Source organism: Oncorhynchus mykiss, chromosome 9, assembly GCF_057628025.1.
Source record: "Oncorhynchus mykiss isolate SJ-2025 chromosome 9, ASM5762802v1, whole genome shotgun sequence".
Taxonomy (NCBI): Eukaryota; Metazoa; Chordata; class Actinopteri; order Salmoniformes; family Salmonidae; genus Oncorhynchus; species Oncorhynchus mykiss.
In genome coordinates, this window is record NC_143030.1 from 74,440,094 (window position 1) to 74,584,272 (window position 144,179).

Sequence of the window (144,179 nt, forward strand, 5' to 3'; positions counted from 1 at the left end):
ACAGTGTATGGTAACACTTTTTATTTTGATAGTATGTAGACTATCATTAACATTGCAACTAATTATCTACTAACCTTAACACTTATTCTAAACTTTAATCTTAACCGTAACTGTAGCAAGCAGTTGCTTTATCAACACTCATACTATTAATAAACTCAGTAGAGCATCTACAGATGGAAAATCCGGAGTATCCAAAATAAATGTGACCCAGTGTATCGATTTAAAATAATTTAACGAATTGAATATACACTTAACCCATTCCAGCAGTGCATTGTAAACTACCCTATAATTTCCTGGAGGGCAGGTAGTTTACCCCCGGTGATGGGTTTGGCAGACTGCACCACCTTTTGGAGAGCCCTGCGGTTGCGGGTGGTGTATTTGCCGTACCAGGTGGTGGTACAGCCCGACGGGATGCTCTCAATGGCGCATCTATAAAAGTTTGTGAGGGTCTTAGGGGCCAAGACAAATTTCTTCAGCCTCCTGAGGTTGAAGAGGCGCTATTGTGCCTTTTTCACCACACTGTTTATGAGGGTGGATCATTTCAGATTGTCAGTGATGTGTACCCCGAGGAACTTCTCCACTGCAATCCCGTCGAAGTGGATGGGGGAGTGCTCCCTTTACTGTCTCCTAAAGTCCACGATCAGCCTTTCGTTTTGTTGACATTGAGGGAGAGGTTATTTTCCTGGCACAGCTGTATAATTCTCTTGGAATTCAAGAGTCAATGCAATTCACACTGCATTATAATGGTCTACTTGTCTACTAATACAGTCAAACTAAAACCTTGTGAGTTTTTGCCTATCATGTTGTACCAAAAGTAATTACAACCAACTCTGATTGTGTGGCAATAAAGTCTTGCTGTGAACAGTAACAGACCAATCTAAAGACACTACACACAGATGAAATGGGAGACCACGACCAGAACATGATTCCTTTTGATCTTTCCTGTGAGCAGTGGCCGTCTTCCTTAATTAATAAAGTAGAATCTGGGTCAGCCAATGCGTGAGACTTCTCTCTACACAAAAACAAAACTGAAACTATAGAAGTGCAAACGAGCCGTCGTGGGGCAGTGTGCCCACAAAAGCCTGGGACTTGGTTAGAGGCAGTACAGGGGTCGTTTTCAATAAGTACCAAACAGAATAAAAATAGACTGAAACGGCAAGTGAATACGTAACTTGTCCTATAAGAAACTAATGTTTTTAGTTTTCCATTGAAAAAGGGATGTCTGCTACGGTCCGCAACAATAAATACGACTAGTACTTACATAGGTAGATCTGTTGTAACCTAACTCTCTTCCTGGAGATCTACCATCCTGTGGGTATTCAGTCCGAACATACCTGAGTCAGCTAGTTGAGATTCATGTTCCAGGCCCTGACCAAATTGCATCTCCTTAGTGTGCAAGATCTTGAGAATCAGCTGTACATCTGATGGAAGAATGCACTGCACATGTGATGGAAGAGTGCACTGTGCATGCAGAGGGTTGCAATTCCATTGAATTGGGGATAGTTTAACCAAAATATGACCTCGAATTGCCTTATGAGTATCCCACAAAAAAGGTTCACCGTTATAAGTTAACTTTTTTGATGAATTTAAGCAAAATTCCCCAAATTCCAGGGCTTAACTTCCCATGGAAGATTCCGGAAATATACTGGGAAAGTTTCCGACCCTTTGCAACCCTAGTGGCCAATAATTTCAAGTCTGTATGTAGGCAACAGCCTCTCTGTGTTGGTGATGGCTGTTTAACAGTCTGATGGCAATGAGATAGAAGCTATTTTTCAGTCTCGGCCTCAGCTTTGATGCACTTGTACTGACCTCCCCTTCTGGATGGTAGCAGGGTGAATAGGCAGTGGCTCAGGTGGTTGTTGTCCTTGATGATCTTTTTGGCCTTCAAGTGCCTTTGGGTGCTGTAGGTGTCCTGGAGGGCAAGAAGTTTGCCCCCGATGATGCGTTGTGCAGACCTCACGACCCTCTGGAGTGCCCTGCGGTTGTGGGCGGTGCAGTTGCCATACTGAGGGTCTGTTGTCCGGACCTCTGGCAGTCTCTATGGGGGTGCCACAGGGTTCAATTCTTGGACCGACTCTCTTCTCTGTATACATCAATGAGGTCGCTCTTGCTGCTGGTGAGTCTCTGATCCACCTCTACGCAGACGACACCATTCTGTATACTTCCGGCCCTTCTTTGGACACTGTGTTAACAACCCTCCAGGCAAGCTTCAATGCCATACAACTCTCCTTCCGTGGCCTCCAACTGCTCTTAAATACAAGTAAAACTAAATGCATGCTCTTCAACCGATCACTACCTGCACCTACCCGCCTGTCCAACATCACTACTCTGGACGGCTCTGACTTAGAATACGTGGACAACTACAAATACTTAGGTGTCTGGTTAGACTGTAAACTCTCCTTCCAGACCCATATCAAACATCTCCAATCCAAAGTTAAATCTAGAATTGGCTTCCTATTTCGCAACAAAGCATCCTTCACTCATGCTGCCAAACATACCCTTGTAAAACTGACCATCCTACCAATCCTCGACTTTGGCGATGTAATTTACAAAATAGCCTCCAATACCCTACTCAACAAACTGGATGCAGTCTATCACAGTGCAATCCGTTTTGTCACCAAAGCCCCATACACTACCCACCATTGCGACCTGTACGCTCTCGTTGGCTGGCCCTCGCTTCATACTCGTCGCCAAACCCACTGGCTCCATGTCATCTACAAGACCCTGCTAGGTAAAGTCCCCCCTTATCTCAGCTCGCTGGTCACCATAGCATCTCCCACCTGTAGCACACGCTCCAGCAGGTATATCTCTCTAGTCACCCCCAAAACCAATTCTTTCTTTGGCCGCCTCTCTTTCCAGTTCTCTGCTGCCAATGACTGGAACGAACTACAAAAATCTCTGAAACTGGAAACACTTATCTCCCTCACTAGCTTTAAGCACCAACTGTCAGAGCAGCTCACAGATTACTGCACCTGTACATAGCCCACATATAATTTAGCCCTATCAACTACCTCTTTCCCAACTGTATTTAATTTATTTATTTATTTTGCTCCTTTGCACCCCATTATTTTTATTTCTACTTTGCACATTCTTCCATTGCAAAACTACCATTCCAGTGTTTTACTTGCTATATTGTATTTACCTTGCCACCAAGGCCTTTTTTGCCTGTACCTCCCTTCTCACCTCATTTGCTCACATTGTATATAGACTTGTTTATACTTTATTATTGACTGTATGTTTGTTTTACTCCATGTGTAACTCTGTGTTGTTGTATCTGTCGAACTGCTTTGCTTTATCTTGGCCAGGTCGCAATTGTAAATGAGAACTTGTTCTCAACTTGCCTACCTGGTTAAATAAAGGTAAAATAAAATAAAAAATAAATAAATAAAAATACCAGGCGGATACAGCCCGACAGGATGCTCTCAATTGTGCATCTTTAAAAGTTTGAGGGTTTTAGGTGACAAGTCAAATGTCTTCAGCCTCCTGAGGTTGAAAGCTTGGATAGGTGTTTAACATATCAGCTAACCACCCAATATGATATAGGAATGTAATGACCGACAGTCAATAATGTGACGCACAACCATTGGTTGATGCAATGCAACGTCTTCAACATAATCAGGCAGGAACACCACCAGTATGTGGCTAGATGATTTGTTCAACACTTTCCTCCAGCCCATCTGTAAATAGCCCATCCAACTACCTCATCCCAGTATTGTTATGTTTTATTGCTCCTTTGCACCCCGTATCTCTCTTTGCACATTCATCTTCTGCACATCTATCACTCCAGTGTTTAATTGCTAAATTGTAACTATTTCACCACTACGGCCTAGTTATTGCCTTACCTCCCTAATCTTACCTCATTTGCACACACTGTATATAGACTTTTCTATTGTGTTATTGACTGTACGTTTGTTTATTCCATGTGTAACTCTGTGTTGTTGTCGCCCTGCTTTGTCATTTATCTTGGCCAGGTCCCAGTTGTAAATGAGAACTTGTTCTCAACTGGCCTACGTGGTTAAATAAAGGTGAAATAAAACCTTGATGTATTTATCACTGTAAAAAAACAGTCTCCAAATGCATTTGTAGGTAGCTAGCTAACAGCCATGGAGGAGGGTGAAAGGATAGCAGCCCTAACTGTCAAAGTGAGAGAGTAGGCTATGGATAGGTCAGGTACTTTTGTATAGTTCCTGTCCCTAGTAGTGAGGACGGAGGTAATAGTAACATAATATTCTGTGCGGTGTAATTTGAATATAATGAAGTCTGTTTCTCGTGAGGTGTTCTGTCCTCAGATAAAGAGAGCTATGAAAGCCAGTCTACATATAAAGAGGTCCCAAATGAAGAGCAGTGGTTCTCAGTCCTAGTCCTGGGGAATTAAAGGGTGCACGTGTTTGTTTTGGCCTTAACACTGCACAGCTGATTCAAATGATCAACTCATCATCAAGCTTCAAGTGGTATTTATGTATTCATTTGTGATGCTATCCTTGATATGATACCGTTATTGTCACATGCTACACATGCACACGTGTGCCCATTCATCTACCAATAAAATGTTATCATGATTTGTTATCAGGGATATTATACTTTAGTAATCCACATGACCTGGTGATGTAAAAGTCTAATAATTACATTGTCTTCCAAATTCCTACAGATACCTTCTAACTGGAGATTTCTTCAACATGATTGCCTACAGATAACATGTAGGGCACTGCAAGGTTGGGTGACCAGGGCCATCTGGGACTGCCTCCTGGAGGAACTCAGGTGTGTGAGTGCTACCTGTGTCCTGCATAACTTCATGAGGATGGACACGAGGACCAGGAGGGGATCTGCAGCTTGCCGCCGTGTGCCAGAGGAGAAGTCTGCTGCTCTGTAGGATGTTTCAAGGATGGGGTCAACAACGCAGCAAGAGAGGCAATCCGTGTGCGGGAGATCTTCACCTCCTACTTCTTCGAGGAGGGTGCTGTTCCCTGGCAACACCATAGACTACACTATGCACAAACAAAGGCTCTTTTAAGAGCCATTCACATTGTAATAAGAGTATTCTTCCTTTTACTTAGCTATGTCAACTACAGGTACTCAATTCCCAGTTTGTCTAGATAGCTAGCTACACATCCATAGGCATACAGGTATTGTTATCCTCCACTGCACAATAAACAAGAACATACGTTATTTCATCTATCTGCATTGCATGGCAAATATCAGCAAGGCAAGCTTACAAAATTGTACATTCAATTTGCAGTAAATACTTTAGCCAGCTATATTATTTACATCCACTGTTTCACAGGACGACAGCCTGGTTTGCTGGTTGTTTCAGGGGTCCCTAAAACAGTAAACATGAGTTACAATGTAATACTCATGTCACAACACCCATCAAGCTGGCCAGCTAGCTTGCTAAATCCTGATTTTTGTCAATTTACTTTATGATTAAAAAAATATGCATACCCATGTCTCTACATAAACTAACATCTTCCTGTCAACTGTACATTTTTTGCATGATTATGTATGACATTATAATCACTTTTGCTTCCATCCTAGTATTTTTGTCAGACATCTTTGCTGAAAAAAGTCTCAAGCTTTGGGTGGCATAGCATCAAATTCGTTATGGGAACCACTCGATATGATTTGCGTAAAGTTTGGAAAAGTTGATATTTATCACCGCCTCCCACGCCACCTTCGCACCCCCCAAAGGTCCCCCGCTTGCCATTCATTTCGATGGTGAGATGGTGGCGGTTTCCTGTGCCATTGTATCATGCCAGACAGTCAAGCTGTGCCACGAGTTGCCGGAGCTCGTTCAGAGGTTACCTTTAAAACTACGTTTGAAATGTTTTTATTAATTTAGAAGCTGCAAATGCAATGCTCACTTGTTATTTATTAATTATATTTTTTCTTCCTAGGGCGGGCAAGGGAGTTCTGGTTGTCGGACATGCTGGAAATATGATCTCGCGTTATTGTGTCATTCTCAATAAAGTACTAAGATATGAAACGTTGATTTGAACCTTCTGACCAACTAGTGGGTCAGGCGGCACCCCACTCTCTGATTCATATCGCTTGATTTCTGATGATAGTTGACGATTATATCGACTGATTGCAATGGTATGAGATGATCTGACAACGCCCTGAATTGCACCCTCGTAAACGTTTTGTCTCTTGGGTGTGACTCGTGACTGGTCTGATGAATGTGGGCCGAAGGAGTTTTAAATAGTAGCCATGCGTTTTGCCTGAGCAGTGAACACCTTGTTTTATAGATTTGACAAGATACAAGTCTAAACGTGACAGGCAAATATTCTGTCGTTATATAAATGTATATTTTAAAAAGGCCAAACATAAGCAAACAATCTATGCGTTCATAAAAAAATGTTTGCTATTAGGCATACACGAAAGGCACATAATAATACACGTAGCAATCTAATGTTCGCTTGTAGCTAGTCAGTACGTGATAGTTTCAGACTTTTGTTACTTATTTATAAAGTGTCTAACGGCTCGCTATTGCAAGAGAGCGACAACTAGTCCGATTACGTGAACAATGTCAATATCACGTGTATGGCTTTTGTACTGTGCTGTACTGGTTCAACTCGGTAAGTGAAAGTAATAGCATCTAGACTGGATACGCCTTGCTAGGCTGTATCTGAAAACTCCATATCACATCACATGATTTCGATATACAACTATGAGTAACCAATATTTGCACCTTGGAGTTGGCTTGTCTCGTCCAGCTACCGGATGACCGGTTGAGGTTACTACAGGTTAGCTGTCATGCAGAGCTACACCCTATGATGCATCGTAAAAAATAAGGTCCCGAAGATGTCACACAGTTTCTCCAAACGCCACGCAGTGCACCCGTTACAAAGTGAAACCACTGAAAAGAGCTCGCTGTAGATATGACATGTATTCAACGTAATATTTTTCTAAACCACTGTTTTCCCATCAAGGTAAATGTTATCTATTTGATTTGTTCTACTATATGTTTGCCATGTGTTATGCATTCTAAGTGTTTTCCCCTACTATTTTGTATACAATGTTTGATTATCCAAATTCTGCTGTTGCCATTCTGTCTGTTGGGGGCATTGGCTCAGGGAAGGAGGAGAATGGCGGGGTCGGAGATTGACATCATTTGACAGGGTGACAATGAGGTAGAGAGCAGGGTGAAAGATTCAGATTAAGAGGCCTGAGGCTACAGAGACCAAATGACAGAGCAGGCCACCACTTACACACCTACAATTTAGGAAAGATCTACTGTAGGCCTGTATTCACAAAGTGTCTCAGAGTAGCATTGCTGGTGTAACAGTATAACTTTAGACCGGCCCCTCGCGAACCAGGGACCCTCTGCACACATCAACAACAGTCACCCACGAATCATCGTTACCCATCGCTCCGCAAAACCGCGGCCCTTGCAGAGCAAAGAGAACAACTACTTCAAGGTCTCAGAGCGAGTGACGTCACCGATTGAAACGCTATTTAGCGCGAACACCGCTAACCATTTCACATCCGTTACACTGGATTTAGGATTACTGATCAGGTACCCCTTGTCCATGTAATCAGCAGATGCAGCTGCTATTTCAGCACTGAGGACCAGTCCCCTGATTGAGATATTATTATAGGAAAAGGGCCATTTGGTAAATTATTGCGGAGATTATTTATCTTTATATTAAATTGCTGTGTCCATTAAATGTTATTATTGGGAACAGCGTGGAATTATATAAGGAACTATACAGTGCCTTCAAAGTATTCAGACCCCGTGACATTTTCCACATTTTGTTACATTACTGCCATATTCTAAAATTGATTAAATAAAACAATTTCCTCAGCAATCTACACACAATAGCCATCATGACAAAAATGAAAACAGGTTTTTAGACATTTTTGCAAATGTATTAAAAACATAAATACCTTATTTACATAAGTATTCAGACCCTTTGTTATGAGACTTGAAATTGAGCTCCGGTGCATCCTGTTTCCATTGATCATCCTTGAGATGTTTCTACAACTTGATTGGAGTCCACCTGTGGTAAATTCAATTGATTGGACATGATTTGGAAAGGCACACACCTGTCTATATAAGGTTTCACAGTTGACAGGGCATGTCATAGAAAAACCAAGCCATGAGTTCGAAGGAATTGTCAGTAGAGCTCCGAGACAGGATTTTGTCGATGCACAGACCTAAGGAAGGGTACCAAAACATTTGTGCAACATTGAAGTTCCCTAAGAAGACAGTGTCCTCCATTCTTAAATGGAAGCAGTTTGGAACCACCAAAACTCTTCCTAGAGCTGGCCGCCCGGCCAAACTGAGCAATCGGGGAGAAGGGCCTTGGTCATCTGTATGCAGTGATATGTGCATGCAAAGAGCAAACAATAAGCTGCACAAGAACTCACTACTGTAATGGCCCAGTGACTCATGTTTGCATCTCAATGTGAAAAAAAACTGTCTGCATGTTCTGCACAAAGAGGGCAACAGATGCTACTGAGCCAGATGTCTATATGTCAGGGGAGAAGCTCCAGGTGGCATCTGATTTTAAGTACCTTTGCATCATACTTGATTCCAACCTCTTTTAAAATGCAAGTGAAAAAGGTCATTCAAATAACCAAATTCAGCCTAGCTCATTTCCGATTTATACGAAATTGTTTGACTACAGAGGTAGCAAAGCTGTACTTCAAATCTATGATACTCCCCCACTTAACATACTGCTTGACTAGTTGGGCCCAAGCTTGCTGTACAACATTTAAACCCATTGTCTGTCTACAAACAGGCTCTCAAAGTGCTTGATAGGAAGCCCAATAGCCATCATCACTATTATATCCTCAGAAAGCATGCGCTCCTGAGTTGGAAAAATCTTGTGCAATACACAGAAGCATGTCTTGTATTCAAGATCCTAAATGGCCTGACTTCCCTTCCACTCAGTACTTTTGTTAAACAGAAAACCCAAACATGGCAGCAGATCCACAAGGTCTGCCATGAGAGGTGACTGTTCCCTTAAGGAAAATCACCTTTAGTCAATCTGCTTTCTCTGTGAGAGCTTCCCATGTCTGGAATACAATGCCATCAGACACACATACAGTTGAAGTCGGAAGTTTACATACACTTAGTTTTGAGTCATTAAAGCTAGTTTTTCAACCAATCCACAAATTTATTTTAAACTATAGTTTTGGCAAGTCGGTTAAGACATCTACTTTGTCCATGACACAAGTCATTTTTCCAACAATTGTTTACAGACAGATTATTTAACTTATTCACTGTATCACAATTCCAGTGGGTCAGAAGTTTTATATACACAGTTGACTGTGCCTTTAAACAGCTTGGTAAATTCCAGAAAATGATGTTATGGCTTTAGAAGCTTCTGATAGGCTAATTGACATCATTTGAGTCAATTGGAGGTGTACCTGTGGATGTATTTCAAGGCCTACCTTCAAACTCAGTGCCTCTTTGCTTGACATCATGGGAAAATCAAAAGAAATCAGCCAAGACCTCAGAAAAAAATGTATACCTCCACAAGTCTGGTTCATCCTTGGGAGAAATTTCCAAGGTACCACGTTCATCTGTACAAACAATACTATGCAAGTATAAACATTATGGGATCACCCAGCCGTCATACCGCTCAGGAAGGAGACGCGTTCTGTCTCCTAGAGATGAACGTACGTTGGTGCTGAGTTTAAATGTATTTGGCTAAGGTGTATGTAAACCTCCGACTTCAACTGTAACTGCACCCCCTATCACACTTCCACAAAAACATGAAGATATAGCTAAAGGTTAATCAGATTTGTGAACATAATCCCTAGCTGTGTATTGCTGCAAACACTGTTGCTTTTATGGATTTTTGTCTTGTTGCTTTTTGTGCTATGTTTCTCTGTCTGCATGCTACGTCTTGCTTGTCCTATGTTGCTCTGCATGTGCTCACTGCTCAATCATTGTCTGTATTGTAATTTAATAACCTGCCCATGACCCTCCCCTATTCAATTAAAAACATATATATACTAAATATATGGTAGTAATGGTAGATCATTGCTTTTCTTTAATTTCTCTATTTTCTAACCTAGACATGATCATACCTGCATCTGGAAACAAGTGTGGCCCTGCAGAGTACAAATCTAACACTGGTCAGTGCTGTCCAATGTGTGGAAAAGGTAAGGGCATCAAGGACTTGTTTACACTACTGTACATAATATACATTTATTTTAGTTCTATTGTAATGCAAAATTAAACTTCACACAATTATATTACATTGTTAAGGAATTAAACATAGTTTGATATCAAACTATAAACAAGACACTACATTGTAAATGCATGTACAATGTAATGGCATGTTTTGTTTTATTTTATTAGGTTTAGTTGTCCGCAAGGACTGTACATTGGAGTCCAGCACGTCCTGCATACCCTGTACAGGACAGACCTACATGAATGCAGCTAACGGATTGGACAAGTGCTTTCCCTGCAGTCCTTGTGATCCAGGTATTATGAGGGACCCTAATATTTTGGGGGGCCATAATATTTCAGGTATTTTGGGGGCCCTAAGTGACATTTGGTTGCCATTAAATTCTATTAATTTTGCCATGGGACAAAAATTGCCTACAATTCTACACATTTTGCCACATTATGCCATGGCCTGTGTCATATCATTATGATATGAAGAAAATTTATTTTGGAAGAACAGAATATTAGTGGGCCTATTGTACAGTGAAATCGGAAAGTATTCAGACCCCTTGACTTTTTCCACATTTTGTTACGTTACAGCCTTATTCTAAAATGGATTCAATCGTCCCCCCCCCCCCCCCCCCCCCTCCCCCCATCAATCTACACACAATACCTCATTATGACAAAGCAAAAACAGGTTTTTAGAATTACAGCCTTGAATCTTCGATTACAGCCTTGAATCTTCTTGGGTATGACGCTACAAGCTTAGCACACCTGTATTTGGGTAGTTCCTCCCATTCTTCTTTGTAGATCCCCTCAAGCTCTGTCAGGTTGGATGGGGAGTGTCGCTGCACTGTTATTTTCAGCCATTCCTGTGTTGTTTTGGCTGTGTGCTTAGGGTCGTTGTCCTAATGGAAGGTGAACCTTCGCCCCAGTCTGAGGTCATGAGAACACTGGAGCAGGTTTTCATCAAGGATCTCTCTGTACTTTGCTCCGTTCATCTTTCCCTCGATCCTGACTAGTCTCCCAGTCCCTGCTGCTGAAAAGCATCCCCACAGCATGATGCTGCGACCACCATGCTTCAACGTAGGGATTGTGCCAGGTTTCTTCCAGACGTGATGCTTGGCATTCAGACCAAAGAGTGCAATCTAGGTTTCATCAGACCAGAGAATCTTGTTTCTCATGGTCTGAGAGTCCTTTATGTGCCTTTTGGCAATCTCCAAGCAGGCTGTCATGTACCGTTTACTGAGGAATGGCTTCCGTCTGGCCACTCTACCATAAAGTCCTGATTGGTGGAGTGCTGCAGAGATGGTTGTCCTTCTGGATGGTTCTCCCATCTCCACAGAGGAACTCTGGATCTCTGTCAGTGACCATTGGATTCTTGGTCACCTCTCTGACAAAGGCCCTTCTCCCCTGATTGCTCAGTTTGGCCGGGCGGCCAGCTCTAGGAAGAGTCTTGGTGGTTCCAAAGTTCTTCCATTTAAGACTGATGGAGGCCACTGTGTTCTTGGGACCTTCAATGGTGCAGAAATGTTTTGGTACCCTTCCCCAGATCTGTGCCTCAACACAATCCTGTCTCGGAGCTCTACGAACAATTCCTTTGACCTCATGGCTTGTTTTTTGCTCTGACATGCACTGCCAACTGTGGGACCTTATATAGACAGGTGTGTGCGCCTTTCCTAATCCTGTACAATCAATTGAATTTACCACAGGTGGACTCCAATCAAGTTGTAGAAACATCTCAAGGGTGTCTAAAAACCTGTTATTGCTTTGTTATTATGGGGTATTGCGTGTAGATTGATAAGGATGTTATTTATTTAATCCATTTTAGAATAAGGCTGTAATGTAACATAATGAGGGAAAATGGAAGGGGTCTGAATACTTTCCGAAGGCACTGGATGTTATCTGGCTGGCTATGCTCCATACCATAGGCTTTAGGCTTGTTCATTTAGCTGACAAGATATGCTTATACGTCCCGTGCCATTGTTTTAGATTAGATTATTTTATACCAAGAAGAATATAATTGAATTTAGCTGAATAAAATCGAATGAATCATTTTCCCATTCCGGAGTGAGTGCGCAGATGAAGTGGCTATGTTGAGCGTAAAAGTGATCATTTGAAATGATCCCATTATCAAATGGGAAGGAACAGGGGCAGTAGAAAAAATCTATGCACGCCAATAGTGAATGGAGGCCGTGCGCTTTCCCGCTGGTCTGTTTTTCAATGATGCCTGCTAGGCTACTTTGGTTTTATAGCAGAGCTGTGTTTAATATGAGCAGCTGAGAAATACTTATAAGAACATTTACTTCACACCACACATCAACCACTGTGTGAGGAGCATGCAGCCTCTCGCTGTGCAACAGGTGATATTCTGCCCAAATATACTGCCCAACAGGTGATATACTGCCCAAATATACTGCCCAACAGGTGATATTCCGCCCAAACTCTGTATTCCATGGGCTGTCCCACCCTGTTCCTGCTGCTACCCAGTGTTTAATTTGGGAAACCAAGTGACATCTTTTCAGGAACATCGATAGTAACATGTTTTTGCAACAAAACATATTTCACTAAAACTGTTGACAGCCCCTCTTCACGCTAGTGAAAACAAATGAAGGATAGGAGATGGAAACGCTCAAGATATTCAGGAGCTAAGGCTAATGTGTCAGCCTATTAATTATACTGAACAAAAATATAAAATGCAACCTGTAACAATTTAAATGATTATAGGGGGACAATATATATATTTTAAACCTTTATTTAACTAGGCAAGTCGGTTAAGAACAAATTCTTATTTTACAATGACGGCCTACCCAGACCAAACCCTCCCCTAACCCAAGCTGAGCCAATTATGCACCACCCTATGGGACTCCCAATCACCGCCGGTTGTGATACAGCCCAGGATCGAACCAGGGTCATTAGGACCTGATGGTCGTTAACAAATTGGATACTAACAAAGCATGTCCAGAGTGCATAAAAGGAGATTTCCATGACTCAATGATCATGTGGAATTTGACTGCAGTCGTGACCCATGACCGCCGATGTGGCGGTAATACGGTCCCCGCAACAGCCCTAACTTCAGTCTGTTACACTACACAGTACTGCAGTCTGTTACACTACACAGTATTGCAGTCTGTTACACTACACAGTATTGCAGTCTGTTACACTACACAGTACTTCAGTCTGTTACACTACACAGTACTGCAGTCTGTTACACTACACAGTACTGCAGTCTGTTACACTACACAGTACTGCAGTCTGTTACACTACACAGTACTTCAGTCTGTTACACTACACAGTACTGCAGTCTGTTACACTACACAGTACTGCAGTCTGTTACACTACACAGTACTGCAGTCTGTTACACTACACAGTACTTCAGTCTGTTACACTACACAGTACTGCAGTCTGTTACACTACACAGTACTGCAGTCTGTTACACTACACAGTACTGCAGATGGTAATACTACACAGTACTGCAGTCTGTTATATTTTGTCATTTTCTTTGGTGGGTTGGGGGCCCCCTAGCGGCTTAGGGCTCTTAGTGACCGCTTATGTCACTTATGCCTCGAGCCGGCCCTGTGTCCAAGCCTCTTTGTGACTGATTCTTTAGACTAAAAAAAATGTAATGTCACCAGTGAACTTGCATGTAATTTTCTCTTCAATGTTTAACAACCAGAATGTATCACAGAAATGTTGCAAAACATGGTATGCAAGTTCAAAACCATGACCAAACCACATCTCAGGATATTAGACACAAGGAGGCATTAAAGAGCTGAAATAGGAATAATGTGTGACATGCAACCATTTTTGTGAGGGTAATTAATGAACTAAATCCAATTTGAATTAATTTGGTATAAGAAGATGTTTAATTGGACGAGCATGACTCCACTGGGGGAAATGAGCATATTTAATGAGCATATTTAATGAGCATATTTGCTTTATTGCAGATTTTATGATACTCACTTTTATACCTTTATTTAACCTGGCAAGTCAGTTAAGAACAAATTCTTATTTTCAATGCCTGTTCAGGGGGCAGAACAGCAGATTTGTACCTTGTCAGCTCAGGGATTTGAACTTGCAACCTTCCGGTTACTAGCCCAACACTCTAACTTTTTTTAATTTTTTTTTATTTCACCTTTATTTAACCAGGTAGGCTAGTTGAGAACAAGTTCTCATTTGCAACTGCGACCTGGCCAAGATAAGGCATAGCAGTGTGAACAGACAACACAGAGTTACACATGGAGTAAACAATTAACAAGTCAATAACACAGTAGAAAAAAGGGGAGTCTATATATACATTGTGTGCAAAAGGCATGAGAAGGTAGGCAAATAATTACAATTATGCAGATTAACACTGGAGTGATAAATGATCAGATGGTTATGTAAAGGTAGAGATAGAGATATTGGTGTGCAAAAGAGCAGAAAAATAAATAAATAAAAACAGTATGGGGATGAGGTAGGTGAAAATGGGTGGGCTATTTACCAATAGACTATGTACAGCTGCAGCGATCGGTTAGCTGCTCAGATAGCAGATGTTTGAAGTTGGTGAGGGAGATAAAAGTCTCCAACTTCAGCGATTTTTGCAATTCGTTCCAATCACAGGCAGCAGAGAACTGGAACGAAAGGCGGCCAAATGAGGTGTTGGCTTTAGGGATGATCAGTGAGATACACCTGCTGGAGCGCGTGCTACGGATGGGTGTTGCCATCGTAACCAGTGAACTGAGATAAGGCGGAGCTTTACCTAGCATGGACTTGTAGATGACCTGGAGCCAGTGGGTCTGGCGACGAATATGTAGCGAGGGCCAGCCGACTAGAGCATACAAGTCGCAGTGGTGGGTGGTATAAGGTGCTTTAGTGACAAAACGGATGGCACTGTGATAAACTGCATCCAGTTTGCTGAGTAGAGTGTTGGAAGCAATTTTGTAGATGACATCGCCGAAGTCGAGGATCGGTAGGATAGTCAGTTTTACTAGGGTAAGTTTGGCGGTGTGAGTGAAGGAGGCTTTGTTGCGGAATAGAAAGCCGACTCTTGATTTGACTTTCGATTGGAGATGTTTGATATGGGTCTGGAAGGAGAGTTTAGAGTCTAGCCAGACACCTAGGTACTTATAGATGTCCACATATTCAAGGTCGGAACCATCCAGGGTGGTGATGCTGGTCAGGCGTGCGGGTGCAGGCAGCGAACGGTTGAAAAGCATGCATTTGGTTTTACTAGCGTTTAAGAGCAGTTGGAGGCCACGGAAGGAGTGCTGTATGGCATTGAAGCTCGTTTGGAGGTTAGATAGCACTAGCAACTAACCACTAGGCTACCCTGCCGCCCCACATGAAAATCTGTCTCCAATTCAATGGAAACCTAGCTACTGAGGTTTGTACACAATATCTGCATGTTTTCTTTGTTTAATCATTAGGATCTTCTTCGGGCTGGTTTCCCCCAAGACTCCTTTCAGTTCATGCACCACATAAGGCAAATCCTTGCGATTAAAAAGAGTCCCCTGTAATCTTCCTTACTTTTATGTTTTCCAGGACAAGGTCTGTACATTTTGATGGCGTGTACTACTACAAGTAACTCTATTTGTCATGTTCTAAATGGATATTATTGTACCAGCTCCTCAGCTGGCAACGAGTGCACCTTTGCGCTAAGACATACACTTTGCTCTCCTGGACAGAGAGTTAAAGTACCGGGTATGTGTGTGTATATATAGTATGAAGTAAAGTTAATAAAATACCATTATTTTTCATTTTCAGAACTGTTATTGTCAATAGGAATTACTCACAGCATATTACATGTTATTCCTGTGCAGGAACAAAGACAACAGATACCGTGTGTGAGGAGTGTCAGCATGGTTCTTACTCACAACATGGTGTGAACTGCACTGCTTGGACTGAGTATGTTTTGGCTGGTTTCATTCCTATTTGTTAGAGACATTAACAATGGCTGGTTTGATCTGGATGACTACGCAAAAATATGGGATTTTAAGCCTTCTTCACACTGCAGGCCTTAATGCTTAAATCAGTTTTGTTTTGGAATACTGACTGTCCAAACTAAGTTACAAGTGACCAAATCGGATGTGTGTGTGTGTTCAGACAGCAGTCATTTGCTGACATGGCTAGCTAGTCGCCATCGTAATGACGGGTGTGTGCACACTGCGCAGTGGTGTCGTCTGATTGTTGGTGGTGCTCCTGCTTCCCATCACTCAGAAGTTATGTAACAACCTAAGGTGATGATAACAATGTGTCGTCATGGAAGTTTCCCAGTTGCTTTGAATGTTGAAAATCATAGTGTATAAACACTTTTAAAGCCTGAAAGGACAAAGATGATCCAACTTTCAAAACAAATCCTTTTTGGTTATCCACAGCAGTTAACTAGCTAGCTAGGTAGCTGTTTAACCTCCTAGCACATTTGTTTGTAAACAATTAACAAACTATTTAGCTACCACATTCATGTCAAACTGTCAACAAAATATGCCAAATACGTCTAAATACCACTTGAGGGCATTATAACTCAGATATTACTATTCAGACATGTCGCATGGCCTGGGAATCAGATTTGAATCTGACTCCAAACCACCTAAAATCAAGCCAATTGTGGCTTAAAATATCCAATTCCAAACTGATTCGGATATGCAAAAAAATTGGATTTGAGTCACTTCAAACTGCCAATGTGAACAAGGCTTTATAATCAATAACAATAATTGATTTACTTCAAGAATACATTAGATTGACTTGTCAATACTGGTTCATGTGGCTCAGTTGGTAAAGCATGGTGCTTGCAACGCCAGGGTTGTGGGTTCGGGGACCAGTATGGGGGAAACAATTATGAAAATGTATGCACTCACTACTAAGTCTCTCTGGATAAGAGCGTCTGTATAATGACGTAAATGTACTGTACTAGGGGAAACACTGCATTCAACAATTATTATGAGGATGATCAATAATATCATTGTTACCTAATCAGAGTTTTAAATGCCCAAATTAAGGAATAGTGACAACATTTTTATTTGAGAAACATTTGTAATATATTGAAATGAAATGCCTCTAGCCTTTACACTCACTGATATTGTCATTTGGCCTTCATAGATTTGTCTGTAAAAAAGATATATATATATATATATATATATATATACATTTGAAACAATGTTTGATGATCGCTAATATGATAATGGTTCAACTGCCTTGAAAAACTTTTATTTGTTCACCTTTTAGTTGTAAAGCCATTGGACAATACAAGACTGAAGATGGAAGTCAAACAAGAGATGTTGTTTGTGGAAAATCTGAGGAATCACTAAGGAATAGAGCCATTGTCTTAGTTCCATCTTCAGTTCTCCTTTTTGTAGTCTTTATTTTTGTCTTGTTTGTAACTAAAGGTTAGTCTTTTTTCGTTCTTTATTGTTCGGTTCCTTCTGCATGTCTGTGTTCTACATAATTAAGTTAATGAGTGGGTTTTGCTTCGCTCCTAACAATCGGGTAACTTTTGATTTGTTTTCAGGTAAAGAAACTAAAGGTTAGTTTAACATGTTTTACCCTTCTCCCCACATACTGTACATTACTGGCCCTCTCACTTTTCTAACAATGTATTACTTATAGATCTAGGCTATTCACTTTGCATCGCTTTGTTAACCCAATTCATTTTGCTATGTTTTCAGAAAATCAACTATCTCCTAAGGTACATTTCTATATTTTTGAGTTCCTTTCAAATGTAGGCTATTCTTAATCTAAGATTTGACTTATGTACAGCATTTGAACCACGTACAGCATTGTAGCAAATGTAGGTTTCTTAGATGGAATATCATTTAATTGTAGTAGTTTTCCATATTATGCACATTGCCGTAACTATACTGAATAATGACAAAGATTTTTTTGCAAAACTTAAATACCTTATTTACATAAGTATTCAGACCCTTTACTATGAGACTCGAAATTGAGCTCAGGTGGATCCTGTTTTTAATGATCATCCTTAAGATGTTTCTACAACTTGGAGTCCACCTGTGGTAAATTCAATTGATTGGACATGATTTAGAAAGGCACACACCTCTCTTTTTATAAGGTCACACAGTTGACAGTGTATATCAGAGCAAAAACCAAGACATGAGGTCAAAGCAATTGTCCGTAGAGCTCCGAGACAGGATTGTGTCGAGGCACAGATCTGGGGAACCGTACCAACACATTTCTGTAGCATTGAAGGTCCACAAGAACATTGTGGACTCCATCATTCTTAAATAGAAGAAGTTTGGAACCACCAAGACTCTTCCAATAGCTGGCCGCCCAGCCAAACGGAGCAATCAGGGGAGAAGGGCCTTGGTCAGGGAGGTGACCAAGAAACCAATGGTCACTCAATGGTCAATCTGACAGAGCTATCTAAAAATGTATCTTTCCAGAAATAAGTCTCTCACTGTTGCCGCCTGTTATAGACCCCCCCCCTCAGCTGTGCCCTGGACACCATATGTGAATTGATTGCCCCTCATCTATCTTCAGAGCTCGTACTGTTAGGTGACCTAAACTGGGATATGCTTAACACCCCGGCAGTCCTACAATCTAAGCTAGATGCCCTCAATCTCACACAAATGATCAAGGAAGCCATCAGGTACAACCCTAAATCCGTAATCATGGGCACCCTCATAGACATTATCCTGACCAACTTGCCCTCCAAATACACCTCTGCTGTTTTCAATCAGGATCTCGGCGATCCCTGCCTCATTGCCTGCATCCGCTATGGGTCCGCGGTCAAAAGACCACCCCTCACCACAGTCAAACGCTCCCTAAAACACTTCAGCGAGCAGGCCTTTCTAATCGACCTGGCCCGGGTATCCTGGAAGGATATTGACCTCATCCCGTCAGTCGAGGATGCCTGGTCATTCTTTAAAAGTAATTTCCTCACCATCTTAACTAAGCATGCACCATCTTAACTAAGAACAGATATAGCCCTTGGTTCACTCCAAGCCAGCACAAAAACATCCTGTGGCGGACTGCAATAGCATCGAATAGTCTCCGTGATATGCAAATGTTCAGGGATGTCAGGAACCAATACACGCAGTCAGTCAGGAAAGCGAAGGCTAGCTATTTCAAACAGAAATTTGCATCCTGTAGCTCTAACTCCAAAAAGTTTTGGGACACTGTAAAGTCCATGGATAACAAGAGCACCTCCTCCCAGCTGCCCACTGCACTGAGGCTAGGTAACACGGTCACAACCGATAAGTCAACGATAATTGAGAATTTCAATAAGCATTTCTCAATGGCTGGCCATGCTTTCCTCATGGCTACCCCAACCAACAGCTCCACACCCCCCGCAGCTACTTGCCCAAGCCTCCCCAGCTTCTCCTTCACCCAAATCCAGATAGCATACAGTCTAGTCAGACACCTAGGTATTTGTAGTTGTCCACATATTCTAAGTCAGAACCGTCCAGAGTAGTGATGCTGGGTGTGGGCAGCGAACGGTTGAAAAGCATGCATTTGGTTTTTACTAGCGTTTAAGAGCAGTTGGAGGCCACGGAAGGAGTGTTGTATGGTATTAAAGCTTGTTTGGAGGTTAGTTAACACAGTGTCCAAAGAAGGGACAGATGTATCCAGAATGGTGTCGTCAGCTGGGCTAGATAATCAGGACCCTCTCTTTCTAAAACTATCCGCCGCCATTGTTGCAACCCCTATTACCAGTCTGTTCAGCCTCTTTCATATCGTCCGAGATCCCTAAAGATAGAAAAGCTACCGCAGTCATCCCCTCTTCAAAGGGGGAGACACTCTAGACCCAAACTGTTACAGACCTATATCCATCCTGCCCTGCCTTTCTAAAGTCTTTGAAATCCAAGTTAATAAACAGATCACCGACCATTTTGAATCCCACCGTACCTTCTCCGCTGTGCAATCCGGCTTCCGAGCTGGTCACGGGTGCACCTCAGCCACGCTCAAGGTCCTAAACGATATCATAACCGCTATCGATAAAAGACAGTACTGTGCAGCCGTCTTTATCAACCTGGCCAAGGCTTTCGATTGTCAATCACCGTACTCTTATCGGCAGACTCAACAGCCTTGGTTTCTCAAATGACTGCCTCGCGTGGTTCACCGAACAACTTCTCAGACAGAGTTCAGTGTGTCAAATCGTAGGGCCTGTTGTCCAGACCTCTGGCAGTCTATGGGGGTACCACAGGGTTCAATTCTTGGGCAGACTCTTTTTCTCTGATTCCCTGATCCATCTCTACACAGACGACACCATTCTGGATACATCTGTCCCTTCTTTGGACACTGTGTTAACTAACCTCCAAACAAGCTTTAATACCATAACACTCCTTCCGTGGCCTCCAACTGCTCTTAAACGCTAGTAAAAACCAAATGCATGCTTTTCAACCGTTCGCTGCCCACACCCGCCCGCCCGACTAGCATCACTACTCTGGACGGTTCTGACTTAGAATATGTGGACAACAACAAATACCTAGGTGTCTGACTAGACTGTAAACTCTCCTTCCAGACTCATATTAAACATCTCCAATCCAAAATGAAATCTAGAATCAGTTTCCTATTTCGCAACAAAGCCTCCTTCACTTACGCCGCCAAACCTATCCTAGTAAAACTGACTATCCTACTGATCCTCGACTTCGGCGATGTCATCTACAAAATAGCTTCCAACACTCTACTCAGCAAACTGGATGCAGTCTATAACAGTGCCATCCATTTGTTACCAAAGCCCCTTATACCACCCACCACTGCGACCTGTATGCTCTAGTCGGCTGGCCCTCGCTTCATATTCTTCGCCAGACCCACTGGCTCCAGGTCATCTATAAGTGTATGCTAGATAAAGGTCCACCTTATCTCAGCTCATTGGTCACGATAACACCCACCTGTAGCATGCGCTCCAGCAGGTATATCTCACTGGTCATCCCCAAAGCCAACACCTCTTTGGCCGCCTTTCCTTACAGTTCTCTGCTGCCAGTGACTGGAACTAATTGCAAAAATCGCTGAAGCTGGAGTCTTATCTCCCTCACTAACTTTAAACATCAGCTATCTGAGCAGCTAACCGATCGCTGCAGCTGTACATAGCCCATCTGTAAATAGCCCGCCCAATCTACTTACCTCATCCCCATATTGTTTTTTTTGTGTGTTTTTTTAATTATTATGTTTCCACTCTTATCCCCAATTTCGTGGTATCCAATTGGTAGTAGTTACTGTCTTGTCTCATCGCTGCAACTCCCGTACGAACTCGGGAGAGGCGAAGGTCGAGAGCCATGCGTCCTCCGAAACACAACCCAACCAAGCCGCACTGCTTCTTGACACAACGCACATCCAACCCGGAAGCCAGCTGCACCAAGGAAACACCATACACCTAGCGACCCGGTCAGCGTGCACTGCGCCCGGCCCGCCACAGGAGTTGCTAGTGCGCGATGAGACAAGGAAATCCTTGCAGGCCAAACCCTCCCTAACCCGGACCTAGCTGGGCCAATGGTGCGCGGCCCCATTGGCCTCCCGGTCACGGCCGGCTGCAGCAGAACCTGGACTCGAACCGAGAATTAGACCACTGCGCCACCCGGGAGCCCCCCCATATTGTTTTTATGTACTTTTCTGCTATTTTGCACACCAGTATTTCTACTTGTACAAGATCATCTATCACACCAGTGTTCATTTGCTAAATTGTAAGTACTTCGCTACTATGGCCTATTTATTGCCTTACCTCCTCACTTACCTCCTCACATGGAGTCATTAACTCGTTTTTCAACCACCCCACACATTTCTTGTTAACAAACTATAGTTTTGGCAAGTCGGTTAGGACATCTACTTTGTGCATGACAAGTAATTTTTCCAACAATTGTTTACAGACAGATTATTTCACTTATAATTCCCTGTATCACAATTCCAGTGGGTCAGAAGTTTACATACACTAAGTTGACTGTGCCTTTAAACAACATGGAAAATTCCAGAAAATTATGTCATTGCTTTAGAAGTTTCTGATAGGCTAATTGACATCATTTGAGTCAATTGGAGGTGTATCTGTGGATGTATTTCAAGGCCTACCTTCAAACCTAGTGCCTCTTTACTTGACATCATGGGAAAATGAAACAAAATCAGCCAAGACTTCAGAAAAAAATTGTAGACCTCCACAAGTCTGGTTCATCCTTGGGAGCAATTTCCAAATGCCTGAAGGTACCACGTTCATCTGTACAAACAATAGTACGCAAGTATTAACACCTTGGGACCAAGCAGCCGTCATACCGCTCAGGAAGGAGACGCGTTCTGTCTCCTAGAGATGAACGTACTTTGGTGTGAAAAGTGCAAATCAATCCCAGAACAACAGCAAAGGATCTTGTGAAGATGCTGGAGGAAACGGGTACAAAAGTATCTATATCCACAGTAAAACGAGTCCTAGATCGACATAACCTTAAAGGCACCTCAGAAAGGAAGAAGCCACTGCTCCAAAACCGCAATAAAAAAGGCAGACTACGGTTTGCAACTGCACATGGGGACAAAGATCGTACTTTTTGGAGAAATGGCCTCTAGTCTGATGAAACAAAAATCGAACTGTTTGGCCATAATGAACATTGTTATGTTTGGAGGAAAAAGGGGGATGCTTGCAAGCCGAAGAAGACCATTCCAACCGTGAAGCAGGGGGGGGTGCATTGCTGCAGGAGGGACTGGTGCATTTCACAAAATAGATGGCATCACGAGGAAAGAAAATTATGTGGATATATTGAAGCAACATCTCAAGACCTCAGTCAGGAAGTTAAAGCTTGGTCACAAATGGGGTTTTCCAAATGGACAATGACCCCAAGCATACTTCCAAAGTTGTGGCAAAATGGCTTAAGGACAACAAAGTCAAGGTATTGGAGTGGCCATCACGAAGCACTGACCTCAATCCTATACAAAATTTGTGGGCAGAACTGAAAATGTGTGTGCGAGCAAGGAGGCCGACAAACCGGACTCCATTTACACCAGCTCTGTCAGGAGGAATGGGTCAAAATTCACCCAACTTATTGTGGGAAACTTGTGGAAGGCTACCCGAAATGTTTCACCCAAGTTAAACAATTTAAAGGCAATGCTACCAAATACTAATTGAGTGTATGTAAACTTCTGACCCACTGGGAATGTGATGAAAGAAATAAAAGCTGAAATAAATAATTCTCTCTACTATTGTTCTGACATTTCACATTCTTAAAATAAAGTGGTGATCCTAACTGACCTAAGACTGGGAAATTTTTACTAGGATTAAATGTCAGGAATTGTGAAAAACAGAGTGTTAAGGTTTTCTTGCAGTGAAAGAGAGGCGGACCAAAATGCTGCGTGGTTATTTTGATTCATGGTTCTTTAGTAAAGAAACTACACATGAACAAACTAACAAAACAAGAAACGTGACGTGAAAACCTAAACAGCCTTATTTATTTTTATAAAAAATTATTTATTATCATCAATACCATTCATTCTTTACAACTCATAATTTCCATACAAACTCAAATAGTGGTATTTTAATTTAAACAAAACAAAAACCCCAAACAAAACCTCGGGAGCATCTTCCCTCCCCGTCATCCTACAAACTACCTTTCCCTATCTCCCCGTCCCTAATCTATCCCCTTACAAATCTAAATGACACCCAGCCCCAAACCCCCCTTCCACCTCTCCCGGGCAGCATGCTGCCCCCACTTCCTCTCCTCCCTCTTCATCCTCCCCCTCAAATCTCCTTCCACCCTCCTCACTATCCCTTCCACCCCCCAATCTCTCCCTGTCTTCACCATGTTCTGCCTGGCTTCCCACAGCCCCCGTTTAAAGAGACTCATGAGAAGCCAGATCAGAAACCTGTCCCTATCCGTCCCTCTCGCTCTCCCTACACCTCTCTCTAACCTGGCCCACGTCAATACAAAATCCCCCCTTACCAAACCTAACAACACCCGTGCCCTAGCCCATACTACTCCGGCAAAGGCACAGTCCCAAAAGACATGGCGCACAGTCTCCTCCCTGCCACAAGAAGATCTTGGACAGGTGGGGGATTGCACCAAACTATACCGGTACATGATGGAACGTACCGGCAAGCACTTATGGAGGCTCAACCAATTCAGGTCCTTGAGCCTGTTGTCCAGACCCCGCGCCTGCACTCCCTCCCAGACCACTTCCGAGATGCCCACTACAGGCGCCGGACTCCCTGCCTTTCTGACCTCCTCGTACAGGTGCCTGTGATCTAAACCTACTCGGGCAACTTCAACCTTAGGGTGCGCACGCAGCCACTTGGCCGCATGACCAAAGTGCCACGGCAGCTGTTCCGCCCGAGGACCCGTGTTAGACCACACCATTACGCTTCTCGCCTGATACGAGAAGAACACCCGCAGGAGGTAACCGGATGGGTGTATCACTGGGTGAGCAAGCTCCGTTAACAAGAAAGAAACAAAAATTGCGTCCAGCTTGAGGGGGAAATGTGGTACCCCCCTACCTCCCTCCCCGATGGGACAAAGCATGCGTGCCCTGGCGACCCACTCGCACCTGCCACTCCACATGAACTGAAACACAAGCCTCACTAGAGGCCTCCTCAGACTAGCCGGCAATGGGTAGATGTACGCCAAATACAAAAGAGACGGCAACACATCCACCTTTAGAACCAGGACTTTGCCCATAAAAGACATACCTAGCCTTCCACATTGCTAGCTTCCTCTGTACCACTGCGATACGCATGTTCCAGTTTAGCGTCGCTGAGCCGGAGGTCTCAAAATGGACCCCGAGAATCCTCAGGGCCCCCTCACAGAGAGATAACCCCCCGGGCACATCCGTTCTACCGCGCCATCTTCCGAAAAACGTGACGGAAGACTTTGCATGGTTCAGAACTGCTCCCGACGCTCGGGTGAAATCCCCAAAGATGGCAAGGGACCTTGTCAGGCACGAGTCCTTGCACAGCAGCAAGGAAGTGTCGTCGGCGTACTGCGTCATCTTAACACGCAGCCCACCACTTCCAGGGATCAACAAGCCTTCCACCCCTGTGTCTGCCCTAATGGCAGCCCCCAGAGGCTCCATGTACAGAAGGAAGAGGAGAGCCGGGAGTGGGCACCCCTGCCTGACCCCAGACGAGAGGTCAAAAACGTCACCCAAGTGACTATTTACACTAACTCGGCACCCCGCTCCGACATATAATGTACGAATCCATCCTATGAACTTCTCCCCAAATCCTAATCGACCTAACACTCTGAATTAAAATGATCTATTCACGCGATCAAAGGCTTTCGCCTGATCTAGCGCTGCTACCATTAAAGGCAGTCCTCTATCTTCAACCCAAGCGATGGAGTCCCTGATTAACTGTAGGTTCCATCTAATAGAGCGGCCCTCTACCCCGCACGTCTGATCCTCATGGACGACGTAGGGAAGGGCTGTGCGCAACCGGTCTGCTAAAACCTTTGCAAGTAGCTTGTAATCTACACACAGCATGGTCAACGGCCGCCAGTTGCCAAGGTCTGTTACTTCCCCCTTCTTATATAAAAGTGACAGCACACCAACAGCCATTGATCCCCCCGGGACCCCCGTCTCAAGGATGGCCTTCAAGACTTCGAGGACCACTGGTCCAAGTATACCCCAAAACTTGAGATAAAACTCAGCCGGCAGCCCATCTATCCCAGGCACCTTCCCTTTTCCCATCCTCCTAAGAGCGCTCTCAACCTCTTCTAGTGAGATCTGGGCCTCCATCACTTCTCTAATGTCCTCCGGCAACCGCCTGGACAAGTGTTCTAAAAACACATTTCCCTGCTCTACATCTATTTCCCTTTCCTTAAATAAACCTTGGAAATGATCAGTTGTCACCCTGATCATATCCTCTGGTTCTCTAACTATACTACCATTTTCTTCCCTAACGCCATGCATTACCTTCCTACTCTGTCTGGCCCTAACCGACTTAAAGAACATAGCAGAACAAGTCTCATTGTGTTCTAGAAAGCCACTATGCGCACGCTCCAGGAAAGCTCGAGCCTTCCGCTCCTGCAACTCCCTGAGCTGCGCCTTTAGGGTTGCGGATCTCTCCCAGTCAAACGACCCGCCGAGGTTGCCTGCCTCGTACTCGAGTCCAATTAACCTTTGGATACGATCCACCTCCCTCCTCTCCTCCCTTTTTTTCCTCTTGCAATACCCTATTATAAAAGCCCTAATCCTCACCTTAACTAATTCCCACCACTTTAACACCCCCTCGCACATGGACCGGAGACCCTCAAGCCTCCAAAAGAAACCATAAAACCCGTCAACAAAAGCCTGCTCCTCCAGCACATCCCGATCTAGTTTCCAGTACCCCCTACCAAAGAGGCAGACTGGCGACCCCACCTGCAGGAGCACCCCGTCGTGATCCGAAAAGAAAACAGGCAACAGCCGCCCAGACAACTTACCCAAAGACCTGGGTACAAAAATATAGTCGAGCCTCCGCTCAACCCCCCTGGAGTTGCGCCATGTAGGACCGTCCATTTTCGGAGTAGTGTGCAGACCACCATCTACCAGACCATGGCAAGCCATTAGCCTGGCAATGGCGCCTGCACTGCTATCCCCCCCCTCTTCCTAAATCTGTATTAAAATCCCCCCCTATCACTAATTTCCTATTTGTGACACACAGGGGCGTCAGACAGTCCACCATCTCCCTCCTGTCTGCCACCACCTGTGGTCCATACACCACCACTAATCTAAAATTACAATCCCTTATCGTGACATCCACCCCTATAACCCTCCCCTGCATTACCACAAAAGAATCCTCCACTTTAACCTCCCTGTGCCCACACAAAATCCCTACCCCCGATGAGTGTTTGGCTCCGGGGTGCCCTGCACCCTGGGTCTACCCCCACAATCCTCCCCCTCCCCAGTGCTGCAGCTGGATTGGAAAAAATTCGGGGAGGCTGAGTCCCCAAACAAAAAACTCCCCACCTCCTCCTGTACCCAGTCCTGAGTCTTGTTAGGTGTGTCCCCACCCAACAGATATTGAGAGCCTGTGGAAACCAGCAGCAACCCAGAGGTTTCTCCCACCCCCATCACTCTCTTGGCCATCCCCTCCCTCTCACTGTCGGCCAATCGCTCCCTCCTCTTCATTCTCTTCTTTGGTGATGACGGCAGTGGAGAGATACCACCCCCCCCCCCCCGCCAGCTCCTCCACCATGCCCCTCATCTCTTCCACCAGGGCACATTCCCCCCAGTCCACTTGCTCTTCCACCGTCTCCTTCTCCACCACTCCTCCATCGCTTTCTTCTCTCTCATGCTCCTCCACTCGGTTGCCTTCTTCCGCCGCTTTTCCTGGTTCTCCTACTCCCGTGCCTTCCGTTTCCTTCTCTCTTCCTTCCGCCGCTTCTTGCTCCTCCTCCTTCCTTGTGGCCTTCCCCTCTGGACCTGTACTCTGATCATGAGGCGTGCTTCCTTCCCCTCCTCTTCTTCCCCCATCCCCCGCCCCTGCTCCCCCCCAGCCGCAGACGCATATGACCGCTGACGGGCCGGGCACCCCCGCCACAGGTGTGCTGACGAGCCACACCCATGGCACGTCTTAGGCTTGTCACAATCCCTCGCCTCGTGATCCTCAGATGCACAAAATCTGCATTTTCTTGTACTGCATGAGGCGAATATGTGACCGTAGGCCATACAGCGTCTGCAAAATGGGGGCTGACGTGCATAAAACAACGTCCCCCTGTCAGCCCCTAGGGAGAACATAGCAGGAGGATGGAGGTAGCCACCATGTCCCTTTGGGTCCTCTCTGAGGAGGGCCTGGAAACCTCTCCTCCCATTCCAAAACCCAAGGGAGTCTTTGAGGTGCCTTGCTGAGGAGACGTTATCCATATATCTCCCCAGAAAAGCCCTCACCTCTTCGTCCTTAACGTAAGGGTTGTAAATGTTGACAGTTACAACCCTAAAGTTATTCTTCGCCAGGCTTGTTATTTCGTAGTGGCACATCGGCCTCTCACCTCCCACTGCTCTTGCCCTTCTCAGGATATCATCGTGTTTTACCTCTGTATATAGTGCCACGTCGTATGCTCCCTCCAACGAGTTGCCTTGGAAACAAAACACGTCCTTCACCGTCAGCTTTAGAATCCCCATCAATATTATCCTTCCAAAAGTTTCCCGTCCTAAAGGCTCCATCTCCTTTTCCTTCCAAGCAAACCTAATCGTGTTAGCCAGCCCAATCCCAGGGACCGACCGTGTTGATGTATTTAGCACCATCTCCGCAAGGAGAATGGCGCTCGTTCTCTTCTCTTCCAAAACAAGTGAAAAGAAAAAAAACAAATGACTGCGCCTATCTGGTGCAAAACACAGAGACAGGAACAATCACCCACGAAACACTCAAAGAATATGGCTGCCTAAATATGGTTCCCAATCAGAGACAACGATAAACACCTGCCTCTGATTGAGAACCACTCCAGGCAACCATAGACTTTCCTAGATAACCCCACTATACCACAATCCCAATACCTACAAAAACCCCAAGACAAAACACACCACATAATAAACCCATGTCACACCCTGGCCTGACCAAAATAATAAAGAAAACACAAAATACTTCGACCAGGGCGTGACACAGAGTTTAAATGTATTTGGCTAAGGTGTATGTAAACTTCCGACTTCAACTGTGTGTGTGTGTGTATGTACACACACACACACGTCTGATTTTACACAACTTAAACCAGGTAGAAAATGTGTAGAAATCAAGGAGTTTTTAAAATATAAATGTAATCTCTGAAATGTGTATTGAAACACAGTGCTATTAGCAGCGCTATGTTGGTTGATTTTGTGTCTCAAACCAGTGAGTTTAATAGGAGTTCTTCATCAAGAATATGGCCAAAATGAAATGATTGAAAGAGGTGGGAATATTGTTCCCCCGTAATGTAATTTCTACATTTACTATCAATATAGCATCACAAATAGTTTTCCGATACAAATATTGGGTTGTGTCTAACCCAACCTGGTTCAATATGGGTCCCGAGGCAAAACTAGTTGAAAATCACTGCCATAGTGCAACTTGTACCAAATGTATTTTATAGCAATGGTTAATGAATTATATTTATATTGTAGCTTCCTGTAGAGGAAACGGGTTTTCACGAACGTTCACCGTAAGTAAACATTTGCCTTTCTTCTTCCAAATGATTATGTTAATGCTCACGTAGTATGCATAAAAAGTAACAAATCATTAATATTTTGAAATTAACAGAGTGGCGGTCGAAGAGCTTCACAGTGAAACTATACCTCAACTGTGACAACTGGCCAAGGGCGACAGAGCAAGGACTGACAAGGAATATTTTCCACATTTTGTTACATTACAGCCTCATTTCTAAAATGTATTCAGTTGTTAGAAATGTTTGCAAATGTATAAAATAAAAACCTGGAAATTTTCACAGGTATTCAGACCCTTTACTCAGTACTTTGTTGAAGCACATTTGGCAGCTATTGCAGCCTTGAGTCTTCTTGGGTATGACACTACAAGCTGTAGTGTCATACTTAAAAATCATACAATGTGATTTTCTGGATTTTTGTTTTAGATTCCGTCTCTCACAGTTGAAGTGTACCTATGATTAAAAATTACAGACCTCTACATGCTTTGTAAGTAGGAAAACCTGCAAAATCGGCAGTAATATCAAATACTTGTTCTCCCCACTGTATATTTAATACATTTGCAAACATTTCATTTGCCATTATGGGGTATTGTGTGAAGATGAGGATAAAACTATTCTATACATTTTCAAATAAGGCTGTAATGTAACAAAATGTGGGAAAATATTTTCAGAAGGCAATGCATGTTTCCATTAACTTGTCCAGTGATAATATTTTTGGGTTGACATTTAGAAAGTAGATGTGAGACAATTGCTTTGCTACAGTGTGTTTCCATTGAACTGTCATGTCGATAAAAACAGCTGGATGTAATGACATCACATCTTTCGCTAAAACTAATAAAAAACAGTGGTTCCATTATCCATTTAAGCAAATTGCGCATTAATGCGACAGCCTGTATGCCATCCCACTTAGGTAGCCTGTGTTGTGTTCAGTAATATGGTATGATAGCTCAGTTAAGTATTGAATACTGTTGCTTTAATAATGTATCAGGCACTGAGGTGTGAGGATTGGATGAGTGAGTTTTCTACGAGTTGTTTATCTGAAGTAAAGACGTTCAGTTTAATTGCGCAACAAGCCGCCGTGCATTTGTAACAGCCTGCAAAAGCCAACATGAATATAATGCCATAATTGAATTAATATTTTCCATATTCTAATAATGGGCCAACATAACGCCATGGTGAAATCTGAAATAATTGGATGTGGGAACTTGCATTCCGCCAACCAGTAAAGCAAGGACAAAACATTTTATAGTTGAAAAAGTGGATTTTTATATTTTTTATATTTTTATTTAACCAGGTAGGCAAGTTGAGAACAAGTTCTCATTTACAATTGCATCCTGACCAAGATAAAGCAAAGCAGTTCGACACATACAACGACACAGAGTTACACATGGAGTAAAACAAACATACAGTCAATAATACAGTATAAACAAGTCTATATACGATGTGAGCAAATGAGGTGAGATAAGGGAGGTAAAGGCAAAAAAAGGCCATGGTGGCAAAGTAAATACAATATAGCAAGTAAAACACTAGAAATAAAAAATAATGGGGTGCAAAGGAGCAAAATTAATTAATTAATTAAATACAGTAGGGAAAGAGGTAGTTGTTTGGGCAAAATTATAGGTGGGCTATGTACAGGTGCAGTAATCTGTGAGCTGCTCTGACAGTTGGTGCTTAAAGCTAGTGAGGGAGATAAGTGTTTCCAGTTTCAGAGATTTTTGTAGTTCGTTCCAGTCATTTGCAGCAGAGAACTGGAAGGAGAGGCGGCCAAAGAAAGAATGTGTTTTGTGGGTGACTAGAGAGATATACCTGCTGGAGCGTGTGCTACAGGTGGGAGATGCTATGGTGACCAGCGAGCTGAGATAAGGGGGGACTTTACCTAGCAGGGTCTTGTAGATGACATGGAGCCAGTGGGTTTGGCGACGAGTATGAAGCAAGGGCCAGCCAACGAGAGCGTACAGGTCGCAATGGTGGGTAGTATATGGGGCTTTGGTGACAAAACGGATTGCACTGTGATAGACTGCATCCAATTTGTTGAGTAGGGTATTGGAGGCTATTTTGTAAATGACATCGCCAAAGTCGAGGATTGGTAGGATGATTTAGCAAGTGTAAGGCGTGGATATAAAGATGAGCCGAATAACTTATCTCTTAGATAATTCATATTTAATATCCAGGTGCTAGCTTCACATAGAACAAGTGTTCAACTGACGAGGTATCCCCTTTCCATTCCCAATAACCTTTTCCCAGGTCAAGTATTGCGTAGAGGGATAATGCCCTCTCCTGGTAAGGAGACATTAACAGTACATTCAACATACCATCCCTGCTAAAAAAAATAAACATTTTATAGTTACTTATAAATGTATAAGTAAATAATTATGAAGCATGTTACCTTCATACAGTTCGTTGTTCGGGGATAAAACATGTCAGTAATCCATTGTTATTTGTAAAAAGGCCGTCCTGCTCCTCTCGTCTCCACCGAACTTCCCCTCAGAGTTCCTCCAGTTTCCCTTATATCCTGTTAGTTTGGCTGCTCAGCCCACCTAAAAAAGATCCTCACCCGTCATTGCCCTGCCATTTCCAACCAATCAGAGCGCTTGGAAATGTGCATCTGGACACTGCACCCGCCCACTCAGGTCAGAGTGTTATTGTCGTCCGAAGGGAAAAGACGCATGTTTCTGAGGACTTTTTATTGTCGACAGTAACACGAATGTCTGAATGTTGTCTGTGCATCGAAATGTAAGTTGCAGGGTGGTTTATTGGGCTCCCGAGTAGCGCAGCGGTCTAAGGCACTGCTTGAGGCGTCACAACAGACACCCTGGTTCGAATCCAGGCTGTATCACAACCGGTCGTGATTTTGAGTCCCATAGAGCGGCGCACAATTGGCCCAGCACCGGCTGGTGTAGGCCGTCATTATAAATAAGAATTCGTTCTTAACTGACTTGCCTAGTTAAATAAAGGGTTAAATAAACTGGTAATTACCACGAATGACTTAGTTACTTTGATAACTTCCAGACATATGGCTGTTTCTCTTCTTTAATGTTAGAGTTGCCAATATTACTTTGCTTAATGTTTATCGTATGTAGTATTATTCCTACTGCCTGAGTGTTATTGCATTGTTTGCCCAAGTACTTTAATTTTTTTGTTGTTGTATTGGTAAACAGTCTTTTACATGCACAAGCTACTACAGCGTTTTCCAAAGTAGCCTTTATGAAGGAGTTTTGTTCGCCTTGCCATGGGTGACCCAGACAGTTCTGGGAGCTTGCTCATGCACAGAGTAATTTACCACCCTTCAGCCTGGAGGATTCTCACACAAAGCTGGATAAAGAGCGCGTGCCATAAATCTTGACCGTTTGTCAATCCAAGTAATTGGTTTCTCTTTCTCTCTCATTCACAAGGTGAATGTTTTTTTTTTTTCAATTTAAAGTTTATTAAGTTTTCTTGTTTTTCAATCAACCAACAAAACACATTCCACATTCACAGATGTGACAGGCTTTAAAAAAATAAAAAATACAAAAATAATAATACTTTTGAAAAAATAAAAATAAAATTAAAATGAATGATAAAGTCAAATAAAAGCATTTATTTTTCTTAATCTATATATTTTCCTTGTTGTTTAAGTTTGTTTATATTGATGCTGTGTTTATAGCCCTTTATAGACATGTTGTAAGTGTAATGCCATTTATTCATGTATATATGTATATTGAATAGTTATAACCATTAACTAATACTGTTTACATGTCTTTGTCTTATACAACAATACGATTCCAAGTAATTCAGATGACCAAAATCATATAAACATCTTCAAAGGAAACAGCTGTGTCTGTGTTTGTTGTGGTGACTGTCAAGAGTACAGTGGTGTTTTAACTGTACAGCCCTATAGAGGGCAGAACCAAACCAATCAGTTATAAGTATATAGCGGGTGAGGGCATTCACAGCCAACTGCTCAGACGGGTGTGGGCATTCACAGCCAACTGCTCAGACGGGTGTGGGCATTCACAGCCAACTGCTCAGACGGGTGAGGGCATTCACAGCCAACTGCTCAGACGGGTGAGGGCATTCACAGCCAACTGCTCAGACGGGTGAGGGCATTCACAGCCAACTGCTCAGACGGGTGAGGGCATTCACAGCCAACTGCTCAGACGGGTGAGGGCATTCACAGCCAACTGCTCAGACGGGTGTGGGCATTCACAGCCAACTGCTCAGACGGGTGAGGGCATTCACAGCCAACTGCTCAGACGGGTGTGGGCATTCACAGCCAACTGCTCAGACGGGTGAGGGCATTCACAGCCAACTGCTCAGACGGGTGTGGGCATTCACAGCCAACTGCTCAGACGGGTGAGGGCATTCACAGCCAACTGCTCAGACGGGTGAGGGCATTCACAGCCAACTGCTCAGACGGGTGTGGGCATTCACAGCCAACTGCTCAGACGGGTGTGGGCATTCACAGCCAACTGCTCAGACGGGTGAGGGCATTCACAGCCAACTGCTCAGACGGGTGAGGGCATTCACAGCCAACTGCTCAGACGGGTGTGGGCATTCACAGCCAACTGCTCAGACGGGTGTGGGCATTCACAGCCAACTGCTCAGACGGGTGAGGGCATTCACAGCCAACTGCTCAGACGGGTGAGGGCATACCAGCCAACTGCTCAGACGGGTGAGGGCATTCACAGCCAACTGCTCAGACGGGTGAGGGCATTCACAGCCAACTGCTCAGACGGGTGAGGGCATTCACAGCCAACTGCTCAGACGGGTGAGGGCATTCACAGCCAACTGCTCAGACGGGTGAGGGCATACCAGCCAACTGTTTTTACGTGGTCCTTCCAGCTGGATTTAGTGTTCAACAATTTTACAAGGTCCGTCATTTCTCCGGATTTAGCGACCAATAGTTTTTACAGTTACTAGACAGTGAATAGAATATGCAAACACAGAACACTTTCAGATAAACAGATGAGATTCTTTTTCTCACATGCATACTATATATAAAAAAGTATGTGGACCCCCTTCAAATTAGTGGATGTTTTGGTCAAATGATCCCGGCCTATGCATCAAGATACCATCTCCACCGTAACCTCAAAAAAGGACAAATCAGAACAACAGTTCAGTTCATAAGGCAAATTATTACTACTATCAATATTTTTAATGCACCATTTTTTTTATCACATTCTGCTGAAACAATGTTTCAAATTAGTTTAAAATGCCTTATCACACTGTCAACCTCATCCCAGTCATAGGATCAGTCACGGAGTCAGGAAGTTATGCTGATCATCCAGCAGACCCAATCTGAGGAGATTTATCAAACCAAAACAGAACAAACAACGCAACAATACACTCCTTCATACATCACTCAATACATCCCTACATATCACTCAAGGTGTGTAAACTTCCATCCAAAAAAACTCAAAACAGGTAATTCCCCCCCATCTTGACACATAATTCACCATAGTGACTGTGTAAAAACAACAACACTACAAATTACTACCCTTAATAACGCCATAAAACTTGTACCCATAACTTCATAGTAAACAGACTAGAGACAGGTCTATCCTGCTCGTGGTGCTATTAATTATAAAACTTCTCCGTAATTATCAGCATTACAAATGACCTTCAAATCAGTATTAAATATGACCTTTAAATCATCATCCAATGTCTCTCGGCATTCCAGTGAGGGTGATCAAACCATACTAGAAAGTCAGGACAGAGGTCATTCAAACCCTTCAAATAATTGGTCTGATAGAGAAAATAACACTTATCTAAATAACAGTCAAACATGTCATACATTTCGTATCCCAGATTTACAGTACGCTTCTTCAGTACATTTTTATCAAAATAATTCTCATCAATTCACATTTCATCAATATCCACTATACTACATCTTAATCAGCAACCCAAAGTTGTAACTACAAACAAAACATGATAATAATAATAAGTCCATTGTACTCCCTCAAATCATTAATAATTAGTTTTAATGTACCCCAACGTCTATGTGCGCTTAATTTAGCATGGGCTACCCTTAGACACAATTCACTCCCATAACCATGTACAATCATCCTGGTATCGTTACTAGACCAGTGTCGGCTACCTGCCGCTCCTATGGGACTCTCAATCACGGCCGGATGTGATACAGCCTGGATTTGAACAAGGGACTACGGTGACACCTCTTGTTGCACTGAGATGCTTTAGACCGCTGCGCAACTCGGGAGCCCTAATGCAGTGTTTCATTATGTGGAATCGACCCGTTTTAAAATAAACAATCCCAGAGCGCCTTTCCGGTAATCCTATCAGTTTAACCTGTTGCATTAATTTAGCAAAATATAAAACTGTTGTTTAACAAATGAAGAACCATCAAAAAGTTGGTGCCGTCTTATCAGCTTGATAGTCAATACTTATTTCATGATTTTATTACTGGACACGGTTACACGTAATGGAAACAGATTTTGCAATGCATTAACTTCCTGCTCAAATTCAACTGGTGTTACCTAACTATAAAACCAAGCAACAATAATCAGATTCTGTCAAAGAATGTTTCTCATACCTCTACTTCAAATATCCCACTGTCTACTTTCAACCACAGCGAATCATTTTACAATCTCAAGGCTCAATCTCTCTACTCATCATTTAACCTTGTATTGAAACCTCCGTTTTTCAAATGACTAAATATCGCATCATTAGAGTGCTATAGAAAAAACACTAATAACATATTACCATTCACATACTGTCAACACTCATTAAGTTTACATCAATCCTCCATATCAATATTACTCTATATATGTTTAATACCAACCTCTGCTTTACACTCATTAAACATCTGTTATTTTAATGCCCAAATGTAGAAAATACATCAGCCAATTCTTAATCCATTCAAATCCAAAATCCTTACTTTCCAATTGACTTACTTTCCTTTGTCACCTTCACTAGTCTACATCTCTTCATTTAAACGCAGAAAGCCCTCTAGAATCTCTACGGTACCTCTATCTGTCTTTCCATCTAATGTTTATGTTACCAGGTCATTTTTTAAAATGTCATTATAGTCAAAACTAACAACTTCTACTTTTCACAGGGTGCCCACTTTAATTACTCTGTTATCTCTTCCTTCCTTTCGTCAATTCAATACATCTATTTTAGAATAAAATAAAATAAAGTCTCACGAGTTTAAAACTACTATGGCTTTCCTGAGTCGCATTGTTCTCGAAACCCCCAAATATTTCATATTTTTTCGCCGGTTGTACTTTACCATTTAATGCCTTGTGACCCTGATCTACGACATAGTTTACTAATGTGGCGATGTTTGGCATACGAACTTCTTCGTCTTTTTACACCAATAACAAATACACTATCTTACATATTGTATCAAGACAGAACCCCCAACTCCACACGCATTAGCGATTGTTTAAATGAGGCGTGAAACAAAGTTAAGACTATTTGTAAACAATTCGTGCTACTGCCCCTATGTGCTGCCAGTTTTAAAATGGTACGTAGTATCCATTATCCTTGATTCTCACAAGGATTACTCAACCCCAACCTCTGCTAAGGAGCAGGGTTGATCCAATCTCTGACCTCATAAAATATACTTGAATATTTTTCTTGCCTCACACCCAAGCTAGTGGGCTAGCTTGCTACCTAATGTTACTTCCAGACACAAACAAGAGTATACATCTTCACTCTCCCTTCTACTCACCTAGCAGAGCTGGTCAGGCTTTTCCATGTTTATTCAAAACATTGGTGACTAACTGTGCTGTTGACAATAATTCAAATGACGTTATATCCCTAATGTTTACTGACACTGGCCATATTCAACCGGCATTGAGCATTCGTGAATTCATCAGTTATTCTGCGCTCTGGTACATACAAACCAGTGATCTGACATCCGAACAAAATAGCCTGAGCAAATTTACCAAATACCCTGTTTAACAATGTCCATTGAGAACAAATTTAGCTAAACTAAGAATGACGTGAATAGTCAAGTCAACAAACGCTGGGTAGTTGAATAGCATATAGTTAATATACTAGCTGGATAAAATGATATACTATGCAGTTCATAAAGATAGCGCAAGCAACACATTTGTAATACTTAGTTAAAACAAATCATGTATATCTTAAGACCAATAAGCATACTACATACTCAAATTACTTCACAAATAGTACGGTTAGTGCGACTACGCTGATAGAACGCTAACATTAATACACTGGTGCGTTGCGCTAATGATTCTTGCTTTATATCATTGTGTCAAGTCACAATTGCAACCCAGAATTTTCCTGTCAGCAGGGAAATGCTACCGAATTTTATCCATGATTAGATTTTTTTTCTTCTCCTCCATATTCGAGCCGAATTGGTATAATGTGCGTGCTCTTCTATTTGTATCTTTATGGCTTAGCTTTAGTGTACATCTCCTATGATGTTGATTCCTGCTCCTCTCTCCTCGCGGTTTTATGAAAAACACAAAATTACGCTTTGTACTACGTTATATAAGTTACGTCGAAATTCCACCTTTATTTTGCTCTAACTTCATGGAAAAAATATTTATTCAATAAATATAGCAACTTATCTCTTACTGCGAAAAAAAAACACATTTTCAGGCCTGAGGGGCAGTTTTCTCTAAATGTATTACCCTGACGGAAAACAAATCACATAAGCATTCAGACAGTCATATAATGCTTTTAACCTTATCTCTATCAAATGATCCATATGTACGTCTACATATGAGTTGTTTAAGTTGCACCTTATTATTTTCCCAGTATTTACTTTATCAAAATTCTAGTAATCGATTATATATCGATTATTATCGATTATTATCATTATTTTTTTTCATGTCTTCACAGAATCAATAATCAACATATCACTCACATGAATTAAATCACTCCGTTTCCAACGATTCTTCATCCATACACTCCCAGCAGAACCCAAACACCTTAGTTTCTCGGACGCTGCCCTATGGGAATAATTCTCAACGATTCTCTAGTCTTCCAGAAATGATAGAATAACATCTAGCACTTAATAATACCACCCTGTGATATTCTATGATGGGCATTGTTGAACGGAACACCAAGATAATGCACCATATCTCATTATCCAAATGTAAGATTAACACTTATTTCTGCCCTCACGCACACACACTCTCATTCACACAGTACTGTTCCCCAAACATACTTCCCTCACACTCTCTCGTATCACATTCACAGAAAACACAAACAAAAACACAGAGGCAGACAAGGAAAACCGGTTAGCGCTGTTTTTAGATTTCAAAACCCTGTCCATATGAACAGGGAAACCCACACCATTATCAAAATATTGCCTAATTAGTGGTCCCACAACGGGGTGTTGTATCCACGCTGGGATATCGCCTACTGTGAGTACTATGGTATAGATTATTTTATGTCTATACAAATGTGCAAAACTACCAGGGGGGGCATTCAGGGAGGGCATTCACAGCCAACTGCTCAGACGGGTGAGGGCATTCACAGCCAACTGCTCAGACGGGTGAGGGCATTCACAGCCAACTGCTCAGACGGGTGAGGGCATTCACAGCCAACTGCTCAGACGGGTGAGGGCATTCACAGCCAACTGCTCAGACGGGTGTGGGCATTCACAGCCAACTGCTCAGACGGGTGAGGGCATTCACAGCCAACTGCTCAGACGGGTGTGGGCATTCACAGCCAACTGCTCAGACGGGTGAGGGCATTCACAGCCAACTGCTCAGACGGGTGTGGGCATTCACAGCCAACTGCTCAGACGGGTGAGGGCATTCACAGCCAACTGCTCAGACGGGTGAGGGCATTCACAGCCAACTGCTCAGACGGGTGTGGGCATTCACAGCCAACTGCTCAGACGGGTGTGGGCATTCACAGCCAACTGCTCAGACGGGTGAGGGCATTCACAGCCAACTGCTCAGACGGGTGAGGGCATTCACAGCCAACTGCTCAGACGGGTGTGGGCATTCACAGCCAACTGCTCAGACGGGTGTGGGCATTCACAGCCAACTGCTCAGACGGGTGAGGGCATTCACAGCCAACTGCTCAGACGGGTGAGGGCATACCAGCCAACTGCTCAGACGGGTGAGGGCATTCACAGCCAACTGCTCAGACGGGTGAGGGCATTCACAGCCAACTGCTCAGACGGGTGAGGGCATTCACAGCCAACTGCTCAGACGGGTGAGGGCATTCACAGCCAACTGCTCAGACGGGTGAGGGCATACCAGCCAACTGTTTTTACGTGGTCCTTCCAGCTGGATTTAGTGTTCAACAATTTTACAAGGTCCGTCATTTCTCCGGATTTAGCGACCAATAGTTTTTACAGTTACTAGACAGTGAATAGAATATGCAAACACAGAACACTTTCAGATAAACAGATGAGATTCTTTTTCTCACATGCATACTATATATAAAAAAGTATGTGGACCCCCTTCAAATTAGTGGATGTTTTGGTCAAATGATCCCGGCCTATGCATCAAGATACCATCTCCACCGTAACCTCAAAAAAGGACAAATCAGAACAACAGTTCAGTTCATAAGGCAAATTATTACTACTATCAATATTTTTAATGCACCATTTTTTTTATCACATTCTGCTGAAACAATGTTTCAAATTAGTTTAAAATGCCTTATCACACTGTCAACCTCATCCCAGTCATAGGATCAGTCACGGAGTCAGGAAGTTATGCTGATCATCCAGCAGACCCAATCTGAGGAGATTTATCAAACCAAAACAGAACAAACAACGCAACAATACACTCCTTCATACATCACTCAATACATCCCTACATATCACTCAAGGTGTGTAAACTTCCATCCAAAAAAACTCAAAACAGGTAATTCCCCCCCATCTTGACACATAATTCACCATAGTGACTGTGTAAAAACAACAACACTACAAATTACTACCCTTAATAACGCCATAAAACTTGTACCCATAACTTCATAGTAAACAGACTAGAGACAGGTCTATCCTGCTCGTGGTGCTATTAATTATAAAACTTCTCCGTAATTATCAGCATTACAAATGACCTTCAAATCAGTATTAAATATGACCTTTAAATCATCATCCAATGTCTCTCGGCATTCCAGTGAGGGTGATCAAACCATACTAGAAAGTCAGGACAGAGGTCATTCAAACCCTTCAAATAATTGGTCTGATAGAGAAAATAACACTTATCTAAATAACAGTCAAACATGTCATACATTTCGTATCCCAGATTTACAGTACGCTTCTTCAGTACATTTTTATCAAAATAATTCTCATCAATTCACATTTCATCAATATCCACTATACTACATCTTAATCAGCAACCCAAAGTTGTAACTACAAACAAAACATGATAATAATAATAAGTCCATTGTACTCCCTCAAATCATTAATAATTAGTTTTAATGTACCCCAACGTCTATGTGCGCTTAATTTAGCATGGGCTACCCTTAGACACAATTCACTCCCATAACCATGTACAATCATCCTGGTATCGTTACTAGACCAGTGTCGGCTACCTGCCGCTCCTATGGGACTCTCAATCACGGCCGGATGTGATACAGCCTGGATTTGAACAAGGGACTACGGTGACACCTCTTGTTGCACTGAGATGCTTTAGACCGCTGCGCAACTCGGGAGCCCTAATGCAGTGTTTCATTATGTGGAATCGACCCGTTTTAAAATAAACAATCCCAGAGCGCCTTTCCGGTAATCCTATCAGTTTAACCTGTTGCATTAATTTAGCAAAATATAAAACTGTTGTTTAACAAATGAAGAACCATCAAAAAGTTGGTGCCGTCTTATCAGCTTGATAGTCAATACTTATTTCATGATTTTATTACTGGACACGGTTACACGTAATGGAAACAGATTTTGCAATGCATTAACTTCCTGCTCAAATTCAACTGGTGTTACCTAACTATAAAACCAAGCAACAATAATCAGATTCTGTCAAAGAATGTTTCTCATACCTCTACTTCAAATATCCCACTGTCTACTTTCAACCACAGCGAATCATTTTACAATCTCAAGGCTCAATCTCTCTACTCATCATTTAACCTTGTATTGAAACCTCCGTTTTTCAAATGACTAAATATCGCATCATTAGAGTGCTATAGAAAAAACACTAATAACATATTACCATTCACATACTGTCAACACTCATTAAGTTTACATCAATCCTCCATATCAATATTACTCTATATATGTTTAATACCAACCTCTGCTTTACACTCATTAAACATCTGTTATTTTAATGCCCAAATGTAGAAAATACATCAGCCAATTCTTAATCCATTCAAATCCAAAATCCTTACTTTCCAATTGACTTACTTTCCTTTGTCACCTTCACTAGTCTACATCTCTTCATTTAAACGCAGAAAGCCCTCTAGAATCTCTACGGTACCTCTATCTGTCTTTCCATCTAATGTTTATGTTACCAGGTCATTTTTTAAAATGTCATTATAGTCAAAACTAACAACTTCTACTTTTCACAGGGTGCCCACTTTAATTACTCTGTTATCTCTTCCTTCCTTTCGTCAATTCAATACATCTATTTTAGAATAAAATAAAATAAAGTCTCACGAGTTTAAAACTACTATGGCTTTCCTGAGTCGCATTGTTCTCGAAACCCCCAAATATTTCATATTTTTTCGCCGGTTGTACTTTACCATTTAATGCCTTGTGACCCTGATCTACGACATAGTTTACTAATGTGGCGATGTTTGGCATACGAACTTCTTCGTCTTTTTACACCAATAACAAATACACTATCTTACATATTGTATCAAGACAGAACCCCCAACTCCACACGCATTAGCGATTGTTTAAATGAGGCGTGAAACAAAGTTAAGACTATTTGTAAACAATTCGTGCTACTGCCCCTATGTGCTGCCAGTTTTAAAATGGTACGTAGTATCCATTATCCTTGATTCTCACAAGGATTACTCAACCCCAACCTCTGCTAAGGAGCAGGGTTGATCCAATCTCTGACCTCATAAAATATACTTGAATATTTTTCTTGCCTCACACCCAAGCTAGTGGGCTAGCTTGCTACCTAATGTTACTTCCAGACACAAACAAGAGTATACATCTTCACTCTCCCTTCTACTCACCTAGCAGAGCTGGTCAGGCTTTTCCATGTTTATTCAAAACATTGGTGACTAACTGTGCTGTTGACAATAATTCAAATGACGTTATATCCCTAATGTTTACTGACACTGGCCATATTCAACCGGCATTGAGCATTCGTGAATTCATCAGTTATTCTGCGCTCTGGTACATACAAACCAGTGATCTGAAATCCGAACAAAATAGCCTGAGCAAATTTACCAAATACCCTGTTTAACAATGTCCATTGAGAACAAATTTAGCTAAACTAAGAATGACGTGAATAGTCAAGTCAACAAACGCTGGGTAGTTGAATAGCATATAGTTAATATACTAGCTGGATAAAATGATATACTATGCAGTTCATAAAGATAGCGCAAGCAACACATTTGTAATACTTAGTTAAAACAAATCATGTATATCTTAAGACCAATAAGCATACTACATACTCAAATTACTTCACAAATAGTACGGTTAGTGCGACTACGCTGATAGAACGCTAACATTAATACACTGGTGCGTTGCGCTAATGATTCTTGCTTTATATCATTGTGTCAAGTCACAATTGCAACCCAGAATTTTCCTGTCAGCAGGGAAATGCTACCGAATTTTATCCATGATTAGATTTTTTTTCTTCTCCTCCATATTCGAGCCGAATTGGTATAATGTGCGTGCTCTTCTATTTGTATCTTTATGGCTTAGCTTTAGTGTACATCTCCTATGATGTTGATTCCTGCTCCTCTCTCCTCGCGGTTTTATGAAAAACACAAAATTACGCTTTGTACTACGTTATATAAGTTACGTCGAAATTCCACCTTTATTTTGCTCTAACTTCATGGAAAAAATATTTATTCAATAAATATAGCAACTTATCTCTTACTGCGAAAAAAAAACACATTTTCAGGCCTGAGGGGCAGTTTTCTCTAAATGTATTACCCTGACGGAAAACAAATCACATAAGCATTCAGACAGTCATATAATGCTTTTAACCTTATCTCTATCAAATGATCCATATGTACGTCTACATATGAGTTGTTTAAGTTGCACCTTATTATTTTCCCAGTATTTACTTTATCAAAATTCTAGTAATCGATTATATATCGATTATTATCGATTATTATCATTATTTTTTTTCATGTCTTCACAGAATCAATAATCAACATATCACTCACATGAATTAAATCACTCCGTTTCCAACGATTCTTCATCCATACACTCCCAGCAGAACCCAAACACCTTAGTTTCTCGGACGCTGCCCTATGGGAATAATTCTCAACGATTCTCTAGTCTTCCAGAAATGATAGAATAACATCTAGCACTTAATAATACCACCCTGTGATATTCTATGATGGGCATTGTTGAACGGAACACCAAGATAATGCACCATATCTCATTATCCAAATGTAAGATTAACACTTATTTCTGCCCTCACGCACACACACTCTCATTCACACAGTACTGTTCCCCAAACATACTTCCCTCACACTCTCTCGTATCACATTCACAGAAAACACAAACAAAAACACAGAGGCAGACAAGGAAAACCGGTTAGCGCTGTTTTTAGATTTCAAAACCCTGTCCATATGAACAGGGAAACCCACACCATTATCAAAATATTGCCTAATTAGTGGTCCCACAACGGGGTGTTGTATCCACGCTGGGATATCGCCTACTGTGAGTACTATGGTATAGATTATTTTATGTCTATACAAATGTGCAAAACTACCAACAGAGTACCCGTGTCTTCAATCTAAACCTTGGCTGTCTTCATTGACCTGGGCCAAGGCTTTCGTCTTGGTCAATCACCACATTCTTATCGGCAGACTCAACAGCCTTGGTTTCTCAAATGACTGCCTCGCCTGATTCACCAACTACTTCTCAGATAGAGTTCAGTGTGTCAAATCGGAGGGCCTGTTGTCCAGACCTCCGGCAGTCACAGAGTTCAATTCTCGGGCCGACTCTTTTCTCTGAATACATCAATGATGCCGCTCTTGCTGCTGGTGATTATTTGATACACCTCTACGCAGACGACACCATTCTGTATACTTCTGGCCCTTCTTTGGACACTGTGTTAACAAACCTCCAGACAAGCTTCAATGCCACACAACACTCCTTCCGTGGCCTCCAACTGCTTTTAAATGCAAGTACAACTAAATGCATGCTCTTCAACCGATCGCTGCTCACACCCGCCCGTCTAGCATCACTACTCTGGACGGTTCTGACTTAGAATATGTGGACAACTACAAATACCTAGGTGTCTGGTTAGACTGTAAACTCTCCTTCCAGACTCACATTAAGCATCTCCAATCTAAAATTACATCTAGAATCGGCTTCCTATTCCGCAACAAAGCATCCTTCGCTCATGTTGCCAAACATTTCCTCGTAAAACTGACTATCCTACCAATCCTTGACTTTGGCGATGTCATTTACAAAATAGCCTCCAACACTCTACTCAGTAAATTGGATGTAGTCTATCACAGTGCCATTCGTTTTGTCACCAAAGCCCCATATACTACCCACCACTGCAACCTGTATGCTCTCGTTGGCTGGCCCTCGCTTCATATTCGTCGCCAAACCCACTGGCTCCAGGTCATCTATAAGTCTTTGCTAGGTAAAGCCCCGCCTTATCTCAGCTCACTGGTCACCATAGCAGCACCCACCCATAGCACGCGCTCCAGCAGGTATATTTCACTGGTGATCCCCAAAGCCAACACCTCTTTTGGCCGCCTTTCCTTCCAGTTCTCTGCTGCCAATGACTGGAACGAATTGCAAAAATCACTGAAGCTGGAGTCTTATATCTCCCTCACTAACTTTAAGCTGCCAGAGCAGTTTACTGATCATTGCACCTGTACACAGCCCATCTGTAAATAGCCCACCCAACTACCTCATCCCCATATTGTTATTTATTTTTTTGCTCTTTTGCACTCTTTTGCACCCCAGTATCTCTACTTGCATTCATCTTCTGCACTATTACTCCAGTGTTTAATTGCTAATTGTAATTATTTCGCCACTATGACCTATACATTGCCTTACCTCTCTAATCTTACTACATTTACACACACTGTATATAGAGTTTTGTATTGTGTTATTGACTGTATGTTTGTTTATCCCATGTGTAACTCTTGTGTTGTTTGTGTCGCACTGCTTTGCTTTATCTTGGCCAGGTCGCAGTTATTAATGAGAACGTGTTCTCAACTGGCCTACCTGGTTAAATTAAATAAAAGGTGAGGGGAAAAAATAAAATAATAATAAGTATCAGGAATAAGAAAACACTTACAATAACACCTAACAATAGTAACCCAGGGTATACCCGTTTACCTCATTTATCAAAACACATAACACGTTATAATTAGCCTTCGCCAGGGCCAGTATCTGTTCAGGTGTCACCTGGCGCAGGTCCCTCGTTCCCACAAACCTCGACATCCTACTGTGATCAAGTCAGTACCACGGATTGGACTTTTGGTTGCCCGCAACAGGCTAATTAACAATCATGCCCAAGGATACCTCACTTAAGAGCACTCTTATCAATTCAACTCCAGTCCTGCTAGTTACCTCAGCTGTGGCCCTCTTAAGGAAGACCTCGCTCTGAGCGTACCCTCAACAGGGGCTATTATTTTTTCCTTTTTTAAATATATTTTTTCCTTATAATTTCATCACTTATTGATAGATTGTCCAAGCCTACCTCTCTCAGTACTCTGTCCGCTACATATCAGATCCTAGGCGGGTCCAGCTACTCAATAATGAGCGTGGTTCACACTGAGATCACAATTTCTGATCCCCTATGCACAGTTAACCCAGATCTTCAGGAGAGGTCAACAGGTGAAGTTGCAGGTTACCTCCTCGTCGCCAAAGATGTCATGGAAATTCAGTACTGAGAGAGACTTGGTCTTGGTCATTTCTTCAAACAATCATCTTTATTTAATATTGATTAGTTATTGCAATAATGAGACCGTCAGCCCACCGGTCTTGACTAAATGTTAGGCTGAGAGTCTAGCCTTTACAGACAATGCACAGTTTTTATATAGCTGATACCAAGATTGCTTAGTCCGTAATTTATAGCCTTCCCATAAGCAACCTTGGTAATCTACACAGGATGGTCTTTTACTTAGTTTCCCAGATGCCAGGAAGATGAGAATGAGGCATTGTTCTCAACTCTTCCAGGCTCTCTCTATCTCGAGTCACACACACCACATCTTGTCTATAGAACGCCAGCTTTTAGGTTATCACCACCAACATCAATCAATTGTCAGCTTCAAGCTACAGTTGAAGTCGGAAGTTCAGCTAAGCTACAGTTGAAGTCGAAAGTTTAGCTAAGCTACAGTTGAAGTCGGGAGTCATTAAAACTCATTTTTCAACCACTCCACAAATTTCTCGTTAACAAACTATATTTTTGGCAAGTCGGTTAGGACATCTACTTTGTGCATGACACAAGTAATTTTTCCAACAATTGTTTACAGACAGATTATTTCACTTAATCACAGTTTCAAACTCAAACAATGCCCGAGGTTAAAGTGCACACTGTCAGCTTTAATTTGAGGGTCTTTTCATCCATATCGGTTAACCGTTTAGAAATTACAGCACTTTTTGTATTGGTATTGAGACATCAACGTTTTGGACACCTACTCTTTCCAGGGTTTTTCTTTATTTTTACTATTTTCTACATTGTAGAATAATGGGCAACACCACCATACACACACACACACACACACACACACACACACACACACACACACACACACACACACATTGTGAGCTAAATATTTTAGTGCCCCCCCTTGACAGTGGAGAGACATTTGTTCAGTTTTATGGCGGAAAGAAAATGCTGTTGTTTCAAAGCAAGTTTGCTGTAATTCTACACATTTTGACATGGGACCAAGGGAAATGTTTGCATTTGTTTTTTATTAGATAAAAAAAAAAAACTTTTACCCCCTTTTTTTCGTGTTATCCAATTGGTAGTTAGTCTTGTCTCATCGCTGCAACTCCCGTACGGACTCAGGAGTAGCGAAGGTCGAGAGCCGTGCGTCCTCCGAAACAAATCCCAGCCAAGCCGCACTGCTTTTTGACACAATGCTCTCTTAACCCGGAAGCCAGCCGCACCAATGTATCAGAGGAAACACCATACACCCGGCGAAACGTGTCAGCGTGCATGCGCCCGGCCCGCCACAGCGCGATGGGACAAACCTTCCCCTAACCCGGACGATGTTGGGCCAATTGTGCGCCGCCCCGTGGGTCTCCCGGTCATGGCCGGCTGCGACAGAGCCTGGACTCAAACCAGGATCTCTAGTGGCACAGCTAGCAACTTTGATGCAGTACCTTATATCACTGCGCCACTCGGGAGGCCAGGTTTGCAGTTTTTAATATGATATCGGAGTGAGACTGACTAACAAATTCAATGAGGGGCCCCTTGGCTGGTAATTTGACCATGATTAGTTTAGATAGCTGGCCGCTAAACCAACTTAGGTATCTGAAAAATGTTTTGCTGACATGGGATAATTGACTGACTATCAGTAATTTACATAAGAGAAACTGCTGATGCAAAACTAAATTTCAAAATTGCATCTTGTAAGTTAGAATAGTAGAATATACAGTAAGTTGAGACTGAGTTTCAAAATGTTTTATAAAAATTTATCTGGGGGCCTTCAAAAGCATGCGGGCCGCCAGTTGCCCATCCCTGACCTAGATGAATAGTGAGAAATATCCAGTTTTTGTCAATTCTGACAGTACCACTGCCTATTGGTCATATGACGATATTGATTATTTTGTCTCAACGTGAATGTTTATTTCTACAGAGACACAAAGGCCTACAGATGTACATAAAGGCCTACAGATGTACATAAAGGCCTACAGATGTACACAAAGGCCTACAGATGTACATAAAGGCCTACAGATGTACATAAAGGCCTACAGATGTACATAAAGGCCTACAGATGTACATAAAGGCCTACAGATGTACATAAAGGCCTACAAACACCTATAGAGGTATGTTCATGTGCACCTCCACTGCATTTTATATCATACTCACTGTGGCAAGGAGATAGATGACAGAAATTGTTCTGTTATTTCTATTGACTTGGGGGTTACACTTTTTATGTTTTATTGAGTTGAGGTTTCATTTGAAGGAATCAGACACCGAGGGAACAACGCTGTTTGTGAGAACAAGAACAGGTAAAGGTTTTGTTAACATATGTACAGAATGGTAAGCATGAGTTCCTGTGAACTTCAGTCAGAATATGTATGATTTAGTACTTTATCTTTTTCATGTAAACTTGACATGTTGTTAAAAATGTATAGATTCATGCCCCTAGGACATTCTTTACAACAATCCAGTCTGAGGTTCATTGGCCTGAGATGTAGTGGACAGAAATTGGGCCCTACTACATGGTAAATGTGATCTAGACTCCATTTTTTTTAAAGTTGGGTGCTGACACCTTTGTTTTGTGGTTTACATATTAACCCAACTATGACCTTGATACGTGGCCTGAAACTCTAAAAAACAATTCCAAGGAAAAAAACATTTTTGTACAATCTTCCAATACTGGGGACAAAGATGTAAACCCTAGAAGGAGCCAGGTCTGTTCTGTCCAGGGTAAGGTCAGGTGGCCTTCATTTTAATTGTCAGTCCAAGTCATTCGAGCATAACTGGAACTAAATGAGTTTTGTATGACACTGTACCTGGTCTTTGGATGATGGTGCAGGATACAATTGCATTTTTGGAGCAATTATCCTTAAACTGCGGAAACCTACAGATGATCCCATTCCATCCCCATGGAACTAGTGCTTCTGATAATGGTGTACTGTAGATTCTGTTGATACAAGCTGTGCAAAGGACCTTTGAATAACATGGCCTGGACACTGATTTGGAAAAAATTGACTTGTTGTGCGACCATGGATTTGTATAATCCCCGTTCCCCACAAAGGTAATGGTGCAAAGTGAAGGCTATGTCCCGTGTGTGACCCTGATGCATCCCAATAGGACTCCAATTAATAATACACACTTCATGACTTTTCTTACAGTCCTCCATGATTGTATAGTTCCTTTGCTTTTGATGCATATTTTGTACATATTGTATTATATAGTGTTTAGCAGATTATTCACCTAATATAGATTTTGCATTGGTCATGGTTTGTGCTTGTTTTACCAGCCATCAGTGATCAGTCTCTTTGCAAAATGTGAACTGCATGGGTGTGAGTGGGCCAGTTAAGTTGATTTGTATAATGTACCTCCTAATATTTCAGACCTATTATAGACCAAACGCAATGGTTTTCAGTTATAATTCAGAAGAATTTGGCCCCGTTCAAAATAAATTCAACCGGGCCAATTACGTCATATCCGGGGTCATATGTCAACGCACCCTGCTTGCTAAACTAGCAAAACAAAAGGCACAAATAATTAACTAATAATAGTGTTTTTAAAGCATATGTGACATATAATAGTTGGCTCGTAGCAGTATTAATGTATCGTCACAATGTTGTGATGTCTTTATCAAGTGAAAATGATATACCTTTCGTCTGCACAGTATTTCCTCATTGGTAAGTTAGCTGGTTTAGCTACATTTAAGTTTGACAAAATTGTGATATAAATTGGCGTCCTGCTAAATCAAATAGTCCAACTATCACATTGAATCAGCAAACTTGAGTTAACGATGCTAGCAACTGACCACACCAGTAATATAATATAGTTATGTTTAAACAAACGCAAATGCTTTAATCTTGAGTTTTTTTCCTTCCCTTTATTTAACCAGGTAGGCCAGTTGAACAAGTTCTCATTTACAACTGCGACCTGGACAAGATAAAGCAAAGCAGTTCGACAAAAACAACAGAGTTACACATGGAATAAACAAACGTACAGTCAATAACACAATAGAAGAATGTATACAATGGATCCTTCCTTGCCTAACAGTTGCACCACAGAACAATTCATATTTGGTAGCACAATCCCTTAAAATAGTCGGCATGTATAGTAAGCTACAACAATCTATTTTACGACATTAACCTGACAATATGAGAAGAAAAACATTTAAAACAAGGTTGGGGGAGCAGCGGAAGTCATGCGCACATTCAGAAGTTTCAATCTGATGATGGACATAACATCCCCAATGGTTAAATTAACGTTTTATGACGGATTTAGATAAATATTCAGACTTACTTTGTGATTAGTCTAGCGTACTCATCGGATGTTACAGTATTTCGGAGCCGAAATTAATTGCATAACCTACATTTCAGATGTGGGCAAGGTTTGTGTAACAGTACAAATTTAAACCGTCCCCTCGCCCATACCCGGGCGCGAACCAGGGACCTTCTGCACACATCAACAGTCACCCTCGAAGCATCGTTACCCATCGCTCCACAAAAGCCGCGGCCCTTGCAGAGCAAGGGGAACTACTACTTCAAGGTTTCAGAGCAAGTGACGTCACTGATTGAAACGCTATTTAGCGCCCACGCTAACTAAGCTAGCCGTTTCACATCCGTTACATTTGCACAGCTTGGTTTATATATATATATATATTTTTAAACACTCTCCTGACTCGAAGTCGAAAGAGGGGTGTTGTCTTAAGTCAGTCGTTGGCGTCCGGCCACCATCTTGTAGGTTTCCACTTATTAGGGGGAGGAAAACACTAAGTTATAATTTGTTTTAATTACAAGTTCCAGTCTGTTTGTGTTATTTTCAACTCCAATGTCATTGTTAAGAGCATGGCATGGCAATTAAGGAGTTGTCAATAGAGAACAAACAGACTGGCCCTTAGCCTATGCATCTTTTTTTGTCTGTTTCAGGTTTTAATTTTCTGCATGTATTTGGAAGCGATTGTGGTCCAGCCGAATACAAAAAGGTTGACGGGCAGTGCTGCCCAATGTGTGGTAAAGGTAATGTTAATTTATGTATGAGCTTTTTCAATGTTGTTGAATTGCATGTTACCAGTAAACAAGGGTCAGGCACATTTCTACAGGTAGCCTACAATATCTCACACACCATAGTATTTCAGGAGGATTTATGCAGTAAATGGGATGCGTTGGCTTTTTCCGAAGATCCATACTAGCGTACTACATGCTTAAACCGCATACTATGTACTCAACGTCGCATACTGTTTAGCACGTACCGTTTAGTAAAAAGTATGCCACAATACAGTAGCGGCTCATGACTGCGTTCCAGTTCCATTCACTTCTCTAAACTCTAGATAATTAGTTATAGGCCTACTCAGCCTACTCAGGCTGGTTATAGGCAGACTATCACACTCAACCTATACCGTAGCCAATAAAGGCCATCTATCCTATTTAAAGAGGACAGAAACAGATCATTTGGTTCCATTTCAACATATTTATTAGTGAAATCAAAGTGCTGTTATATATTAAATCAAATAGCCTAGTACACACATCAAAACTGTTCAAATCAAAAGGTATTGCACAGAAAAACGTGGACAGTCGGGTGCATCCCAAATTCAGAACAGCTGGACAGCAACATGATAAACTAAAGCACTGAGCTTTGGGAACGAGATCAGAATGACCGCTATGGCTTGATCCATAATTTATATAATTCAGAAGGTAGCCTAGATTACAAAACTAAAACAAATCAGAAGGCCTGATTTAACATGACATCAATAACGCAGCCACACCCAGAGTCCCCGGTGCAGAGTCCCCGGTGCAGAGTCCCCGGTGCAGAGTCCCCGGTGCAGAGTCCCCGGTGCAGCCACACCCAGAGTCCCCGGTGCAGACACATCCAGAAATCAAAAGTTGGTTTAGTATTTAGTTTAAAAGCGCTGACAAAGGCCAAGAGAACAAGAAACATTTTAATGAGAGAACAGAAATCCACTTTGGTTAAAAAAAAAAAAAAAGACCACGATAAAATACTCATGTTAATTTTAAGGAGAACAAAAACTACTTAGCCTACATTTAAACACAACGGCAGAAGCTTCGCTATTCGGCATCTTCCCAATTAAAGGGTCACTTTTCCACATTTTAACATTTATATTTACTATCTCCAGAACCATACCAGTATGTAGTGAAAAAGATAGAAGACCAGGTCCTAAGAAAACAACCCCCTTGGATGTCACCGGGGGCCCCCCCCCAAAAAAACATAATAATGCAGAGAGCTGTGTTCCATGAACACTGGTTCTGTCCGAATACCAATACTTGTGTCCTAAAAAGTCACCCGTCTGAGTATGCGAAAAACGAACATTTTATAGTATGTGATATTTTTAAAAATCGAGTACACTTTAAATGCACAGATGTCACTCATCTCAGCTTTGACATCTGATCAATTAAATATGGGGATACCCTACCGAAATCAACGAATAGTGGGAAACATGTAAAAACATGTTTTTTAAATTTTTTATAGCAGATACATTTTTAAAAAAATCGAGTATGATTTAACTGCCAGGATGTTATACTCGATGTTCGATGCACACTTTTCCATAATGCATTGGAAGAGGTGGGCTGTGAGTGATAGGCCATAGTTTTCTTCAAGTAGCCAAACCAACAAAACTAGGCTACTTAAATAAAATATGTAACGTCTCTATAAGTTAAGTTGTATCTTCTATGATTAGGCTTGGTGGTCCGGAGAGATTGTACAATAGAGTCCAGCACATCTTGTATACCCTGTATCAGAGGGACCTTCATGAACGAGGCCAATGGTCTAACCAAGTGCTTTCCCTGCAGTCCCTGTGACCCAGGTACATTTACATTTCTTCTAAACCTTCCCATATTTCCTTTTAGCAGTACACATCATACCCTTTTCACTGCTGAGCTGAGTTGTGTGGCACTGGTTTGGTTCTGCATCCACCAACTGGAAAGTACAATGTAAAAAAGATGATATCTAAGTCAGTGTCTTACGTTTCAGGTCACCACAATAGTGTGAAAAGGGTATGAGGGGCCTTCTCATAAGTAGTCCTCTGACTGAAATTAATCTGATATTTTCCAGGACAGGGCCTGTTCACTCAGACAGAGTGCAAACCAACAAGTAACACAGTCTGCGACGTTCTAGATGGATACTACTGTAGAAGCTACTCATCCAACTCTGAGTGTAGCCTTGCAGTAGAACATACACACTGTTCACCGGGACAGAGTACTAAATCACCTGGTAAGTATGAAGTAGAGGCTAAATATCGTACAGGACATTATAATTCTGATAACTGAACATAACGTGGGCTCTAGATAGATGGTGGGTTTTTTCCCTCTGGTTTCTTTTTGAAGTGAAGTCATACCTCAGGTGATTTTTGACTTCTCCAGCACCACAATCGTTAACTTTTGAACATGATAACATGGTTTATTCTCACCATATAGGTACAAAGACAACAGATACCGTGTGTGAGGAGTGTCAGCATGGCTTTTACTCACAACATGGTGTGAACTGCACTGCTTGGACTGAGTAGGTCATCGTTTGTGTACTAGAGTTTCTTGAATTGCTTTATATGTATTTTTTTCTTTAAAAGTAATTGGGATATTGAGGATATTATATTTTACTAAGCATCTCAGTATATACTGAGTATCAATGCTCTGATAGCAATCTATAAATGAAGTTCTGGCAACCAGATTTGGGTTGACAATATAATTACAGGCTGGCTTCAGGGTAAAAACATTTGAATTCATTCACTTTTTGACAACACCCCTTTTGATTTAAATGAAACCTTCCATACATATTCACACATTGTAGAAGTGCTCAGAAAAAGTGGCTTTTTGGACCTGAATGCTAAAACATTCAGGAAATAAAAGGTGACGTCCATGTCTTCATATCACTGGAAAAGATTAATGGTTGAGATTTAAAAGCTTACAAGCATGGTTTTCAAACTATTTAATAATTTCTTTGAAAAAAAAAAAAAAAAAAGGTTTGTAATAAAAATCTTATTTTAGGTCATGAGGTTTTTGTGTTGTGCCCACCATCGGTTGAGACACAACATGCTCTTGACTACAGGGTGAGTAATGTTTTGGCTAATAAATGTAGTGAAATAGGAATACAATGGAAATGTCAACTTTCAAATGGTACCACAAAGATGGTTGGAGGTCCACGAATATCTGTTTTTAAATTACACTGTCAATCCTCCACAGGAAATAGAAATATAGATGATGGAATAAACATGACCATTTTAAGTTGACATTTAACTGGGTGAACTGGCCATATTTGTGGTAGTAATTAGTACTCATCACTGCATTCTCTTATCAGAAAGTTGGTTGGCCCTCTTTGATGTCACGTAGGTTGATATCTTTTCCCAGTGATGAAGCCATGGATGTCTCATGGGATGGTGGGGTTTTGCAAAATGGCAACAAAATGTATCACATTTTATCTCCTGAATGTTTTGCCATTTAGGTCCTAAAAATGACTTACTTTGTGACCACTTCTTCCATTGGCAAACAGTACGTAAAGTTTTGTTTAAATCCAAAAGGATGCTGTCAAAAAGTGATTGAATTGAAATGGATTTACCATTAACCCATATAAAACCTGACGTTACAATATGCTGTAGTTGACCTGTCTAGTTAAATACGTGTTTGTGTTGCTTACGCTGCAGTTGTGCAGCAATGGGACGCGTGAAGACTGAAGATGGAAATTCTAGACAAGATGTTATTTGTAACAAAGTGCCACCAAGGATCCATACCACTCTAATAGCTCCAATATTATTATTTGGCCTAACAGTTGCTGCACTGTTTGGTTTCTACCTGGCAAGAGGTTAGTCCTTTGTTTATTTAACTTTATTTCTCTATTTAATGAGTCACTTCTTTAAAGGCATGTCATGTCATGGACTGGGATATGTTTCGTATTGCGTCAGACAACAACATTGACGAATACGCTGATTCGGTGAGCGAGTTCATTAGAACGTGCGTTGAAGATGTCGTTCCCATAGCAACGATTTAAACATTCCCAAACCAGAAACCGTGGATTGATGGCAGCATTCGCGTGAAACTGAAAGCGCAAACCACTGCTTTTAATCAGGGCAAGATGACCGAATACAAACAGTGTAGCTATTCCCTCCGCAAGGCAATCAAACAAGCTAAGTGTCAGTATAGAGACAAAGTAGAATCGCAATTCAACGGCTCAGACACGAGGTATGTGGCAGGGTCTACAGTCAATCACAGATTACAAAAAGAAAACCAGCTCAGGCAGACTAAATAACTTTTTTGCCCGCTTTGAGGACAATACAGTGCCACTGACACGGCCCGCAACCAAAACATGCAGACTCTCCTTCACTGCAGCTGAGGTGAGTAAAACATTTAAACGTGTTAACCCTCGCAAGGCTGCAGGCCCAGACGGCATCCCCAGCTGCGCCCTCAGAGCATGCGCAGACCAGCTGGCTGGTGTGTTTACGGACATATTCAATTGATCCCTATCCCAGTCTGCTGTTCCCACATGCTTCAAGAGGGCCACCATTGTTCCTGTTCCCAAGAAAGCTAAGGTAACTGAGCTAAACGACTACCGCCCCGCAGCACTCACCTCCGTCATCATGAAGTGCTGATAGAGACTAGTCAAGGACCATATCACCTCCACCCTACCTGACACCCTAGACCCACTCCAATTTGCTTACCGCCCAAATAGGTCCACAGACGTTGCGATCTCAACCACAATACAAACTGCCCTAACCCATCTGGACAAGAGGAATACCTATGTGAGAATGCTGTTCATCGACTACAGCTCGGCATTTAACACCATAGTACCCTCCAAACTCGTCATCAAGCTCGAGACCCTGTGCAACTGGGTACTGGACTTCCTGACGAGCCGCCCCCAGGTGGTGAGGGTAGGTAACAACATCTCCACCCCGCTGATGGAACATCGATGGAACAGTAGTGGAGAGGGTAGCAAGTTTTAAGTTCCTCGGCGTACACATCACAGACAAACTGAATTGGTCCACCCACACAGACAGCATCGTGAAGAAGGCGCAGCTGCGCCTCTTCAACCTCAGGAGGCTGAAGAAATTCGGCCTGTCACCAAAAGCACTCACAAACTTCTACAGATGCACAATCGAGAGCATCCTGTCGGGCTGTTTCACCGCCAGGTACGGCAACTGCTCCGCCCACAACCGTAAGGCTAATGGGAATTGATGTAAAATATATCACTAGCCACTTTAAACAATGCTACTTAATATAATGTTTACATACCCTACATTATTTATCTCATATGTATACGTATATACTGTACTCTATATCATCTACTGCATCTTTATGTAATACATGTATCACTAGCCACTTTAAACTATGCCACTTTGTTTACATACTCATCTCATATGTATATACTGTACTCGATACCATCTACTGCATCTTGCCTATGCCGCTTTGTACCATCACTCATTCATATATCTTTATGTACATATTCTTTATCCCTTTACACTTGTGTGTATAAGGTAGTAGTTTTGGAATTGTTAGCTAGATTACTCGTTGGTTATTACTGCATTGTCGGAACTAGAAGCACAAGCATTTCGCTACACTCGCATTAACATCTGCTAACCATGTGTATGTGACAAATAAAATTTGATTTGATTCATTGTCATGTAACCTGCTATTCTAATACATAAACATGTGATTAATGGTGAGTTGTCTTTACCCCAACTAATCTGATTATTCTTGTTGTGTTTTCAGCTAAACGTAAGAAAGGTCAGTCGATATTTATTTTACATTAATACCTTCCTCACCATGTTAACTAGTTTGTTTTGCCTCTATTAATCTGACTATTTCTACTGAACTTTCAGAGTTGCGTGAATCTTCTGAGGTAAGTCATTCTATTTAAACTTTTCTGTTAATTTGAAGTTTTAATATAAACCCTCTTATAACATTGTTATGCAAGCAAATCCATTGTCAAAGTTCGTTTTTCCTGAAAAAATGTTTCTAGTGAGTGAAATTCTGTTGATAGGTAAAGAATCCAATGTTATTGTAATTTAGTCCGTTTTAGTTGCTATAGCGATCCTAACTTGTGTAATACCTCATAGGTTCCTGTGCAAGAAACGGGACATCAAGAAGTAACTACCAGTAACTCCCTGTATGTCATCCATTTGGATTCAATATTTCAGACTATCATAGTAATAACTGAGTAAACAGATTACTTTATACTAGGGCTGGGACGATACCAGTATTATGACAATGAAACAAAACACAAAGCTGATTTAACTTCTTTAGGAAAACAGCCCTAATGTTGGAAACAAACACCATTATGTCATGCAGTCACATGTATTTATATTCCAAGCTTTAACAGACATTATTTTACATACAGAAGGTTTTTAAAGTACCAAAGAGTTTGGCCTGCTTCGTGGTTTAATTTTTGCCATGGACAGAATATTTAAATACTCGTATCGTGCCGGCCCCACTTTATACTATTACTAACTAAATGATTGACTTGTTTGCTTTTTGTTTTCCAGAGAGGAAACAGCAGAAAATGTGCCTGGTAATGTTGTAGCTGATGTTCCACTAAACTGAGGAAGTGCCATGAATGCACGCAGATACCCAGAAGGCACCTGCATTTTGAATAATAAGTGCACTTATCTGGAGTAGACTTTTTAATACAGGGACAGAAATTGGTTAACTTTATCCACCTGTTCTTATATCTACCAAAACATTGTCACTTTTTACTGACATTTTTTATATTAACAGTACCTGTGCATTTAACATAAATATTAAAATGTCACTGTTTGAAACACCTGAACTGTTTTGATGATTGTTTGAATAACAATTCAATTGTATTCCCGTGTTTTAAATAGCCACCCTTTGCCTTGACAGCTTTGCACACTCTTGGCATTCTCTCAACCAGCTTCATGAGGTAGTTACCTGGAATGTATTTCAATTAACAGGTGTGCCTTCTTAAAAGATAAGGTCAGTCAATACGGAACATTTCAAGAACTTTGAAAGTTTCAAGTGCAGTCGCAAAGCCCATCAAGCGCTATGATGAAACTGGCTCTCGTGAGGACTGCCACAGGAAGAGAAGACCCAGAGTTACCGCTGCTGCAGAGGATAAGTTCATTAAACAGAAAATGTTAACTAGGCAAGTCATTTAAGAACAAATTCTTATTTACAATGACGGCCTAGGAACAGTGGGTTAACTGCCTTGTTCAGGGGCAGTAGTTTGGGCTTAGTCCCGCTATCGTTTGTTTTTCAACAGAACAATGACCCAACACACCTCCAGGCTGTGTAAGGGCTATATTACCTAGAAGGACAGTGATGGAGTGCTGCATCAGTTGACATGGCCTCCACAATCCCCCAACCTCAACCCAATTGAGCTGATTTGGGATGAGTCGTACCGCAGAGTGAAGGAAAAGCAGCCAACAAGTGCTCAGCACATGTGGGAACTCCTTCAAGACTATTGGAAAAGCATTCCAGGTAAAGCTGATTGAGAGAATGGCAAGAGTGTGCAAAGCTGCCATGGCAAAGAGTGGCTATTTGAATAATCTCAAATAAAATATGTTTTGATTGAACACTTTTTTGGTTACTACATGATTCCATATGTGTTATTTCATAGTTTTGATGTCTTCACTATTTTTCTGCAATGTAGAAAATAGTAAAAATAAAAACACTCACACGTGTGTGTGATATAGATATAACCTTAGACTGGGAATTTTTACTAGGATTAAATGTCAGGAATTGTGAAAAACAGAGTTTAAATGTATTTGTTAAGGTGTATTTAAACTTCCTACTTCAACTGTGTGTGTGTGTGTATATATATATATATATATACTGCTCAAAAAAATAAAGGGAACACTAAAATAACACATCCTAGATCTGAATGAATGAAATATTCTTATTAAATACTTTTTTCTTTACATAGTTGAATGTGCTGACAACAAAATCACACAAATGATTAATGGAAATCAAATGTATCAACCCATGGAGGTCTGGATTTGGAGTCACACTCAAAATTAAAGTGGAAAACCACACTACAGGCTGATCCAACTTTGATGTAATGTCCCTAAAACAAGTCAAAATGAGGCTCAGTAGTGTGTGTGGCCTCCACGTGCCTGTATGACCTCCCTACAATGCCTGGGCATGCTCCTGATGAGGTGGCGGATGGTCTCCTGATTGATCTCCTCCCAAACCTGGACTAAAGCAGAGTGAGACATGATGTCCCTGATGTGCTCAATTGGATTCAAGTCTGGGGAATGGGCGGGCCAGTCCATAGCATCAATGCCTTCCTCTTGCAGGAACTGCTGACACACTCCAGCCACATGAGGTCTAGCATTGTCTTGCATTAGGAGGAACCCAGGGCCAACCGCACCAGCATATGGTCTCACAAGGGGTCTGAGGATCTCATCTCGGTACCTAATGGCAGTCAGGCTACCTCTGGTGAGCACATGGAGGGCTGTGCGGCCCCCCAAAGAAATGCCACCCCACACCATGACTGACCCACCGCCGAAACGGTCATGCTGGAGGATGTTGCAGGCAGCAGAATGTTCTCCACGGCGTCTCCAGACTCTGTCACGTCTGTCTCGTGCTCAGTGTGAACCTGCTTTCATCTGTGAAGAGCACAGGGCGCCAGTGGCGAATTTGCCAATCTTGGTGTTCTCTGGCAAATGCCAAACGTCCTGCACGGTGTTGGGCTGTAAGCACAACCCCCACCTGTGGACGTCGGGCCCTCATACCACCATCATGGAGTCTGTTTCTGACTGTTTGAGCAGACACCTGTACATTTGTTGCCTGCTGGAGGTCACTTTGCAGGGCTCTGGCAGTGCTCCTCCTGCCCCTCCTTGCACAAAGGCGGAGGTAGCGGTCCTGCTGCTGGGTTGTTGCCTTACTACAGCCTCCTCCACGTCTCCTGATGTACTGGCCTGTCTCCTGGTAGCGCCTCCATGCTCTGGACACTACGCTGACAGACACAGCAAACCTTCTTGCCACAGCTCGTATTGATGTGTCATCCTGGATGAGCTGCACTACCTGAGCCACTTGTGTGGGTTGTAGACTCCGTCTCATGCTACCACTAGAGTGAAAGCACCGCCAGCATTCAAAAGTGACCAAAACATCAGCCAGGAAGCATAGGAACTGAGAAGTGGTCTGTGGTCACCACCTGCAGAACCACTCCTTTATTGGGGGTTGTCTTGCTAAATGCCTATAATTTCCACCTGTTGTCTATTCCATTTGCACAACAGCATGTGAAATATATTGTCAATCAGTGTTGCTTCCTAAGTGGAGTTTGACTTCACAGAAGTGTGATTGACTTGGAGTTACATTGTGTTGTTTAAGTGTTCCCTTTATTTTTTTGAGCAGTGTACACAGTGGTGCCTAATTTGTTGCTAGGATCAATTTCTTAAATACAATTTGTTAGTAATACATGTCACTATATGCATGAACACAGGTTAACTGTTTCCAGTAGTAGCCTAATGGTTTGGTTCTCATAAATTCATTTACACGGTCAATCCAGGAGATGGCGCACAAGTGTAACAATTACAGCAACGTTCTAGAACTTCTCTGTTCTCGTTCTCAGTTACAGAACCCTGGAGCCGAGAGAGAACGGGCTAATCAGAACCTAATAGCCCAGTGATCAGAATTAGGTGCAGGTCGGTCTCGGTTTGGTTGTAACATTCTGATTAACGATTACAAACACAAATCTATGAAAAAAGCCCACATTTAATATTCTCTTCAAATTTAGGCTAATTAGGAAAAGGTTATTACTAAAAATGTCTCAGAGGAAAACTCAAGTGCTTTGATTAAATGTGTTAATTTTATTAATTTGTAGCAGTAATTTCATAAGGCCGACCATGGCCCTTGAAATGTAAATGGTTGCCATATTTTCCTTAGTAATTGTCCTAAATCAACGGGCGTTGGTGTAAAGTACTTAAGTAAAAATACTATCTTACAGAGTAGCTATAACTAACTAGGCAGCTAGCTTTGTAGCCATGGATTGTGCACCTTCCATTGTTTAGCCAAGTAGCTATCTGGTTAATGTTTTACTTTTGTTAACAGAGCAGATGAAAGCAACATTCCACTCCACAAATGCTGTTTAAATCGATATCCATACTGAATGAAGCTGTTAAGGGACCTTATGGGCATTCTTAACTTTTTCACTTAATTTAAGGGGGAAATTCACCTTAAAATTATTTGTGCAACTGACTTAAAGTGAAGGAAACTTTAAGGCAAAATACAAGGGGGAATTAACTTACGGTGTTTTATGCAACTGGGCCATGTACTGTACTATTTATAATTCTGCCACATTTTACTTCACTACATTCCTAAAGAAAATAATGTACTTTTATACTCCATACATTTTCCCTGACACCCAAAAGTACTGGTTACATTTTGACAGGAAAATGGTCCAATTCACGCACTTATCAAGAGAACAACCCTGGTCATCCCTACTGCCTCTGGAGGACTCACTAAACACTCATGCTTAATTTGTAAACTATGTCTGTGTGTTGGTGTGCCCTGGCTATCCGTAAATTATTCTACCTTTTTTAAATTGGGCTATTCTGGTTTGCTTAATTATAGGAACTTTAAATTATTTATACTTTTACTTAAGTATATTTAAAACCTTTTTTTTCAAAGAGGGTCAACCAACTTTTAATTTATTTTACTGGGTGACTTTCACTTTTACTTGAGTCATTTTCTATTAAAGGTAGTGTTACTTTTACCCAACACTGTCAACGGGTGTTTTGGGCCATGCCAGCCAGCCCTGGCAGTGCGTTTTCTCCGCCCTCTACGGGTCGGTAACCATAGCGAGCCCCATATCAGCGGAGACGCTCGTGTCCAGAATTACGAATATAAAACGTTGCGTGGGAATTCCATGCAAGGCAGGTAGTAGGATATGTAATGTTTGACACGTCGCATAACATTATAGTTTATATCGAGTAGTCAAGCCCAAATGTTCCATGGAAACCTTTTTCTTCAAGTGAGGCCTGTTGAATCAGGTTTGTTTAGTTTTCTGGTAGTTCCCATCCTGGATTACAATGCCTTCTAGATACGGATCTCTGGTGGACCTGGGCTCGAAGTACGTGACAATTAAAGTGCACTACAGCGAGTAGTATTTAACAAGTCGGTTATGAGGCTTAGCGCTTCACTCAGGGGTTACTTTGTATCAGTTTTTAAACCGGATTGCATTTGCAACATTCGACTCCTAAGATAGTAACTAGTATGGAGGTTGGCAGTCTTCTAGATAACAAAGTATGAGAAACTGCGTCTTTTGTTGATTTTTATTTTTTCAATTGAATCTTTATTTAACCGGGCAAGTCAGTTAAGAACAAATTCAAATTTACAATGACGGCCTACCGACGACTACTTTTAAACCAACTCTGTATTGGTTAGAGTTCAAATTCCCCATTGACAACCGTTTAAGTACTACAGTATGGCTAGCAGAACACTTTCTAGTTTAAAAAAAAACAAGCAGTCGTTCAATCTTCTCGGTGTAACAGTTGGGATAGTGGGATTTAAAGAGCATTACATCTGATGCTTTGTCAAAAGTGATAACCTACAACGTGATATTTGCACTGATTTCTGAAGCATCTATTTAGCCCAATACAGGGTTTATAATGGCTTCATAAAGCCTTAAAAGTTATAGGTTCTTAAATATTGGACTGGCGGGATGGGACCAAGTGCCATTATATAATACATGGCAATGTGCATGGGGATATGGGACAGTGACAAGGGTGTGTGTGCACATACATGTACATAGTTGGACAACCCTGTTTGACCTCTTCACATAATGGTCATATTGGAGTGATCCTCGCGATATGAGCCACATTACAATTCCCGCCAAGTCGGTTAACCCTATTGGCGCAATGCATAGAGTGTTTGCCTTTAATGCCAGCGACCTGGGTTTGCTTCCCTGCCCCCCCCCCCCCCCCCCCCCTCTGTTCACTACATTGGTGTCAGAAGTAGGATGGCGGTTGTGAGGCCGTCAGAACGCACAACGTGTGAGAGGACCGAGTAGTCGAAGTACAGGGACGTGCCTTCCTGTTCGGTGGTGGCAGTGTAGCGATCTTTACTAAATGAGCCACGTTAATCCTATTGGTGCCATGCATAGGATGTTTGACTTTCACGCCAGCGACCTGAGTTCACTTCCCTGACTCGCCGTTCACTACAATATTATCAAAATGTCATGGACATACCATGTTTGATAGGCTGATAAGACATTTCTTATTCACCTTAGGCCTACTCATTACAAAACACATTCAGGTACTTAGACCACCAAGTGTATTCAACTACATTGCATAATTCAGGTTCATAAGTTGCTTCCTTGAATCAGTGTCACTGGAGAATCATCGTCACATTCCAGCATTGCAAAATTGCCGTGATATCGGTGCTTTTATTGTAGGTGGCTGATGCTATTATTTAACCGACGTGTGTGTCAAGTGTTGCTGGGACGGCAGTCAAACAAATCTGGACCTGGCTGTTGACATAACAGTAAGAGGGAGCTAAGGTGATGTGCACACTAGTTTGCTCCATGCAAAAGGAGGCTTGTCTACAGGCAAAAGGTTCTTGTAGGTAGATTTAAGGCTTGGTGGTTTCGAGGTTGAGCGCTGCAGTGGTCATAATAGTGGTGAACGACGATGCCACTGAACAACTTGACAATAATTCCTGTCAGAATAGGATGCGGTCTCATATGGCCAAACTCCAGTGTTTTCCGTATTCACAAAGCGTCTCAGACTAGGAGTGCTGATCTAGTGTCAGTTTACAATGCCTTTACAATAATAATGAACAAGAGCTGATTCATTGATCCGAGACCAGTACTCCTATGAGATGTAATGTGAATAGGGGTCCATATTCTTTTCTGCGTTCTGTAGATAAACCCTGGAGGCTATTTTCTTAACATGTTTTTGGTTGCTGAAACAAACAAATGATGCCCTTAATTGTCTTAGGGTAAAAATATGCAAATTTACAGTCTAGAGGTTGTCCGATTTGAATGAATGCGACGCAAATGTTATTGACGGGCTGCAACCTTGTGATAAGGACGCTCCTTCAATGTAAAGTCCTGTAGTCACACTACAGTTGATGGGAGTCGAGCCAAGCACAGGATATACTTGGATGTTTGATAAGCCGTTTTTGAATATGCAAAATGTCAGCCTCCTTGATTTCAAATCAAATCAAATCAAATTTTATTTGTCACATACACATGGTTAGCAGATGTTAGTGCGAGTGTAGCGAAATGCTTGTGCTTCTAGTTCCGACAATGCAGTAATAACAAGTAATCTAACTAACAATTCCAAAACTACTGTCTTGTACACAGTGTAAGGGGATAAAGAATATGTACATAAGGATATATGAATGAGTGATGGTACAGAGCAGCATAGGCAAGATACAGTAGATGGTATCGAGTACAGTATGTACAAATGAGATGAGTATGTAAACAAAGTGGCATAGTATAGTATAAAGTGGCTAGTGATACATGTATTACATAAGGATACCGTCGATGATATAGAGTACAGTATATACGTATGCATATGAGATGAATAATGTAGGGTAAGTAACATTTATATAAGGTAGCATTGTTTAAAGTGGCTAGTGATATATTTACGTAATTTCCCATCAATTCCCATTATTAAAGTGGCTGGAGTTGAGTCAGTGTCAGTGTTAGTGGTGGCTGTTTAACAGTCTGATGGCCTTGAGATAGAAGCTGTTTTTCAGTCTCTCGGTCCCAGCTTTGATGCACCTGTACTGACCTCACCTTCTGGATGATAGCGGGGTGAACAGGCAGTGGCTCGGGTGGTTGATGTCCTTGATGATCTTTATGGCCTTCCTGTGACATCGGGTGGTGTAGGTGTCCTGGAGGGCAGGTAGTTTGCCCCCGGTGATCCGTTGTGCAGACCTCACTACCCTCTGGAGAGCCTTACGGTTGAGGGCGGTGCAGTTGCCATACCAGGCGGTGATACAGCCCGCCAGGATGCTCTCGATTGTGCATCTGTAGAAGTTTGTGAGTGCTTTTGGTGACAAGCCGAATTTCTTCAGCCTCCTGAGGTTGAAGAGGCGCTGCTGCGCCTTCTTCACGATGCTGTCTGTGTGAGTGGACCAATTCAGTTTGTCTGTGATGTGTATGCCGAGGAACTTAAAACTTGCTACCCTCTCCACTACTGTTCCATCGATGTGGATAGGGGGGTGTTCCCTCTGCTGTTTCCTGAAGTCCACAATCATCTCCTTAGTTTTGTTGACGTTGAGTGTGAGGTTATTTTCCTGACACCACACTCCGAGGGCCCTCACCTCCTCCCTGTAGGCCGTCTCATCGTTGTTGGTAATCAAGCCTACCACTGTTGTGTCGTCCGCAAACTTGATGATTGAGTTGGAGGCGTGCGTGGCCACGCAGTCGTGGGTGAACAGGGAGTACAGGAGAGGGCTCAGAACGCACCCTTGTGGGGCCCCAGTGTTGAGGATCAGCGGGGAGGAGATGTTGTTGCCTACCCTCACCACCTGGGGGCGGCCCGTCAGGAAGTCCAGTACCCAGTTGCACAGGGCGGGGTCGAGACCCAGGGTCTCGAGCTTGATGACGAGCTTGGAGGGTACTATGGTGTTGAATGCCGAGCTGTAGTCGATGAACAGCATTCTCACATAGGTATTCCTCTTGTCCAGATGGGTTAGGGCAGTGTGCAGTGTGGTTGAGATTGCATCGTCTGTGGACCTATTTGGGCGGTAAGCAAATTGGAGTGGGTCTAGGGTGTCAGGTAGGGTGGAGGTGATATGGTCCTTGACTAGTCTCTCAAAGCACTTCATGATGACGGATGTGAGTGCTACGGGGCGGTAGTCGTTTAGCTCAGTTACCTTAGCTTTCTTGGGAACAGGAACAATGGTGGCCCTCTTGAAGCATGTGGGAACAGCAGACTGGTATAGGGATTGATTGAATATGTCCGTAAACACACCGGCCAGCTGGTCTGCGCATGCTCTGAGGGCGCGGCTGGGGATGCCGTCTGGGCCTGCAGCCTTGCGAGGGTTAACACGTTTAAATGTCTTACTCACCTCGGCTGCAGTGAAGGAGAGACCGCATGTTTTCGTTGCAGGCCGTGTCAGTGGCACTGTATTGTCCTCAAAGCGGGCAAAAAAGTTATTTAGTCTGCCTGGGAGCAAGACATCCTGGTCCGTGACTGGGCTGGATTTCTTCCTGTAGTCCGTGATTGACTGTAGACCCTGCCACATGCCTCTTGTGTCTGAGTCGTTGAATTGAGATTCTACTTTGTCTCTGTACTGGCGCTTAGCTTGTTTGATAGCCTTGCGGAGTGAATAGCTGCACTGTTTGTATTCGGTCATGTTACCAGACACCTTGCCCTGATTAAAAGCAGTGGTTCGCGCTTTCAGTTTCACACGAATGCTGCTATCAATCCACGGTTTCTGGTTAGGGAATGTTTTAATCGTTGCTATGGGAACGACATATTCAACGCAAGTTCTAATGAACTCGCACACCGAATCAGCGTATTCGTCAATGTTGTTATCTGACGCAATACGAAACATCTCCCAGTCCACGTGATGGAAGCAGTCTTGGAGTGTGGAGTCAGCTTGGTCGGACCAGCGTTGGACAGACCTCAGCGTGGGAGCCTCTTGTTTTAGTTTCTGTCTGTAGGCAGGGATCAACAAAATGGAGTCGTGGTCAGCTTTTCCGAAAGGGGGGCGGGGCAGGGCCTTATATGCGTCGCGGAAGTTAGAGTAACAATGATCCAAGGTCTTTCCTCCCCTGGTTGCGCAATCGATATGCTGATAAAATTTGGGGAGTCTTGTTTTCAGATTAGCCTTGTCAAAATCCCCAGCTACAATGAATGCAGCCTCCGGATAAATTGTTTCCAGTTTGCAAAGAGTTAAATAAAGTTCGTTCAGAGCCATCGATGTGTCTGCTTGGGGGGGGATATATACGGCTGTGATTATAATCGAAGAGAATTCTCTTGGTAGATAATGCGGTCTACATTTGATTGTGAGGAATTCTAAATCAGGTGAACAGAAGGATTTGAGTTCCTGTATGTTTCTTTCATCACACCATGTCACGTTGGCCATGAGGCATACGCCCCCGCCCCTCTTCTTCCCAGAAAGATGTTTGTTTCTGTCAGCGCGATGTGTGGAGAAACCCGTTGGCTGCACCGCTTCGGATAGCGTCTCTCCAGTGAGCCATGTTTCAGTGAAGCAAAGGACGTTACAGTCTCTGATGTCCCTCTGGAATGCTACCCTTGCTCGGATTTCATCAACCTTGTTGTCAAGAGACTGGACATTGGCAAGAAGAATGCTAGGGAGTGGTGCGCGCTTTTGGGTCGCTGCATAGGATCCACTCCGTTGTCCTGTTTGTAAGGCAGAACACAGGATCCGCGTCGCGAAAAACATATTCTTGGTCGTACTGATGGTGAGTTGATGCTGATCTTATATTTTTTAGTTCTTTTCGACTGTATGTAATGAAACCTAAGATGACCTGGGGTACTAATGTAAGAAATAACACGTAAAAAAACAAAAAACTGCATAGTTTCCTAGGAACGCGAAGCGAGGCGGCCATCTCTGTCGGCGCCTGAAGTAGATTTGCGGAGGCTCTGAAGATCCCATCCTGAACAAATCATTGTGCCAAAAAGAGAGGCAGAGAAGATGACAGCACGCCTGTATGGTTACGACTATTTCAGCCACACCCGTTGCTGACAGGTGTATAAAATTGAGCATGATTTTTTGAAGCATGATTTTGGAATGAGATGTTTGACGAGCAGGTATCCACATACTTTTGGTCATGTAGTGTATTTCTCTGTTGATGACTGAATGCTTTGAGTATTGTTATACACACAGCCCTCTCTTTTTCCCATTGTATTTACTTTGTGTATCACATCGACCTTACAAACCCGCAAATTAACATGAATAATGAAGTGTGCATGCACAGGTACGAAGTGCTTTTCAAGGTTTGAAGATTACAGCTCGACAGGGCCTAGTTATGCAATGGATATGATGGAGTCTGTACTAATGTGGGGGAGTTGACTTAGAATTTGAATATTCAGAATTGCATCAGCCCTCTTCCTGAGCTCTATGGATTCATTGGTAATTTCCCAATTCTAAACACATTTAAAGGGGTGGGGGAGGTAATATTGTGTGGCCTTGGTGGGCTGAGTGTCCGCTTGCTGACAGCCTAATTCTTTCAGTTGCCTAGCAACCCATTATGAGCAGCCATATTAGTTCCCCTTAAAGGGATAATTCACACTGGAGTCAAAATTAATAGGGAAGATGGGGCCCATATAATCTATTTACATGGTGACTATCTTTAATTCCAGTTTTGTAGCCTGTAGATGTCTCCTAATGCATATAGGAACTACAACCACAGATTGTGTGGTATATGGGTTCAGCTTGACTCTAGACCAACTTTTAAGGTATTTAAAAAGTATTTGATTTCAGGTGAACTGTCCCTTTAACTCAGTGGGCTCTCGTGTGCAGAGGAGCTGTCTGAGACGTTGTCTAAGTAGTGAGACGTTGTCTAAGTAGTGAGACATGCAGTAAGTCTACCTGCACTTAGAGATTCCCATGGGCTTTGATTTGTCATAGTGAATAATTTCTTACCTCGCTCACTGCCAGGCTTTTGGGAATCTTTTCAGGCCTAGGATAATGCTTTGACTTTCCTGACATTTGACTCTAACCTAAGCATTTTTCTAAGAGATGATGCACACTATACATTGAGTGTACAAAACATTAAGAATACCTGCTCTTTTCATGACATAGACTGACCAGGTGAATGCAGGTGAAGGCTATGATCCCTTACTGATGTCACTTGTTAAATCCACTTCAATCAGTCTATGAATGGGATGAGACCAGTTAAAGAAGGATTTTTCAGCCTTGAGACAATTGAGACATGACTTGTGTGTGTGCTATTCAGAGGGTGAAGTGACAAGACAAAATATTAAAGTGCCTTTGAAGCAGTGGATGCTCGTGTTCCTAATGTTTGTTATGCTCAGATACATGTTCACGTAGTTACATCGAAGTGCCTATGAAGTCACGCTAAAGAGTGGTCCCAAAGTAAGTGTTTACATGGGACATGTGTATGACATTAAAGTCCTGTGTGGTTCAATTTGTAGAGCCCGGTGTTTGCAATGCTAGGGTTGTGGGTTCGATTCCCATGGGGGACCGGAATGAAAAAAGTGTGAATATCTATGCACTCCCTACTGTAAGTTGCTGTGGATAAGAGTGTCTGCTAAATGACTGTAAATTTAAGTATGTCACTTCATACCTGCTGTATCCTGTGCACGCACCAAATATACTCTAAATTCAATATTACAATGATTGGTCAATAGGGTACTGGATACATATAGATGTACCCACAACCCTATTCATTAAGTTCTTACAAGGCATTAGGCTCTGAATTCGCTACAGATTGTAACACCAGATAATGTGATTTAACCAAACATTGGCATGCTGCTTCGAAGTACACTGCTTAGTGATTTCGACGCATGCCTCAGAGCTCCGGTATGAGCTCTTGGTATGATTCCAAAATGACTGCTGTGTTTTGTGCTACTTTGCATAAGGACGAAAAGGACCGTTTTCTAGAAAAACAAGCAGGCGTTCAGTCTTCTCGATGTAACGGTTGGGATAATGGAACAATTCGGAGTACTGCGAGTTCCTCATCTCTGGATTGAGGTTCCTTTTTCCAAGCCATATCTCGTGCTGGCTCTGCAGTTTCTTAATGTACACAGGAAGCCTGTCAGACTCTAGTGCAGCTGTAAGAAACTAGGTCTGCTCTGCTGGCTAGTGCATATTGTAGAAGTGCCAGAGAGCTGCTTCCTACCTGCACATGCCCTTAGTAACACTAGCTGCCACACCCAACCTAAAACATACCTCTACAATGGTCGTGGCAACAACCCTGATGCTCATAAAGGAAATACTGGAACTAACAGTAACTAAACGGATGTTGGCCAACTTTAGTGTGTTGTTGTACTTGTGTTCAAACAAAGATTGGCATTTTAACAAGGCTGCCCAGTCATGTGAAATCCATAGATTAGGGCCTAATTAATTTATTTCAATTGACTGATTTCCTTATATGAATTGTAACTCAGTAACATCGTTGAAATTGTCGCATGTTGCGTTTTATACATATTTTTTCAGTGTGTATAAATATATATATTTTCCCCCTCGCATCTGAAGCTGCTTGATACAGCTAGCCAGTTAATAGAGAAGTAGGATGGATGATACAGCTAGCCAGTTAATAGTAAAGTAGGATGGATGATACAGCTAGACAGTTAATAGTAAAGTAGGATGGATGATACAGCTAGCCAGTTAATAGTAAAGTAGGATGGATGATACAGCTAGCCAGTTAATAGAGAAGTAGGATGGATGATACAGCTAGCCAGTTAATAGTAAAGTAGGATGGATGATACAGCTAGCCAGTTAATAGTAAAGTAGGATGGATGATACAGCTAGCCAGTTAATAGTAAAGTAGAAAGAGTGATACAGCTAGCCAGTTAATAGTAAAGTAGGATGGATGATACAGCTAGCCAGTTAATAGTAAAGTAGGATGGATGATACAGCTAGCCAGTTAATAGTAAAGTAGGATGGATGATACAGCTAGCCAGTTAATAGTAAAGTAGGATGGATGATACAGCTAGCTGCAATGGCAATGGTCTGAAATGTAGACTTACCAATGAACAACAGTGTGCACTTCATCCACTGCCAGTCCTGTCAACCTCTTGCTGAACACGGTGGTTTGAAGAACTCAATTATCTCAAGGCTTAAAAATCCTTCATTAACCTGTCTTCTCTCCTTCATCTAATAGGTGACTTCAATAAGGGATCGTAGATTTCACCTGGATTCACCTGATCAGTCTGTCATGGAAGGAGCAGGTGTTCCTAATGTATTGTACACTCAGGGTATCTACTGTCTCTTATGAACTTACAGTGGTTGAAAAAAGAACATTAACCTGCTAAATGAAATGGCTCATATACTGTAGCTGTGGCTGTATTCATTAAATTGTTATACAGTATATTAAACTTTTGCCATAGCCAGTTGGCAAGCATGTTAAGACGTCCCCTTTGCCAGTCAGCATTTTTAAGCACAACCGTTGCAGTGGGATGAACTACATGATGGAATGGACACTGCTAAGATTCTAAATAGTTGTGTTGAAAACATGGACACCGCTAAGATTCTAAATAGTTGTGTTGAAAACATGGACACTGCTAAGATTCTAAATAGTTGTGTTGAAAACATGGACACCGCTAAGATTCTAAATAGTTGTGGTGAAAACATGAACACTGCTAAGATTCTAAATAGTTGTGTTGAAAACATGGACACCGCTAAGATTCTAAATAGTTGTGTTGAAAACATGGACACTGCTAAGATTCTAAATAGTTGTGTTGAAAACATGGACACCGCTAAGATTCTAAATAGTTGTGTTGAAAACATGAACACTGCTAAGATTCTAAATAGTTGTGTTGAAAACATGGACACCGCTAAGATTCTAAATAGTTGTGTTGAAAACATGGACACCGCTAAGATTCTAAATAGTTGTGTTGAAAACATGAACACTGCTAAGATTCTAAATAGTTGTGTTGAAAACATGGACACCGCTAAGATTCTAAATAGTTGTGTTGAAAACATGGACACCGCTAAGATTCTAAATAGTTGTGTTGAAAACATCAGCACTCTTCCATGTGTACTGCTTCGCACATGTATCCACACGGATCATACACAGCGGAGAAATTAGCTTTGCTACACTTTGCTTCCTTCCTTCACACAACGGAAATCCCAATTATTAATGTCGTTCCCCCCAGAAGTTAAACGGGAAGTGACAACTTTCACAGGAATATAAATTCTGGGTAACCGAGATCGGTCGAATACTAACCATATCACCACTGGCTGCCCTAAAATGATCCCCTGGAAATATAAATAGTGAATTATGTCTGGCTTAAGTGATCCTGAACATATCTGCCTATTTGTCACATTGGTCAATGCCCGTATTCTGAATTGGGTTTGTGTGTTGTCAACAGTAGCAGATTCAGACAGGAAGGGTTAGGTTGGCCTATAATGAGGTGTGATGTTGGGATGAACACACTACAGTTTACAAGGTCCATATCAAAGGTGCCCACAAGGTCACCTATACATTTATGTAGAAGTGTAATCTCAATTTTCAGAATTTTAAATGACTGTTTAGATTTGAATAGGAAAAGAAACCAACATTTTCAGTGATGGATGTAGGCCTATGGCTTTGGAATGGATTACAAATGCAGTTGATCCGTTGATGGTATTGTGTGTTGATGACGATATTAACCTATCCATCAAAATATAGCCTGCCACCGGCCTGGAGATGCAGGGTAGGTAGCCATTTTGTGCCAACAAAGAGCCACTCTGAATCCGGCAGATGGCCGCAGTACCAACCAATGATGTAGTCAACAGCTGAGACCTGGCATGGGTTGAGACACAAACAAGGAGCAATCACGGGTGTCCATGTCCACTTCAATAGTAGCCGAGAAACAGAAGTGAAACCTGTGTCATAATGAATGGTTTTCTCACCACATGCCAATGAATGTGAGTTGGATTTGCAATTCACTCCCAATTAGGCTAGCCGTCTCATCAGTGCAGCCAACCTTTTATGTATATGCTGTGCCAATGATATTTCATGGAAATATCCTACTACTAGATAGCTTGGTGGGACCAGCCTGATCACGTTTAACTTCTAAACAGAATAGGGAACGCAGCTATCAGGTTGGTTTCATCAGGCTAACTACTACACACCGGTTGCCTATTTTGCATAATTGTTTGTAGCTGTTAGCTATTTGCTGTAGTTGTTTGCTAATAGCTAGTTGATTTTTGCATCTAGCCTTTTATGTTTCACTTAAAATGCTCACAAATAGTGAGACACACTTGTTTAACTGCGTGGGGGGACTGAATTATTCAAGGCTGACGTTTCTTTTAGTCAATGAATAAGAATGACTTGCCCAAGTTTTCCTCCATTTTTATCTCTCTCTGACAGAGTAGCTGGCTAGCTGGTGTTTGGTAGCATGCAGATGTGAGTTGTGAGAAGAGTAGTCTTGTGTCTGTTGCCTCTGGCCTGTATGAGCCACTGTCTGTCATTGGACTCAAACGGGTCTCTGTATAGAACACCATACATGTAGAACAAGTCAAAATAACCCATACATAGTAGTTGCCATGGCTACCCCTATAACACCTGCTACCCATAGCAGAGAACCATATGCCTTTTCTAGTGTCATTGAACCAACCGAAGGAGAGTATTTATTCAGGGATGAGTTGGGATGGGCAACGCAGGGATTTTTGGTCTGTTCAAGTACACACATTGTTTTTTTCAAGTACTCTGAATGACAAAAATATATATTTAACGCAAAAAATATGCTAATTTACACTGGAGTCAACATGTAGGCCTATGGAACACAACATGTAGGCCTATGGAACACAACATGTAGGCCTATGGAACACTAGAGTCAACATGTAGGACTATGGAACACTAGAGTCAACATGTAGGACTATGGAACACTAGAGTCAACATGTAGGCCTATGGAACACTAGAGTCAACATGTAGGCCTATGGAACACAACATGTAGGCCTATGGAACACTAGAGTCAACATGTAGGCCTATGGAACACAACATGTAGGCCTATGGAACACTAGAGTCAACATGTAGGCCTATGGAACACTAGAGTCAACATGTAGGACTATGGAACACTAGAGTCAACATGTAGGACTATGGAACACAACATGTAGGCCTATGGACCACTAGAGTCAACATGTAGGACTATGGAACACTAGAGTCAACATGTAGGCCTATGGAACACTAGAGTCAACATGTAGGCCTATGGAACACAACATGTAGGCCTATGGAACACTAGAGTCAACATGTAGGCCTATGGAACACAACATGTAGGCCTATGGAACACTAGAGTCAACATGTAGGCCTATGGAACACTAGAGTCAACATGTAGGACTATGGAACACTAGAGTCAACATGTAGGACTATGGAACACAACATGTAGGCCTATGGACCACTAGAGTCAACATGTAGGACTATGGAACACTAGAGTCAACATGTAGGCCTATGGAACACTAGAGTCAACATGTAGAACACTAGAGTCAACATGTAGGCCTATGGAACACAACATGTAGGCCTATGGAACACTAGAGTCAACATGTAGGACTATGGAACACTAGAGTCAACATGTAGGACTATGGAACACTAGAGTCAACATGTAGGCCTATGGAACACTAGAGTCAACATGTAGGACTATGGAACACTAGAGTCAACATGTAGGACTATGGAACACTAGAGTCAACATGTAGGACTATGGAACACTAGAGTCAACATGTAGGACTATGGACCACTAGAGTCAACATGTAGGACTATGGACCACTAGAGTCAACATGTAGGACTATGGACCACTAGAGTCAACATGTAGGACTATGGAACACTAGAGTCAACATGTAGGACTATGGACCACTAGAGTCAACATGTAGGACTATGGAACACAACATGTAGGCCTATGGAACACTAGAGTCAACATGTAGGACTATGGAACACTAGAGTCAACATGTAGGACTATGGAACACAACATGTAGGCCTATGGAACACTAGAGTCAACATGTAGGCCTATGGAACACTAGAGTCAACATGTAGAACACTAGAGTCAACATGTAGAACACTAGAGTCAACATGTAGGCCTATGGAACACAACATGTAGGACTATGTAACACTAGAGTCAACATGTAGGTCTATGGAACACTGGAGTCAAAGCAAATGAACATTGTCTTCAAGACAACATTATATTTGTTTTCGGTGGGACAAACCACAAAGCACATTCCACCAAATAGTTTTACGGTATTTTACTTGCATTATCTCTGGTTAAAGATTGAGTTTTGACGTCCGTTGGAGTACTGTAGTACTCATGCCCATCCCTGGAGCAGTGATGAAAGACTAGAGTGATATCTGAATGACTAATGCTTGCCTGGAGTGGCATCTCACACAACCTGGCATCCTGTAGGGCAGGCCCTAGTTTCAGGATTCAGACGGACACGCACAGTGTGCAGCAGCTTGTATGTCGCATGGTGTTGGCCACCAGGCCGTCACTTCCATGGATCATTCCGCTTCCTCCCGCTAAAGGAAGTCCAAATGTTCATCTGCACAGTTCAACCTGTAGCCGTGCACAGTTCAATCTGTTGCCTAAAGCCAACACCTCGTTTGGGCACCTTTCCTTCCAGTTCTTTGCTGCCAGTGACTGGAACGAATTGCAAAAATCGCTGAAGCTGGAGACTTACATTTCCCTCACTAACTTTAAACATCAGCTATCTGAGCAGCTAACCGATCGCTGCAGCTGTACATAGTCCATCTGTAAATAGCCCACCCAATCTACCTACCTCATCCCCATATTGTTTTTATTTGCTCTTTTGCACACCAGTATCACTACTTACACACCATGATCTGCTCATCTATCACTCCAGTGTTTATCTGCTAAATTGTAATTACTTTGCTACTATGGCCTATTTATTGCCTTGCCTCCGCACGTCATTTGCACTCACTGTATATAGACTTTATTTTTTTCTATTGTGTTATTGACTGTACGCTTGTTTATTCCATGTGTAACTCTGTGTTGTTGTGTGTGTCGAACTGCTTTGCTTTATCTTGGCCAGGTCGCAGTTGTAAAAGAGAACTTGTTCTCAACTGACCTACCTGGTTAAATAAAGGTGTTCTCAACTGCCCTACCTGGTTAAATAAAGGTGTTCTCAACTGCCCTACCTGGTTAAATAAAGGTGTTCTCAACTGCCCTACCTGGTTAAATAAAGGTGTTCTCAACTGCCCTACCTGGTTAAATAAAGGTGTTCTCAACTGACCTACCTGGTTAAATAAAGGTGTTCTCAACTGCCCTACCTGGTTAAATAAAGGTGAAATAAACTATTAAAATAAATATAAAAAAGTAGCCGTGCATGGTTCAACCTGTAGCCGAGCTCAGTTGATAAAATCATATTGTGTAGTAATTCATCCTTCCTTCGTCTGTTTATCACATTCAAATGACAGTCACGTGATGGATGGATGTCTGTAGTGGTTTGTTGTAATTCCATGTTTACAAGATATTTAGTCCACACACGTCTAATGCTGAACAGGTACCTCCAGCGTTGTCTTAAGGAAATACTCTCTGACTGTCGTCAATGCATGTCTGGCTTGGGCTGCATTTTAATTTATGTTCAAGCTTCTCGACTGAATCCAATTGGGTGTATTTCTATCTGCACTAACCCTGATGTATTGCAAAGTGAAAGAGTCTGTGATTTGAATAATATTCATCAATGTCAAAGAGTCTCTGTCATTTGAATAATATTAATCTGTTATTTTACCAGGTAAGTTGACTGAGAACACATTTTCTTTTACAGCAACAACCTGGGGAATAGTTACAGGGAGGAATGAGCCAATTGTAAGCTGGGGGATGATAAATTGACCAGATTGGGAATTTAGCCAGGACACTAGGGTTAACACCCCTACTCTTACGATAAGGGCCATGGGATCTTTAATGACATCAGAGAGTCAGGACACCTGTTTAACGTCCCTTCTGAAAGACAGCACCCTACACAGGGCAGTGTCCCCAATCACTGCCCTGGGGCATTTCTTTAGACCAGAGGAAAGAGTGCCTTCTACTGGCCCTCCAACACCACTTCCAGCAGCATCTGGTCTCCCATCCAGGAACAACCCTGCTTACCTTCAGAAGCAAGCCAGCAGTGGTATGTGGCTGGCATGTTAGCATCTCCTGGGTGTGTAGGGACATGCTGATCACGGACCTGGCTACCACGGTAACCTACATTGAACTGTGTGAGAAGGTGTGGGTGATGTGCGGCCTGGACCGGCATCAGCCAATCATGCTCAAGTGGATCGACGATGAGGGTAATTGGGCCTCGCACCTGCGGGTGGGTGGAAGATGACTCAGTTGTAATCAGGGTAGACAAGATCCTAAGCTAGCTACAACCTGCGTATCTCCACTACCTGTGTGAAATAAATTAATAATCTGTTTGTGTGTGTCGCCATGCGTGTGTCTCATAGGAGACCCATGTACCATCTCTTCTCAGATGGAACTAGAGGAGGCCTTCCGGATCCACAGCCGCAACAGGAACTCTGGACTCCTGCTGCACGGTCAGTCAGGCCTCAGTCTGTCTAAACTCTCTCCCCCCCCCCCCCTCTCTACCTCACCTTCTCCTTTCACCTCCTCTTCTCTACTCTCTTTTCAACTCCTCCTCTCCTTTCCCCTCCTCTCCTCCTCTGCAATAATTATATCATTAGTCTGTCTATGTCCCAAGATTTTGACTAGGCATGTCTCTGGATATTCATAGTTGTCTTTCATTATTTTCTTGCAGTCTTCCCCAGTACTCCATTGAAGCCTGGTACGCCATGTCCAGGTGAAGACAGTGAGTACTAGTGCTACTTATTACACACACGTATTACACCTGGTTTCCCAGGAGATGCTAACACCGCTAACCATTCGCAAAATGTAAACAAAACTAGAGGCACCTCCCCATTATTTTTGGAGGCATGAAGCAGTGTTCTGTAGCTAGCAAATGAGAATAAGCACGCTAGCTAGCTGACTGAATGTAAATTAATTGAATAGTTGAATGTGGAATGATACAACTAATTTGTTTACATTCAGTTAGCTACCGCTAGCTAGCTCCCGCAACACGACATGACCCTCTACCTTGGTGGAGTATTCATCTAGGAGAGTATAGTGTAGGAGTACTAACTTACTAACTGTAAATAACCTAGTAGTTAACTGTAAGATGAAACATTACACTTATTTACAAGTTAAATAAGTACCTTTCCTTCAGTCAGCAAGACAAAGGAGCTGATCGTGGACTGTAGGAAATGGATCGACAGGGCTGTAGTGGAGCGGTTCGAGAGTTTTGAGTTCCTTGGGGTCCACATCACCAACAAACTATCTGAGTCATGAGCGCTCTGGAGCAGGTTTTCATCAAAGATCTCTGTACTTTGCTCATTTTTGTTGTTGTTGTTATTCTTAAAGGACATGGAAGTTGTTTAAAAGTTGCTTCAATATTAATAAAATATAAGTATTGTAACGATAAAGAATAATATTTTCTTAAACCTTTTAATTTATTTTTTAATAAAAAAAAACAAAGCAACATATGATGTAGATATGTTCCACGTGTGCATGCTCACAACAAAAGACCTGCTGAACGTTACCTGGACGTTTCTTGAATGTTTACTGGAGCAGCCAAGTAATGTTAAGCACATCTTAGTTCTGGAGCGTTCCCTCCAATAAGTGGTCAGCTGTTTACCACTCGTCCCTTTCACAGGGTGGCGACAGCAGCAGGATGTATTCAGCTCACTGTTGACACCTTCACTAACCCTCTTCCTTTCTCTCCTTCCCTCTCTTTTCTCTCTCTCCGTTCCCTCTGACACTAGCTATGGTTTCTCTCCCTCTATTCTCTCTCTTCATTCCCTCAGACACTAGCTATGGTTTCTCTCCCTCTATTTTCTCTCTCTTCATTCCCTCAGACACTAGCTATGGTTTCTCTCCCTCTATTTTCTCTCTCTTAATTCCGTCTGACACTAGCTATGGTTTCTCTCCCTCTATTCCCTCTCTTCATTCCCTCAGACACTAGCTATGGTTTCTCTCCCTCTATTATCTCTCTTCATTCCCTCAGACACTAGCTATGGTTTCTCTCCCTCTATTCCCTCTCTTCATTCCCTCAGACACTAGCTATGGTTTCTCTCCCTCTATTATCTCTCTTAATTCCCTCTGACACTAGCTATGGTTTCTCTCCCTCTATTATCTCTCTTCATTCCCTCAGACACTAGCTATGGTTTCTCTCCCTCTATTTTCTCTCTCTTAATTCCCTCTGACACTAGCTATGGTTTCTCTCCCTCTATTCCCTCTCTCCGTTCCCTCTGACACTAGCTATGGTTTCTCTCCCTCTATTCCCTCTCTTCATTCCCTCAGACACTAGCTATGGTTTCTCTCCCTCTATTCCCTCTCTCCGTTCCCTCTGACACTAGCTATGGTTTCTCTCCCTCTATTCTCTCTCTTCATTCCCTCAGACACTAGCTATGGTTTCTCTCCCTCTATTCCCTCTCTCCATTCCCTCTGACACTAGCTATGGTTTCTCTCCCTCTATTCTCTCTCTTCATTCCCTCAGACACTAGCTATGGTTTCTCTCCCTCTATTCCCTCTCTTTTCCCTCTCTTAATTCCCTCTGACACTAGCCATGGTTTCTCTCCCTCTATTCCCTCTCTTCATTCCCTCAGACACTAGCTATGGTTTCTCTCCCTCTATTCCCTCTCTCCATTCCCTCTGACACTAGCTATGGTTTCTCTCCCTCTATTCTCTCTCTTCATTCCCTCAGACACTAGCTATGGTTTCTCTCCCTCTATTCCCTCTCTCCATTCCCTCTGACACTAGCTATGGTTTCTCTCCCTCTATTCTCTCTCTTCATTCCCTCAGACACTAGCTATGGTTTCTCTCCCTCTATTCCCTCTCTTTTCCCTCTCTTAATTCCCTCTGACAATAGCTATGGTTTCTCTCCCTCTATTCTCGCTCTTCATTCCCTCAGACACTAGCTATGGTTTCTCTCCCTCTATTCCCTCTCCTTTCCCTCTCTTAATTCCCTCAGACACTAGCTATGGTTTCTCTCCCTCTTTTCCCTCTATTTTCTCTCTCTTAATTCCCTCTGACACTAGCTATGGTTTCTCTCCCTCTATTCCCTCTTTTTTTCTCTCCCTCCATTACATTCCCTGGCGGTGAGGCTGATTTTGAGACACAGTACTCCCACGTTGTCTGACAGATATTCCTTGTTGATGGGTTCTCTGGTGTTGGGTTGTCTAATATCAGCATCACGGAGAGGTGTACATGTTAACCTTTATGCTAATGTCGGAAATTACAGTCACTTATTGGTTAAGAATGGTTCACTTTGAAGATAAACATGACAAATGTCTTAAAACTGTAAGTCAGAAAGGAAAATGCCGATCCATCATCTTGTGCTCTGTTGTTGGTCTTCGATGCGATGTGTGGTGTATCGTGGCATCTCTCTCTCTCTCTCTCTCTCTCTCTCTCTCTCTAGCCCTCTCTCTCTCTCTCTCTCTAGCCCTCTCTCTCTAGCCCTCTCTTTCTCTCGCTCTCCCTCTAAATAGCTCTATCTCTATCTCTCTCACATAGTATCGGGTTGCCTATAGCACACTCTTGTACATTTGCTGTGCCAGCATGTTTTGCCGGGTGGTGCACCAGTGTGGGTTTTAGGCTGTGTGTGTGATGGTAAGTGTGTGTGTGTGATGTAAGGGATGCCTGTGCTCTGTCCAGAGTATACTGTATTCTGTACATGGGTAATAGTAGAGGATGCGATGTATTCTGTAGCTTGCTGTCCATACACCTGCTGTGTTTGTAAGGAACATTTGTTTTTTGTTTGTGTTCTATATGCCACAAAGAGTTTTCTTAGGTTAGTTAGTTAGTTAGTTAGTTTATCTATAGTAGTGCTTCAGTGCTTCAGGATGAGAGGGTTGGCCCAATGCTGCTGATCATGAGCTGTGGCCATTCTTGTGGAGGAGGAGGAAGGAGTGAGGGAGGAGCAAGGAGTGAGGGAGGAATGGGAGGAGGATGAAGGAGTGAGGGAAGAATGGGAGGAGGAAGATGGAGGATGAGGTAGGAATAGGAGGAGGAGATAGGAGTGAGGGAGGAATGGGAGGAGGATGTGATAGGAGTGAGGGAGGAATGGGAGGAGATGTGAGTGAGGGAGGAATGGGAGGAGGAGGAGATAGGAGTGAAGGAGGACTGGGAGGAGGATGAAGGAGTATGGGAGGAATGGGAGGAGGAGGAGTGAGGGAGGAATGGGAGGAGATGTGAGTGAGGGAGGAATGGGAGGAGGAGGAGATAGGAGTGAAGGAGGACTGGGAGGAGGATGAAGGAGTATGGGAGGAATGGGAGGAGGAGGAGTGAGGGAGGAATGGGAGGAGGAGGAGATGGGAAGAGGAATAAAACGGGAAATTGTCCTGGAGATAGCATTCCTATTGTCTCGGGGGAGGAGTCTATGCAGCTGCAGTATCACAGTGTTTCTGTGTGAGAGACAGAGAGGCTGTGTCCAACTTGTTGTCATCGTCTGAGGCCTCCCGAGTGGCACAGCGGTCTAAGGCACTGCATCTCAGTGCTAGAGGTTTCACTACAGTCCATGGTTCGAATTCAGGCTGAATCTCATCCGGCTGTGATTGGGAGTCGCATGGGGCGACGCACAAATGGCCCAGCGTTGTCCGGGTTTGGCTATCATTGTAAATAAGAATTTGTTCTTATAGGACTTTCCTAGTTGAAAAATTTGTATATATATTTTTTAAAGTCCACCTGTGTGTCACAGTGTCTGAGGGCGTGTCCACCTGGGTGTCACAGTGTCTGAGGGCGTGTCCACCTGGGTGTCACAGTGTCTGAGGGCGTGTCCACCTGGGTGTCACAGTGTCTGAGGGCGTGTCCACCTGGGTGTCACAGTGTCTGAGGGCGTGTCCACCTGGGTGTCACAGTGTCTGAGGGCGTGTCCAACTGGGTGTCATAGTGTCTGAGGGTGTGTCCAACTGGGTGTCACAGTGTCTGAGGACGTGTCCACCTGGGTGTCACAGTGTCTGAGGGCGTGTCCACCTGGGTGTCATAGTGTCTGAGGGCGTGTCCACCTGGGTGTCTGAGGGCGTGTCCACCTGGGTGTCATAGTGTTTGAGGGCGTGTCCACCTGGGTGTCACAGTGTCTGAGGGCGTGTCCACCTGGGTGTCACAGTGTCTGAGGGCGTGTCCACCTGGGTGTCATAGTGTCTGAGGGTGTGTCCACCTGGGTGTCACAGTGTCTGAGGACGTGTCCACCTGGGTGTCACAGTGTCTGAGGGCGTGTCCACCTGGGTGTCACAGTGTCTGAGGGCGTGTCCACCTGGGTGTCACAGTGTCTGAGGGCGTGTCCACCTGGGTGTCACAGTGTCTGAGGACGTGTCCACCTTGGTGTCACAGTGTCTGAGGGTGTGTCCACCTGGGTGTCACAGTGTCTGAGGGCGTGTCCACCTGGGTGTCACAATGTCTGAAGACGTGTCCACCTTGGTGAGGACGTGTCCACCTTGGTGAGGACGTGTCCACCTTGGTGTCACAGTGTCTGAGGGTGTGTCCACCTGGGTGTCACAGTGTCTGAGGGCGTGTCCACCTGGGTGTCACAGTGTCTGAGGGCGTGTCCACCTGGGTGTCAAAGTGTCTGAGGGCATGACCACCTTGGTGAGGACGAGTCCACCTCAGACACTGTGGGTGCAGAGGCTGTGTTCTAATTGTCTTCTCCTTCTTTCCTTGGAGAAGGTTAGCTGAAGTGTACCGTTCAGGCTATGCTAGCTCTTTGTCCTTGGAGAAGGTTAGCTGAAGTGTACCATTCAGGCTACGCTAGCTCTTTGTCCTTGTAGAAGGTTAGCTGAAGTGTACCGTTCAGGCTACGCTAGCTCTTTGTCCTTGGAGAAGGTTAGCTGAAGTGTACCGTTCAGGCTACGCTAGCTCTTTGTCCTTGGAGAAAGTTAGCTGAAGTGTACCGTTCAGGCTACGCTAGCTCTTTGTCCTTAGAGAAGGTTAGCTGAAGTGTACCGTTCAGGCTACGCTAGCTTTTTGTCCTTGGAGAAGGTTAGCTGAAGTGTAATGTTCAGGCTACGCTAGCTCTTTGTCCTTGGAGAAGGTTAGCTGAAGTGTACCGTTCAGGCTACGCTAGCTCTTTGTCCTTGGAGAAGGTTAGTTGAAGTGTACCGTTCAGGCTACGCTAGCTTTTTGTCCTTGGAGAAGGTTAGCTGAAGTGTACCGTTCAGGCTACGCTAGCTTTTTGTCCTTGGAGAAGGTTAGCTGAAGTGTACCGCTCAGGCTACGCTAGCTCTTTGTCCTTGGAGAAGGTTAGCTGAAGTGTACCGTTCAGGCTACGTGAGCTCTTTAAGGTCTTCTGTCTTCTTCCGAGTCTGTTTAGTGCATTAGCACTTCTGTCCCAATTTGTCTACTGGATTACAGGTACTATTCCCTAAAATGTACTTTAGGGAATACTTCCTGGCAGTTCCCAGTTCTGGCCGTTAAAGGCAAAGGTCCAGGCTCTGTGGTCGGGCTGCTGGAGATGGAGGTTCTCCTCCCTTCTTTGGGTACAGAGTTAATATGTCCGGCAGGATAAGAGGTTAAGAGTGCAAGGTGGAGACAGCACCTTTTGTAGTCCTGTGAGGTCACATGGTATCACACCCATAGAAATAGGAATGAATAGAAAGGGCATCTCCATTCAAGTCATTGATGACATAATGGGTGGACTGGCAGCCATTTTGAGTGTACCCATGCCAGGAAGTAAAATCAGGAAGTGTACCCTTCAATTTGTGCTGTGATTTGCTGAGTCAACACAACTGACATTTCAATTGCATGAGCCACATCAGTTAGCATCATCTGAATGAAAATGATACATTACCATGGCAAATTGGGAAAAATAAACATTCTTTCCCATTGACCCCCAGTGTAAAAGAGCCAACTTCGTTGTTTATTTTTTTGTTATATACAGAAGAAGAAAAAAAACATGCCAAAAAGCTGCTGTGTTGTTCAATGTACATGTAACCAGGTGAAAAATGACAACCTGTGGTTGCCAATGCTCCCACGTAGGGAAGTAGAGCCTGTGGCAAGAGTCCTGTGGCTTCAGGCTATTCAACATGGGAGGGTGGGAAATGTGGGGACCCGGTGTCCAAGTAGTGTACATGTAACTATGTGTGTGAAAACATTTCATCACAGGTATGACATTTAACTTGTTTAGAATAGTCCATTTGTAACCCCACTCACTACTTGGAGCTGTTTAGTACATTTGTTTGTGTTGTTGGTCTTGGCTAGCTTAATGTTCCGGTCAGTAGCTAGCACTCACTCACGTGGCTGCTAGCATCATGGCTGCTAGCATCGTCATGGAAAGCGGCATGAGGGAAGGCCTACAATAGTATGTTTTTCTAAGTAGTGAGAACACTCAGGAGCAGGCAATGTTGTACTTTACTTAAATGTAGTAAATTGACTAAAACAAGCAGACAAAAATAAAATTGTGTTTGGGAAAAAAGGCCAGGTATTTGCTGTGAGCCAGTGGGGTAACCTAGGTAACAACAGGTTATTTTCCCCATAGTCGGGCAGGGCCACAACTTTCTGTCGAAAACCGACTGGGTCTGTCAGTTGATAGAACATTCCAAAATACCAAGGGAATTATTGCATCACATTATCAGGCAGCCTTTGCGTGTGAAGGGCCACTTTTATGACCCTTTGTCTTGGAGAAAAAGAGAGCGCTTGGAGGAAATCAGTAGTCCATAACAGTTCAGCATTATAAACAGAAAAAGGATGTTCAACACGTCACTACAATAGAGAATAGACATACCAGACTTGTGAAATCAAGATCTCTGTTTGTTCTATAAGGTACTGTTCTATTTTTAATCTGAACATTTCACCTTGACAAACATGCCATGCAGCTGAAGTGTATGGGACTAGTTGCCCTGGTGATGATGTCAGATAAAAGACCAGCAGTGTGAAAAATATGCAGCAACTCTTGGAAGACAATGGAGGTTAACTACATAATAGAATAAGACCTCAAACCAACAGGAATAGAACGGGGAGGAGGAGGAGGAGGTGTCTACCATGTCCGGAGGAGACTTCATCATTAATTTTGTTTTGAGCTTTGTTCTCCTATTGACAGGTGCATCTGATTTCAGGATTGTACTGTATTCACTGTCCTTAAATATGAGTCATTTGATTTATTTGTTTCATCTCTAAATTGTTTCATCAACATTTTCTCCGCCAGCTCCTTACATCAGGGCATAAAAACTACAATCTGCCTCATGATTTGGTCTTGGAACTGGGCAGCCTCTTCCCGCTTGGCTCGATGGGATATCTAGTGATTTCACCAAAACAGCCAGATACTGTATGTACACAGTCTTGTACCCTTAACCTTTTTTTAAACTGACTATCATATTTGGTGATTAAATCATGCTTTATTTAATATAGTGAGTAATCCAGGAATGTCACGATTTAATTGACACGAGAAAACTAGAGAAACTAGCAACTCTACAGAGTGCAATGACTACAATGTATGGCTAAATTACATCTGGACAGGAAGGGTCCATGGAGCTCCTCCTCTTCCTCCTTACCACTCTATAATGAGTATAATTAAGCAATAAGGCCCTGAGGTGCCTTATACAGTGCCTTGCGAAAGTATTCGGCCCCCTTGAACTTTGCGACCTTTTGCCACATTTCAGGCTTCAAACATAAAGATATAAAACTGTATTTTTTTGTGAAGAATCAACCACAAGTGGGACACAATCATGAAGTGGAATGACATTTATTGGATATTTCAAACTTTTTTAACAAATCAAAAACTGAAAAATTGGGCGTGCAAAATTATTCAGCCCCCTTAAGTTAATACTTTGTAGCGCCACCTTTTGCTGCGATTACAGCTGTAAGTCGCTTGGGGTATGTCTCTATCAGTTTTGCACATCGAGAGACTGAAATTTTTTCCCATTCCTCCTTGCAAAACAGCTCGAGCTCAGTGAGGTTGGATGGAAAGCATTTGTGAACAGCAGTTTTCAGTTCTTTCCACAGATTCTCGATTGGATTCAGGTCTGGACTTTGACTTGGCCATTCTAACACCTGGATATGTTTATTTTTGAACCATTCCATTGTAGATTTTGCTTTATGTTTTGGATCATTGTCTTGTTGGAAGACAAATCTCCGTCCCAGTCTCAGGTCTTTTCCAGAATGGTCCTGTATTTGGCTCCATCCATCTTCCCATCAATTTTAACCATCTTCCCTGTCCCTGCTGAAGAAAAGCAGGGCCAAACCATGATGCTGCCACCACCATGTTTGACAGTGGGGATGGTGTGTTCAGCTGTGTTGCTTTTACGCCAAACATAACGTTTTGCATTGTTGCCAAAAAGTTCAATTCTGGTTCATCTGACCAGAGCACCTTCTTCCACATGTTTGGTGTGTCTCCCAGGTGGCTTGTGGCAAACTTTAAACAACACTTTTTATGGATATCTTTAAGAAATGACTTTCTTCTTGCCACTCTTCCATAAAGGCCAGATTTGTGCAATATACGACTGATTGTTGTCCTATGGACAGAGTCTCCCACCTCAGCTGTAGATCTCTGCAGTTCATCCAGAGTGATCATGGGCCTCTTGGCTGCATCTCTGATCAGTCTTCTCCTTGTATGAACTGAAAGTTTAGAGGGACGGCCAGGTCTTGGTAGATTTGCAGTGGTCTGATACTCCTTCCATTTCAATATTATCGCTTGCACAGTGCTCCTTGGGATGTTTAAAGCTTGGGAAATCTTTTTGTATCCAAATCCGGCTTTAAACTTCTTCACAACAGTATCTCGGACCTGCCTGGTGTGTTCCTTGTTCTTCATGATGCTCTCTGCGCTTTTAACGGACCTCTGAGACTATCACAGTGCAGGTGCATTTATACGGAGACTTGATTACACACAGGTGGATTGTATTTATCATCATTAGTCATTTAGGTCAACATTGGATCATTCAGAGATCCTCACTGAACTTCTGGAGAGAGTTTGCTGCACTGAAAGTAAAGGGGCTGAATAATTTTGCACGCCCAATTTTTCAGTTTTTGATTTGTTAAAAAAGTTTGAAATATCCAATAAATGTCGTTTCACTTCATGATTGTGTCCCACTTGTTGTTGATTCTTCACAAAAAAATACAGTTTTATATCTTTATGTTTGAAGCCTGAAATGTGGCAAAAGGTCGCAAAGTTCAAGGGGGCCGAATACTTTCGCAAGGCACTGTATCTATTTTAAACTGGTTACCAATGTAATTAGAACAGTAAAAAGATATATTTTTTGTCATACCCGTGGTATACGGTCTGCTATACCACAGATTTCAGACAATCAGCATTCAGGGCTCGAACCACCCAGTTTATAACGAGGTATAAGGAGTTGTTTTAAGCATTTTTAAGCCTTTTAAATTGTTTTTATTATCACTCATAATATGATATTTTTAAATGTGGTTATTTTTCTATAGACTCAAACCTGCTGATAACTCAGGATCATTAAGAGATTATAGTCATATATTAGAAAGTGTTCATAGGTAGAGTACTTGAACAATTGTTTGTTATTCGTTGTGTGATATAAAGGGGGTTAGTCAGGAGTATTTGAGTGTAAGGCATGTCTGTCATATACAGGGTGTCTGTCATATATCTGTTGCTGTATGGAGATGTCTCAATGACTAGTAGGAAGAGGAGTGAGCTGAAGGGTAGAGCTGCCCCTTTCAAGGTGGTTTCAAGCTTACAAGAAATCCCGCTATGCCCTGCGACGTACCATCAAACAGGCAAAGCGTCAATACAGGGCTAAGATTGAATCGTACTACACCGGCTCTGACGCTCGTCGGATGTGGCAGGGCTTGCAAAAAATTACAGACTACAAAGGGAAACACAGCTGGCAGCTGCCCAGTGACACAAGCCTACCAGATGAGCTAAATCACTTCTATGCTCGCTTCGAGGCAAGCAACACTGAGGCATGCATGAGAGCATCAGCTGTTCCGGACGACTGTGTGATCATGCTCTCCGTAGCCGACGTGAGTAAGACCTTTAAACAGGTCAACATACACAAGGCTGCGGGGCCAGACGGATTACCAGGACGTGTGCTCCGGGCATGTGCGTACCAACTGGCAGGTGTCTTCACTGACATTTTCAACATGTCCCTGATTGAGTCTGTAATACCAACATGCTTCAAGCAGACCACCATAGTCCCTGTGCCCAAGAACACAAAGGCAACCTGCCTAAATGACTACAGACCCGTAGCACTCACGTCCGTAACCATGAAGTGCTTTGAAAGGCTGGTAATGGCTCACATCAACACCATTATCCCAGAAACCCTAGACCCACTCCAATTTGCATACCGCCCAAACAGATCCACAGATGATGCAATCTCTATTGCACTCCACACTGCCCTTTCCCACCTGGACAAAAGGAACACCTATGTGAGAATGCTGTTCATTGACTACAGCTCAGCGTTCAACACCACAGTACCCTCAAAGCTCATCACCAAGCTATGGATCATGGGATTAAACACCTCCCTCGGCAACTGGATCCTGGACTTCCTGACAGGCCGCCCCCAGATGGTGAGGGTAGGTAGCAACAGCAACATATCTGCCACGCTGATCCTCAACACTGGAGCTCCCCAGGGGTGCGTGCTCAGTCCCCTCCTGTACTCCCTGTTCACCCACGACTGCATGGCCAGGCACGACTCCAACACAGTCATTAAGTTTGCTGACGACACCACAGTGGTAAGTCTGATCACCGACAACGACGAGACAGCCTATAGGGAGGAGGTCAGAGACCTAGTCGGGTGGTGCTAGAATAACAACCTGACCCTCAACGTAACCAAGACTACGGAGATGATTGTGGACTACAGGAAAAGGAGCACAGTCTCCATTCTCTCGATGGCACTGTAGTGGAGCAGGTTGAGAGCTTCAAATTCCTTGGTGTCCACCTCAACAACAAACTAGATTGGTCCAAACATACCAAGACAGTCGTGAAGAGGGCACGACAAAGCCTATTCCCCCTCAGGAAACTAAAAAGATTTGGCATGGGTCCTACAGCTGCAACATCGAGAGCATCCTGACTGGTTGTATCCCTGCCTGGTACAGTGATGCATATATATATATATATATATATCAGTATATGGTATATCAGCTGATGTACGAAGGGCTATATAAATAAATTAGATTTAATTTGGTACGGCAATTGCTCGGCCTCCGACCGCAACGTACTTCAGAGTGTTGTGCGTACGGCCCAGTACATCACTGGGGCAAAGCTGCCTGCCATCCAGGACCTCTACACCAAGCGGTGTCAGAGGAAGGCCCTAAAAATGGTCAAAGACCCCAGCCACCCCAGTCACAGACTGTTCTCTCTACTACCGCATGGCAAGCGGTACCGGAGTGCCAAGTCTAGGACAAAAAGGCTTCTCAACAGTTTTTACCCCCAAGCCATAAGACTCCTGAAAAGGTAACCAAATGGTTACCCGGACTATTTGCATTGTGTGCCTCCCCCCAACCCCTCTTTTTACACTGCTCTCTGTTTATCATATATGCATAGTCACTTTAACTATACATTCAGTATAATGTGCACCTGCACATTGGCTAACCGGGCGATCTGCATTGTGTCCCACAACCCGCCAACCCCTCTTTTTATGCTTATGCTACTTTCTGTTCATCATGTATGCATAGTCACTTTAACCATACACACATGTACATACTACCTCAATGCCTGACTAACAGGTGTCTGTATATAGCCTTGCTACTATTTTTTCAAATGTCTTTTTACTGTTGTTTTATTTCTTTACTTACCTACACACACACACACACACACACACACACACACACACACACACACACACACACACACACACACACACACACACTTTTTAATTTTTTCGCACCATTGGTTAGAGCCTGTAAGTAAGCATTTCACTGTAAGGTACCTGTTGTATTCGGCGCACGTGACAATACCTGTTGTATTCGGCGCACGTGAGAAATAAACTTTGATTTGGAAGTGAGGTCACCAGGAATGTATGTTTAATGAATTCAATTAAGTGCCTTGTCTGGGTGGGGTTTTCCACAATTGGGAATTTGTTCCGAAATACTAGAGCTCCTCATTACGGAATCCCAAGACGGTTTGCCTGGACTTCTTTCTACGACAGTTTATTTTTGAAACTGCAAATTCAAACCAGACTCTGTTTGTCATACATCTTGGTTCATCTCTTTAAATATGTGAGCATGGCCACTGTCTTTCAGAATTCGGATGCTTCTGGTTCTTCAAAGACTGATATGAATATGCATTAAGGTGGATGTTGTTTATTAACGAATGTGACAAACAATTTTGTTTCTAGGTTAGGAAACCAAGATAGATGTGTATCTCTTCCCCTGTCATGTTGTGGACGACCTCACACACTGACTGTAGCGTATTATCATGTATTTACTGTATAAGCCTTTTACCGCTGTGCTCCTAAAGCACAATACAAACATAATGTAGGTGTACTTGCTGTGCTCCAAAAGCACAATACAAACATAATGTAGGTGTACTCGCTGTGCTCCAAAAGCACAATACAAACATAATGTAGGTGTACTCGCTGTGCTCCTAAAGCACAATACAAACATAATGTAGGTGTACTTGCTGTGCTCCAAAAGCACAATACAAACATAATGTAGGTGTACTCGCTGTGCTCCAAAAGCACAATACAAACATAATGTAGGTGTACTCGCTGTGCTCCAAAAGCACAATACAAACATAATGTAGGTGTACTCGCTGTGCTCCTATAGCAAAATACAAACATAATGTAGGTGTACTCGCTGTGCTCCAAAAGCACAATACAAACATAATGTAGGTGTACTCGCTGTGCTCCAAAAGCACAATACAAACATAATGTAGGTGTACTCGCTGTGCTCCAAAAGCACAATACAAACATAATGTAGGTGTACTCGCTGTGCTCCAAAAGCACAATACAAACATAATGTAGGTGTACTCGCTGTGCTCCTAAAGCACAATACAAACATAATGTAGGTGTACTCGCTGTGCTCCAAAAGCACAATACAAACATAATGTAGGTGTACTCGCTGTGCTCCTAAAGCACAATACAAACATAATGTAGGTGTACTCGCTGTGCTCCAAAAGCACAATACAAACATAATGTAGGTGTACTCGCTGTGCTCCAAAAGCACAAAGGTGTACTCGCTGTGCTCCAAAAGCACAATACAAACATAATGTAGGTGTACTTGCTGTGCTCCAAAAGCACAATACAAACATAATGTAGGTGTACTCGCTGTGCTCCAAAAGCACAATACAAACATAATGTAGGTGTACTCGCTGTGCTCCAAAAGCACAATACAAACATAATGTAGGTGTACTCGCTGTGCTCCAAAAGCACAATACAAACATAATGTAGGTGTACTTGCTGTGCTCCAAAAGCACAATACAAACATAATGTAGATGTACTCGCTCTTTTAGACATGTATTTCACACTAACCATTGATCGATGTACTCACTAGACAGGATGGTACAGAATTAGAACTCACCTAACTGGCAAAGCATTGTGCTCATTGGAGGCTATTGATTGGCAGATGGCAGCTTCAGATGAATTATAAACTAGAACAATTCTAAGTATAAAAGTTAAAGTTAGAAAGTTAGAGAGATTAGTTCGCTGCGCAGGCCTGCGTTCGCCGGCTTTTCATATAGCAGTTCTCCCTGTACTGACCTCACTGTTCTGCACAGTACAGGCTATGCTAACTTGTCTCCTCACAGACCTCATCAAAACACAGAGCTCACAACAACAGACAATGCTTAATCTCCCTCGCTAGCTGGCTTACTGATCCGGCCTTGTCAGGCTCATTGTGTGAGCTGTTAGTTGAGGACTGCTCGGCCCTGAGAGTGTGAACAGACCCCCCTCTGTGTGGGAGGAGGAGGAGGGCGGAGGGGGTTGAAAGCCCGGATGCACTCAGGCGGAGGCTGCACCGGGCTCTTCAGCGTTCCCTGCGCCTCTTCCTCCTCCTCTTCCTCTTCCACCGCTCAGCATCGATCCCTGTCGTGTTTTCCCAGCACCCTCCGCTGTGTACCACTGCCTCTCCTGGGCCGAGCGCGGTTACCGCTAGTGCCAGCGCCGTTATCCCCATGCCTGGCGACATCAGGAGGAGATGTTGTAGACAGAGAGAATGATAGAGAGACAGGGATAGAGGTGGAAAGAGAAATCACTATACCGTAAAATATTGGTTCTTTATGTTCACAGCATCAGAGAGAGAGAAACAGAGGAGTAGAGCCATCAGAGAGAGAGAGAAACAGAGGATAGGCATCAGTGAGAGAGAGAGAGGAGAGGAATCAGAGAGAGAAACAGAGGAGAGGTGATAGAGAGGAGGAGAGGCATCAGAGAGAGAAACAGAGGAGAGGTGATAGAGAGGAGGAGAGGCATCAGAGAGAGAAACAGAGGAGAGGTGATAGAGAGGAGGAGAGGCATCAGAGAGAGAAACAGGAGAGGAATCAGAGAGAGAGAGAGAGGAGGAGAGGCATCAGAGAGACGAGGAGAGGCATCAGAGAGAGAAACAGAGGAGAGGAATCAGAGAGAGAGAGAGAGAAGAGAGGCATCAGAGAGAGAAACAGAGGAGAGGAATCAGAGAGAGAGGAGAGGCATCAGAGAGAGAAACAGAGGAGAGGAATCAGAGAGAGAGATAGTGAGGAGAGGCATCAGAGAGAGCAACAGAGGAGAGGCATCAGAGAGAGAAACAGAGGAGAGGCATCAGAGAGAGAGAGAAATGGGGGGAATTAAATAGCCACAAGAAAAGAGCGAGGGCAACACTGACAGCTGTAGCCACCGTGCTACAGGGAGGAGGAGAGAAGGAGAGAGAGAGAGGGAGGGAGGAGGGGAGGCAGTCAGAGAGACAGAGAGAGAGAGGGAGAAAATAATGAAATAAATCGCCGGGAGAAGAAGAGAGGCATCGGGGAGAGAGAGGAGGGGATGTAGCTACGTTTCCTTCCCGACCCGACACACACCAGCCAGGATAATGTGCTGAAGGAGCCAGAAATAAAAGGAGGAAGGACACCGGTGAGCATTATCCATCCCTCATCCATCTATCCATCCCTCCCTCACCCATCTATCCATCCATCTATCCATCCCTCCCTCACCCATCTATCCATCCATCTATCCATCCCTCCCTCACCCATCTATCCATCCATCTATCCACCACGGACAATAGATTTAACGGCAGTATCCTTCTCTGGATTTTAGCCTGGATGTAATCTCTGTCTGTCTGTGTGTGTGTGTGTGTGTGTGTGTGTGTGTGTGTGTGCTCTGCCTCCATAACTGCTGTGTTTATAGCTACTAGCTAGCTCATCCTCTCATGTGTTGCAGGCAGGCAGTGTCTATACACTGTGGATGCATGCTTCCCGCTAGCCTTGGTTGCTATCTGATAGTGGCTTTTTCTGGCTTGTGTCCTGCAATTACGTTACAGTCTGGGCTCTGGCCTGGTGTCTTGTTGGCAGTCCTCTTGAAGGGTCTGGACCCTGTTAGGGAGTGCGGCACTGTGTGTGTGTGTGTGTGTGAGAGAGGGTGTGTTTGTGTGTGTGCGGTGACGGGGTGTGTGTATGCGCCGCCAGTGTGTGTGTGTATGCCTACCTGGCTGTGGTAGTCAGTGCTGCTGGGGAGAGGCGAGAGCACTCTCATCACCACACCGTCCGCCAGCCGAGGCACAAAGGAACCACAACATCCAGATTAGGGCTCTTTGTAACCCAGCCGACAGCTCTTTAAAGGAGGACTAAATGCATCCTGTAAAAGATGACGGTACGTGAGAAATGTTACGGTTTGATGAGAAACAAGCAGCCCTACTCAGATTGGTTGTTGTTGTGTGGTGTTTTTGTGTTTTGTGAAGCAACCTGTTTGTCATGCCTGTTCTGACCACACTCAATGTCTCAGGCTACCTATGTGATTCTGTCATCTCTGGTAGAACAGAGATGTGTTGTTATGACTGGTACTCTTGTGGGAGTGATTTGTCATTGCTTATTGTTCTGTGTAAAGGGGGAGGGGGGTGAATATTCCCTATCACCTTCACCTCCCCTCATCCTCCTCTTCCTCCCTTAACAAGATAATTAGCCCAGGCACTAATAATGATTCTCATCGGCTGGTCAAGTGCATCCAGCACCCAAATAACAGGGCTTTGGGCAAAAGGGGGGTGGAGGGATGTTTTTGCTCCAGGGGGGAGTGGAGGGGTGTTTTTGCTCCAGGGGGAGTGGAGGGGTGTTTTTGCTCCAGGGGGGAGTGGAGGGGTGTTTTTGCTCCAGGGGGGAGTGGAGGGGTGTTTTTGCTTCGCGGGGGAGTGGAGGGGTGTATTTGTTCCGTGGGGAGTGGAGGGGTGTTTTTGCTCCGCGGGGGGAGTGGAGGGGTGTATTTGCTCCAGAGAGAGTGGAGGTGTGTTTTTGCTCCAGGGGGAGTAGAGGGGTGTTTTTGCTCCGGGGGAGTGGAGGGGTGTTTTTGCTCCAGGGGGGAGTGGAGGGGTGTTTTTGCTCCAGGGGGGAGTGGAGGGGTGTATTTGCTCCATAGGGAGTGAAGGGGTGTATTTGCTCCAGGGGAGTAGAGGGGTGTTTTTGCTCCGCGGGGGGAGTGGAGGGGTGTTTTTGCTCCGCGGGGGGAGTGGAGGGGTGTTTTTGCTCCAGGGGGAGTGTGGTGTGTATGTAATTTAGCAGATGTAGCTAACAACAAGGCTCTCCTTTCTCTCTGCTGTTTATTACGTTGCTCAAAACAAAAGGAGGATTGTTGTGGATTGTCAGGAAGAAAAATTATACTTTTACAGCGTGTTTGTGTTTCTCTGAGTTGAAATGGTCTCTCTCTCACTCGCTAATGGTTAGTACCTATATATTATGGTCTGTATATGTACAGTATGTATATCTGTATAGAATACATATAGGTAGGTAAACTAGATGTATATCTGTATAGAATACATATAGGTACGTAAGATAGATGTATATCTGTATAGAATACATATGGGCAGGTAAACTAGATGTATATCTGTATAGAATACATATACAGTGCCTTGCGAAAGTATTCGACCCCCTTGAACTTTGCGACCTTTTGCCACATTTCAGGCTTCAAACATAAAGATATAAAACTGTATTTTTTTGTGAAGAATCAACAACAAGTGGGACACAATCATGAAGTGGAACGACATTTATTGGATATTTCAAACTTTTTTAACAAATCAAAAACTGAAAAATTGGGCGTGCAAAATTATTCAGCCCCTTTACTTTCAGTGCAGCAAACTCTCTCCAGAAGTTCAGTGAGGATCTCTGAATGATCCAATGTTGACCTAAATGACTAATGATGATAAATACAATCCACCTGTGTGTAATCAAGTCTCCGTATAAATGCACCTGCACCGTGATAGTCTCAGAGGTCCGTTAAAAGCGCAGAGAGCATCATGAAGAACAAGGAACACACCAGGCAAGTCCGAGATACTGTTGTGAAGAAGTTTAAAGCCGGATTTGGATACAAAAAGATTTCCCAAGCTTTAAACATCCCAAGGAGCACTGTGCAAGCGATAATATTGAAATGGAAGGAGTATCAGACCACTGCAAATCTACCAAGACCTGGCCGTCCCTTTAAACTTTCAGCTCATACAAGGAGAAGACTGATCAGAGATGCAGCCAAGAGGCCCATGATCACTCTGGATGAACTGCAGAGATCTACAGCTGAGGTGGGAGACTCTGTCCATAGGACAACAATCAGTCGTATATTGCACAAATCTGGCCTTTATGGAAGAGTGGCAAGAAGAAAGCCATTTCTTAAAGATATCCATAAAAAGTGTTGTTTAAAGTTTGCCACAAGCCACCTGGGAGACACACCAAACATGTGGAAGAAGGTGCTCTGGTCAGATGAAACCAAAATTGAACTTTTTGGCAACAATGCAAAACGTTATGTTTGGTGTAAAAGCAACACAGCTGAACACACCATCCCCACTGTCAAACATGGTGGTGGCAGCATCATGGTTTGGGCCTGCTTTTCTTCAGCGGGGACAGGGAAGATGGTTAAAATTGATGGGAAGATGGATGGAGCCAAATACAGGACCATTCTGGAAGAAAACCTGATGGAGTCTGCAAAAGACCTGAGACTGGGACGGAGATTTGTCTTCCAACAAGACAATGATCCAAAACATAAAGCAAAATCTACAATGGAATGGTTCAAAAATAAACATATCCAGGTGTTAGAATGGCCAAGTCAAAGTCCAGACCTGAATCCAATCGAGAATCTGTGGAAAGAACTGAAAACTGCTGTTCACAAATGCTCTCCATCCAACCTCACTGAGCTCAAGCTGTTTTGCAAGGAGGAATGGGAAAAAATGTCAGTCTCTCAATGTGCAAAACTGATAGAGACATACCCCAAGCGACTTACAGCTGTAATCGCAGCAAAAGGTGGCGCTACAAAGTATTAACTTAAGGGGGCTGAATCATTTTGCACGCCCAATTTTTCAGTTTTTGATTTGTTAAAAAAGTTTGAAATATCCAATAAATGTCGTTCCACTTCATGATTGTGTCCCACTTGTTGTTAATTCTTCACAAAAAAATACAGTTTTATATCTTTATGTTTGAAGCCTGAAATGTGGCAAAAGGTCGCAAAGTTCAAGGGGGCCGAATACTTTCGCAAGGCACTGTAGGTAGGTAAATTAGATTTAGAAGAGGACATAGGGTCGTATATAGGTGTTGGACAGGATACAGGGTTGGTATATAGGTTTGGAACAGTATATGAGTGAAGAGGCATTTTGGTCCAACTCTTCTTTGACATGCTTATGACTGTGCTGGGGATAGAATATCGAGGTAGATCCGGCCAATCGTGTCAGTTTTTACACACAGTATCCATGTTCTTGTGCCTCCTGAGTCCATCTACTGTATACATCTCTGAGATATCTTAGTATTTATGTGTCAGCACACATTGTTAATTGTTCTATCTTATGAGGTTACATTAGCCTCTCCGTAAAGCTTACCGTAATGCACTGTAGCTTACCGTAGTGCGCTGTAACTTACAGTAGTTCCCTGTAGCTTACAGTAGTGTGATCTAGCTTGCTGTAATGCACTGTAGCTTACATTAGTTCCCTGTAGCTTACAGTAGTGCGATCTAGCTTGCTGTAAGGCACTGTAGCTTACAGTAGTTCCCTGTAGCTTACAGTAGTGTGATCTAGCTTGCTTTAATGCACTGTAGCTTACAGTAGTTTCCTGTAGCTTACAGTAGTTCCCTGTAGCTTACAGTAGTGCGATCTAGCTTGCTGTAATGCACTGTAGCTTACAGTAGTTCCCTGTAGCTTACAGTAGTGTGATCTAGCTTGCTGTAATGCACTGTAGCTTACAGTAGTTCCCTGTAGCTTACAGTAGTGCGATCTAGCTTGCTGTAATGCACTGTAGCTTACAGTAGTTCCCTGTAGCTTACAGTAGTGCGATCTAGCTTGCTGTAATGCACTGTAGCTTACAGTAGTTCCCTGTAGCTTACAGTAGTGCACTGTCTTTGTAAGACTTTTTATGTATGACACAGCCCTTATACAGTACTTTATCTGCTGATGTGCTACTTTATACACACAAAGTACACACAAAGTACACATAGGCGTAATGGATCCACATTAGCTATCACGCATGTTGAGGACAGGTGTCACGTTTACTGTATGACTTTACAAGGTCTGTCCGTCAAAGTCTGGTTGCGCATGGCAACCAACCGTGGATACTCTTCACCCACCCATCTAGTTACATAAGTGAGTAAATCCTCAATTGTAATATTGTGTTTTACATTTTTACAGCCAACCGTCAGTCTCAGACCACCATTTTCTGTAATGAAAGGGTTTTGGTGCACTGCTACTGAGTGATATTTAAGGGTCTTTGCCAAGGAGATTACCGTCAGTAATGTCCGTAGCCGTTTTCAGGACAATTTGATATCAATACGGTCTAATGTGCTTCCAGTCTATTTTTTGGCAAAGAGCTGTTTGCTAGTCTGTCTATCAGTTTTAGGCTAATATTAGTGCATTTTGTTCGTGCGTTCATGTTCGGATCATATTTGTGTTTTGTATTTGTCAAAGCCTTTTGGAAGTCTCAGACTGTGTATAATGACTATATTGGTCTGAGTACATTGTTTTGTTTTAGTTTCACTTCGCTATCCAATGATTTGTTCTCGGCCTATATTAAAACACTGTATAGGCTGCTAGACGGTAGGAAATATGTTTATATGCATTTTGCTATATCATTGACATGTATGTTATAGGAGTTTGGCTATGTAGCATTATTACATATGCTTCTGAACTGTTTTAGCGGACATTATTTCCAAAATGACTCCCAGTCAACAGTTTACCGCATTTAATATGGAGCGGAAGCCATATGTGAAGGAAGTTTGACGAGGACATTGTTAGCAGACCTTTAAAAAGAGAAAATGGGAGCTGTGTGTTAGTCAGTGGAGGAATGAGCGGCTCTCCCACACTGGCCCTGTGCTCTCTTCACCTCTCCCACACGGGCCCTGTGCTCTCTTCACCTCTCCCTCTCTGGCCCTGTGCTCTCTTAACCTCTCCCACACGGGCCCTGTGCTCTCTTCACCTCTCCCACACTGGCATTGTGCTCTCTTCACCTCTCCCTCCCTGGCCCTGTGCTCTCTTCACCTCTCCCACACGGGCCCTGTGCTCTCTTCACCTCTCCCACACTGGCATTGTGCTCTCTTCACCTCTCCCACACGGGCCCTGTGCTCTCTTCACCTCTCCCACACTGGCATTGTGCTCTCTTCACCTCTCCCTCCCTGGCCCTGTGCTCTCTTCACCTCTCCCACACGGGCCCTGTGCTCTCTTCACCTCTCCCACACTGGCATTGTGCTCTCTTCACCTCTCCCACACTGGCCCTGTGCTCTCTTCACCTCTCCCACACTGGCCCTGTGCTCTCTTCACCTCTCCCACACTGGCCCTGTGCTCTCTTCACCTCTCCCACACTGGCATTGTGCTCTCTTCACCTCTCCCACACTGGCCCTGTGCTCTCTTCACCTCTCCCACTGGCCCTGTGCTCTCTTCACCTCTCCCACACTGGCCCTGTGCTCTCTTCACCTCTCCCTCCCTGGCCCTGTGCTCTATTAACCTCTCCCTCACTGGCCCTGTGCTCTCTTCACCTCTCCCTCACTGGCCCTGTGCTCTCTTCACCTCTCCCACACTGGCATTGTGCTCTCTTCACCTCTCCCACACTGGCCCTGTGCTCTCTTCACCTCTCCCACTGGCACTGTGCTCTCTTCACCTCTCCCACTGGCCCTGTGCTCTCTTCACCTCTCCCACACTGGCCCTTTGCTCTCTTCACCTCTCCCACACTGGCCCTGTGCTCTCTTCACCTCTCCCACACTGGCATTGTGCTCTCTTAACCTCTCCCACACGGGCCCTGTGCTCTCTTCACCTCTTCTACTGGCCCTGTGCTCGTTTCACCTCTCTCTCTCTCCCACACCCATATACTACTATACAAAGGACATAAGGACAGTATACTACTACATTATACTACTATACTAAAGACATAAGGACAGTATACTATAACATTATACCACTATACTAAAGACATAAGGACAGTATACTACTACATTATACTAAAGACATAAGGACAGTATACTATAACATTATACTACTATACTAAAGACATAAGGACAGTATACTACTACATTATACTACTATACTAAAGACATAAGGACAGTATACTACTACATTATACTAAAGACATAAGGACAGTATACTATAACATTATACTACTATACTAAAGACATAAGGACAGTATACTATAACATTATACTACTATACTAAAGACATAAGGACAGTATACTACTACATTATACTACTATACTAAAGACATAAGGACAGTATACTACTACATTATACTAAAGACATAAGGACAGTATACTATAACATTATACTACTATACTAAAGACATAAGGACAGTATACTATAACATTATACCACTATACTAAAGACATAAGGACAGTATACTACTACATTATACTAAAGACATAAGGACAGTATACTACAACATTATACTACTATACTAAAGACATAAGGACAGTATACTACTACATTATACTACTATACTAAAGACATGAGAACAGTATACTACTAAATTATACTAAAGACATAATGACAGTATACTACAACATTATACTACTATACTAAAGACATAAGGACAGTATACTACTACATTATACTAAAGACATAAGGACAGTATACTACCTTATATGGATTTGGAATTGGAATTTGTTAACTTCCTGACTTGACTGAATTGGAAAGGAATTGCCTCCAACCCTGGTACATGCATCCGTATTAGCAAGGTGATTGTAAGAAGTGCTTGCAGAAGCTGTACTACTGCTGATAACCAGTCTGGCCAATTACCACGCTAATAACATCATAATCATCGTCTCCATCAGTTCTCCTCAACGAGCACATTGTTTCATACGATTCCCCCTTTAAAGATGCACTATGCAGAAATCTCTTCTCCATTTCCTCTAATAGTTCGCCTAATTTCAGTTTATGTGACAAAACAAGCAAGTATAGTGTAGAGAATCCTTGTACCATCTAAACTGCTGGGAAATATATTTTCCATAATCCAAAATATTGTCTTGTCAGGTGTTTGAAGCTGGTGTACAAAATCAAAAGTAAAAGACGCGTAAAACGACACTTAAAAACAAGAAGAATAGAAATAGCACAGACTTTCTTTCAATAAGAATGACAGATCTATAACTCGTATTTCTATGTGAATTTTGTCAGGTCGCCCAAAAAAGTTGCTGTATTGCAGCTTTAAAAAAAAGACTGGGTAATTGACTCCATTTCTCTGTGGATGTCAGCCCCCTCGCTGCCCCTCTCCTCCCTCCTCCCTTGATTATTACGGCGCAAGAACAGAGTAGAGGAGAAACCACACCCATCCTTACACACACACACACACACACACACACACACACACACACACCCTCTATCCTCCCCAAATGGGGGGTCTAGAGGGGCAGCTGCATGAGAGGCTTGACTAGGGCCTTTCTCTCTGCCAGTGGGGGAGGGGTGGGTACCGCAAAGCCTTGCTTTCATCCAATCTAATGACCACTACGTGACTAGCTAGTAGCTACCATTCATTCACATGAACTCATTTAGCAAATGCATGCACCTACATCCAGAGCCCTTTACATGTTAAACCACCTACAGCCCAAGCCCTTTACATGTTAAACCACCTACAGCCCAAGCCCTTTACATGTTAAACCACCTACAGCCAGAGCCCTTTACATGTTAAACCACCTACAGCCCAAGCCCTTTACATGTTAAACCACCTACAGCCCAAGCCCTTTACATGTTAAACCATCTACAGCCAGAGCCCTTTACATGTTAAACCACCTACATCCAGAGCCCTTTACATGTTAAACCACCTACAGCCAGAGCCCTTTACATGTTAAACCACCTACAGCCAGAGCCCTTTACATGTTAAACCACCTACAGCCAGAGCCCTTTACATGTTAAACCACCTACAGCCCAAGCCCTTTACATGTTAAACCACCTACAGCCCAAGCCCTTTACATGTTAAACCACCTACAGCCCAAGCCCTTTACATGTTAAACCACCTACAGCCCAAGCCCTTTACATGTTAAACCACCTACAGCCAGAGCCCTTTACATGTTAAACCACCTACAGCCCAAGCCCTTTACATGTTAAACCACCTACAGCCCAAGCCCTTTACATGTTAAACCATCTACAGCCAGAGCCCTTTACATGTTAAACCACCTACAGCCCAAGCCCTTTACATGTTAAACCACCTACAGCCCAAGCCCTTTACATGTTAAACCACCTACAGCCAGAGCCCTTTACATGTTAAACCACCTACAGCCAGAGCCCTTTACATGTTAAACCACCTACAGCCAGAGCCCTTTACATGTTAAACCATCTACAGCCAGAGCCCTTTACATGTTAAACCACCTACAGCCCAAGCCCTTTACATGTTAAACCACCTACAGCCAGAGCCCTTTACATGTTAAACCACCTACAGCCAGAGCCCTTTACATGTTAAACCACCTACAGCCAGAGCCCTTTACATGTTAAACCACCTACAGCCCAAGCCCTTTACATGTTAAACCACCTACAGCCCAAGCCCTTTACATGTTAAACCACCTACAGCCAGAGCCCTTTACATGTTAAACCATCTACAGCCCAAGCCCTTTACATGTTAAACCACCTACAGCCAGAGCCCTTTACATGTTAAACCATCTACAGCCCAAGCCCTTTACATGTTAAACCACCTACAGCCCAAGCCCTTTACATGTTAAACCACCTACAGCCAAAGCCCTTTACATTCATCATATTACATTGAACTCCTACATACTACCCTCTTCTCAAGTTTGGCTTGATTAAATGGAATTGGCCCTTGACTGAATACGGATGCCATGGATAATATGTCACTGCAAGGCCACCTGCCGTTGAAGTCGGAAGTTTACATACACTCAGGTTGGAGTCATTAAAACTCATTTTTCAACCACTCCATACATTTCTTGTTAACAAACCATAGCTTTGGCAAGTCTGTTAGGACATCTACTTTGTGCATGACTAAAGTCATTTTTCCAACAATTGTTTACAGACAGATTATTTCACTTATAATTCACTGTATCACAATTCCAGTGGGTCAGAAGTTTACATACACGAAATTGACTGTGCCTTTAAACAGCTTGTAAAATTCCAGAAAATTATGTAAGGGCTTTAGAAGCTTCTGAAAGGGCAAGTGACACAATTTGAGTAAATTGGAGGTGTACCTGTGAATGTATTTCAAGGCCTACCTTTAAACTCAGTGCCTCTGCTTGACATCATGGGAAAATCAAAAGAAATCAGCCAAGACCTCAAAAAAATGTTTTGTAGACCTCAACAAGTCTGGTTCATCCTTGGGTGCAATTTCCAAACACCTGAAGGTACCACGTTCATCTGTACAAACAATAGTAGGCAAGTATAAACACCATGGGACCATGCAGCCGTCATACCGCTCAGGAAGGAGTCGCATTCTGTCTCCTAGAGATGAACGTACTTTGGTGCGAAAAGTGCAAATCAATCCCAGAACAACAGCAAAGGACCTTGGGAAGATGCTAGAGGAAACAGGTACAAAAGTATCAATATCCACAGTAAAACAAGTCCTATGTCGACATAACCAGAAAGGCCCTGAACTCAACCCTATAGAGAATTTGTGGGCAGAACTGAAAAAGCATGTGCGAGCAAGGAGGCCCTGAACTCAACCCTATAGAGAATTTGTGGGCAGAACTGAAAAAGCATGTGCGAGCAAGGAGGCCTACAAACCTGACTCAGTTATACCAGCTCTGTCAGGAGGAATGGGACAAAATTCTCCCAATTTATTGTGGGAAGCTTGTGGAAGGCTACACAAAACGTTTGACCCAAGTTAAACAATTTAAAGGCAATGCTACCAAATACTAATTGAGTGTATGTAAACTTCTTACCCACTGGGAATGTGATGAAAGAAATAAAAGCTGAAATACATCTCTCTCTACAATTATTCTGACATTTCACATTCTTAAAATAAAGTGGTGATCCTAACTGACCTAAAACAGGGCATTTTTACTCGGATTAAATGTCAGGAATTGTGAAAAACTGAGTTGAATGTATTTGGCTAAGGTGTATGTAAACTTCTGACTTCAACTGTATTTCTCTCTGCTCTCAACTCTCTCAACACTCTTCATGATGGTTCCTATCAAGAACAGAGACGGGTCTTTTGATACTAATAACATAACTTTTGACCTTCATGTTATTTCAGCCTCAACACAATCCTCTAATCTGCTATATCGTTGACAACGGTCTGAAACAGGCTTATAATCAGCCTACCATGCTCCTCACTGTCACTCCACACTCCATAGGCATGCCTGTCTGCCTATTTGCCTGCCTATTTGCCTGCCTATCTGCCTGCCTTTCTGCCTGCCTGTCTGCCTATCTGCCTATCTGCCTGCCTATCTGCCTACCTTTCTGCCTATCTGCCTGCCTGTCTATCTGCCTGCCTTTCTGCCTGCCTATCTGCCTGCCTATCTGCCTGCCTATCTGCCTGCCTATCTGCCTTTCTGCCTGCCTTTCTGCCTGCCTTTCTGCCTGACGGTGTTTTCTCTCTGGTGATTACCTTTTGATCAGTGCCTTTGCTTCACAGGGTAGATTGTACCACCCTCTTGAGTTACAGATATGCGTTGTCATGCTATCAAGAGGATCGTTGTAGTTGTCATGCTACCAAGAGGATATAGTTATAGTTGTCATGCTATCAAGAGGATATCGTTATAGTTGTCATGCTATCTAGAGGATATCGTTATAGTTGTCATGCTATCTAGAGGATATAGTTGTAGTTGTCATGCTATCAAGAGGATAGTTATAGTTGTCATGCTATCAAGAGGATATAGTTACAGTTGTCATGCTATCAAGAGGATATAGTTATAGTTGTAAAGGTGAGGCGGACCAACTTTCTTTTTATTTCTGGAGAGAAGCATCACCAAGAACAAGCACCAATCAACACCTAACTGATTTTGTGTTTGCAGACAGGCTGGCAAGCACACACTTTCTACACGCCCTAGTCAGAGAGCCAACTGTGCTAGCTATGCTAACTGTTTCACAGAAATAAATAATATTGTCACATACTCCACACCCCCTAGTCATAAAGAGCACACTTCTCAGCTTTCCATACTCCTTAGCTTCACAGAAACAGATAACATTGGCTGATTGACTGTCTGCTACGACTTGTGTATAGCTGGCCTTTAGCTCGCTTCGACTCTCAAGATGACATGAGATTAGGCTGATGATGAACCCTCATAACAACAGAAGGGCCAGCTCGGATTAGGCTGATGATGAACCCTTATGACAACATGAGGGCCTGCTCAGATTAGGCTGATGATGAACCCTCATAACAACAGAAGGGCCAGCTCAGATTAGGCTGATGATGAACCCTTATGACAACATGAGGGCCAGCTCAGATTAGGCTGATGATGAACCCTCATAACAACAGAAGGGCCAGCTCAGATTAGGCTGATGATGAACCCTCATAACAACAGAAGGGCCTGCTCAGATTAGGCTGATGATGAACCCTCATAACAACAGAAGGGCCTGCTCAGATTAGGCTGATGATGAACCCTTATGACAACATGAGGGCCAGCTCAGATTAGGCTGATGATGAACCCTCATAACAACAGAAGGGCCTGCTCAGATTAGGCTGATGATGAACCCTTATGACAACATGAGGGCCAGCTCGGATTAGGCTGATGATGAACCCTTATGACAACATGAGGGCCAGCTCAGATTAGGCTGATGATGAACTCTTAAAGCAATGGGAGGGCCAGCTCAGATTAGGCTGATGATGAACCCTTATGACAACATGAGGGCCAGCTTGGATTAGGCTGATGATGAACCCTTATGACAACATGAGGGCCAGCTCAGATTAGGTTGATGATGAACCCTCATAACAACAGAAGGGCCTGCTCAGATTAGGCTGATGATGAACCCTTATGACAACATGAGGGCCAGCTTGGATTAGGCTGATGATGAACCCTCATAACAACAGAAGGGACAGCTCAGATTAGGCTGATGATGAACCCTTATGACAACATGAGGGCCAGCTCAGATTAGGCTGATGATGAACCCTCATAACAACAGAAGGGCCAGCTCAGATTAGGCTGATGATGAACCCTCATAAAAACAGAAGGGCCTGCTCAGATTAGGCTGATGATGAACCCTTATGACAACATGAGAGCCAGCTCAGATTAGGCTGATGATGAACCCTCATAACAACAGAAGGGCCAGCTCAGATTAGGCTGATGATGAACCCTCATAACAACAGAAGGGCCTGCTCAGATTAGGCTGATGATGAACCCTCATAACAACAGAAGGGCCTGCTCAGATTAGGCTGATGATGAACCCTTATGACAACATGAGGGCCAGCTCAGATTAGGCTGATGATGAACCCTCATAACAACAGAAGGGCCTGCTCAGATTAGGCTGATGATGAACCCTTATGACAACATGAGGGCCAGCTCGGATTAGGCTGATGATGAACCCTTATGACAACATGAGGGCCAGCTCAGATTAGGCTGATGATGAACTCTTAAAGCAATGGGAGGGCCAGCTCAGATTAGGCTGATGATGAACCCTTATGACAACATGAGGGCCAGCTTGGATTAGGCTGATGATGAACCCTTATGACAACATGAGGGCCAGCTCAGATTAGGCTGATGATGAACCCTCATAACAACAGAAGGGCCTGCTCAGATTAGGCTGATGATGAACCCTTATGACAACATGAGGGCCAGCTTGGATTAGGCTGATGATGAACCCTTATGACAACATGAGGGCCAGCTCAGATTAGGCTGATGATGAACCCTCATAACAACAGAAGGGCCAGCTCAGATTAGGCTGATGATGAACCCTTATGACAACATGAGGGCCAGCTCAGATTAGGCTGATGATGAACCCTTATAACAACATGAGGGCCTGCTCAGATTAGGCTGATGATGAACCCTTATGACAACATGAGGGCCAGTTTGGATTAGGCTGATGATGAACCCTTATGACAACATGAGGGCCAGCTCAGATTAGGCTGATGATGAACCCTTAAAGCAATGGGAGGGCCAGCTCGGATTAGGCTGATGATGAACCCTTATAACAACGGGAGGGCCTGCTCAGATTAGGCTGATGATGAACCCTCATAACAACAGAAGGGCCTGCTCAGATTAGGCTGTTGATGAACCCTTATGACAACATGAGGGCCAGCTCAGATTAGGCTGATGATGAACCCTCATAACAACAGAAGGGCCAGCTCAAATTAGGCTGATGATGAACCCTCATAACAACATTAATGGCCAGCTCAGATTAGGCTGATGATGAACCCTTATTACAACATGAGGGCCAGCTCAGAGTGTTCTAATTTACAAACAAATAGGCTAGCTCATGCAGTTGCTAAAAACTTCTGACTACATTTCCGCTCTGGTCCTCTCTAACATGGCTGTTTAATGATGACCTTGATAGCTCTCTCCATTTTGAATTTGACGCTGTGGTGACATGTCGTATGTGTGGATGGCAATAAGGGCCTAGGAATCTGCCAACCCTTTAGGATGAGGGCCCTGGATGTAAGTTTATGACTTAGGAATTTATATGGGGACTGTTTGCAATGTCATTATACTTGGGTAATAGACCTGGGAAATGAGTTCCTCTGGAGGTCTCCTATATCAGCACCTTCCTTCAACAATGAGTTCCTCTGGAGGTCTCCTATATCAGCACCTTCCTTCAACAATGAGTTCCTCTGGAGGTTTCACATGGAGAGAAGGGAAAAATACCCAACATGCTTCTGGTGTATTTCAACACTGTGTGTCTTCTGATGACTTCAAATGGCTGCAGTGTTGCTTCATTGAACTCTGGAGCCGTTTTTTTTATTTTATTTTTTTATTTTTTATTTTTTTTATTTCACCTTTATTTAACCAGGTAGGCTAGTTGAGAACACCTTTATTTAACCAGGTAGGCTAGTTGAGAACACCTTTATTTAACCAGGTAGGCTAGTTGAGAACACCTCAATTTAACCAGGTAGGCCATTTGAGAACACCTTTATTTAACCAGGTAGGCTAGTTGAGAACACCTTTATTTAACCAGGTAGGCTAGTTGAGAACACCTTTATTTAACCAGGTAGGCTAGTTGAGAACACCTTTATTTAACCAGGTAGGCTAGTTGAGAACAAGTTCTCATTTGCAACTGCGACCTGGCCAAGATAAAGCATAGCAGTGTGAACAGACAACACATGGAGTAAACAATTAACAAGTCAGTAACACAGTAAAAAAAAAAAGGGGGAGTCTATATACATTGTGTGCAAAAGGCATGAGGAGGTAGGCGAATAATTACAATTTTGCAGATTAACAACACTGGAGTGATAAATGATCAGATGGTCATGTACAGATAGAGATATTGGTGTGCAAAAGAGCAGAAAAGTAAATAAATAAAAACAGCATGGGGATGAGGTAGGTAAAAATGGGTGGGCTGTTTACCGATAGACTATGTACAGCTGCAGCGATCGGTTAGCTGCTCAGATAGCAGATGTTTGAAGTTGGTGAGGGAGATAAAAGTCTCCAACTTCAGCGATTTTTGCAATTCGTTCCAGTCACAGGCAGCAGAGAACTGGAACGAAAGGCGGCCAAATGAGGTGTTGGCTTTAGGGATGATCAGTGAGATACACCTGCTGGAGCGCGTGCTACGGATGGGTGTTGCCATCGTGACCAGTGAACTGAGATAAGGCGGAGCTTTACCTAGCATGGACTTGTAGATGACCTGGAGCCAGTGGGTCTGGCGACGAATATGTAGCGAGGGCCAGCCGACTAGAGCATACAAGTCGCAGTGGTGGGTGGTATAAGGTGCTTTAGTGACAAAACGGATGGCACTGTGATAAACTGCATCCAGTTTGCTGAGTAGAGTGTTGGAAGCAATTTTGTAGATGACATCGCCAAAGTCGAGGATCGGTAGGATAGTCAGTTTTACTAGGGTAAGTTTGGCGGCGTGAGTGAAGGAGGCTTTGTTGCGGAATAGAAAGCCGACTCTTGATTTGATTTTCGATTGGAGATGTTTGATATGAGTCTGGAAGGAGAGTTTGCAGTCTAGCCAGACACCTAGGTACTTATAGATGTCCACATATTCTAGGTCGGAACCATCCAGGGTGGTGATGCTAGGCGGGCGTGCGGGTGCAGGCAGCGAACGGTTGAAAAGCATGCATTTGATTTTACTAGCGTTTAAGAGCAGTTGGAGGCCACGGGAGGAGTGTTGTATGGCATTGAAGCTCGTTTGGAGGTTAGATAGCACTGTGTCCAAGGACGAGCCGGAAGTATATAGAATGGTGTTGTCTGCGTAGAGGTGGATCAGGGAATCGCCCGCAGCAAGAGCAACATCATTGATATATACAGAGAAAAGAGTCGGCCCGAGGATTGAACCCTGTGTCACCCCCATAGAGACTGCCAGAGGACCGGACAGCATGCCCTCCGATTTGACACACTGAACTCTGTCTGCAAAGTAATTGGTAAACCAGGCAAGGCAGTCATCCGAAAAACCGAGGCTACTGAGTCTGCCGATGAGAATATGGTGATTGACAGAGTCGAAAGCCTTGGCAAGGTCGATGAAGACGGCTGCACAGTACTGTCTTTTATCGATGGCGGTTATGATATCGTTTAGTACCTTGAGCGTGGCTGAGGTGCACCCGTGACCGGCTCGGAAACCAGACTGCACAGCGGAGGGATTCGAGATGGTCAGTGACCTGTTTGTTGACTTGGCTTTCGAAGACCTTAGATAGGCAGGGCAGGATGGATATAGGTCTGTAACAGTTTGGGTCCAGGGTGTCTCCCCCTTTGAAGAGGGGGATGACTGCGGCAGCTTTCCAATCCTTGTGTGTGTGTGTGTGTGTGTGTGTGTGTGTGTGTGTGTGCGGGCACAGGTGGGCTATGTACTGGCTATTTATGGCATATACAGTACCGTGAACTTTTTGGTCTCCCATCCAAGCAATAACCAGACCCAGCCCTGCATAGCTTCAGTGGCGTGTCAATGTGGTTTTGCTCATAGGTTGCAGTGTAGTTATGTGGGAATTCAGGTTAATGGGAGACACAGTGGCACTGGCTGGCTGGTGTGACCTAGCTGTCACTGCTGCCAGCACGTGAGAAAGTGGGGTCAAAGCAGGTCAGAACAGGGAGGAGTAGAATGAGGGGGAGGGGCTATAGGCTACATCTACAGTGGGGTCAAAGCAGGTCAGAACAGGGAGGAGTAGAATGAGGGGGAGGGGCTATAGGCTACATCTACAGTGGGGTCAAAGCAGGTCAGAACAGGGAGGAGTAGAATGAGGGGGAGGGGCTATAGGCTACATCTAAGTGTGTTTTTCTATCCATGTGGGACTGAGATTTATCACACCTCCTGTGATACATTTATTCCACTAAGAAATAATAGCTTTTGTCTCTTGTCTGATAAAAATTATTGTTTCATTATTGTCTTGATAAATTGGCAAATTAATTTACACAGTGATAGCTCGCTGTCTGTCTGAAGGCAGGGTATATGTGGGAGGGGCTGAGGAGGTGTCTCACACATTGGTCCACTCTTAAGCCTGAGAGAGAGAGAGAGAGAGAGAGAGAGAGAGCCCTTCACGCATGAGAGAACGGTGATGACTTAGTTCCACTGAGCGAGACACACAGGGTGAGACCAATATGACAAGAGCGAGAAAGAGATAAATAAATTGATTGAAAGAGGGAATCAAGAAAGTCAGAGAGCGAGAGAGAGAGAAAGAAAGAAGGAAATCAGTCAGTGTCCCTTTTGATGAGGCACTGCACTGAGGGCATTAGCATGCTATTAGCATTGCAATCACATGCTATCAGAAAGCTATAAGGGCCCTGCATGTACTGGTGAGCGAATGGGTGTGCTATGTGCAGGCCAGGCCACACAGCGTTAGCTAGGATTGTGTCGTAGAGAGAGAGCACGTCACCTCGAGCCACAGTATTTAGAATAGATGTGATTTGGGCTCGCAGTGACACAGTGAGCTAATCAGTTGCTGTGGCTTGTGATTCTATGTTTTTTCTATGTATTTCCATTTGCCAGTTTTTTTATGACAACTTCCATGATATGAAAGATTTTATTTTATTTAACCTTCATTTAACTAGGCAAGTCAGTTAAGAAGAAATTATTATTTACAATGACAGCCTACCAAAAGCCAAATGGGGGATGGGATTAATTAATTAAATAAATAAATACAAAATAAATATAGGACAAAACACACATCACAATAAGAGAGACAACACAACACTACATAAAGAGAGACCTAAGACAACAACATAACAGCAAAACATGACAACACAGCATGGTAGCAACACAACATGATAACAACATGGTAGCAACACAACATGGCAGTGCTGAAAGAAGGACAGTCTAGCCATACTCCCAAGTACTTGTGTGCGGTGACTACCTCAAGCTCTAAACCCTTAGATGTAGTAATCACACCTGTCGGAAGAGGGGCATTCTTCTTACCAAACCACATGACCTTTGTTTTGAAGGTGTTCAGAATAAGGTTAAGGGTAAAGAAAGCTTGTTGGACACTAAGAAAGCTTTGTTGTCGAGCATTTAACACAAAATCTGGGGAGGGGCTAGCTGGATGAGAGAGCTTCCTACTGCCTGAGCAATGCTGTTGATGTAAATTGAGAAGAGCGTGGGGCCTAGGATTGAGCCTTGGGGTACTCCCTTGGTGACAGGCAGTGGCTGAGACAGCAGATTTTCTGACTTTATACACTGCACTCTTTGAGAGAGGTAGTTAGCAAACCAGGCCAAAGACCCCTCAGAGACAAGATAACCTCACTATGCTACCCAGGTCATCTGCACAGTTTAGGTATGGCCAATTCCCTTGTGATGACTCTCCACCAGTTAGACAATAACGTAGCAGGTGTAAAAGAAACGCCTAGATCCTGTCAGGGGAGGTTCTCTTCTGCACTGTTCAACCAATCCAGTAAATGTGGGAGGAGGAGTTAAGATGGAGTGTCGCCTTGTTAACGTCTGAAAGCGGAAGTCACGTCACAGGCTCTTTTTTCCATTTCCCCTGAAAAAAACGGAACATCCTGTTGATGACAACCCCACCGAGTAACAATGTTACTAAAGGGTAGAGGCTCATTTAAGAATTTCATCACAGTAGTGTGTGTACTCTACTCTATATTAAATCTAGCCTGTTAGCAACATTGGATTAATGTGTGCTTGGTTTAAGGGTAGTGTTCCAGTATATGAATATGTTATACAGCACATCTATTTCCTCATCTATTGCTTTATGCACACATATTGTCTTGGCTCCCGAGTGGCGCAGCGTTCTAAGGGACTGCATCTCAGTGCTAGAGACGTCACTACAGACCCTGGTTCGATCCCGGGCTGAATCACAACAGGATGTGATCGCGAGTCCCATAAGGCGGCGCACATTTGGCCCAGCATCGTCTGTCTTAGGGGAGGGTTTGGCCGGGGTAGGCAGTCATTGTAAATAAGAATTTGTTCTTAATTAACTGACTTGCCTAGTTAACTAAAGGTTAAATAAAAATAATGACAAAATGTAGTATCAGACACAAGTCATATGCAAGGTGCAGTCCATTCGGAGGGACTCACATCATCCCTTATTTGATTGATTTACAATGCTTCCCTCAGAGCTTCCCTCAATGCTTCTCTCAGGCTCCCCAAATGTAAAACCAGGTCTAAATTAGCCCTCTAAATTAGCCCTCAGCTGCTGTACATACGGTTTTGGTGTTTATTCATTGTCATGTATTTAGTGTGTTTTGCTACATGCTGCATAATGAATTTTCCCTCTGGGATAATAAAGACTCTACTCTTATGCTCTTAGTTTTTGTTTCGTAACAAAACAAAATAAAAATGCCCCTTTGAGAAAGGCATTTAAATGCCCTCATATAAAGTTAGTTAAGCCTTTTCTTCAGGCGTTTTTGAAGCAGAGGAACTATTGAAGACCCCCTGAGACAGGGGGAGAGGAGAGGAGGGGAGGGGAGAGGAGGAGAGGATGGGAAGGAAGGGGAGAGTAGAGGAGGGGAGGGCAGAGGAGGAGAGGAGAGGACGGAAGGAGAGAGGAGGAGAGGAGAGGACGTGAGGGGAGGTGAGGGGGTAGGAGAGGAGGGGAGGGGAGGAGGGCAGAGGAGGAGAGGAGAGGACGGAAGGAGAGAGGAGGAGGGGGTAGGAGAGGAAGGGCTTTCTGCAGATTATCTTGTAGTCTGTATATTAATTTGCCAGGATGCTCTTTTCCAGACTACCCATTTCACAAAGAGCAACATTGACAATTTCTCTCCTGTGGTGTGTGCATGCTTGTATGTGTGAACGTGCATGTTTGTGCTTATGCATTTTCAGCAAGGAAATTGTTCTGCAATGTAACATGTCTTCAACTTTCCATGATCTCTCCCAATGTATGCTGTCTTAAAGGGATACGTTCAGGATTTTGGAAATTATTTTTGGCCCTTTGTCTACTTCCCCAGTGTCAGATGAACTTGTGGATACCATTTTTATGTCTCTACGTGCAGTTTAAAGGAAGTTGCTAACTAGCGTTAGCACAATTGCTAACTAGCGTTAGCGCAATGACTGGAAGTCTATGGTAACTGCTAGCATTGGCTCGCGAAACTACCTCTAACCTTCTTTATACTAGATGAAGAGACATAAAAATTGTATATATGAGTTCATCTGACTCTGGGGAAGTAGATAAAGGGCTTAATTGCCAGAGGTGGAAAAAGTACTCAATGTCATACTGTAGTAAAAGTAAAGATACCTTAATAGAATACAACTCAAGTGAAAGTCAACCAGTAAAATACTACTTGAGTAAAAGTCTAAAAGTATCTGATTTTAAATGTACAGTGGTGGAAAAATACTCAAAATGTCACACTTGAGTAAAAAGTAAAAGTAAATGATATACATCAAAATCCTGATATTACTCAAACCAGATGGCATGACTTTCTTTTTCATTTATTTTTATTTTTACGGACAGCCAGGGGCACTCGCCAACACTCAGACATCATTTACAAATGCGGTATTTGTGTTTCGTGAGTCCGCCAGATCAGAGGCTGTAGGGATGACAACGTGTTGATAGGTGTGTGAATTTGACCATATTGCTGTCATGCCTGAGCATGCGAAATGTAACGACTACTTTTGGGTGTCAGGAAATATGTATGTGAGAAAAAAAGTACATATTTTCCTTAGGAGTAAAAGTAAAAGTTGTCAAAAAATATATAAATGGTAAAGTACAGATACCCCAAAAATGACTGAAGTAGTACTTCAAAGTATTTTTTACTTAGTTTCTTTACACCACTGTTCCAGAGTATCCCTTTCATCATGACTAACATGCAGTAGCATGTCATGAACAGACGTCATAAACAGTTAGGACCAACTGCTGCCAGCTGCAGGTGCCAGACAGACGAAGACAGACAGACTTTGCCATCTTTCCCCTTAGTCTCATTAGCTCTGTATCAGCTAGGAGCCTTTCTGCATCTAGCAATGGCCATATCGTCCCATGCAGTTCCTCCCACGCCTATAAAGATAGAACATCTGACTGTATGACTTTCTGAGAGATGTGCTCAGATATCCCTTTGCATAAAAAACCCACTTATACAGTTGGCACGCTATGTTAACATGTAATATATTGTAAACAGTATAATATAGTTATATACAGTATATTTAACATGCTCGTCAAAAACATCTCATTCCAAAATCAAGGGCATTAATATGGAGTTATTCTCCGCTTTGCTGCTAGAACAGCCTCAATGCACAGGTGCATTGTCACGCTGAAATAGGAAAGGGCTTTCCCCAAACTTTTGCCACATTGTTGGAAGCACAGACTTGTCTAGAGTGTATGCTGTAGCACTAAGATTCCCCTTCACTGGAACTAAGGGGCCTAGCTCGAAACATGAAAAACAGCCCCAGACCATTATTCCTCCTCCACCAGACTTTACAGTTGCCACTATGCATTCGGACAGGTAGCGTTCCCCTAGCATCCTTCAAACCCAGATTTGTCCGACGGACTGCCAGATGGCGAAGTGTGATTTATCACTCCAGAGAAGAAGTTTCCACTGTTAGCGTAGCTTGGTTAGTATAGCCCATAGCTTGGTTAGTATAGCCCATAGCTTGGTTAGTATAGCCCATAGCTTGGTTAGTATAGCCCATAGCTTGGTTAGCATAGCCCATAGCTTGGATAGTATAGCCCATAGCTTATGTCCTAGTCCCATCTACAGGGTAAAAAACAAGCCTCACTCTAGTCAAGTTAGATAAAAGCCATGTTAATCAAGCTGTTAGTCTATCAGTATTTCTGTTAGTGGTACTATGCAGCTGTAGTAGAGAGGCTAACAACTAAACTAACAGGGTTATTCTGTCAGTCGTTATGTTAGTGGTACTATGCAGCTGTAGGAGAGAGGCTAACAACTAAACTAACAGGGTTATTCTGTCAGTCGTTATGTTAGTGGTACTATGCAGCTGTAGTAGAGAGGCTAACAACTAAACTAACAGGGTTATTCTGTCAGTCGTTATGTCAGTGGTACTATGCAGCTGTAGTAGAGAGGCTAACAACTAAACTAACAGGGTTATTCTGTCAGTTGTTATGTCAGTGGTAGTACTATGCAGCTGTAGTAGAGAGGCTAACAACTAAACTAACAGGGTTATTCTGTCAGTCGTTATGTCAGTGGTACTATGCAGCTGTAGTAGAGAGGCTAACAACTAAACTAACAGGGTTATTCTGTCAGTTGTTATGTCAGTGGTACTATGCAGCTGTAGTAGAGAGGCTAACAACTAAATTAACAGGGTTATTCTGTCAGTCGTTATGTCAGTGGTACTATGCAGCTGTAGTAGAGAGGCTAACAACTAAACTAACAGGGTTATTCTGTCAGTCGTTATGTTAGTGGTACTATGCAGCTGTAGTAGAGAGGCTAACAACTAAACTAACAGGGTTATTCTGTCAGTCGTTATGTCAGTGGTAGTACTATGCAGCTGTAGTAGAGAGGCTAACAACTAAACTAACAGGGTTATTCTGTCAGTCGTTATGTCAGTGGTACTATGCAGCTGTAGTAGAGAGGCTAACAACTAAATTAACAGGGTTATTCTGTCAGTCGTTATGTCAGTGGTACTATGCAGCTGTAGTAGAGAGGCTAACAACTAAATTAACAGGGTTATTCTGTCAGTCGTTATGTCAGTGGTACTATGCAGCTGTAGTAGAGAGGCTAACAACTAAATTAACAGGGTTATTCTGTCAGTCGTTATGTCAGTGGTACTATGCAGCTGTAGTAGAGAGGCTAACAACTAAATTAACAGGGTTATTCTGTCAGTCGTTATGTCAGTGGTACTATGCAGCTGTAGTAGAGAGGCTAACAACTAAACTAACAGGGTTATTCTGTCAGTCGTTATGTTAGTGGTACTATGCAGCTGTAGTAGAGAGGCTAACAACTAAACTAACAGGGTTATTCTGTCAGTCGTTATGTCAGTGGTACTATGCAGCTGTAGTAGAGAGGCTAACAACTAAACTAACAGGGTTATTCTGTCAGTCGTTATGTCAGTGGTACTATGCAGCTGTAGTAGAGAGGCTAACAACTAAATTAACAGGGTTATTCTGTCAGTCGTTATGTCAGTGGTACTATGCAGCTGTAGTAGAGAGGCTAACAACTAAACTAACAGGGTTATTCTGTCAGTCGTTATGTCAGTGGTACTATGCAGCTGTAGGAGAGAGGCTAACAACTAAACTAACAGGGTTATTCTGTCAGTCGTTATGTCAGTGGTACTATGCAGCTGTAGTAGAGAGGCTAACAACTAAACTAACAGGGTTATTCTGTCAGTCGTTATGTCAGTGGTACTATGCAGCTGTAGTAGAGAGGCTAACAACTAAATTAACAGGGTTATTCTGTCAGTCGTTATGTCAGTGGTACTATGCAGCTCCACTATTCACTTGTTATTACACTGTCCTCTCTTACACAGACCAGAATGACAGTTTGTGGATGCCAATGTGCTCACGTGTGAAAATAAAGTAAATCTGTCTGACAAATGCCGTCCTTTCTTTGTCAACGGACATCACTCCTAATACCAGATGATTCTTAATCAAAACAGATACATGCTTGTCTTACTTTGACATGTTGGAAACATCCTTCACGTTATGCACATGAGCTATCTTGTTTTGCTTGGAGACGAAAGGGAAATTAGCACAACGCAAAGTCCATTTTGGATTCTTGGCGCTCACGTATTTTTGTCACGTACCTTTGTCTGAAGTGTTGAGGTAGACCGGTGGTTCCTAAACTTTTTATAGTCCCGTACCCCTTCAAACATTCAACCTCCAGCTGCGTACCCCCTCTAGCCCCAGGGTCAGCACACTCTCAAATATTGTTTTTTGCGATCATTGTAAGCCTGCCACACACACACTATACGATACATTTATTAAACACAAGAATGAGTGTGAGTTTTTGTCACAACCTGGCTCGTGGGAAGTGACAAAGAGCTCTTATAGGACCAGGGACAAATAATAATATGATAATAATAAATTATTTTGTTCTTTATTTAACCATCTTACATACAAAACCTTTTGTTCATCGAAAAGTGAGAATAACTCACCACAGGTTAATGAGAAGGGTGTGCTTGAAAGGATGCTCTGCAATGTTGGGTTGTATTGGAGAGAGTCTCAGTCTTAAATCATTTTCCACACACAGTCTGTGCCTGTATTTAGTTTACATGCTAGTGAAGGCCGAGAATCCACTCTCACATAGGTACGTGGTTGCAAAGAGCATCAGTGTGTTAACAGCGAGATTTGCTAAGGCAGGATACGCTGAGCGCAGCCAAATCCAGAAATCTGTCAGTGGCTTCTGATTAAATTAAATTGTCACAGAACCGCTTGTTGCAATTTCGATGAGGCTCTCTTGTTCAAATATCAGTAAGGGGACTGGAGGCAGGGCATGAAAGGGATAACGAATCCAGTTGTTTGTGTCTTCTGTTTCGGGAAAGTACCTGTGTAATTGCTCACCCAACTCACTCAGGTGCTTCTCTATATCACATTTGATAAGCTTGAGTTAATTTGCACACAAAAAAATCAGACAATGATGGAAAGACCTGTGTGTTGTCCTTGTTAATGCAGGCAGAGAAGATCTCCAACTTCTTAATCATAGCCTCAATTTTGTCCCACACATTGAATATAGTTGCAGAGTCCCTGTAATCCTAGATTCAGATCATTCAGGCGCGAAAAAACATCACCCAGACAGGCCAGTCGTGTGGAAACTCGTCATCATGAAAGCGGTCAGACAAGTGAAAATGATGCTCAGTAAAGAAAACTTTAAGCTAATTTCTCAACTCAAAAAAATGTGTCAATACTTTCCCCCTTGATAACCAGGTCACTTCTGTATGTTGTAAAAGTGTTACATGGTCGCTGCCCATATCATTGCATAATGCAGAAAATACACCAGAGTTCAGACGCCTTGCTTTAACAAAGTTAACCATTTTCACTGTAGTGTCCAAAACGTCTTTCAAGCTGTCAGGCATTCCCTTGGCAGCAAGAGCCTGTCGGTGGATGCTGCAGTGTACCCAAGTGGCGTCGGGAGCAACTGCTGGCACGCGCGTTAACACTCCACTATGTCTCCCTGTCATGACTTTTGCGCCATCAGTACAGATACCAACACATCTTGACCAAAGTCCATTTATCACAAAGCTGTCCAGTACTTTAAAAATATAATATCCTGTTGTCCTGGTTTCCAATGATTTGCAGAAGAGGCTGTCTTCCTTAATTGACCCCCCCCCCCATAAACGTAACGGACATATACTAGGAGCTGTGCCAGGCCCGCCACGTCTGTTGACTCATCCAGCTGTAACGCATAGAGTTCACTGGCTTGAATGTGAAGCAGTAATTGTTTCAAAACATGTCCTGCCATGTCACTGATGCGTTGTGAAACAGTGTTGTTTGATGAAGTCATAGTCTGTATAGTTTTTTTGGCCTTTTCCCCCAGCATTGTCCCAGCCATATCCGCGGTAGCAGGAAGAATTAAGTCCTCCTCAATAGTATGGGGCTTGCCTGTCCTAGCCACCGGTAGCTCACCATATAAGACACTTCTAGCCCCTTCTTATTAATGGTATCTGTTGCTTTTATACATGTCTTACTACTCGAAAGTCATCTTAATTCTCTCTCAAAAAACTCCAGTGGCTTATTTTTCAAATTGGCATGTTTTGTTTCTAAATGTCTGCACAAGAGTTAAAGTTTCATCGAGTTTCATTGAGTTGCGAGATAGTGCTTTTGCACATATAACACACTGTGGCTGAGGAAAGGCACTACTCCCACTATAAGTGAACCCCAAATCAATGTAGTTCATCATATTTGCGCCTCTTCGATGGTCCAATGTCCCTGTCTGTTGTTCGACGTTTTCCCGGGTAAGGGGGCAGTAGCTCTTCGACTGCATCAGATTCACAACTGTCAGTGTCCATGCTAGCTGGGCTAATAACAAATGTAGAGTTACTGATGCTAGCATTGGATGTGCTCGTGGAAGCAGAACAACTTGTGTTGTTGACAGGTGCAGGTGTAGTACTGCTGGTGGTAGTAGTACTACCAGTAGAGCTGGTATTTGTCTCTATGGATGCAGAACAACTTGTGTCGTTGACAGGTGCAGGTGTAGTACTGCTGGTGGTAGTAGTACTACCAGTAGAGCTGATATGTGTCTCTATGGATGCAGGCCTTACTTTTTTTTAACCATTAATACATTTTCGAGCAAACGGAATGAGCAGCAGCTACGTTTGGCTACATACAGCCCGCTAGTGGAATTCTCGCGATAGAGTAACAGTTAATGTGATTGGATGAGTAACGGTTAATGTGATTGGATGAGTAACAGTTAATGTGATTGGATGTTAATTATTTGACTAGACTACCTGTATTTGACATTGTGTTGTTATTTCGCTGAACACTACATGGTTTAATGAACATTTTGGGCAGTGAAACAAGGCTAGTCAAGCGAGGGCAAAATAAACTCACCCAAATGTTGGAAAATCGAAATGGACTGTTTAAAAATGTGAAGAAAAAAATAAAAATAATAATACATTTTAAATTAAAAAAATGTGTGTCGGGGTATACCTGAGGTAGCCAATGCAGTTGAATAGACACAGATACGAACAAAGGGAAGTCCATTTTTCCACACGTCTATGCCTATGACAATAGGAAATTATTTTAGTATCTGCATAATGTAGGCTAACAAATTAATTGTAATGCATAGCTTGTTACAGACCCGCAAACACCTATGTGAGAATAGGCAAGTCTTCACTGAAAAACTATACAGTGAACAAACATCACATTCCTGTCTTTTATACATCTATTTTTAAAATGTGTTACTGGCCCAACACTCTAACCTCTGGGTTACACACCGCCCCTATACAGAATACACACAAATCTAGAAAAACTGTGACTCATATGAATGAATATGTAAATATATACCTCTCCATCAAATTATCTTTGCTGTGTTGTCTGAGGAATAGGACTTCACCAAGGTCAGATTCACATTCTGTAGCGAGGTGCGTAATTGGCGGCAGAGAAGTCAGGCGCAGGAGAGCAGAACTGGGTGATACCCGGAGATTTATTAAGCAAAACCAACGGCATCCAGAACAACAAGATAAATGGGCACAAAAATAACCCGTCGTGCGCTCACGGGTAACGTGCATAAGCACTACAATAAACAATCCCACACAAAGACATGGTAGCACCAGAGGGTTAAATACACAACAAGTAATTTAGGGAATTGAAACCAGGTGTGGACAAAACACATGGAAAATTAAAAGTGGATCGATGATGGCTAGAAGATCGGCGACGCCGAGCTCCGAGCGCCGCCCGAACAAGGAGAGGACCTGACTTCGGCGGAAGTCGTGACACATTGGCTACTGTACATATACGGTGGGGTCCGAAATGATTGAGATCCTTGATTAAGTTGAGCATTAATGACTGTATAAAATAAGTAATAAAAATACTGAGCTATATTATATGCAAAACAAAATAGGAATGTCTTGGGGGTATGACCTTTTGACTCTACATTTATCTAATCAATATACACATTCTATTCAGGATTATCCGTAATCATGGTAGCATCCACATTAATGTAGAAGTGTTTATAAACATATTCTATTCTTATTTATAATAAAAGTGACTCCAAAATGACACAACACATTATTTACCATTCATTTCTATTGGGCACAAAATAATCACAAAATAACACAACCGAAACGAACTGCAAATGCAACCAACAAGTTTGTGGAGTCACACGCTTGATGTAATCATTATGTGCTAGGAATATGGGACCAAATACTCATCTTTTGACTACTTTATAAGAATATTTAGGGGTGTGAATATTGACCCCTACCCCTACCTTTACAACAGTATACTTGTTTAACAAAATCTCTTTCTCTGAGCAATTAGTGTTATTATAAAACAATAAAACCTTTTACAATATAGCTCAATATTTGAATGATTTATTTTATAGTTATTATTGCTCATATTTATCAAGCCACACACAACACACACTCCTTGCCACTCAATAGACTGCTGTTGACATTAATCTATATTGGCTTGGATGATTCAGTTGACATGCAGATGAAACCGATCCCCCCGGAGACTGAGTCAGTGTGTCACAGCGTGTGTGTGTGCGTCTATGCAACGACCAGGACATAGTCCATAAAACCATGGCTGCCGCAGTGTGTGTGAAGCGTTGCTAGGTGATGAAGATGATGATGCATGAAGCTCAGATGGCTGCTCTCTTGGCTGTAATGTCATTACATGTGCACATGTGAGCTGTCTGACCCTGTGTCACACATTCATTTTTACCTTAAGCCAAATGGGTTACGAGAGCACATCGTTTACCACGCCTTGCTAATTGTGACGCAAAATGCTAACAACACCACTAGCTCACTCGATGATGCGACACTGCTCTCGGTATTTAGCAAATCGCTTGGTAAGGGAAGGCTGTTCTCTGAGATGTTTTCCCATGCCTAGCCATCCATCTCTCTCCCATGTACCTCGTTTTGTGTCTCAAATGTTTTCCCATCCATTACGTAGTGCCATGTACAGGCCTGCAGCGAACGCCCCCGCATCATTACCTTCTAATGAGAACGGCCCCTCTCTATCGTTCTGTCTTTCTCTCTCCCTCTCGGAGCCTAGAAAGACTTTAATCGAGGATCCTCACAGCTTACAGCCTATTAGACTATGTTTACACAGACAGCCCAATTCTAATCTTTCTTCCACTAATTGGTCTTTGACCAATCACATCAGATATTTTCACATCAGATATGTTTCAGATCTGATTGGTCATTTGAAATGTGTTTCACACACCTCTTCGTTTTAATTCCTAGTTTTCCCTCAGCCACTCCTGTATTCATGTATCTCTGTGATGTAGTCATTGGGCAGTGTGGAAAAATCGTTTTCGGTTGGACCTTTTTAGTGGGGATATTTTGACTGCAGGGAGGATGGGATTTAGGAGGGCAATAAACTAACTGGCAGCAAAAGACTTGCTGGTTGGACAATTTTTTTACGCTTTCACACCGTCTATCCATCATTTTAATTTGAAGAAGTGCACAAGATGGAGGGAAGGATTTTGGCTGGGAGATGTGAGCCTCCAGTTCTCAGCCTGGCTGCTTGGTGGGGAGTCGACACATTCTGGGTCAGAGAGAAGAAGTACATGTCCTCAGAAGATGGCAGCAGTAGCTTGCTTTCTAAAACATGGTGGGACACTGGATATCTCTGTCTCGTTCATTTGAATTATAAAGTAGTTGACCTCCTCTGCCAAAACTGTTATGTTGTGTCCCAGGGCTTCGTCACATGAGAAAATGGCTGTGTTTTCTGTTCAGTTCTGTTCAGGCTCCCTATCACCTGTCTCCTGAACTGACTGTCATATTCACCTGTCTCCTGAACTGACTGTCATATTCACCTGTCTCCTGAACTGACTGTCATATTCACCTGTCTCCTGAACTGACTGTCATATTCACCTGTCTCCTGAACTGACTGTCATATTCACCTGTCTCCTGAACTGACTGTCATATTCACCTGTCTCCTGAACTGACTGTCATATTCACCTGTCTCCTGAACTGACTGTCATATTCACCTGTCTCCTGAACTGACTGTCATATTCACCTGTCTCCAGAACTGCCTGTCATATTCACCTGTCTCCTGAACTGACTGTCATATTCACCTGTCTCCTGAACTGACTGTCATATTCACCTGTCTCCTGAACTGACTGTCATATTCACCTGTCTCCTGAACTGACTGTCATATTCACCTGTCTCCTGAACTGACTGTCATATTCACCTGTCTCCTGAACTGACTGTCATATTCACCTGTCTCCTGAACTGACTGTCATATTCACCTGTCTCCTGAACTGACTGTCATATTCACCTGTCTCCTGAACTGACTGTCATATTCACCTGTCTCCTGAACTGACTGTCATATTCACCTGTCTCCAGAACTGCCTGTCATATTCACCTGTCTCCTGAACTGACTGTCATATTCACCTGTCTCCTGAACTGACTGTCATATTCACCTGTCTCCTGAACTGACTGTCATATTCACCTGTCTCCTGAACTGACTGTCATATTCACCTGTCTCCTGAACTGACTGTCATATTCACCTGTCTCCTGAACTGACTGTCATATTCACCTGTCTCCTGAACTGACTGTCATATTCACCTGTCTCCTGAACTGACTGTCATATTCACCTGTCTCCTGAACTGACTGTCATATTCACCTGTCTCCTGAACTGACTGTCATATTCACCTGTCTCCTGAACTGACTGTCATATTCACCTGTCTCCTGAACTGACTGTCATATTCACCTGTCTCCTGAACTGACTGTCATATTCACCTGTCTCCAGAACTGCCTGTCATATTCACCTGTCTCCTGAACTGACTGTCATATTCACCTGTCTCCTGAACTGACTGTCATATTCACCTGTCTCCTGAACTGACTGTCATATTCACCTGTCTCCTGAACTGACTGTCATATTCACCTGTCTCCTGAACTGACTGTCATATTCACCTGTCTCCTGAACTGACTGTCATATTCACCTGTCTCCTGAACTGACTGTCATATTCACCTGTCTCCTGAACTGACTGTCATATTCACCTGTCTCCAGAACTGACTGTCATATTCACCTGTCTCCTGAACTGACTGTCATATTCACCTGTCTCCTGAACTGACTGTCATATTCACCTGTCTCCTGAACTGACTGTGACATTCAGACACTCCATATCAGATCATAAAGATCATGTTTCCTTGTAACTATCAACTCACACACCCCGACCTTTGAAGTCACCAGTTTGCTATACACCCTTAGCAAAAAGGGTTCCAAAGGGGTTCTTCAGCTGTTCCCATAGGAGAACCCTTTTTGGTTCCAGGTAGAACCCTCTGTGGAAAGGGTTCTACGTGGAACCCAAAAGGGTTCTACCTAGAACCAAAAAGGGTTATTCAAAGGGTTCTCCAATGGGGACAGCCAAAGAACCCTTTTAAGTTCAAAGAGTATACAGTGAGCTACTGTACTATTGTCAGTTGCAGTCAGTTTGACGTGGAAAGATGACACCTTTTACATCATGATCAATGATCTTCCCGGATTTGTTTGATCGAAGAGTCTAACTGGATAACGGATACAGCAACAGCAGTCCTACGCATCCCGAAGCTTGAATCTATCGATTGGGTCATCGTCCCGTTTCAATACGCTGTCGTCACTCTCCATAAGATATAACAGGAATGACCAGATTCCTCCTTTGGTCTTAATGGGGGACCAACCAGGGTTGCATTCATTAGGCACGAAATGGAAGAAAACAAACTCAAACAGGGAAGGACTACTTGTTTTCGTTTGCTAAATGTTTTTCTACAATCCTAATGAATAGGACCCAGCCAAGCGGAGGTCAGGTGGAGAGTGAGAGAGATGCCCTGCTGTGTTCTGTCATTGCGGGACTTATGGATTCAGCTTCATCTATAAGCCTCCTCTCTCTCCTCACCCTCACATCTCAGCAGTGTCCTGCAGCAGAAGCCTCGGATGCAGAGATTATGGAGGCTTGTTGTCTATCGATTGGCTGATGCAACAACTAAAAGTGAGATATAGATGGGACAGGGAAAGAGAGGGGGTGATGAGGAGAGAGAGGGGGAGATGAGGAGAGAGAGGGGGAGATGAGGAGAGAGGGGAGATGAGGAGAAAGAGAGAGAGAGAGAGAGAGAGAGAGAGAGGCACGCACGCACGAGCGAGCACACACACAGAAAACCGATAGGTACAAAAATAGCTCAGGCCATGTCGCAAACTGTCAGGACGCTTGCAAGACTTCAGGACTGGTGGTGCCTAGGGGATCACTAATCTGAATAGAACTGAGAGTGGAACGACCATGCCCCAGAAAACCCCCCACAGCCTAACAACCTATCACATGCCCTCCTTTAGTCTCAGCCCCTCAAAGCCTTATCTGGCTTGACTGCAGTTCACTTCACACACCACTATCCTTAGTATCATTTTATGTCTTCAATTATGTATCTGACCCATATGTTGTGGATGAGGCCTGGGCTAACCCCCTATCCGGGGCTGATGGGACAGGATTTGGAGCGGTTCACGCCAGGTTGTTTGCTACATTGTGTGTTTCTCTCTCATGTTGGACCCCTGGTGAATGGCGTTCGCCCCCGAGGCACATCTGTTCAGCGCAGCTAATCCACAAAGGCCTTTCTCGCCCCCTGGTTAATGCTCCCACTGGACAAACTACTTAGTTGGTTCACGCTCAATAGCAACAATGGGGCTATAGCACTAGCTAGGCTGCATCTCCAGTGGGCGGGTGATCGTAAAGCTACGGGGCTATAGCGCTAGCTAGGCTACGTCTCCAGTGGGCGGGTGATCATAAAGCTACGGGGCTATAGTGCTAGCTAGGCTACGTCTCCAGTGGGCGGGTGATCGTAAAGCTACAGGGATATAGCGCTAGCTAGGCTACGTCTCCAGTGGGCGGGTGATCGTAAAGCTACGGGGCTATAGCGCTAGCTAGGCTACGTCTCCAGTGGGCGGGTGATCGTAAAGCTACGGGGCTATAGCGCTAGCTAGGCTACGTCTCCAGTGGGCGGGTGATCGTAAAGCTAAGGGGCTATAGCGCTAGCTAGGCTACGTCTCCAGTGGGCGGGTGATCGTAAAGCTACGGGGCTATAGCGCTAGCTAGGCTATGTCTCCAGTGGGCGGGTGATCGTAAAGCTACGGGGCTATAGCGCTAGCTAGGCTACGTCTCCAGTGGGCGGGTGATCGTAAAGCTACGGGGCTATAGCGCTAGATAGGCTACGTCTCCAGTGGGCGGGTGATCGTAAAGCTACGGGGCTATAACGCTAGCTAGGCTACGTCTCCAGTGGGCGGATGATCGTAAAGCTACGGGGCTATAACGCTAGCTAGGCTACGTCTCCAGTGGGCGGATGAGCGTAAAGCTACGGGGCTATAGCGCTAGCTAGGCTACGTCTCCACACACACAGCTCCGCCCCCTGTAACTCAAGCAGTACAGTTCCTCCTCCCCGCTGCTAGATTTACTAGAAGTTTGCATGCTGTTCTGTTAGGTCAAATGCAGTCAGCAGGTTGTTCCAAACAAGAACGATGCTGCTCTCCACTTTGCTTCTTAATATAAATCATACGATTTCTAGGATTCCAACAGTTCACCCAAGTGTTCTGATCTATATTGTGAGTGAAATCGCAATATTTGGTAAAAAATATATATTTAGATTTGTTTTGCCTATATCATAACAGGAGTGCGTCTTTAACTGCAAATCTGTTCTTAACTTCTTAGGTGCAGATCTAGGATTAGCTTTACTTCCCTAAATAATAATAAATAAAGGTGTCAAGGGAAGATTCAGATTTATATTAGTATTGGACTGTTTAATGAGGTCTATATGGCTGTGGTAATGAGGTCTATATGGCTGTGGTAATGAGGGCTATAGGGCTGTGGTAATGAGGTCTATATGGCTGTGGTAAATGAGCACTATAGGGCTGTGGTAATGAGGGCTATAGGGCTGTGGTAATGAGGTCTATATGGCTGTGGTAAAGAGCACTATAGGGCTGTGGTAATGATGTCTATAGGGCTGTGGTAATGAGCACTATAGGGCTGTGGTAATGAGGTCTATAGGACTTTGGTAATGAGGTATATAGTACTGTGGTAATGAGGGCTATAGGTGTGGTAATGAGGGCTATAGGGCTGTGGTAATGAGGTATATAGGGCTGTGGTAATGAGGTATATAGGACTATGGTAATGAGGTATATAGTGCTGTGGTAATTAGGTCTCCTTCAGCAGTAGGCTGGCTGATGAAGTGACCAGCCTTAGCCCTGCTCAAGAGACAAACTGGCCATAAGGCAGGTCAGGCAAATGCCAGATGGGCTGGTCGATCTTCTGCCCAGTTGGCCTGTCTGAATTGTTGTTTTTCTACAGAAGGACCATTGTTTGGCTAGTATGGGGCCTCAAGGAAAAACCAATGGGCCGGTGTGGGGGCCTTGATGGAAAAACCAATGGGCCGGTGGGATGGCCTTGATGGAAAAACCAATGGGCCGGTGGGATGGCCTTGATGGAAAAACCAATGGGCCGGTGTGGGGGCCTTGATGGAAAAACCAATGGGCCGGTGTCGTGGCCTTGATGGAAAAACCAATGGGCCGGTGTGGGGGCCTTGATGGAAAAACCAATGGGCCGGTGTGGTGGCCTTGATGGAAAAACCAATGGGCCGGTGTGGGGGCCTTGATGGAAAAACCAATGGGCCGGTGTGGTGGCCTTGATGGAAAAACCAATGGGCCGGTGGGATGGCCTTGATGGAAAAACCAATGGGCCGGTGTGGGGGCCTTGATGGAAAAACCAATGGGCCGGTGTGGTGGCCTTGATGGAAAAACCAATGGGCCGGTGTGGGGGCCTTGATGGAAAAACCAATGGGCCGGTGTGGTGGCCTTGATGGAAAAACCAATGGGCCGGTGTGGGGGCCTTGATGGAAAAACCAATGGGCCGGTGTGGTGGCCTTGATGGAAAAACCAATGGGCCGGTGTGGTGGCCTTGATGGAAAAACCAATGGGCCGGTGTGGGGGCCTTGATGGAAAAACCAATGGGCCGGTGTGGTGGCCTTGATGGAAAAACCAATGGGCCGGTGTGGGGGCCTTGATGGAAAAACCAATGGGCCGGTGTGGGGGCCTTGATGGGAAAACCAATGGGCCGGTGTGGGGGCCTTGATGGAAAAACCAATGGGCCGGTGTGGGGGCCTTGATGGAAAAACCAATGGTGGGATGTTAGAAATGCAGATTTGTGGTTCCAATCCGCCTCTGTCCTGCTCTAATAAAGCTTGTGTCCAGGGAGACGCTATACTCTCACTGTGAAGGAATGTGGGAAATGCTTGCACAACCTCCCCAGTGTTGCAACATTAGCAGGTTCACTGTTGGAGGGAAATCTCAGTAAGACTTGCCTGGGAGTTAGATCAGTCAGAATGTAGCAGCAAGTATCCATCCAGAAGCATGGGTTTATGGTGCCAAAAGCTGAATTTATGGTGTTTCATTAGCTGCTGATCTTCGGCGTGAACTTTTAGCAACTCTGTGTGTGTGTTTATGTTATGCTTGTTTTAATCCTTTCTTATACATAACAATATGTGAGAGTGTACAGTAAGTATATAGCTATTAGCAGTACACACCCACAGGTATTAGCAGTCCAGAACAAAACTACCACCCCGCAGGTCATTGACACCATAAGGCACCTCCGCCTCCTCCACTCTGCTCCGAGCCTCAGAAGCTCAGCACCTAATCTAAAAATAGACATTGATGTTTATATTTGGGTGGAAATGTATTCAGTGCAAATGATGGTGATGGTGTCAAACCCACAGCTAGTTCTGCCATCGTGTGGTTGAGTTGGGTAACTTCACCCTGGTGATAGAGGTCTTCACGTGTCCAACAGACCTGAATTTCCGAGCTCCGAAAAGACCCCTGCTCAGGGTTCTAAATTCTGACTCTTGTCTCGGATCTAGGTCAGGTCTGATATACAGTGCTTTCAGAGAGTATTCATACTCTACTTGACTTATTCCACATTTTGTTGTTTTACAGCCTGAATTTAACATGCAATTAAAATTGATAAAGCGACTCGACCCAATTGGACCTGTCCTCTATTAATGTGCATTGTGTACCTTGTGTGTATTGGGTCCTTGACCTAGACCATGTTTTTTTGCAAAGATGGAGGCCCTTTTCATTGAAGAAAAAGGAACGATAGAGGAGAAAGAGTGTAGTGAAAAGAAGCCGACGAAGGGGAACGTCCTCGGGGACAAGTTTATGTAGTGGACAAAGATGAGGGGACCGTTGGCGTGGTCAAATGGACTGTGTGCATCTCACTATTCCGCTTTGATGTATTTTGTATTTATTTTCATATTAGTTATCATTTGTTTTATCATCATTATAATAATTGTATATCATTATTATCATTATTGTGTTATCATTTTTTTAAATTTTAATTTCACCTTTATTTAACCAGGTAACCAGTCGAGAACAAGTTCTCATTTACAACTGTGACCTGGCCAAGATAAAGCAAAGCAGTGTGACTAAAACAACAACACAGAGTTACACATGGAATAAACATACGTACAGTCAATAACACAATAAAAAAAAGTATATGTACAGTGTGTGCAAATGTAGTAAGATTAGGGAGGTAAGGCAATAAATAGGTCATAGAGGTGAAATAATTACAATTTAGCATTAACACGAGTGATAGATGTGAAGATCATGATGTGCAAGTAGAGATACTGTGTGCAAATTTAGTAAGATTAGGGAGGTAAGGCAATAAATAGGTCATAGAGGTGAAATAATTACAATTTAGCATTAACACGAGTGATAGATGTGAAGATCATGATGTGCAAGTAGAGATACTGTGTGCAAAAGAGCAAAACAATAAATAACAGTATGGGGATGAGGTAGTTGGGTGTTCTATTTACAGATGGGCTGTGTACAGGTACGGTGTTTGGTATGCTGCTCTGACAGCTGATGCTTAAAGTTAGAGAGGGAGATATAAGTCTCCAGCTTCAGTGATTTTTGCAATTCGTCCCAGTCATTGGCAGCAGAGAACTGGAAGGAACGGCGGCCAAATGAGCTGTTGGCTTTGGGGATCACCCGTGAAATATACCTGCTGGAGCACGTGCTACGGGTGGGTGCTGCTATGGTGACCAGTGAGCAAAGGCGGGGCTTTACCTAGCATAGACTTATAGATGACCTGGAGCCAGTGGGTTTGGCGACGAATATGTGGCAAGGGCCAGCCAACGAGAGCATACAGGTCGCAATGGTGGGTAGTATATGGGGCTTTGGTGACAAAACGGATGGCACTGTGATAGACTACATCCAATTTGCTGAGTAGAGTGTTGGAGGCTATTTTGTAAATGATATCGCCAAAGTCAAAGATTGGTAGGATAGTCAGTTTTATGAGGGTATGCGTGAAGGATGCTTTGTTGCGAAATAGGAAGCCGATTCTAGATTTTATTTTGGATTGGAGATGCTTGATGTGAGCCTGGAAGGAGAGTTTACAGTCTAACCAGATACCTACAGTAGGTATTTGTAGTTGTCCATCCAGAGTAGTGATGCTAGTGGGGCGGGCAGGTGCGGGAAGCAATCGGTTGAAGAGCATGCATTTAGTTGTACTAGCATTTAAAAGCAGTTAGAGGCCACGGAAGGAGTGTTGTATGGCATTGAAGCTTGTCTGGAGGTTTGTTAACACAGTGTCCAAAGAAGGGCCAGATGTTTACGGAATGGTGTCGTCTGCATAGGGGTGGATCAGAGAATCACCAGCAGCAAGAGCAACATCATTGATATATACAGAGAAAAGAGTCGGCCCGAGAATTGAACCCTGTGGTACCCACATAGAGACTGCCAGAGGTCCGGGACAACAGGTCCTCCAATTTGACGCACCGAACTGTATCAGAGAAGTAGTTGGTGAACCAGGCGAGGCAGTCATTTGAGAAACCAAGGCTATTGAGTCTGCCGATAAGAATGTGGTGATTGACAGAGTCGAAAGCCATGGCCAGGTTGATGAAGACGGCTGCACAGTACTGTCTTTTATTGATGGCGGTTATGATATCATTTAGGACATTGAGCGTGGCTGAGGTGCACCCATGACCAGCTTGGAAACCAGATTGCATAGTGGAGAAGGTACGGTGGGATTCAAAATGGTCGGTGATCTGTTTGTTAACTTGGCTTTCGAAGATTTTAGAAAGGCAGGGCAGGATGGATATATGTCTATAGCAGTTTGGGTCTAGAGTGTCTCCCCCTTTGAAGAGGGGGATGACCACGGCAGCTTTCCAATTTTTGGGATCTCAGATGATACAAAAGAGAGGTTGAACAGGCTAGTAATAGGGATTGCAACAATTTTGGTGGATAATTTTGGAAAGAGAGGGTCCAGATTTTCTAGCCCAGCTGATTTGTATGGATCCCGATTTTGCAGCTCTTTCCGAACGTCAGCTGTCTGGGTTTGGGTGAAGGAGAAGTGGGTGTGGGGCTTGGGCAAGTTTCTGTGGGGGATGCAGAGCTGTTGGCCGGAGTAGGGGTAGCCAGGTGGAAACATGGCCAGACGATTATTGTCCATTTATTGGTGTTGACAGTTTTTACAGTGTCCCAAAACTTTTTGGAATCAGTGCTACAGGATGCAAATTTCTGTTTGAAAAAGCTAGCCTTTGCTTTCCTAACTGACTATGTATATTGGTTCCTGACTTCCTTGAAAAGTGCCAGTGGCTAAGTGTGCTCTTCACAGATGAATCCCGGTTTCAACTGTCCCGGACAGATGGCAGACAGTGTGGCGTTGTGCGGGTTTGCTGATGTTAACGTTGTGAACAGAGTGCCCCATGGTGGCAGTTGGGTTATGGTGTGGTCAGGCATAAGTTACAGACAATGAACACATTTTAATTTTATCCATGGCAATTTGAATGCAGAGATCCTGAGGCCCATTGAAAGAGCCTTTCATCCACCGCCATCACTGTTTCAACATAATAATGCACAGCCCCATGTCGCAAGGATTTGTACACAATTGTTGGAAGCTGAAAATGTCCCAGTTATTCCATGGCCTACATACTCAGCAGACATGTCACACATTGAGCATGTTTGGAATGCTCTGGATCTACGTGTTCCCGTTCCCGACAATATACAGCGACTTCGCACAGCCATTGAAGAGGAGTTGGACAACATTCCACAGCCTGATCAACTCTATGCAAAGGAGAAGTGTCGCACTGCATGAGGCAGATAGTGGTCACACCAGATACTGACTGGTTTTCTGATCCACACCCCTACTTTTTAAAAATTGCATCTGTGACCAACAGATGTGTATCTGTATACCCAGTCATGTGAAATCCATAGAGTAGGACCTAATGAATGTAATTCAATTGACTGATTTCCTTATGTAAACTGTAACTCAGTAAAATCTTTGAAATTGTTGCATGTTGCGAGTTCTATTTTTGTTTTTGAATATATATCATTCATTTATTGATTGCGATGGCAGCTCCTAGTAGGAGGTTTCTTTCTCTCTCTCTCTTTATTCATTTGTTTGAAAATATATTTATGCATATCGGGTTGAGTGGGAAAGCCATGGATACATTTGGGAATGGAAAGACCTCTAGACTGTATCACTGTGGTGGCTCCTCTATGGAAAGCCCCATTTGATATTGTCAGTTATGTACCGATTAGCTTAAATAAAACAGCTGGCTAAATCCAAGGGGAATGAGAGCTGCTCATTAGGACTGTTATATACAGTGTTACATTTTAGACATCATATCCAAAGACTAGGTAGTAGGGAAGTACTGGGCTACTATTGGGCATGCCTGGAGTGCGGAGGAGGAAGCTGGTGCTGTGTGTGTGTGTGGGGGGAGGGAGGGAGGGAAGGAGGGACAGGCGGAGGGAGAAAGAGAGAGACGAGACTGCAGCTGAGTAGCAGCCTCGAGGGAGTGGGGAAGGAGGGAGGGAGTGGGGATGAGGGAGGGAGTGGGGATGAGGGATAGAGTGGGAAGGAGGGAGGGGGGATGAGGGAGGGAGTGGGGATGAGGGAGGAGGAATAGAAGGTAAGGAGGGAAGAGAGAATGCTATCATGAGAGCCCTCTGTTTACATGACTGTAAACAGAGGGAGCGGGTGACTCTGCTGCCGCCAGATAAAGGAGGGATGCTGTTAACACTCCTCTTCTACCTGCGAGTGAAAGGTAGGAGGATAATGGAATGGGTTCTATAATACACTAACCTAAGGTTGGTTGTTCATGTCCCTGAATAATGGTTAACAATAGGATATGGGGGCGATAAGTTGATCCTAGATCTGTGTCGACGGCAACTTCTAACCGGACACTGTACAGAACTAAATCTGTGTGAGACAGACAGACAGGCAGGGTGCATGTGTGTTGACATGGGGATAGTAGTTTGGTTGTCTAGCGGGATCTCTGTGTGAAATGCAGTTGTGAGTGGGTTTATGTGGGTGTTTTACATACAGAAAGATTAGATACAGAACATTTGTGTTTTTGCGTCCGTGGAACCTCCGTACGGGTCCCTCGCAACAGTTCTTCTTTTAAATCATTTAAGATTTGATGTACAAGAGAACAGATTTTCAGCCTGTCTTAGAAGAAAATGTTCTCTAGAGGAAAACGTTCTCTATTCTCTAGTCTAGTTGTTCTGACTTCCATTGTCTTGCTAGAAAAGGACTATCTAGAGTTGTTTAATACTTGAGGCTGTTTGTTCCTAGAGTCATGGACGTCAAGGTAACGTCAGTATAGTGACATTGTTAGCTGACGGAAAAGTGACTCCAATAGGGTTTGTGTGTTTGTAGTCTATTGTGTACAATATTTAACTTATCAATCAACATAATCACGTTACACATAAAATTTCCCCCCACATCCTAAACATTTCCGTCTCATTTCCCCCATATTCTGTCTCATTTCAACCCATATTACAATCACAAATCAAGTCTGGATGAGACGTCTTTACCCAGCGGTGACGCTCTCCTGCTGCTGAGAACATTTCCTGGGTCTGTTTTCTGTCATCTCTGACAGTCTCTGCCTCCCTCCCAGCAGTGGTCTAGGCCACAGAGACTTGGGATGGTAATCAGTGTAACCTATTTACAGTCCTCACGTCCCCATCCATCTCCACTGACAAGTAGATACCAGACCAATCTGGCTAAACTCAGTCTATCTGCTTTATGTCATCTTCTATTGTCCTGATGGATGTCATGGTGGTGGGGGCGGATGGATGTCATGGTGGTGGGGGCTGATGGATGTCATGGTGGTGGGGGCTGATGGATGTCATGGTGGTGGGGGCTGATGGATGTCATGGTGGTGGGGGCGGATGGATGTCATGGTGGTGGGGGCGGATGGATGTCATGGTGGTGGGGGCTGATGGATGTCATGGTAGTGGGGGCTGATGGATGTCATGGTGGCGGGGGCGGATGGATGTCATGGTAGTGGGGGCTGATGGATGTCATGGTGGTGGGGGCGGATGGATGTCATGGTAGTGGGGGCTGATGGATGTCACGGTGGTGGGGGCGGATGGATGTCATGGTAGTGGGGGCTGATGGATGTCATGGTGGTGGGGGCGGATGGATGTGGATGTCATGGTAGTGGGGGCGGATGGATGTCATGGTAGTGGGGGCTGATGGATGTCATGCTGGTGGGGGCTGATGGATGTCATGGTAGTGGGGGCGGATGGATGTCATGCTGGTGGGGGCGGATGGATGTGGATGTCATGGTAGTGGGGGCGGATGGATGTCATGGTAGTGGGGGCTGATGGATGTCATGGTGGTGGGGGCGGATGGATGTGGATGTCATGGTAGTGGGGGCTGATGGATGTCATGCTGGTGGGGGCTGATGGATGTCATGGTAGTGGGGGCGGATGGATGTCATGGTGGTGGGGGCTGATGGATGTCATGGTGGTGGGGGCTTATGGATGTGGATATCATGGTGGTGGGGGCGAATGGATGTCATGGTAGTGAGGGCGGATGGATGTCATGGTGGTGGGGGCTGATGGATGTCATGGTGGTGGGGGCGGATGGATGTCATGGTGATGGGGGCTGATGGATGTCATGGTGGTGGGGGCTTATGGATGTGGATATCATGGTGGTGGGGGCGAATGGATGTCATGGTAGTGAGGGCGGATGGATGTGATGGTGGTGGGGGCTGATGGATGTCATGGTGGTGGGGGCGGATGGATGTCATGGTGATGGGGGCTGATGGATGTCATGGTAGTGGGGGCTGATGGATGTCATGGTGGTGGGGGCGGATGGATGTCATGGTGGTGGGGGCGGATGGATGTGGATGTCATGGTGGTGGGGGCTGATGGATGTCATGGTAGTGGGGGCTGATGGATGTCATGGTAGTGGGGGCTGATGGATGTCATGGTGGTGGGGGCTGATGGATGTCATGGTAGTGGGGGCGAATGGATGTCATGGTGGTGGGGGCTGATGGATGTCATGGTGTTGGGGGCTGATGGATGTGGATGTCATGGTAGTGGGGGCTGATGGATGTCATGGTGGTGGGGGCTGATGGATGTCATGGTGGTGGGGGCTGATGGATGCCATGGGGGTGGGGGCTGATGGATGTCATGGTGGTAGGGTCGGATGGATGTCATGGTGGTGGGGGCTGATGGATGTCATGGTGGTGGGGGCTGATGGATGTGGATGTCATGGTGGTGGGGCGGATGGATGTCATGGTGGTGGGGGCTGATGGATGTCATGGTGGTGGGGGCTGATGGATGTCATGGTGGTGGGGGCTGATGGATGTCATGGTGGTGGGGGCGGATGGATGTCATGGTGGTGGGGGCGGATGGATGTGGATGTCATGGTAGTGGGGGCTGATGGATGTCATGGTGGTGGGGGCGGATGGATGTCATGGTGGTGGGGGCTGATGGATGTCATGGTGGTGGAGGCGGATGGATGTCATGGTGGTGGGGGCGGATGGATGTCATGGTAGTGGGGGCTGATGGATGTCATGGTGGGGGCTGATGGATGTCATGGTGGTGGGGTCTGATGGATGTGGATGGTGGGGGCTGATGGATGTCATGGTGGTGGGGGCTGATGGATGTCATGGTGGTGGGGGCTGATGGATGTCATGGTGGTGGGGGCTGATGGATGTCATGGTGGTGGGGGCGGATGGATGTCATGGTGGTGGGGGCTGATGGATGTCATGGTAGTGGGGGCTGATGGATGTCATGGTGGTGGGGGCGGATGGATGTCATGGTGGTGGGGGCTGATGGATGTCATGGTAGTGGGGGCTGATGGATGTCATGGTAGTGGGGGCGGATGGATGTCATGGTGGTGGGGGCTGATGGATGTCATGGTGGTGGGGGCTTATGGATGTGGATATCATGGTGGTGGGGGCGAATGGATGTCATGGTAGTGAGGGCGGATGGATGTCATGGTGGTGGGGGCTGATGGATGTCATGGTGGTGGGGGCGGATGGATGTCATGGTGATGGGGGCTGATGGATGTCATGGTAGTGGGGGCTGATGGATGTCATGGTGGTGGGGGCGGATGGATGTCATGGTGGTGGGGGCGGATGGATGTGGATGTCATGGTGGTGGGGGCTGATGGATGTCATGGTAGTGGGGGCTGATGGATGTCATGGTAGTGGGGGCTGATGGATGTCATGGTGGTGGGGGCTGATGGATGTCATGGTAGTGGGGGCTGATGGATGTCATGGTGGTGGGGGCTGATGGATGTCATGGTGGTGGGCGATGATGGATGTCATGGTGGTGGGGGCTGATGGATGTCATGGTGGTGGGGGCTGATGGATGTCATGGTGGTGGGGGCTGATGGATGTCATGGTGGTGGGGGCGGATGGATGTCATGGTAGTGGGGGCTGATGGATGTCATGGTGGTGGGGGCTGATGGATGTCATGGTGGTGGGGGCGGATGGATGTCATGGTGGTGGGGGCTGATGGATGTCATGGTGGTGGGGGCTGATGGATGCCATGGGGGTGGGGGCTGATGGATGTCATGGTGGTAGGGTCGGATGGATGTCATGGTGGTGGGGGCTGATGAATGTCATGGTGGTGGGGGCTGATGGATGTGGATGTCATGGTGGTGGGGCGGATGGATGTCATGGTGGTGGGGGCTGATGGATGTCATGGTGGTGGGGGCTGATGGATGTCATGGTGGTGGGGGCGGATGGATGTCATGGTGGTGGGGGCGGATGGATGTCATGGTGGTGGGGGCGGATGGATGTGGATGTCATGGTAGTGGGGGCTGATGGATTTCATGGTGGTGGGGGCGGATGGATGTCATGGTGGTGGGGGCTGATGGATGTCATGGTGGTGGAGGCGGATGGATGTCATGGTGGTGGGGGCTGATGGATGTCATGGTGGGGGCTGATGGATGTCATGGTGGTGGGGTCTGATGGATGTGGATGGTGGGGGCTGATGGATGTCATGGTGGTGCTGGCTGATGGATGTCATGGTGGTGGGGGCTGATGGATGTCATGTTGGTGGGGGCGGATGGATGTCATGGTGGTGGGGGCTGATGGATGTCATGGTGGTGGAGGCGGATGGATGTCATGGTGGTGGGGGCGGATGGATGTCATGGTAGTGGGGGCTGATGGATGTCATGGTGGGGGCTAATGGATGTCATGGTGGTGGGGTCTGATGGATGTGGATGGTGGGGGCTGATGGATGTCATGGTGGTGGGGGCTGATGGATGTCATGGTGGTGGGGGCTGATGGATGTCATGGTGGTGGGGGCTGATGGATGTCATGGTGGTGGGGGCGGATGGATGTCATGGTGGTGGGGGCTGATGGATGTCATGGTAGTGGGGGCTGATGGATGTCATGGTGGTGGGGGCGGATGGATGTCATGGTGGTGGGGGCTGATGGATGTCATGGTAGTGGGGGCTGATGGATGTCATGGTAGTGGGGGCGGATGGATGTCATGGTGGTGGGGGCTGATGGATGTCATGGTGGTGGGGGCTTATGGATGTGGATATCATGGTGGTGGGGGCGAATGGATGTCATGGTAGTGAGGGCGGATGGATGTCATGGTGGTGGGGGCTGATGGATGTCATGGTGGTGGGGGCGGATGGATGTCATGGTGATGGGGGCTGATGGATGTCATGGTAGTGGGGGCTGATGGATGTCATGGTGGTGGGGGCGGATGGATGTCATGGTGGTGGGGGCGGATGGATGTGGATGTCATGGTGGTGGGGGCTGATGGATGTCATGGTAGTGGGGGCTGATGGATGTCATGGTAGTGGGGGCTGATGGATGTCATGGTAGTGGGGGCTGATGGATGTCATGGTGGTGGGGGCTGATGGATGTCATGGTAGTGGGGGCTGATGGATGTCATGGTGGTGGGGGCTGATGGATGTCATGGTGGTGGGGGATGATGGATGTCATGGTAGTGGGGGCGGATGGATGTCATGCTGGTGGGGGCTGATGGATGTCATGGTGGTGGGGGCTTATGGATGTGGATATCATGGTGGTGGGGGCGAATGGATGTCATGGTAGTGAGGGCGGATGGATGTGATGGTGGTGGGGGCTGATGGATGTCATGGTGGTGGGGGCGGATGGATGTCATGGTGATGGGGGCTGATGGATGTCATGGTAGTGGGGGCTGATGGATGTCATGGTGGTGGGGGCGGATGGATGTCATGGTGGTGGGGGCTGATGGATGTCATGGTAGTGGGGGCTGATGGATGTCATGGTGGCGGGGGCGGATTGATGTCATGGTAGTGGGGGCTGATGGATGTCATGGTGGTGGGGGCGGATGGATGTCATGGTAGTGGGGGCTGATGGATGTCACGGTGGTGGGGGCGGATGGATGTCATGGTAGTGGGGGCTGATGGATGTCATGGTGGTGGGGGTGGATGGATGTGGATGTCATGGTAGTGGGGGCGGATGGATGTCATGGTAGTGGGGGCTGATGGATGTCATGCTGGTGGGGGCTGATGGATGTCATGGTAGTGGGGTCGGATGGATGTCATGTTGGTGGGGGCGGATGGATGTGGATGTCATGGTAGTGGGGGCGGATGGATGTCATGGTAGTGGGGGCTGATGGATGTCATGGTGGTGGGGGCGGATGGATGTCATGGTGGTGGGGGCGGATGGATGTGGATGTCATGGTAGTGGGGGCGGATGGATGTCATGCTGGTGGGGGCTGATGGATGTCATGGTGGTGGGGGCTTATGGATGTGGATATCATGGTGGTGGGGGCGAATGGATGTCATGGTAGTGAGGGCGGATGGATGTGATGGTGGTGGGGGCGGATGGATGTCATGGTGGTGGGGGCTGATGGATGTCATGGTGGTGGGGGCTTATGGATGTGGATATCATGGTGGTGGGGGCGAATGGATGTCATGGTAGTGAGGGCGGATGGATGTGATGGTGGTGGGGGCTGATGGATGTCATGGTGGTGGGGGCGGATGGATGTCATGGTGATGGGGGCTGATGGATGTCATGGTAGTGGGGGCTGATGGATGTCATGGTGGTGGGGGCGGATGGATGTCATGGTGGTGGGGGCGGATGGATGTGGATGTCATGGTGGTGGGGGCTGATGGATGTCATGGTAGTGGGGGCTGATGGATGTCATGGTAGTGGGGGCTGATGGATGTCATGGTGGTGGGGGCGAATGGATGTCATGGTAGTGGGGGCGAATGGATGTCATGGTGGTGGGGGCTGATGGATGTCATGGTGGTGGGGGCTGATGGATGTGGATGTCATGGTAGTGGGGGCTGATGGATGTCATGGTGGTGGGGGCTGATGGATGTCATTATGGTGGGGGCTGATGGATGTCATGGTAGTGGGGGCGAATGGATGTCATGGTGGTGGGGGCTGATGGATGTCATGGTGGTGGGGGCTGATGGATGTGGATGTCATGGTGGTGGGGTCGGATGGATGTCATGGTAGTGAGGGCGGATGGATGTCATGGTGGTGGGGGCTGATGGATGTCATGTTGGTGGGGGCGGATGGATGTGGATGTCATGGTAGTGGGGGCGGATGGATGTCATGGTAGTGGGGGCTGATGGATGTCATGGTGGTGGGGGCGGATGGATGTCATGGTGGTGGGGGCGGATGGATGTGGATGTCATGGTAGTGGGGGCGGATGGATGTCATGCTGGTGGGGGCTGATGGATGTCATGGTGGTGGGGGCTTATGGATGTGGATATCATGGTGGTGGGGGCGAATGGATGTCATGGTAGTGAGGGCGGATGGATGTGATGGTGGTGGGGGCGGATGGATGTCATGGTGGTGGGGGCTGATGGATGTCATGGTGGTGGGGGCTTATGGATGTGGATATCATGGTGGTGGGGGCGAATGGATGTCATGGTAGTGAGGGCGGATGGATGTGATGGTGGTGGGGGCTGATGGATGTCATGGTGGTGGGGGCGGATGGATGTCATGGTGATGGGGGCTGATGGATGTCATGGTAGTGGGGGCTGATGGATGTCATGGTGGTGGGGGCGGATGGATGTCATGGTGGTGGGGGCGGATGGATGTGGATGTCATGGTGGTGGGGGCTGATGGATGTCATGGTAGTGGGGGCTGATGGATGTCATGGTAGTGGGGGCTGATGGATGTCATGGTGGTGGGGGCGAATGGATGTCATGGTAGTGGGGGCGAATGGATGTCATGGTGGTGGGGGCTGATGGATGTCATGGTGGTGGGGGCTGATGGATGTGGATGTCATGGTAGTGGGGGCTGATGGATGTCATGGTGGTGGGGGCTGATGGATGTCATTATGGTGGGGGCTGATGGATGTCATGGTAGTGGGGGCGAATGGATGTCATGGTGGTGGGGGCTGATGGATGTCATGGTGGTGGGGGCTGATGGATGTGGATGTCATGGTGGTGGGGTCGGATGGATGTCATGGTAGTGAGGGCGGATGGATGTCATGGTGGTGGGGGCTGATGGATGTCATGGTGGTGGGGGCTGATGGATGTCATGGTGATGGGGGCTGATGGATGTCATGGTAGTGGGGGCTGATGGATGTCATGGTGGTGGGGGCGGATGGATGTCATGGTGGTGGGGGCGGATGGATGTGGATGTCATGGTAATCGGGGCTGATGGATGTCATGGTGGTGGGGGCTGATGGATGTCATGGTGGTGGGGGCTGATGGATGTCATGGTAGTGGGGGCTGATGGATGTCATGGTGGTGGGGGCTGATGGATGTCATGGTGGTGGGGGCTGATGGATGTCATGGTGGTGGGGGATGATGGATGTCATGGTGGTGGGGGCGGATGGATGTCATGGTGGTGGGGGCTGATGGATGTCATGGTGGTGGGGGCTGATGGATGTCATTATGGTGGGGGCTGATGGATGTCATGGTAGTGGGGGCGAATGGATGTCATGGTGGTGGGGGCTGATGGATGTCATGGTGGTGGGGGCTGATGGATGTGGATGTCATGGTGGTGGGGTCGGATGGATGTCATGGTAGTGAGGGCGGATGGATGTCATGGTGGTGGGGGCTGATGGATGTCATGGTGGTGGGGGCTGATGGATGTCATGGTGATGGGGGCTGATGGATGTCATGGTAGTGGGGGCTGATGGATGTCATGGTGGTGGGGGCGGATGGATGTCATGGTGGTGGGGGCGGATGGATGTGGATGTCATGGTAATCGGGGCTGATGGATGTCATGGTGGTGGGGGCTGATGGATGTCATGGTGGTGGGGGCTGATGGATGTCATGGTAGTGGGGGCTGATGGATGTCATGGTGGTGGGGGCTGATGGATGTCATGGTGGTGGGGGCTGATGGATGTCATGGTGGTGGGGGATGATGGATGTCATGGTGGTGGGGGCGGATGGATGTCATGGTGGTGGGGGCGGATGGATGTGGATGTCATGGTAGTGGGGGCTGATGGATGTCATGGTGGTGGGGGCGGATGGATGTCATGGTGGTGGGGGCTGATGGATGTCATGGTGGTGGGGGCGGATGGATGTCATGGTGGTGGGGGCGGATGGATGTGGATGTCATGGTAGTGGGGGCTGATGGATGTCATGGTGGTGGGGGCTGATGGATGTCATGGTAGTGGGGGCGAATGGATGTCATGATGGTGGGGGCTGATGGATGTCATGGTGGTGGGGGCTGATGAATGTGGATGTCATGGTGGTGGGGTCGGATGGATGTCATGGTAGTGAGGGCGGATGGATGTCATGGTGGTGGGGGCTGATGGATGTCATGGTGGTGGGGGAGGATGGATGTCATGGTGGTGGGGGCGGATGGATGTGGATGTCATGGTAGTGGGGGCTGATGGATGTCATGGTGGTGGGGCTGATGGATGTCATGGTGGTGGGGGCTGATGGATGTCATGGTAGTGGGGGCGAATGGATGTCATGGTGGTGGGGGCTGATGGATGTCATGGTGGTGGGGGCTGATGGATGTCATGGTGGTGGGGGCTGATGGATGTCATGGTGGTGGGGGCGGATGGATGTCATGGTAGTGGGGGCTGATGGATGTCATGGTGGCTAGGGCTGATGGATGTCATGGTGGTGGGGGCTGATGGATGTCATGGTGGTGTGGGCGGATGGATGTCATGGTGGTGGGGGCTGATGAATGTCATGGTGGTGGGGGCTGATGGATGCCATGGTGGTGGGGGCTGATGGATGTCATGGTGGTGGGGGCGGATGGATGTCATGGTGGTGGGGGCTCATGGATGTCATGGTGGTGGGGGCTGATGGATGTGGATGTCATGGTGGTGGGGGCGGATGGATGTGGATGTCATGGTAGTGGGGGCTGATGGATGTCATGGTGGTGGGGGCTGATGGATGTCATGGTAGTGGGGGCGAATGGATGTCATGATGGTGGGGGCTGATGGATGTCATGGTGGTGGGGGCTGATGAATGTGGATGTCATGGTGGTGGGGTCGGATGGATGTCATGGTAGTGAGGGCGGATGGATGTCATGGTGGTGGGGGCTGATGGATGTCATGGTAGTGGGGGCTGATGGATGTCATGGTGGTGGGGGCGGATGGATGTGGATGTCATGGTAGTGGGGGCTGATGGATGTCATGGTGGTGGGGGCGGATGGATGTGGATGTCATGGTAGTGGGGGCTGATGGATGTCATGGTGGTGGGGGCTGATGGATGTCATGGTGGTGGGGGCTGATGGATGTCATGGTAGTGGGGGCTGATGGATGTCATGGTGGTGGGGGCTGATGGATGTCATGGTAGTGGGGGCTGATGGATGTCATGGTGGTGGGGGCTGATGGATGTCATGGTGGTGGGGGCTGATGGATGTCATGGTGGTGGGGGCTGATGGATGTCATGGTGGTGGGGGCGGATGGATGTCATGGTAGTGGGGGCTGATGGATGTCATGGTGGCTAGGGCTGATGGATGTCATGGTGGTGGGGGCTGATGGATGTCATGGTGGTGTGGGCGGATGGATGTCATGGTGGTGGGGGCTGATGAATGTCATGGTGGTGGGGGCTGATGGATGCCATGGTGGTGGGGGCTGATGGATGTCATGGTGGTGGGGGCGGATGGATGTCATGGTGGTGGGGGCTCATGGATGTCATGGTGGTGGGGGCTGATGGATGTGGATGTCATGGTGGTGGGGGTGGATGGATGTCATGGTGGTGGGGGCTGATGGATGTCATGGTGGTGGGGGCTGATGGATGTCATGGTGGTGAGGGCTGATGGATGTCATGGTGGTGGGGGCTGATGGATGTCATGGTAGTTAGGGCTGATGGATGTCATGGTGGTTGCAGCTGATGGGTGTCATGGTGGTGGGGGCTGATGGATGTCATGGTGGTGGGGGCTGATGGATGTCATGGTAGGATGTCAGACTACCATGGATATCATGGTAGTCTGATGGATATCATGGTGGTGGGGGCTGATGGATGTCATGGTGGTGGGGGCTGATGGATGTCATGATGGTTGCAGCGGATGGATGTCATGGTAGTGGGGGCTGATGGATGTCATGGTGGCTGGGGCTGATGGATGTCATGGTGGTGGGGGCTGATGGATGTCATGGTGGTGTGGGCGGATGGATGTCATGGTGGTGGGGGCTGATGAATGTCATGGTGGTGGGGGCTGATGGATGCCATGGTGGTGGGGGCTGATGGATGTCATGGTGGTGGGGGCGGATGGATGTCATGGTGGTGGGGGCTGATGGATGTCATGGTGGTGGGGGCTGATGGATGTGGATGTCATGGTGGTGGGGGTGGATGGATGTCATGGTGGTGGGGGCTGATGGATGTCATGGTGGTGGGGGCTGATGGATGTCATGGTGGTGAGGGCTGATGGATGTCATGGTGGTTGCAGCTGATGGGTGTCATGGTGGTGGGGGCTGATGGATGTCATGGTGGTGGGGGCTGATGGATGTGGATGTCATGGTGGTGGGGGGGGATGGATGTCATGGTGGTGGGGGCTGATGGATGTCATGGTGGTGGGGGCTGATGGATGTCATGGTGGTGGGGGCTGATGGATGTCATGGTAGTTAGGGCTGATGGATGTCATGGTGGTTGCAGCTGATGGGTGTCATGGTGGTGGGGGCTGATGGATGTCATGGTGGTGGGGGCTGATGGATGTCATGGTGGTGGGGGCTGATGGATGTCATGGTGGTGGGGGCTGATGTGGTTTCAGAGGGAAATGGAATGGTTGGATGTGTTGTTATTTTTTTTATAGAGGAAGCTAGTGTATATTGGGTAGTTACTTTTGAAGCTGCCATCTGGACATGTCTGTACACATAATGTGATAAAGCCTTGTTCTAGTGGGATCCTAGGCCTATGTGATAGAGCCTTGTTCTAGTGGGATCCTAGGCCTATGTGATAAAGCCTTGTTCTAGTGGGAGCCTAGGACTATGTGATAAAGCCTTGTTCTAGTGGGAGCCTAGGCCTATGTGATAAAGCCTTGTTCTAGTGGGAGCCTAGGCCTATTTGATAAAGCCTTGTTCTATTGTGATCCTAGGCCTATGTGATAAAGCCTTGTTCTAGTGGGAGCCTAGGCCTATGTGATAAAGCCTTGTTCTAGTGGGAGCCTAGGCCTATGTGATTAGGCCTTGTTCTAGTGGGAGCCTAGGCCTATGGGATAAATCCTTGTTCTAGTGGGAGCCTAGGACTATGTGATAAAGCCTTGTTCTAGTGGGAGCCTAGGCCTATGTGATAAAGCCTTGTTCTAGTGGGAGCCTAGGCCTATTTGATAAAGCCTTGTTCTAGTGGGAGCCTAGGCCTATGTGATAAAGCCTTGTTCTAGTGGGAGCCTAGGCCTATGTGATAAATCCTTGTTCTAGTGGGAGCCTAGGCCTATGTGATAAATCC

General features: G+C 44.4%; 3 protein-coding genes across 14 annotated transcripts in view; all 3 read left to right on the top strand.

Moving 5' to 3' along the window:
- The first annotated feature begins 5,656 nt into the window (after positions 1-5,656).
- LOC110532768 (tumor necrosis factor receptor superfamily member 14) lies at positions 5,657-32,938 on the top strand. 5 transcript variants are annotated; one of them, XM_090185354.1, is made up of 10 exons: positions 5,657-5,794; positions 10,027-10,113; positions 10,313-10,438; positions 15,644-15,802; positions 15,922-16,006; positions 17,324-17,484; positions 17,607-17,621; positions 17,764-17,783; positions 29,093-29,130; positions 29,229-32,938. In XM_090185354.1, the coding sequence occupies exons 1-10, from the start codon at positions 5,710-5,712 to the stop codon at positions 29,272-29,274; spliced, it is 822 nt and encodes a 273-aa protein (XP_090041480.1). In that variant the 5' UTR covers positions 5,657-5,709; the 3' UTR covers positions 29,275-32,938. The 5 variants fall into 5 exon arrangements, with proteins under 5 accessions (XP_090041480.1, XP_090041477.1, XP_090041482.1 ...); XM_090185356.1 differs by lacking the exons at positions 29,093-29,130; positions 29,229-32,938 and adding an exon at positions 21,265-23,280 and having other exon boundaries at positions 5,666-5,794; XM_090185351.1 differs by lacking the exons at positions 17,764-17,783; positions 29,093-29,130; positions 29,229-32,938 and adding an exon at positions 21,265-23,280 and having other exon boundaries at positions 5,661-5,794.
- Positions 32,939-49,505: 16,567 nt separating this feature from the next.
- On the top strand, positions 49,506-58,569 carry LOC149981344 (tumor necrosis factor receptor superfamily member 14-like). Of its 6 annotated transcripts, none has more exons than XM_090185368.1 (10): positions 49,506-49,723; positions 50,966-51,055; positions 52,732-52,857; positions 53,106-53,264; positions 53,468-53,552; positions 54,688-54,845; positions 56,747-56,761; positions 56,857-56,876; positions 57,094-57,143; positions 57,520-58,569. In XM_090185368.1, exons 1-10 carry the CDS (start codon positions 49,687-49,689, stop codon positions 57,575-57,577), a joined length of 798 nt encoding a protein of 265 aa, XP_090041494.1. In that variant the 5' UTR covers positions 49,506-49,686; the 3' UTR covers positions 57,578-58,569. The 6 variants fall into 6 exon arrangements, with proteins under 6 accessions (XP_090041494.1, XP_090041498.1, XP_090041497.1 ...); XM_090185369.1 differs by lacking the exon at positions 49,506-49,723 and adding an exon at positions 50,374-50,427; XM_090185370.1 differs by lacking the exon at positions 49,506-49,723 and adding an exon at positions 50,538-50,776.
- Positions 58,570-91,769: 33,200 nt separating this feature from the next.
- The window catches only part of LOC110531259 (protein kinase C zeta type), a 158,084-nt gene continuing 105,674 nt past the window's right edge, over positions 91,770-144,179 (top strand). Inside the window, exon 1 of one of the 3 annotated variants that reach the window (XM_036988861.2) lies at positions 91,770-92,561. Coding sequence is in view for 1 of the 3 variants with exons in the window: in XM_036988859.2 (XP_036844754.2) it covers positions 132,048-132,156 (109 nt within the window). In the remaining 2 variants the exon portion in view is untranslated. Of the gene's footprint in view, positions 92,562-131,982; positions 132,157-144,179 lie in introns of those variants that run through there. The other 2 variants (XM_090185395.1, XM_036988859.2) reach the window with 2 other exon arrangements.

Bases quoted from the DNA above. Each gene is read 5' to 3' on its own strand.
- LOC110532768 (XM_090185351.1), top strand. From the start codon at position 5,710: ATGGTGAGATGGTGGCGGTTTCCTGTGCCATTGTATCATGCCAGACAG. The intron at 5,795-10,026 runs GTTACCTTTAAA...TTTCTAACCTAG, and splicing joins TTGCCGGAGCTCGTTCAGAG to ACATGATCATACCTGCATCT. The intron at 15,803-15,921 runs GTATGTGTGTGT...ATTCCTGTGCAG, and splicing joins ACAGAGAGTTAAAGTACCGG to GAACAAAGACAACAGATACC.
- LOC149981344 (XM_090185368.1), top strand. From the start codon at position 49,687: ATGATATACCTTTCGTCTGCACAGTATTTCCTCATTG. The intron at 53,265-53,467 runs GTAAGTATGAAG...CTCACCATATAG, and splicing joins ACAGAGTACTAAATCACCTG to GTACAAAGACAACAGATACC. The intron at 56,877-57,093 runs GTAAGTCATTCT...AATACCTCATAG, and splicing joins AGTTGCGTGAATCTTCTGAG to GTTCCTGTGCAAGAAACGGG.